We start from the raw sequence: 136734 nt of genomic DNA on the forward strand, positions 1-136734 counted from the left end.
ATTGTGAGAAAAAAAAATGTGGAGACATTGTTAGAAAAGAAAAAGTTAGGATTAAGAGAAAAAAAAAAGTAAAAAATGATATGGATTTGGATTGAGGGAAAGTAATTCGAAAGTGAAAAAGTTTTTATTGAGAGAAAAAAATACATATATATATATGTAATTTGTAAAATATAAATTATAGTTAAGCTAAATTTTAAATTAAAATAACATTATTATAATAAATCTTAATAAATAAAACATTTAAATTTATTTATTATTCTAGTATATTTATTTTATTATAAAAGTATTATAAAAAAATTATACTTTTATGTTTAATATATAATGTCATAAAATGTAAATAATATAATTATTCTAGTTTTTTATATGTAAACATAAATAATAATAATAAAATATTTCTAAATATAATCCATTATGTATTCAATATAATTATTTATTTATTTAACATAATCAACTTTTATCATAATTAATTATCTTAAATATATATAATAGACTACAGTTGGCTTTCTTCCCAAATTCACTCTAATATGAAAAGAAAGATTCTAATATAAAATTTATCTTGCATTTTATTATTTAACATCTCGTTTTTCAAACTTTGCAAGTCTTGTGTTTTTATTGAGGAAAACAAAAACAATGACAAATATTGATAACGGGTTAAACCAAGTAAATAAATTATGATAATTTCAAAGTTTAGTAATTGAACTTTGATTAAACAAGTATCACTATAGTAGTAGTAATAAATATAAATAATGTATACATTGATAAAAAAACATAATTCATGATTTTGTAACATTAAAAATTGAAAGTATAATATCATTTTATATATTTTTAGTATTTAAATATAGGCAAATTTAAATTAAACGTATAATTTTATTTGGGTTTAAATTTTAACAATTTAAATACATATTAGCAATGATAAGTTCCGGTCAAAACCAACTGATTCCTTCGCAATTGGCAATATGTTGTATTATGTTTGGAAGACAAATTTCAGTAACTTTAAACAAATTGAAATACATAATATTTTAAATATTTAAATAATTTGTAATATTTTTTTAATTTTTTTAAATAAAATATATTTTTATTTTTATTTTTGAATCAAATAATTAAATTGTATTTTAAAAGTGTTTATTTTAAAATATAAATTTTAAAATTAAACTTTATAAAAAAATTACTCAAATTTAAATATTCAAATGATATTCAATAATTAATTTTTTTTTCATCATACATGTGTATAAAAAAGAGTAAAATTTAACTTTTTTCTTATTTTATTATTTTAATTATTTAAAACATGTTCTTGAAATTCTTAAATTTTTTTATTAATTTTTTGTGTAAACAACTTTATTTACTAAAAACATCTTAAATTTATTAAATAATTAAATTTTTCTTGTAATTTTTCTCACCTAAGTAGGTTTAAACCCTTTAGTTGTCCCTATTTACGTGGGTTTTTTTCAATTTGATCCTTTTGTAATTTGAATCAATTGAGCTCTAGTTAACGTGATTAAGTTTTTGCACAAGTGGAAGATTGATGTGTCAAATTTTTAAAACGTGACATACTGAGAGTTGAATACGTGAAATTTAGCAACTTTTTAAATTTTAATAATATGAATTTCTGAAATGGGATTTAGGGTTCATAGAAGAGGAAGAAGAAGCTACAAGTGGCAAAGAATATGAAAGTAAATGTCATTAAATAGATAGAGGATGACCAAAAGAACCTCATGGATCTGGGAAATTTAGAGCTGGAAAGGAACACGCAGTTGGAGAATCTTATTGTCAGAAGAGGAAAGGAGATTGATATCTGAAAAGAATCTAATAGAGTTAGACTTTGCTAATATTCCCAGTAAAAACCCAACCCAGAAAAACCCAAACAGCATCCAGAGCACCTTCAATGTAAGAAATCGCGCCACCGCTTCCATGTTCTTCCTCCTCCAGAGATTTCGAAACCTACAAGGAAAGCAAAGAACCAGAAATAGATTCCTTAGTGTGACCCAGTAGCAATGTCGCGCCATCAGCAGCGGCGAGCAATCCTTCATTAGTTAGCCAAACCCACGTCGCGGTAGTGCACCATCTCCCCTTCGCGACGTAGAAGCAGGAATAATTTTCCCCAATTTGCTGAAATGCAATTGGGGTGGATTTGATCAACAACCACTTCTCAGATCTACAACCACTTAATCTTCATCCATTTGACTGATCTACAACCACTTCTCAGATTTTTAATCCCATTCAATTTGATTGAACCCTAAATCCCATTTCAGAAATCCTAATATTATATTATTACATTCTACCAAAATTCCACGCAGATCTAAACCATGCCACGTTTCAACTCTCACCATGCCACGTCTTAAAAATTTGATCAATCTTTCACTTATGCAAAAACTTAATCCCGTTAACTAAATTTAACGACAGAGACTCAATTGATTTAAATTAGCACTTGACTCAATTGAAATTCTAAAAAGAAAGGGATCAAACTGAGAAAAGCCCACATAAATAAGAACAACTAAAGGGTTTAAACCCATCTAAGTACAACTAGAAAAGTTCAGAGACCAAAAGAGAAGACATGAAACGTGAAAAGAGGGAAATAAATTAGTGTAGATGAAGAGCATAGTAAGTAACACGTGTACATTTTCTTTAGAAGTATGCGATAAGATCAGTGTAACATTGTGAGACTGTTAAATCCAGCCCAGTCTATAATGTTACTCATTATATAATCAGAAGTGAAAAAATAAGTAATATTTCAGATGATCGATCATATTTTTGAGAATGTGAAGTTTAAGAATCTAGCAAATAATATTGGAAAATATTTTATAATCATTTCATCATTACTAATCAAAAAAATATTTTATAAATTTCATTTTCTATATATAAATATTCTATTATGATAATATTTTACTCCAAAAAATATTAAAACTAAATTAAGTTTTAAATACACAATATTTCATAAAATTATATCAAGAATCTACATATATTAATTAATTTTTTGTTTGTTTTATATTAATGATTTTGTTAATTATATAACTGTTTTGAGTGTGAAACTATCTTTACCGAATACATCACCTTTTGTTAATAAAGATTCGTTAAAAGTGATGGGTCATTAATGGCAAAGAAAGTGATAGATGAGAAGATAAGAGTCAAGTCAAGCTGTGTTGATATTTGTCTGTTTTTCCATTCCAAGCTTTGCTGTTAACAATGGCGAAGATCACCCTTCATTCGGGATGGCTTGCAGCTAGCTCCACCCAGGTTCATTTCACAGGCACTCAACTCACCACCACGAACCCTCCCTCTCCTTCCAACCAACCCTGGATGGAAGCCATTGTCCCTGGAACGTAATCTCTCTCTCTCTCTCTTTTACTGTCGATGCAATGCATGCACATTCTGCTTTCTTCCTTCAACTCATTCTTAACTTCAAATCATGTTTAATCATTCACAGTGTTCTGGCAACCTTGGTGAAAAACAAAGTGGTGCCTGATCCTTTTTATGGACTAGGAAATGAGGCAATCTTCGATATTGCTGACTCTGGAAGAGAGTATTACACCTTCTGGTTCTTTACAACCTTCCAGTGTAAGCTGGTGAGAATTATTCTTTTCTCTCATATAACGCAATTTTATATTTCAAATTTCAGGAAGTGGGCTGTTGTTAACTCGATTGAGCTTAATTCAAATATGATGATTTCTGGTTTGATTATTCTTTTCTTTTTTTGGAGTTTGATGGACATTGTCTTTACAGTCAGGGAATCAGCACTGTGATCTGAACTTCCGAGGAGTGAATTACTCTGCTGATGTTTATTTAAATGGGCACAAGATGGTACTTCCTAATGGAATGTTTCGGAGACATTCTCTTGATGTCACTGATGTTGTTCATTCTGATGGTAGTAACCTGCTTGCGGTTTTTGTTCACCCTCCGGATCATCCTGGGAGCATTCCTCCACAGGGAGGACAAGGTGGTGATCACGAGGTCAGAAACTAAATTTATAAATCATGTTAGATAATTTTGTCCTTTTCGATTATTTAACTTCCTGTTTATATAATAGTGTAAATTCTAAATTCTAGTGGTCGATAACTTCTAAAGTTGATTGAATTTTAAGAGGCTAAGATTAGGAAAGAAGAGTGAATGATGCATGCGGAATATACAGTTCATCTTTTATTTTGTTCTTTTTGTGTAGATAGGAAAGGATGTGGCCACACAATATGTTCAAGGTTGGGATTGGATGGCTCCCATAAGGTGAAATTGTTACTACTCTTGTGATAATTCGTTTACTCTTTTCCTTGAATAGGAAACTACCAGAGTTCCTTTTGGTTAGCAGGGTTATAGTAACAAACTAGCAGAATTATCAGGATATTCATTTTTATATTTTTGACAAATGGAGGCACTTTTACTTTGTCACTAAGTTGTATTCACAATTAAAGTTAATGTAAAAGAGCATTTAGACTGAAAAGGAAAAATAAGGCATCAAAGTAGAAGCATGTTTATCTAATATGACACTGGAATTTCCTTTGGATATGTTGTTTATATTTTCCTTTGATGACTTTATGATGTTCTGCTATGCACTGAAAAAGAAAAGAAAGTGAAACAAGACATGGAGCAGTTTGGCATTACTTGTAAGCAAACTGTATATCAATAGCTAATGCAAGTGTTAAATATGATTGCAGAGATAGGAATACCGGAATATGGGATGAGGTTTCCATTTCTATTACTGGGGTGAGTTGTATTAATTGCTTTGGATCCTTTTAAAAGTATGTCGTATGTCGTATGTTTTTTCCCATGCATTTAAAGTTTACCAATTATCAAAGCCTTTCTTTTATCTTCGTCTTTTTCGATTTTTTCAATTTACTGTCTTTGTGCTTTGCTCTTAACCCCAAAAGAAAAAGAGTGTTGTCTTTCATATACTCTTCAATTCATGATTAAATACATCTGAACTCCTCTAGATCCAACCGAACATGGTAATGATTAGATACATTTTTGGCGAGTCACAGAGATGTCTAGGAAACAAAACTAGAACAAAAATACATAGACATGAGCTAAACACATAATAAGAATTGCTTAATTAGTTTTGCATTTTATGCATTCTAAACATTTTTTCAATCAGAGCAAGCATGATTTAGAGTCGATTTATAGTTGACTGTGTTTGCTGCAGCCAGTAAAAATAATTGATCCCCACCTGGTGTCATCGCTCTTTGACAACTATAAGAGAGTATATCTACATGCCACAACTGAGTTGGAAAACAAGAGCTCTTCGACTGCAGAGTGTTCTTTGAGTATCCATGTGACAACAGAACTCGAAGGGGGCATTCACTCAGTAGAGCAGCTTCAAACTCAAAATCTTTCAATTCCTCCAACATCAAGGGTGCAATATTCATTTCCTGAGGTCAGTCTTAGTCCACTGTCCTTAAAACTTAATCATTCCCTACTGATACACTTAGAGAAAAGAAAATGTATATATTGTCTTGTTATGTGTATCATTCGTTGGTATTGGTGCAACTTGGGCCGCTTTTGTGCAAACTTGTTTGTATGAGGTCTATTTAAATAAATTTCTCTATGAACATTTTTCGGAGAAAAAAAAAGAGAAATTTCTCTTTTCTTTCGAAGTTGAGGAAATTTGCAGTCCTGGATTGGTAATATTTTGTAGGGTCATTTTCTATTGACGCTGTTAACTCGCATAATTTGGGGTTTAAGCTTTATCTCTTCTTTTAAAGGGCTAATGATTTGCATTTGCAGCTCTTCTTCTACAAGCCCAATTTATGGTGGCCAAATGGAATGGGGAAGCAATCTTTGTACAACGTTATTATTAACATTGATGTAAAAGGATATGGAGAATCTGATTCATGGAGCCATCACTTTGGATTCCGCAAAATTGAAAGCAATATTGATGGTGCTACTGGTGGAAGGTATTATGCTGTTACTTCAATATAATATTTTACTTTTTCCTCAGTGGGATTATTCACATTTTAAACTTCTTTTGTATATTTATTACTGAATGGTTTCATAGATTGTTCAAAGTTAATGGAGAACCAATTTTTATACGTGGGGGAAACTGGATATTGTCTGATGGGCTACTGCGACTTTCGAAAAAGCGATACCAAACAGATATCAAGTTTCATGCAGATATGAATTTTAACATGATTCGTTGCTGGGGTGGTGGCCTCACTGAAAGGCCAGAGTTTTATCATTACTGTGATTATTATGGTCTTCTGGTAAGATATACTAGACACTCATTGTTGTTTATATGTGCTTATGCGCTTACTTTGCTGCTGCTTTGCTGTGTGACTATGTAGCTTATTTGTGTTTCTTTCCTTTTAAGTACTTGTGTATATAGCAGTTTGCATTAGATTGAATGACTACGTCATTATAATATAAGCAGGTTGGATTTGAGATCAGAGTATTACTATATTGGGATATCCAGAGGCTTTGTTCAAATCTTATCATGACCTTTTTTATTTTCAAATAAAAAATATTGTTAATGCTGTTGCAAGTAGACCAAATGATCACTCTAAAATTCACTGGTTTAAAACACCTTCACCATATAGGTTGAGTTTGACACATTTACTTGTCATGGATATTTTTTAATGGTCTGACCTGACTACCACGAAGACCTATCCTAGCCTACAAACCTATTTAAAAGTGTTCTATTATAAAACTTTTGAAGTACTAATATACATTGTCCTAAATAAGTCCATTAATAGTTACAATTTTCTTATATGATCATCTAATATTATTATATGTATTGTGCGTGGGTGTATATATATATATATATAATTCTCTATATGTAATATAACACAACAAATTACCTATTTAAAAACATATTCTGTGATAAGATCCTTAAACATTGTATAGCTTTATCATTTAATAATATTATAAGTTTGATTTTTTTATAAGTTTAATCATATTGCTGCTAAATCGTGTAGGTATGGCAGGAATTCTGGATTACTGGGGATGTGGATGGACGTGGTATCCCAGTATCAAATCCAAATGGTCCCCTGGATCATGACCTTTTCTTGTTTTGTGCAAGGGACACGGTCAAGCTTCTGAGAAATCATCCCAGTCTTGCTCTCTGGGTGGGTGGAAATGAACAAACTCCACCAGATGATATAAATATGGCGCTGAAAAATGATCTGAAACTTCATCCTTATTTCAGACATGCAGAAGAAAAGGAAAAACCTGTAGGTGACTTATCCGAAAGGTTGGGGGATCCTAGCCAATATCTAGATGGCACACGGATTTACATACAAGGATCGTTATGGGATGGGTTTGCAGATGGGAAAGGGGACTTCACTGATGGACCTTATGAAATTCAAAATCCTGAAGATTTTTTCAAGGATGATTTTTACAACTATGGATTCAACCCTGAGGTTGGTTCTGTAGGAATGCCAGTTGCTGCTACCATAAGAGCAACAATGCCTTCAGAAGGATGGCAAATACCACTGTTTAGGAAACTTTCCAGCGGTTATGTAGAAGAAGTTCCTAATCCATTGTGGAAATACCATAAATACATTCCATATTCAAATCCAACCAAGAAGGTTCATGATCAAATTCAGCTTTATGGTGATGTGAAAGATCTTGATGATTTTTGTTTGAAGGTGTGAAAACTTTATCCAGGTGGATCATACATGATACACTTTCAATCCTCTTATCTTTGTTGTTCTGTTGTTAACTCTATTTTTTATATTATAATCTTCCCAGGCTCAACTAGTTAACTACATACAATATAGAGCTCTTCTGGAAGGATGGACTTCTCACATGTGGAAAAAATATACAGGAGTCTTAATTTGGAAGACACAAAATCCTTGGACTGGTCTTAGAGGCCAATTTTATGATCATCTTCTTGACCAAACGGCAGGTTTCTTTGGTTGTCGATGCGCTGCAGAGCCAATTCATGTACAGCTTAATCTGGCTACATATTTTATAGAGGCAAGTATCGACATTGAACTTCTATTTTTATGAACTAGGAATAAAAATAGAAATATCATTTCACAGTGCAAAACTCTTTTCTGGTATTATAAATTGAAAATTGAGATTGGCGGCCAAAATTAGCGAGTTAAAGGAATTACCGGAGTACTGAACCGGAAAAACTTGGAATAATCACAATTTCCTCTGCAAATTATTTGATGATCCAATGGTGAATTGTTTCTTAAAGGTTTTACATCATTTTACTTTTTTTCTTTAAACAGGTGGTGAATACTACATCAGAAGAATTGTCTAATGTAGCTATGGAAGTTTCAGTGTGGGACCTCGAAGGCACATGTCCACACTACAAAGTTCATGAAAATCTCACTGCACTGCCAAAAAATGTAACACCTATTGTTGAGATGAAGTATCCTAAGTCAAAACATCCTAAGCCAGTCTACTTTCTTCTTCTCAAACTCTATAACATGTCAGATAATAAAATTTTATCTAGAAACTTTTATTGGTTGCATCTTCCTGGTGGAGATTATAAACTACTAGAGCCGTATCGGGAGAAGAAAATTCCCCTCAAGATAACATCCGAGGTTTTCATTCAAGGATCTACCTACAAACTTCGAATGCATGTGCAAAACACATCTAAGAAACCAGATTCTAACAGTTTGACATTGGAGCACGGTTCAAAGGCTAGACAAAAACTGGAAACCATAGACAGTGTCAAGGGAAAAGAGCAAGAAGCTGGTTGGTTTACAAGGATACATAAATGCTTTGCGGGGAAAAGTGATGGTTTGAAGGTTTCTGAAATTAATGGGCAAGATATAGGTGTTGCATTCTTTCTACATTTTTCTGTCCATGCTTCGAATAAGGACTACAAGGAGGGGGAAGACACACGAATTCTCCCTGTTCATTACTCAGATAACTATTTTTCACTTGTGCCAGGAGAGACCATGACTGTTAAAATTTCTTTTGAAGTTCCTCCAGGTGTCACTCCTCGAGTTTCTCTGCATGGCTGGAATTTTGACGACAAACCATCCTTAAAGGTCTTCAGTGATGTCACAGGCAACCTTGTGAATTGATCAATTCTGAGTACTTCAAATGCATGAGAGAACTTAATGAGTTTATCACTTTTCTTCCTTCAACCTGCGAAAGTTAGCATTCTAATACAACATTCGGGAATTTCATATTTCCCACCTTATGTTGCTAAGACCAATATTTCTAGTACTTTGCTTGTTAAATTGTGCAATAAAAAGCAAAGTGGAAATTGTCTCAATGAGAATAATCTTTTGAAAGCTCAGGCTCCTCAGAATGGAGTGAAGGTTATGCCTCGATCATTTTATGGCTTGTAATTTGGTATCGATTCAAAATTTGCAATTGTCTTATGCTTCTAGCCAATCGTGTTAGAAAACCAAGAAAAACAAATTCATTTCTTCTATACAGAGTAGGGATGAACACTTGCCCAACAAAAGTGGTGGTCTGGCACAAATTAGAATACATCACAACATGTAAACTTGCATCATAGTATATGGTAATGAAAGTTGCAAGGTTTCTAAAATTAACTTTGAAGAATCAAACATGTAATTGCAATGAATGGGCGTGATATGCGCTATGAAGAGAACTAGTATGCAAGATCATCAATTATCATATAGACTTCATCATCCGGCTAATTGAAGAGAATATGCCCGCAGCTTTGTCTAGCAAACCTTGCCCTTGCTCTGACTTCTGTTCTTCTTCGCTAAATAGAATCTGCAACGTGAAGAAAAAGTTACCCGAGAGATCAATATATTGTTATATTGATAATCACTAGGAGCTAGTCACCAAACAAATATGCTCTCTTTCCTTTCTCCAATGATATTTTCATTCAATTCAATTTCTTTTTTTCTAAGAAAATGGTTGGATCAGGCAAGGTAATTTAGAATTGAAGCTATAAACCTCAATGTCTTCAGCATCAGGACGGCTCTCGAATTCCTTGGCAAGCAAATATCTATTTGGCCTATCCTTGTCATCACTGAACACTTTCCACTGTCTGAGTAAATCAACAGAACAGAAAGCAAACAAAAAATCATAAATAATTTCAGCTTTGCAACTAATATGTCAAGGAACCAGTTAACAGTGTATGATTTCATCAATTTTATCCCATGGAAACAGGATATAAAAATAGTGAATCATGTTCAGATTGTATGTTTAAAAATCAAGTGAACCAGATAATCCACTTCTAAATTCAAAAGTTGTTTTTCTTATTAATCAAGATAGAATGAAAGACCTTACCCTGGATAACACCTGAAGATTGCTCCAAATGGCATTGGTCTCATGAAATAGACAGTTGTAAAAGTGCTGTACAACAAAAAGATCAGAATTTAGTAGCTAGTGTGATCAGAATAAACCAATTTTACAAAATAAATTGCATTAAGAATGGAAAGAACACAAAAATGAAAAGCACTCAAGGAACCTAATACATACGAAGAAAAAACCCAGTTGATGAAAATACCATTTACAGTAATTTGAAGCCTAAGTAGTAAACCATGTGATGGCTCAGAAATCGTACCTTAGAAAGAAGCGCCTTAATTTCCGGACATTAAAGCCAACTCCAACATCCTCACTAATCAGGCGTGGATTCCACATGATGAGGGGTCTAGGCTGCCATTGTATGTATAGTTTGAAAGAAAATTGTAAATAATACAAACACAAATCACAATTTCTAATCTAAATGCAAGTCTGAATTGAGGTGGCTATCTATCTCCCAGTCTATGACAGCTCTCTAGAAAGACAAATATGAGAAGTACCAACCCAACCCCTTGTCATAAAAGCAGCTTTCACATATTGCTTTACCTCATGTTGAGGAAAGTTTATCACATTTTTCAGCAGATGGATGTTTAAATTTCAAGAGATCATGAATGTCAAGGGATTTACTGGATCATTTGAGAGATTGGATGCAATTCTCTCCACATATTCTAACATCTGATAATCTGGAACAATCATAACCACAATCTCATCATCACCTTCCACAGGCTTCCGGTCACTCAAGCTGGATAAATAGCAAAAGAACTGAAATGTTATGGACGGAACTACAACAGCATAGCCAACAAGTACTTTAGCAGCCAAGTCCAATGCAAAAGTCAGAATCTTATACATGATGATACACCCCACAACTACTTTTCCAGCAGAATAAAACTCAAAGCGTTAATCTGAGCTCTGGAACTTACCTTGCAAATCTAAATATAGCATCTTTCCACCGAAACTTCAGAAGGGCTGCTGCACCAGCATCTGGAAATATGGCTTTAACCCTCTAACAATCAAATTCATGAAGCTTATCAACCTAGTTTACAACTTCCAAAATAAATACTACACATACCATAAAACCTTATTGAATTCATAACCACTTAAATGCTCTATTTTAGCCATATGTCATACTGCAATCAACAATAGAGAATAGAAAAACATTTCAAATTAAATATTCCTTCATAATTTCATGTGTTATAAGTTTACAACTACCGGAATACATCCCACCAACCTGGAATTTTGTTTTCTCAATGAGTGTATCCAAAAAAATCCTTGACAAGTCCCAGAGTTCAACCTGCGCACCTTCGTCATCTAAAAATTGCAGTTGCGGGATTAAAAGTTCAACCTGTAAGACAGTTAAAAATACTTTTAGAGCAAGATGCATTTGGCGCTAAGAAACTGAAAGAAAACAATTAATAACTTTGATTGACAAAGCAACGGCTTGGTAAACAGCATTCTCCATAGCAGCATTTTCAAGCTGCCTCGGCTTAAACATTTAGTTACATCAGATGTAAAATAATGAAAAAAAGAATTTTGCTCTTACTCATGCTCACCTTTAACATGCTAAATTTATAAGTTATTGATCTTAACCAGGTTAAGTTGACTGAGCTTGTTAGAAGGATTGCAATGCCAAAGAAGATGCTCAGCACAACAGATTTTAGTCAAAAATCCTCGTCCGCAAAAGATATACGAAAGAAATATATTTTTAATTTGGCGCTGCGTGACCTAAACCAGCAGTGCAAAACTTGGAACAAATGACAATTTTGTGTGAAATAAAGAAAGGAAGAAAAACAAAATTCTGGTACATACTGTGGCTCTCATCCCTCCTGTAGATACAAATAAGCCTGCGGCCTCGCCAGATTGCCTCACTGCACCCTCCAAGTCTGAAGGCAAGCAACTGAAACAGAAAGCAAAAAAGTGAAAAAAAAATTTTATACCCATTGGAATTTACATCTAACTTCGTCAATCTACCATTTTCCCATCCCCACATGACTTCAAATTATGGTGTGACTTAAAATTGATGGACACAGTTAAATGGCCTAAGCATGGGAGACATGCTGTCTGAGTTTCTAGAACACAATCCAGACCTAAACAAAACATCCTTCACAAAGACAAGAGTCCTATGTATCCATCCACTTTTGCCCGAGATTTACAAAGAACATAAATTGCGACAAAAATAATAATCTACACAGTCCAAATTGTAAAGTAGTAATACCTGTCATCTTCCTCATCATCCTTAACAGAAGTTACAGTATTCTCTTCCAATGGGGATGGTGGGTCAGGCTCAGGGGATTCGGTTTGGAATTTCTCAAACTTGGCAAAAACTCTGAAGGTGGAGGTTGAAGAGTGAAGGGAAAGGCCATTGTAAGAGCAAAGTAGAGGGTGTGAAAAAGATAAGGAAAAAGGAGTGGCTGAGGTTTGAAGGGGTATTGAAGGATGGTAGTTACAGCTGAAGTTGCAGGCTATGGTTGAAGAAGCCATTTATGTGATGTCTGTTAAGTGTTAATTTGTTCATTGCCCAAAGGCCATGGCTCATTCATCGATATTGCAAATTGCTTCCAACTTGATATTATCAACCACAGTTACACCTTTGCTCCATGCCTTCTAATTCAACAGATATTTATTTGGCTAATCATTTTACTTTTCAAATCTCATTTTTCATTTGTAGAAAGTATTATGTACCCCTGCAATTCAACGGGTATTTTTTTTAACTATATTAAATATTAATAATCTTTTTCTTATAGAATTTATTAATTTTATATGTTATAATTTGAATTATAATAATAATAACTAATAATAAAAAAATTATTCAAAATAAAAATTTGGACATTACATGTCTTTCATAGTAATATGTAAAAATATAAATTTATTGCTTTTAATTGTCTATTGTGATATCTTATTTTAAAAGGTACTATTATTTTTACACTTAACAAAATTTTACAGACACTTTATATTTATTATTTTACCTTTTTTTTTACAAATATAAAATTTAATTTTTGTAATGACTAAAATACTTCTAAAAATGGATTGTGGTACGAGTGTCCAAAAAATATTTTCCTATATTAAAATCTTTAATTTTTCAAAAAGAGTAATCAAGGTTTTAATATAAAAGATATTTAATATAAAATATATTTATACCTGAGATTTCTTATGAACATATCATAGACTTTATCAATTTTCAAATTACGAGTTTAATCAAGTTTATATAACGTCAAATCTTCAAATCTTTCACCTGTTTGAATTTGAAGTTTGACATGTAAATGTGGAGTTTTTATGGACAAAAAGTTTTAGACAAATTGACTAGCTCAAAGAAGATTCTATAACCCTAAATTTAAAATGAAAGAAAATATTTCGGAATTACTGTATTTATTTATGACTTGAATATTTTAATATTTTAACTGTTTTCGAAATTTAATATATACTATTTTCAGTTCAAAAATTTTATATATAAAGAATTTTTAAAACTTATATTTTAACAGGTGTTTAATAAAAACAGCCTAGCCCATTCCGACGTTGGGCTTTCGAATTTGGGTTGCCCATCCCGAGGCCCAAAATAGAAGACGGTGTGGTGGACTCTCTTGAGAATTTGATATTGGCATATAGCCGTTGTGATTTCAAACTTTGAAATCTCAGCAAGAAAAGAACGGTACTCTATTCCTCTCTTGCGCTCTATTGCTTTCTTACGCTCTATTGCTCTCTTGCGCTCTATTGCTTTCTTACGCTCTATTGCTCTCTTGCGCTCTATTGCTGAGGAAGTTGGATCTTGGAATCGTGTGCCACTCTTATCTCAGAGAACCATGAGCGGTACTCTCACTTTCTCTCTACTCACCAATCAATTGAATTAACCACTTATTCTTTGACACAATTCATCCATTCTTGCAGATCAATCCATTCAAATCCAAATGCTCGCTGAAAAATTCCACCGTTTCGTTCTTGACTACGAACTCAAGCAACCGTCGATAACTTCTGAGCCAGGTTCGCTCTCTATTCTCTATTCAATTTCCCTTTTCCATTTGGAATGAAAAAAAGAAAATGATCTTAATCTCAGCCAAAATTACCTTTTTAATTCTGACGTTAGATGGTTTGTCGATTTGTGGAATTTCATCAGATGATGTATCGAAGCAAGTGAACGAGAACTCAGACTCCGTGGATGAAAACAGTATGTCACAGGGAATCCACGAAGTTTCTCCGGATAAAGGTCATACACTTCCCATATTGAAGAAAATACTTGATCTCGATACTAAAATTCAGGTAAATCTTTAGAAACCACATTGAATTCTGTCTCTTTCTTTTCCTTAAATTTCTGGACACTCTGTCCTCTCGCATTCTGTTTATTATTCGTAAACCTTATTTTACCGGGGTTTTATGGTTCATGCATTAGGATTTGAAGAAGCATCATATATCATTGTCTGATGAAGTGAAGCTCACGATTGAATCTTTTCCCGGCACTGATGTTTTGAAGTCCGTGCAGCTTCTCGGTATGCTTCTAGTAGAAAACTACAATATATACATGAAAATTTGAATACCCTCTCTCTCTCTTTCTGTCTAGTTAATTTAATTATAATTTTTATAGGTTTTGGAATGTTCTTATGGTATAGGTGCTGAATATGAACTCTTGAAAAGAAAGTACCTGGAGGAGTCCTCTGAGCGAAGACGGCTTTACAATGAAGTAATTGAACTCAAGGGGAATATCAGAGTTTTCTGCAGATGCAGACCATTAAATGCGAGTGAAATTGCTAATGGGTCTGCTTCTGTTGTCAATTTTGAGTCGTCTTCAGATAATGAGCTTCAAGTCATTTGTGCAGAATCTTCTAAAAAGCAATTTAAATTCGACCATGTATTTGGGCCAGAAGATAACCAAGGTAACGAGAAGTTGCGTCTTTTGTTGGTTTTGCAATGAAGAAAGTTGTTTTTGTGAAAAATCAATGAAACTGAAAGCATTTTTTGTTATGCAGAGGCTGTTTTTCAACAGACCAAACCCATTGTTACATCAGTATTGGATGGGTACAATGTCTGCATTTTTGCCTATGGGCAAACTGGAACTGGGAAAACATTCACTATGGAAGGAACACCCGAACACAGGGGAGTTAACTACCGAACCCTGGAAGAGTTATTTCGGATAACTGATGAGAGAAATGGCACAATGAAGTATGAATTATCTGTCAGCATGCTGGAGGTTTACAATGAGAAGATAAGAGATCTGTTGGTGGAAAATTCAACTCAACCTACAAAGAAGTGAGTGCTTAGATCCCCCGAGTAATTTCCAGCTTTCCTGCATTCTCTACCCAACTAGATGCATAGAATTTTGTTGTATAAAATGTTTGTTAACTGATGAAGAAAACAAATTTCTATACTTTAGATTGGAGATAAAGCAAGCTGCCGAAGGAACCCAAGATGTCCCTGGACTTATTGAAGCTCGTGTTTATGGAACAGAAGACGTGTGGGAAATGCTTAAGACTGGAAATCGAGTCAGATCAGTTGGATCCACCTGCGCTAATGAGCTTAGTAGCCGTTCGCACTGGTATAGCTACATTCTTAGACATTGACTAATTGTTGCGCGTACTTCATATTTACTTCTAAACTTATTTGTATTTTATACCTTTGAAGACCTTAATTCTTTAAATATTATAATCATGTTAAACTAAATATTTGTTTTCCTTGAATAGATCATGTTTTAAGCTGGCAGTTACTTTCTTTTTGCAGTAGATGTAATATAATTTTCTCAATGACACGATTTTTGGCAGAATTTATTAATAATTATAGACAAATGATCAAGAGGTGCTTTTACATGCAGCTTGTTGCGAGTAACTGTAATGGGGGAAAATTTAATTAATGGCCAGAGAACAAAGAGTCACCTTTGGCTAGTAGACTTAGCTGGCAGTGAGCGAGTGGGAAAAACTGAAGCTGAGGGAGAAAGACTGAAGGAATCTCAATTCATAAATAAGTCTCTTTCAGCGCTTGGTGATGTTATTTCTGCCCTTGCTTCTAAATCAGCCCACATTCCATACAGGCAAGTTTCTTTTCCTCTCTTAAATAAACTCTAACCGAAAGATCTTTTTTCTAATTATTATCTGTATCCTCTGGTTTTGACAGGAACTCAAAACTCACTCATATGCTGCAAAGCTCGTTAGGTAAGATTCCACTTCAACATTAAGAATTTATACGATCCTTTGAAAATGACTGTGAATTGATTTCATGCCTGCATTTTTTGACTGTTAATGTTTGATATGTGGCTGAAATGCAGGTGGAGACTGCAAAACGTTAATGTTTGTGCAGGTAAGTCCAAGCGCAGCAGACTTGGGAGAGACACTTTGCTCACTGAATTTCGCAACCCGCGTCCGTGGAATCGAGGGTGGCCCAGCTCGCAAGCAAGTAGACCACACTGAGCTGTTTAAGTACAAGCAAATGGTAAGTTAGCATGAAATTTTTCTAATAAACATAACCATGACTTTTCAATTCCTGAAACTCAAAAATTTTGTATAATTAAAGGTAGAAAAGCTCAAACAAGACGAGAAGGAAACAAATAAACTACAGGATAGCTTGCAAATTGCTCAACTCAGGCTTGCTACAAGAGAACAGCATTGTAGAACCCTTCAAGAAAAGGTATATTCTTCAGAAGCAAGTTACTCGGACAAGATGATGGGTGCCCTTTTTTCTATTCAAGGTGATTCATAATTTGATGTATTTCGTGACAGGTTCGGGACCTGGAGAACCAGATCAACGAAGAAAGAAAGCACAGACTAAAGCAAGAAAGTAGAGCACTTGCTGCTGTTTCGGCTCAACCTTCATTATCGTCACAACAGACAACAGCTCAGAACAGGAAGCCACCACTGAATCCTTCCAAACTCAGACAACCACTGAGAAAAATAACCAATTCCATGCCTCCACGGTCTCCTCGGAGATCAAAGAATTACACCACATTCATGAATGGAAAGGAAAACTCTGTGAGAAGGGCTTCAATGGCGACCAATTCCGTGAGGCAAGCTGCGCCATCAACAACAGGGCAGTTCTTTCAGGCAAGGAGGAGGGTATCCATTGCCGTGAGACCACCACCTTCAACATCAACAACGCAGGTTATTCAGCCAAGGAGGAGGGTCTCCATTGCCACACTACCTCCTCACACAACTTCTGGCATGTCAACTCCACTTCGTACCTCAGCATTCCGAGTTACCGGTGGAAGCAATCAGCAATCACGGATAAGAAGCCAAAGGAAAGATAGGTATTCAAGTTTGTTTGCCCCAATGCCAGAGTTGAGAGAATCAGTCTTGACAACACCAATGTCAGTAAGGAGCAGCAGCAAGTTTATGATGAACAGTCCAACACAGGCAGATTCCAGGATGATGGGGCCCACTAGGAATCAGCCTGTTCTTGCTCTACAACGTAAACCTGTGGTCTGGAGTCCTCTTAAGCTAAGAACCATGAACAGAAAGTCATCACTCCTGCCGTATCGCTCAACCCAAATGCAGTAAACATTGTTTTCTCAAACAACGTGACAAAAAAATGGAGTATTTTAACTAATGCCAACTTGTATAAATTAGTATGCTGCTTTTGGTTTATGAATCAACCAAGATTCAATTAAATTTTTCTCAAAACATGTCATGCAAATACTCTTGCGTATGTTGTTCGATCAAATTTCTGATCTCAGATTTAAGTTTCAAATTCTTGCTCGTGGTGTTTGTTGTGCCATCAAATTTCTGACTGATCTCACGTCTAAGTGTCAAATTTTTTTCTTTTCTCGTTTGCTTTTTAATTAAGGTTTAATAGTCTTTTTATCCTAATTTTTATTAAAATTATTCAATGCATTCTCTTAACCTTTTTTTTTGTTTCAATCTAGTTCTTTTTTTTTTTTGTTAATGAAGTTATTCTGTTATAGTTAAGTTAAATTGATACTTAGAGGGTAAGATTTTGTCATTTATAGTGCTTAGTCATTCACGTTACAATATTTCACTTAGTGCAAACACTATCTTAGTAAGAAGAATAAAAATTACATTAAGATGAAAAGAAAATGATCGTATTGAATAATTAAAAAAATATTTGGAACAAAAAATAACTATTAAACCTTGAATTAACTAACTACCAATATCTGAAGATATTTAATTAACTTGCCCTAATGAGTAAACTAGAATTGATCTTTATGGGAGGAATTGTTTCACATCAGAGATTTATTTAGTTATTAAAAGTGTAAAACACATTCATATACTTTCATTATGAAACAAAATTGATCCTTGTCAAATGTCAATAATCTTATAATGCTACTAATTATCTGTGAAACATTTAATTGTCCTGATGTCATAAGTGGAAGAAAATGTTTAATGCCCATAAATCATTATTTCTGATAATTATTGAACAATTTTTGTTTGGATAATATTCATATAAGTTGTTAGAGATAAGAAAGTTGGGCTATTTTTACTAAAATCTTTAATTTGTTATCACCTTAGATAATTTGACAAGAGTCATATGATATTTGTTCTAATAAAAAAACTTTTTAACTTAGGAAGTTAAATTCCCACATCTTCATAGAAAACTATATTTGCAAAAAACATAACTAAAAATCATTTTTAAAATTGTTCTCATATAAATGTTATTTTTTAAAAGATAAACCAAACACGAAACAAAGTTTTTTCAATTTCGAATTCTCCATAAACTAAGAGAATTCTTCTACCAAATATCGTTTTATTTATCCAATCAGATTCATTTACTTTTAAAAAATTGCTATAAAAGTAATCATATTTAGTTATTCACATGTGTCAGGTGGGTATTGGAAGAAAAATTGTTAATTATATGTTAAACTTTATCACATTTAAATGCGGATCCATCAAGCAAAGTTCCAACTTCGAATTTAATTGAAATACACTTCATGTCATATTTAGATTTTTAAAAAAATATTATTAATAACAATAAATTATGACATAATTAAATATTATTGTTGTATAATAATAATAATTTAAAAATAATTTGTAACAATATAAATAATTTTCTACCCACGACTTATGAAATTTAAAACTCACTTTTTAAGTGAATGAAAAGCTGATTCAACTCCGGAACAAAAAATTTAAAAAAGTTTATTTAATATTTCAATATATATTGCTTAATCTGTATCGAAAGTAAATTAACTTTAAAGTTTTTCTAGAGTCAACTTTATAACGTTGTATTATCAAGCTATGCTATTGACTAATGGAAGCAGGCCCACGTATAAGAACCCGTGGGCCCAACCAAAATAGGGACAAAAATAGTTGCATATAGCCGTTGGCGTTGAATTAGCTTCCTTAAGATAGAGTGATAGAGATACATAGATTTAGTCGACCGTTGGAAAACAAACGTTACAGAGAGAGTTCGTGTTTGTTCAACGTCAACAACACTTAGTAGCCAAACTCTGCAACCAAAAGCAAAAGGGTTTGGGACCGTGTCTTCCTATTAGAGAGAGAGAGTGAGAGAGAGATTCAGATCCAATCTTTGGTTGGGTGGGCACTAGGTACAAGTTGGAGAGATTGTTTGTCTGAGGAAAATTCTTGAGACCCACCTTGTGTGTGTTTGATTTCATTCCTCGGATATTCCGAAGATGGTTGCAAGAACCCCACCAAAGCAGAAGAGGCTTTTGGCGGCTCTCAATCCTGTTCTGATTAAAGAAACCTTAAACAAGGTAATGCATGATAATGCCAGTGATCTTCCCTGATGAAACCAGATAAATTTTGAATCTTTGTGAGTAAATTGTTGTGGGTGTTTGAAGGTGGATCAATGCGTCGCTCGGCTGCAGGAACTTCAGTACACTGTGACTGGTGGAACCAAGGTGGTGTCGGGGGTGACTCTCAGCCCTCGCAGCACAAGAGGTTATCTCAGAACAAGTCTCAGGTGCAAGCAAGAGTCACTCAGGTAAGCTTTCGATTCTATTTCAATTTCATTTCATAGCAAGACTCACTCATGATCACCACATTGCAGCTTTAAACTTTGATTTTCATTTCTATTTACGAATCAATCAGAAGTCACCTTTGGTGTGTGAACAGACTACACATATGTGATACTTTTGTGGTTGAATGACATGTATTACTATTCTTAAACATTTTGCCATTTGTTGCTGCAAATTGTAATTTTATGTATTCTTGCCGTCATGAAGGATCAAGAATGGTGCATCAAGGAGATCTCCAGTGGGAAAGTTTCCAGCAAACACAGGTTTTGTTTGTTCTCTCTGTTCAGTTGCAAAGAGAAATCTTTACTTGGTCTTGAACATGATCAAGGGAACATGGATATATAATTGGCTTTCCTTTAATTATTGTGATAATTGGAGTGAACCCTTATGCAGGTGAATGGAAGAGAATGTCGCTGCCAGCAATGCTTGTAGGCGAAACTGTTGGAGAAATTTTGCAGGCAAGTCAGTTTGCCAGGGAAATAGTCTCAGCAGTTGGTAAGAAAACTGTCCCAGATGACCCAAAAACTCCAATGTCTCAACGGAGCAACAAGAAAGTAGAACTTGAAAACACACAGCTGAGGGTGAGAAGGAAGAAAGAGAAGCAAACCAGAGTTCAGAATGATGGTACCCCACAACTTCAAAGGGCTCGCTCCAGAATAAACTTTAAGGTTTCTCCTCCAAAGGTCAGAGAATTTGATAAAGAAAGCAACAGGTATATGGCAAATAGGGTATCTCCCAGGAATAGGCCGTGGGCTAGAAAAACAGTACTTTTCCCCAACCCTTTGTTCCTTTCCACCCACTCTTCTTCACAGCCACAACAACAACAGTTTTGCAAGACAAGGTCACCCATCATTTCAAGAAATAGAGGTACAACATCACACAAATTTGTTATAAAGTCTCCACCTTCACCACCACGGCAGCAACAGTCTTGCAAGACCAAGTCCCCTGGCATATCAAGAAACAGGGGTGGGACACCTCACAAGTTTTTGATCAAGTCTCCATCGTCGGCTTCCAAATTCCCACCAACTGTGTCTATTTCACCCACAAGACCTGTAAGATTGAGCAGATTGAGTCCTCCCAAGAGATCATCATCATCATCCACTGCATCTAAATTCCGTCGATCTTTCTCTCCTTCAAGAATTGCATCCAGATTGGTTTCACTTTCACCGTTAAGGAGCAGGAAAACTGTACAGAAGAAAAACGATGGGATTGTAAGTGGACTCAAACAGCGCCCAACATCGTCGATGCAATTCCCTGTTAGAGGAATCTAAGAACTCGCCATTTTCTGGCTACTTTCTTGTACTTTTTATCACCCTGTCAATTCTTTATGTCCATAATTGTGCTCTTATGGTTTTTTCCTCTTTGGCTTTCAGAGAAGATGCAAGGATTTTTCTTTAATGTTCATACCATTTTTTCCTACTCATTTCAAGGAAAATCACAGTCCAATGCCAGCTATTCGGTGTCTTTTTACTGTTTGTTACTCCATCCCTCTGTATAAAATCATTATCAATTCATATATATATTATTCTTATAAAATATTTTTTATGTCTTTTTTTTTTTCAGAATTTACAGAAACTCTTAATACCCATAAATTAATCATAGTTAAATCGCGTAATTAATTAATATTTGTAGCGATGATAATGACTATCCAATTTGCGACTAGATATTTTGCAGTTCTAATAAGAGAAAGAAAAAAAAATCTTCAACCTTTATAATTAATTAAGGATGAAGATTTAATTAGAGAGGGGGTCCTTTAAAAAGGATAAAGATTTTTCTGAAAAAATAGTTTGTGAATTTCAATAAAATAGAATTAATATAGTTTTCAAATACTAATGATGATGATATAAAAAAAATCTTGGGTCATTCTTTGTGGACAAATGATTGTGGCAGTGAGATAAGACGTGTCCTTTTATCCCCTCTACACACATACGCCATCCTTTGTATTTCAATTTCACTCCAATGGGTTGTTGTTGCGACGAAGACGACGGTGACATTTTCCGGCAACTCATCAATTCCAATTTCTCTTCCTCATCCTCCTCCACCGCTACCACCACTGCCACCACAGTGATCTCCCCCATGAATTCCCATTTCTCGGCACTCTCCTCCACCGACATCCTCCTCCTCATCTTCCAGAACCTTCCGATCCCCGATCTCGCCCGTGCCAGCTGCGTCTGCCGTCTCTGGAACTCCGTCGCCTCCCAGAGGGAGATGCTCACAAGAGCCTTCGTTGCCCCTTGGAAATTGAACCACGTTATCGGCGACCCGCTCTCTGGAAGCTTCTGGAGAGACAATTCCATCGCCAAATTCGCCATCTCCCATCGCATTTCCCGCGGCGACACCGTCGCTAGCCTCGCCGTCAAGTACGCTGTTCAGGTCCGTGTCACCTGTAAAGAAGGGTTTATCACTTTTCCTGATTAAGTTAAACAATATTGGGTCAAACTTTTTAGTAGTTTCCACACCACTAAATGCACCCATTCCATGCTGTTATCCTAGGTTGCTAGGTTTTCAGTTATTAACTGAATTAAGGGAATCACAGTTACTGTTTGTGGCTTTTGAGGCTGTTATTTTTCACAGTTACTTCTTGGAGCCTTTTTGGAATGCAATTTACTTAATTTAAACCATGATTCCCTTGATTTTTTAATCAACGTTTATACAAGCATGTTAAAAGCCAAATCCTATTTTTATAGTTTTCTTAGAGACCATGTTTTCTGTGAAATAGAAAAGTATCAGTCTATCTAGTAGTAGTAGGGTAAAAGGTTTTTACAATAATTATACGGGTAAAAGACAAATCTTATTTTCGAAGTTTTCTTAAAGACCATTTTTGCCTTCTATGTAAAAATTATATAACATCATCGAATCAGATGTAAATTACCTTATTGAGTTTCACGTTAGTTATCTTAAAAGTGATATAACTGTAAGCTGCTAACAGCTCCAAGCAAAACAACAGCCACCCCACTTAAGCAAACTAGCCAGAGTCAAAGAAAAATACAAGAAACCATCAATCATGAATCCTGAAAGAAATATCATCCAGGCACATGACAACACGAGTATCTAACACAACCCACCACACCACACCAGATCCAGAAAACCCCCATTCTAGAACTAGGACGATTCCTTCAAACACAGCAGGATTGTACATGCCATTAATAAAAAGAAAAGAATCCTCTGTGAAACTTAGCCTTTATTTACATTGACATTGGATGATATTTTTATGTTTTGATAGGTAATGGACATAAAGCGCCTGAACAACATGATAAGCGACCATGGCATATACTCAAGGGAAAGGTTATTAATCCCTATTAGTAATCCTGATATTCTGATTAACAGAACGTGCTTTATTGAGCTGGATGTCTATGCAAAACGAGAAGTAGCAGTGCTGTATCCTAATGATGTGCCAGACACGAGGACTGCCTACGTGTCAAACAGAATTTCCTCAGAAGAAAGCAACAAAAAGGTGGTTGATTTCTTGAAGAGAAGCATGCATGTTGATAATGAAACAGCTCAATATTACTGGTCTGTTTCAAATGGTGATCCACGAGCGGCATTTGCCGAGTTTTCTGCAGACCTTAACTGGGATAGGCAAGCAGGGCATTCATAGTCTTTCTTAAGGTTACCTTGTTATTTAAGAGGTTGGTGGCAAGTTGAAAACAAATTATTTAAGAGGCTGCTTGGCAAGCAAATAGATAAATAATTAAGAGACTGTGTTGCAGGCAAGTATATGCTCCAGTAGGTTGCCTCTTAAAAAAATTGTTCATTCTCCTCTGATTGAATACTGCTTGAGTTCTAAACAGATTGTCATATTTGCTTATGAAACTACAGTCATATACTGTTGCCGTGTGTAAAAGATTTCAGCCACTCATGTGGTGAAGTGTGTTCAGAATATGTGTAAATTTTATTATTACTCTTTTAAAAAAGAAATTGATGCATTATTTTAGTCTGGTCATTATATGCTTGGCGCGGAAAGGTTTGATTTTATTCACATTTGTAAGCATTCATATTTACCACTCCAGATCAGAATTTATGCCAAGAATACGCTGTTCGAACAAAAAGTGGATACGAGGATGGCCCGTTTTCCCTTTTCCTTCCAGTATTTTGTTGTGAAATATGATAGTTTTGTAGGGAGAGATTGAGCAAACTTTGAGCATTTCAGAAGCTAAATTAATACTATCCAATAACTTAATAGATAAGGGTGTGTGAGGAATCAGAATCTATTTGTGAAACGAATGTTTGATATTCTATTCTCATCCTGTCTTTTTGTAACAGTTAATGTCTTTATGAATTACTGCCTTTTCTAAGCCTTGTGCTGTCAGTTGCTAGAACCTTTGAATGGAGAATGTTGAATCGGTGGTACTGTTAACTTGTACCCTCCAATAGCAAAATGATGATTTGATTGATTTCAAGTCAGCCACCTAGTACGGCTGGAACCACGGAATGTCCATGAGATGAACATTGTCTCAGGCAACTTGACTCGATGTGATTAGAAAGCTTCCATCTTTCTTGATTGATCGACTGTGAAACTGTTGGAACTTCTGAAAGTATTCATGCTATTAATTTTTGAATTTTAATGGGATTGAGAGATATGTCAGCAAGCGGCAAGGGAAATGGTGTAACTTGAAGAAACAGTTTGACAGTTTTTCTTTAATAGTACATTAATCTTTGAATGATTTAGATCATGCAGTGTACATCTTAGTTTTATTTCTTGAAAGTTAAAAACATTTGAAGGGCTTTTTAAAACCAATATTTCTCAACTCTTCTTTGCATATTTCTTTAGCTCCCACTTCAATGAGTGTTGGAATTTGAGCTCTAGTTCAAAATATTATAGTTCTTTCTCATACTTTGTGGAGTCCCAATACATTTGAATTTTTGTCAAATGACTATCAGTAAAGTGAGTTTTCAATAAAACAATTGGTGAATTTTACGTTGAGATATAATCTAATTTTGTTTTTGTTGGGATCTAAGTGTGAGTCCAAGTCTCACATTGGATAGAAATGAAAAAATACAACATTAAATAAAAGTGAAAGATCCATTAATCTATTATCTTAAGATTTTGGGTAGAGAGTAATGTCAATTTTTTATATAATTGGACTCAAATATCATTGGTATTGTGTTTCCCTAATAAATCTCATTCTCGATAGATTTTAGCTTGATGTAAAATCTATATAAGATTAAATTATGGATATTTTAAATTATGCAAAGCAGGACAGAATAATTTAACTATAATCTAATAATTTATTTAATATATGAATGTGTAGAGAAAAAACATTAATGACCCTTTTTTATAATAACCTCAAGTTGATCTTTCTAGGTTCCCACCTCATATCATACTCTGATTGATAAAATAATCTTTTCATGTTGTTGGGGATTGTCCATGCCATTTCACATTCTTTCATTTCCTTATGGTTGTTAATCTCCAATATGTTATTCTCATAAACTTTTTCATATTCTTCCAGTTTATTCTATACTTACTCATATACTTAATAATCAATTTCCATTCACACTTATGTGTGACAGCAAGGAATAAATTTTATATATTTTATACTCAACTAACTCATTTATACCTTCGTCTAACAACTACCATAGCCTTATAAATTCAGCAAAGCACTACATGTATTCTTTTAGTATTTATCAACTCAAAGTAGAAAAGTAGGACCAATTGTCAATGTCTAAAGTAGTAAGTGAACTTATATCTTCAACACAATTTTAGGTTATATAAAATGTTTCGGTTATTGGGGCTGAGTCATCAAACTCCTCCACAATTTGTCTTCTAACCGTCCGGTCTTACTCCAAATTCCGTTGTTCACTCTTCCGTCCGGGATTCTTCGATACCAAAGTCAGTACAGGAACCTATCTACCACTCACTTCTGACCTGTATTTACAGTTTTCGCCATGGGTTTGGGATTAGTGAAAAGTTAATCACGACCCAATTCCAGCCCAATAATTCTAATCACTATTTACCTTAATCCTAGTCTTAACGACCCAGTTTACCGACCGGCCGGCCTTGCACAACCGCCCGTACGGTATACCGTAATTACTCATCCGAGTGGAAGGATGAATGGTCGGGTCGCACAGCGTGTAAAGAGTGTTTATGCCAGCCGTCCGACAATGCTATCAGAGAGAGTAAAAAAGATTGAAGAAACGCTTGGTCCGTATGCGTTGCTTTCGAACCGCCCGGTCCGTATGGTACATAAAAACAAATTTTTCGCTTTGTCTTGTTAATCTTTTTCCCTGCTTTTGGTTCTATATATACGTTGTTTTTTCTTTTCTATAATCCTGTATTATTGTCTTAATTCTAATGAAGTTTAGTTTCTTTTATCTAGGAAACATCAATTTTTGTTTTCAATATTTGTTATGTCATTTCTTTTATTATCAAGACGAGTACTAAAAATAAAATATAAAAGAAAACAAAAAAAGTAAATCAAGATTTAAAAAAAAATCAATCAAGAATTACAGTAAACTATTAAAGGTTAATAAATGGACCTTTCTTCATTTTTTTCAAATTATTTTTATCTATTCAATCGTGCATTGAGAAAGTAAGAAGGATGAAAGATTATCTTTTAACTTTTTATTTTATATTTACTTAATGTCAAACTTATAATCACACTTAAATTTTTAATGAAAGACGTTAAATTCAGACAATCGAGAGTCAATTGTTGATCCTACCCAACAATATATTTTTTTCTTTATGTTTGCTGCATGAATAGGTGAACATGAAGAAGTATTGTTTAGGTTGATAACTACAAACGAAAGCCTTAGGAATGAAAGTTGAGTTGACTGACTCGTAAGATGACCACCAACTTGATTAATATTTGAACCTCACTAGAAATTTCGTAAGAATTTATTATTTTATGTACTTTCGTAATCAATGCTAATAGACCTATTAAATTAAACTTAACTGAAAAGGCAAAAAGAATCCATTGATTGAAATTTCCTTCGAAATTATGCTCGTTCATTTGGCTGACAATGTTTCTGTCAGTTACCATTTTGCGGTGGAGCAGAAAAAAAAAAGAAGTATTTTAAATGTATAGTAATTAACCGATATCATTCCTTGGACTTGAAATCCAAATATTCAATCCTTTAAACTTTTTATTAGAATTTTGTCGATCACGATTTTATTTTAAAAGATGATAAAAAAAAGTAATAATATTTAAATTATTTTAAGACTAAATTCTTAAACAATATAAAATTATTGAGTGTGATAGGAAAAGTTACTGATATATAAAAAAATTTACAAATCTTAAGCTTTAGAAAGAGTGAGAATTTAATTCCAGAATTAATTCCATTATGAAAAGAAGGTTGTGGAACATTATAAAGTGAGAAGACGAGTAGTACAGAAAATAAAAAGAATGAGATGAGAATATTGTAAAGAGGCAGCAAAACATGAACGTCAAAACATGCAATAGAGGCAGCAACGATGAACGATTAAAGAGTAAAAACAAAAGATTAAAGAGTTGCACAGAAAGTGGCACTTGAGAATATTGTAAAGGAGAACGAAGGCTGGGATGTCGTGAAGTGTGAAAATCAAAGCTTAGAAAGATATAGAAAGAACCAAAATCAAATTTTAATTCTACAAAACTTACTGCACAAGTTACCATACTAAGTGCCTTTCCTCTCACATTTTCCTATTTAAATATCATATATAAGAAAAACAACTCAATTTCCACTTTCGCTAATGTTAAAACTCATACCTACTTTTTCAGAGAGAATATTTTTACATTCTTTATAAATAAATATAAGTAGTATTTTATTTTTACTCTGCTTTATTTGGTAATTTATTACTATACATTTAAATAACCTTTATATCAACACATTTTTTATTATCTATTTAGATTTTTCTACGTATTTGATATTTATCATATTCATCAAATTTACTAAAGTTTTCAAATTACTTTCTTTCTCGTCACAATCTCAATTATATGTTTCATGCAATTCTTTCAAATGATATATTATATTTACAGAAAACATAAATATAAATTTTATTATACTGAATTATTTATAGTACTTGTATTTAATAATTTATACTTGTTTTAATACTTTTATTTATTGTTTGCATGTGTTTATTATTCAATTTTCAGTAATATATTACATAATACTTAGTTCATTAAGTAATTTATGAAAACTTTTATTTTATTTTCTTTTTTGTTATTAGTTCGTTTCACTTAAAGATTATTCTTTTGTTACATATTTTTCATTTTCTCTTTCAATGATTTAATTCGTTCAATATCTACAAAATTTACTTAAATTCTCTGTGGTGTAGTTATTATAAAACTTTAATTATATGTAATTAAATATTTTTCATATAATTATTTAATATTTATGTAATTTTTATTTAATACTTTAATTTAAAATTTATGCAAATTTTTTCTTTAATATTTTATGAGGAATATATATATATATATATATATATATATATTTATTTATATATGTTTATATTTTTATATTATTTTAAATATCAATTAAATATGTTTAAAAAATATATATTGTAAGCAAATTTTTATAATTTCAATTAAAAGATAAAAGATTTTAAATTTCATGGTTCTTACAATTTTGATATATTAATTATGAAATAAAAGAACTTACTTCAATCCCTTGTGCAGCTTGGCCTGCGGCAATGCCTTGACCAACCCCAGGTCCAATAGAAGCAAGCCCTACGGCCAATCCAACAGCAATAACAGAAGCGGCAGAAATAATTGGATTCATGAGAATTTCCTCGTAACCTACATATAAAAGAAAGAAATAGTTAATGATATAATCGACTAAGAAATTCTGACTTCATTTTTCAATTACCAAGACTTTTTCAGCTAAAGTAATTAATCAAAATAAGAATTACTTCGAGATTTCTTTTTTCATCTCGAACTACATAGTTTTTGGGGTGAATCTTTATAATCTTTGTTCTTTTCTTACCTTAAATTTGGAATCATTCTTTGAATTCTTCGTTTTTTTATACAATTTCTTTAGTTATTTCCTTTTCAATTCACAATTAGATAGGGTATAACTATGACAGTTATTGTATGGGGTCTACCCAATGCTAAATGCAAAGGCGCATAATAGATAGACATGAACATTATGAGCTGTCCTGTAATAAACCCAGTTGTTGCTGCTATTTTCTTCTCGGTTCCTTTTTCCACAAGTCTACCTCGAAGAAGGAAGAGATAAGAGGGCCCTATGAAAAATGTGGTCATAAATCCAAAATAGAGTCCGACCACAACTATCGAATTAATTATCTTCATGCATAAGAATACTAGATTCTCTAGTATAAAAGATTGAAAAATCATCTCAAACCTCTCTTTTTCTTTTCTATTGCAATTTTTGGATTATTATATAACGATTTTTTAATTTTAAATTTTGCAGGATTCACAACAAAATTCTAATAATTAATGTGCAAAGTTCTAATAATCAATGTTTTTCCTTTTCTTATTTATCTTAAATGGCTTCTTGATAATATATAAATTACCAAGATAGAAAGTCTCCTTTTGTCAAAGTCGGGTTTCTCTCTTTTTAAGAATGTAAGACTTTTAAGTAAAAACTATCTTTATTTTATGATATTTTACAAATTTTAGTAAAATACCAAAATACTCTTTTTGATGTGAGAAGAGAGGAATTAATTTTAATAACTCTCAAATATTTCTTATAACTTTTAATACATTTATATTTTAATAATAATCACATTAAATTTTTTACATCAAAGTTATATTTTAAATTACATGAACCAAATATTAAATTAATATAATTTAACATTCTCCCACTTTATTCATATGATGACTCGAAGATCTAATACTAAACTTTAAGTGCACACCATTCATTATAATTTTCAAGTCATCTCCTTGCATGAATTGAAATGATCGGATCATGACGAGCAAAAGTCATGAATGACAAGATTCCTTCCATGTACCACATAAACAAACAAACTCAATATAACTTTAATCAATCTTATAACTTCCCGTTCTCTAGTAATACTATCAATAATCTCAAGCCTCATACAAAGTTTCATAACCACAATGCATGAATAATGGCCTCTGCCACAAATTCAACCTCCATGGTGGAAGTAGCAGTGACTGATTGTTTTGCGCTTTTTCAAGAAATTGCTCCTCAAGCTAATGGACATACCCAAATGTGGATTTTCTTGAATCCACACATCCAGCATAGTTTGAATTCGAGTGGCCAATCACTTCAAGATGATTTGACCTTTTGTAGTGTGAGCATGTAGTCTTTGGTACCTTGTAAGTATCTAAGAACTTTCTTTGCAACTTTCTAGTTATCTGTTATGAGATTACTTTGATATCGATCTAACATTCCAACAATAAAAATGATATCTGATTGAGTAAAAGTTTGAGCATACATCAAACTCTCAACCACTAACACATAAGGAATGGACTCCATGACCTTTCATTCTAAATCATTCTTGGGACATTTGCATTTGACTAAACTTATCCCCTTTCTAAATTGGAACTTCCAGGAAAGCATTTTTCCATTCTGAATCTCTAACACTTTGTTAATATAGCCTTTTTGAGACAAAATTAACAATCCTTGTGATCTATCACGAAATATTATTTCTATCACATAAGATGTCTCATTCATATATTTCATTTCAAAGTTGTTAGAGAGAAACTTTTTTACATCATGTAACATACCAATATTATTAACACCAAGAAGAATGTTGCTAACATATAGAACCAAAATAACAAACTTACTCCCATTGATCTTTATGTATATACATCGGTCAACGATGTTCTCTATAAAACCATATGAAGTTATGGTATCATTAAATTTTAGATACCATTATCGAGAAATTTGTTTCAATCCATATATTGATTTATTCAATTTACACACCAAATTTTCTTTTTCTATTATTGGGAAACCTCCTGGTTGGTACATATATAGTTCTTCTAAGTCACAATTTAGAAAGCGGTCTTTACATGCATTTGGTGAAGCTCCAAATCATAATGAGTCACCAAAGCCAAAATAATTATCAAAGAGTCCTTCCTAGAAATAAGAGAGAAGGTTTCTTTGTAGTCGATGCCATCTTTTTTAGTGAAACCATTGGCGACTAATCTAGATTTATACATTTCAATATTGCCTTTTGAGTCATGTTTGGTCTTAAAGACTCCATTTACAACCGACTCTTTTTGAACTCTTAGGAAATTCAACTAAATCTCATACTTTATTGTCATCCATTAATTTCAATTCTTCTTTCATAACATTCAACCAAATATATGAATTGTTACTTTCCATGGCTTGTTCGAAAGAGACTAGATCCTCACCAATGCTTAAGTCACATTCATGTTCAATAGAGTAAACCACATAGTCATTCGAAATAACATGTATTTTCTGCCTTACATACCTTTTTAATGTTGCTTATTATGGTTTCTCTATCAATTTCTTATTTGTGACTTGCTCATTATTAGTTGGCTCAACATTTATATGTTAATTTTGTGGGATTGGAACATTAACTTGTTGTCTTTACTTATTGTGTGATTGCGATACAACAAGAGAGATAACAACTTGAGAAAATAAATTAGGTGTAGAAACACCACTAGTATTCTATTGAATGTCCACTGTTTGTTATTCTTCACTCCCACTAAATTGTCCATTTTCAATAAACCGAGAATTATCAGACTCAACTATTCTTGTACTATGGTTAGGGTAATAAAACATGTATCCCTTTGATTTTTCAGGATAACCGATGAAGTAACCACTAATGGTTCTTGCATCAAGCTTCTTTTCATGTGGATTGTATAACCTTACCTTTGTTGACAACCCCAAACATGAAGATGTTTTAAACTGTGTTTCCTTCCAGTCCATAGTTCATAAGGAGTTTTAGGAATTGCTTTGCTAGGAACCCTATTAAGCATATACATAATAGTCTTTAATGAATACATCCACGAAGATGAAGGAACAGTACTATGACTTAAGATACTCCTAACCGTATCCATAAGAGTATGATTTCGCCTTTTTGCTACACCATTTTGTTGTAGTGTATCAGACATTGTATATTGTGCACATTAGGGATGACAATGGGTCGGGTCGAGCACGGATAGTGCTTACCCGCAACCCGACCCGCAAAAAAAAAATTCGACCCGCTACCTGCACGGGTACCTGCTTAGAAAATATCCGCGTATATTTTAAAACCCCGGATACCCGCAAAAAATTAAAAAATAATATTTTATACATTTTTTAAATAAATTTAAATAAGATTATAAATAAATTTAAATAAAATTATAAATAATATATAATATAATATAAAGTAAATTAAAAATAAATTAAAATTTAATTTTAATTAAATTTAACCTAATAAAATATAAATAAATTTTATTTTTAATTAAATTTAATTTTTAAAAAATATATAATATTTTTTATTATTTTTTGCGGGTAGCGGGTACCCACGGGCGGATAGTTTAATACCCGCACTCGAGCCGTTTAGAAGCGGGTATTAAAATACCTGCTACCCGTTACCCGCAGGTAATAAATATCCGCGGATAGTAATTACCCGCCACAAATTTTATCTGCAGTTACCTGTAGCAACAATGTTTTTTGCCATCCCTAGTACACATATACCCTGACTTTCAAGATACTTTGGAAATGAACTTGGACATTGTCCACTTTCATCAGTTTTACCATAATATTCACCACTCATATAAGACCTCACCACTTTTACTTTTCTATCTAACTACCTTTCCACCTCATTTATGAACATCTCAAGGACGTCCACTGATTGGGATTTTTCATACAATAAATATAGATAACAATAACACGAGAAATCATCAATAAAGGAGATATGATATTTTTCACCATCCCAAGATTGAATGTCAAAAGGACCACAAATATTGGTGTGTATTAACTTAAGAAGTTGACTACTTCTTGTAGCGGGATTCTTTGATATGTGTTTTGTTTGTTTATTCTTAATACAATCAATGCATAAATCCTAGTCATCAAAATCGATTTGAGGTAAAATTTCATATTTCACTAACCTCAACATCCTTTCTTTAGATATGTGACCCAATCTTTTATGCCATAAGAAAGTAGAACATTCATTTCCTGCACTACATTTACTACTAATAACATGTTCAACATTAAACAAGGATTCAGAAAAATTAACATCAAAATTTAAACGATGTAAAGTCATCCAATAATGTACCAGAACCATAATAGTACGAAAATTTATACAAATGAAAAAAATCATTTTCAATCCTAAAATTAAAACCTAAACAATCCAAATTTGCAACAAAATTCAATTCCTAGCACAACCAGGAACATAAAGATACTTTTCAAGATCTAAATAATAACTAGTGTCTATAATCAATCTATAAGTCCTAATTCATGCTATTTGTGCCATCATTTTGTTCTTTGTATATAACTACTTTTCAATTCCTTTTATGGGCTGGATTGAAAGGAATCCCCACATAATAATAGAAACATGAGTGAATGCTCCACAATCCAACCACCATGTATTATTAGGTGCTTTAATAAGATTTGATTCAAAACTTACAGAAACATAAAAATTATCTTTCTTTTCGAACCAAGATTTTCTTTTTGGACAATCTTTCTTGAAGTGACTCACTTTCTTGCAAAAGAAACATTTATGGTCCTTCTGGATATTTTCCTTATTCACTTTCATTGGGGCTTTGTCCTTCTTGTGCTTCTTTCCTAATTTGGCTTTGTTGAAGTTAACACCTTCATGAGTTGTGAGATGGATATAATGATCTTTCATTTTCTTCAACTTCATTTTGTACTAACATGACCTTGATTTTTTGAAAGTTCCATTTATCCTTAAGAGTGTTATAATTCACCTAGAATTGGCCAAATTCAGGAGGCCGAGAGTTCATGATAAACTGTACTAGAAAAAACTCATTCACCTTCATTCCCATTGACTTCAACCTTGCTGCTATATTAGCCATTCCAGTTACATGGTCATGAATGGGTTGTGACCAATCAAACTTTTTGGTAGTCAGCTCACTCATAAGATTTTCTACAATAGACTTGTCAATTATGCCTGATTGTGAGTACTACTTGATCATTTTCATGAATTCCTTTGTGTTTTCCGTTTTAGGCATATAAGACTTTACATTCTTTTCCATGGACATGCACATAAAGTTTAGGGACAACCTATTAGCCTTATGCCAAGCCTCATAAAGAGACTTCTCATCACTTGAACTGGTCTCCGTAATGGCTGCAGACATTTCTTCCATAATAATAATCATATCCAAGTCTAACACACCCAGTTGGAACTGAATTTGTTCTGACTAATCAGCATAATTTCGCCCATTAAACTTGACCACGTTGTTGATCAAACCTAATAAATTCATGGAAGCTTGAAACAATATACAACCTCATACATTAATACTTTGATAAAATTAATGGATTCAAACAAAATAATTATACTAGTCATGCATTTAAGTTCACCTTTGGGTGACACTTAAATTGATACAAAATCATATAAGTCATTCATTTAAGTTCACCTTTAGGTGATGCTTAAACTGACAAATTTCATACAATTAAGATACTAAAATAAATATACTTTAATAATAATCAATCACTATTTTTTGATATACAAACATATTTACTAAGTATGTGAAATGTTTCACTTGAATGTCATTAATTATAAACAATGTTTAGGTAATCAATAAAAGTCTTATAACAATAAACTTTAATTAACCCATGAATTAATTATTCATAATTTAGCATCTATATTATGGGTAATTGAAATAAAAAACATTACTTATTTGAAATCAAATAACTTTAAAATTTATAAACTATATCTAACCATAAATAAATTTGAAATCCTTTATTTCAATTTACGTGATAGGATTTAATTTCAATCCAAGTCCTTTATTTGCATTTCACGTCACATGGAAAAACTTTTCAATCCAAAACATTGATTTGCAATTTTAACCATTTGCAAGTTTAAAAATACATGGAACGACAAACATTGATGATATCATACTCATTAATTATTGATTTAATAACAATAATTATTGATTTAATAACAATAACAAACAAAATCATTAATTGCCTGCATGAAAAAAAAATACCATGTGAACTGCACAGTGCAAACCTCATTCAGCATTAGCATAGTTTCATTAATTGGGCAATAAATTTTCTCTTTCAAATTTACATAACAGAGAATTTAATTTTCATTCAATGCCAATTAAATGCAATTAATAACATAATACAACGAAATATAAATCAACCATTAAAGTTTACGGTAAGCATTAAAAATCTTAAAATTCTTAAATTCTATAATTTTAAAATTAAGGTTTTTATAAAAAAACATCATTAATGGAGAATCACAAAATTCAAAAACCTAACTCTTGTAATAAATATAAACAATTTCTATAATTTAAATTATATATATATAACATCCAAGTAAAAAAATATGTTAATCAATTGTTAATTTAACATGTTACTAAAATTATTCATAGATATATAATAAAACATAGCATCCACATTGTCATAAACTAGTAAACTTTAATGTTATGCTTTAAAACTATATTAAATCAAATAAATTGTGATATTTTTCTTTGCAACAACTGAACCATCACACTTAAATCTTGAAGCATTATAATTTTACAATTAATGTAAAAAATACAAAAAAAGTTTGAGAAAAAAATACAAATATAAAATTTTTTATATAGATATACATGGCAAAAAATGCTAATTATCAATAAATATAATCTATCAGTAATAATAAAACTTATTCGGTAATAATAAAACTTATTCAGTAATTTATTTGAGTTTATTAACTGATTATATTAATAAAAAAAAATTGACAATGAAATAATAAATTTTATTGATGAATAATTTGTGAGTAATTACTTACATAAGAATCCATTATTAAAATTCTTTAGTAAATGTCTCAATTTAGTATTTTCTTTTCCTTTTCTTTTCTTTTTCTCCTCCGCTCCTTACTTCGTCATGTTTGTTTTTTAGATTGTTTTTTCTTTTTCTAACTCTACTATCATCACATTGTTACCTCCACACTATTATAATAAGCTTCGACATTTGTTCTTCATTCTCTTCTTATTTTCATTCATTTTTCCTTAATATATTAAATAATTCATCAAATTTGATAGAAATTTTTTATTTATTTTATTAATAGATTTATCCCAAAAAAAAACTGTTAGTAATAGAACTATAAATTACCTACATAATTTACCACCAGCTTTATTACCAATAAATACTTTTGTTGATAAAGTTAAAACTTGTATGGTTCTAGGAAAAAACACGAAAAACCGAAAAAGCTAAACAATATATTTCTTAAATTTATAATTTATTTACTCCGTATTCATTAACTTTCTGGCAAATACCGGAACATTAATGTTGAGGTAAGTAAGTGATTAAATTAATATTTGTACTGATATTTTAAAGAATATAGAATGCTTAATTTTATCTGTGACTCTATGCATGCATGCTAACCGTATATAAAGTTCATGCAATAAATTATTAAGCATAGTAAATTTATTTTTATAATTATTTAAAAAATATACAGCATGGACTTTTAATTGATTCACAAAAGTAGAAACATTACAGGTAAAACTGTACGAAACCACTGATTCACAAAGCAGTGAATTAGCGGGTCAAAAAGTTAACTTGTGCAACAGAACATGTTCTCGGACTACAGACACTGTGGGTTAATTTTGTTCTCACTCTGTCTATAAAAGGCAAACATCATATATTGCTCATTCACAAAACATCTACCTCCAAGGTTACTGTTTCTCTGTGTTAGTTTTGCAGTTCGATTCCGCATAATGTTTCAGAACATCGTGAAGGTCTTCGCCGGCGATGACAAGCTCCGGCACCGGGTGAAAGGAACGGTGGTGCTGATGAAGAAGAATGTGCTGGACTTCAACGATTTCAGTGCCTCCTTCCTCGATAGTCTTCACGAGTTTGTGGGGAAAAGGGTTTCTCTTCAGCTCGTAAGTGCCGTCAACGTTGACCCTGGTCAGTTCACTTCCTCTCTGCTTAACATGGATCTCTTCATTTCCCTCATCTCTAACATCTAATTTTACTCTTTTGATCTTCAAAACATATTCTGTAGCTTTTCTTTTTGTCCAAAGTCATTTAATCACATGCTTCAACGAACCACCGCACACATCTCAAACCAGCCCTACTTTCAACTGATCACAGAGTTTCTAACATAGTACTGTTTTTTAACAGAGTTTTCGTTTAGAACTATGAAATTGTGACTGGAACTTAGGTTTGATTGTGTCTTTATGTTTTACAAATATTTCATGAAACAAGTTAGATGATAAAATATATTCTAGATTTGGAAGATGACTTGGTGTGGGGGTTTGGTACATGCATGAACACCGAGTGAAAGAAATTCAGAGGAAGGAAGAGAAACTTGAAATATTCTGGATTTCTATTTTAAAAATTAAAAAGATGGATAGTTTCACTTTTCTTTTTCGATTTCAGTGTATCAAATATCTGCGTAAAAAATATTAGGTGTGTTTACTTAATTCAAAAGAAACAGTCACTTTTGTTTTTTACATTAATTTTTTAAATGTACTAAAATATTATTCATCAAAAGGAAAAAAAAGTCGCATTAGATCGGATCCACATCGGATAAGCACACGGTTTCAATAATGTAATTATATATTACTACTTATTTTTTATACGTTTTCTTTCATTTTCATTTGATCTGAAATTATATTAAATACCAAACGAGCATGTTTATACGAAAATAATATTTTAAAATACGCTATTTTTATAATATAGTTCCTGAAAATATTATAATATGATTCCTTAATACAAACTGTTTGGCATGCATGGGATTTGGTATTTTGCAGGACTCTAGATTCATAGTTCTGGTCAACTTCCATAGTCTTTGGCCAATGGCTACATGTAACAAGTTATCTTGTGCTTAACAATATCATTATAAAGATATAAATTTAGCCAATAAATAATTGCTTGCTTATAATTGTTTATGTTAGGGGCGAAAATAAAAAAACATAGAAAAATCTTTAAGTTTGAATAAAATTATTTTCTGAAATACTTGTTTAGAAACTTTGTATATACCTGGCCTAGCTGCAATGACAAGTTGGAAACAAATGCCCCTAAATTTATTTATTTATTTGTCGGTGTACGGAGGAAAATATTATATTGCATCTATGATTTCATTGGGTTTTTCAAAGTTACTCCTTTTTTTTTATCCGCAAGCAAAAGAACGTCAAATAAGAAAAATACAAAACGGTGTACTTGTGATCAGTGACGTAGATAGAAGGGAAATTACTTTCAGAATAGTTCCACCGAGTTGACAAAAAAAAAACTGTTATTCATTCTAAGCAACATTTTGTTACTTTATCAAATTTTCATGTTTTGTTATATTTAAAGAATGAATGTAGTTTTTTTTAGTGGCGTTAACAGGGGATTTTGACTTTTAATTCCTATTTCAAACTTTTATGTTGTTATATTTAAAAAAATATAGATGTAATTATTCTAATCACACTTACCTTTTAAAATATTTACAAGAAAGAAATTTATGAATTATATCTAAAATAATTTATCGTTTATTACGTTAAAAATAGTTAATATTATTAAATAAAAAGAGTATATTTAGACATTTTTTAAATATAAAGAACTAACATAATTGAAATTTAAGATTAAAAATATATTAACTATTCTTTTGTCACGTATAATTTAATTTGTTGGTTAACTTTTGTTTTCATTCATTAAGTTCCGTAGGATGAAATCTCAAGGGTCATTTATCAAGACTGGGCCATGGGAAATGACTTCCTAGTTCCCACCGACTAAAACCATTGTTTGTCTTTTTAGATCAAACAACCTAGGATATTATCTTATATTGTTTAGTCAGTTTACATTTTCTTCACCATAAAAAGTAAAACTTTTCTATCGTTGCTAAGATAATATTTTTTAAGGATTAACTGTCCATAGTCTAAAATCATATTTAACTCCTATAGTTTATTACAAATTTATTCCAAAGTTGAAATTTTATTTGTGAATATTTATAGGGAATAGCAATGGCTTGAAGGGGAAACTTGGGAAGCCTGCTTTTCTAGAAGACTGGATTACAACCATAGGACCTTTGACCGTGGGAGAAACAGCATTCAAGGTTACATTTGAGTGGGACGAGGAGATAGGAACACCGGGAGCCTTTATTATAAGGAACAATCATCACAGTGAATTCTACCTCAAAAGCCTCACACTTGAAGATGTTCCTGGCCAAGGTGTCATTCGCTTTATCTGCAACTCTTGGGTATACCCTGCTGATAAATATGAAAAGGATCGCATTTTCTTCTCCAACAAGGTACACCTACAAACACAGTATCCTGCATGTACTCGCTAAATAGCATGTCACATTTTTCTGGGTAATCATTGTAGTTCATTCTGGGACTTGTTGTTGCAAGTTACATATTTTGTACCAATTGCAGACATATCTTCCGAGTGAAACACCAGTGCCACTACTTAAGTACAGAGAGGAAGAGCTCGAGAATTTAAGAGGTAATGGGAAGGGACAGCTCCAAGAATGGGACAGGGTCTATGATTATGATGTTTACAATGATTTGGGAAATCCAGATAAGGGTCCACAACATGCTCGTCCTACTCTAGGAGGGTCTAAGGAATACCCCTACCCTCGTAGGGGAAGAACTGGTAGACCACCAACAAAATCAGGTAAGGCTTTTACTTTTGTTGTTTTCTTGTTCATTGAAGTCTGTTATTGAATATTTATTGACCATTGTCATATCTTACGGGACTCATTTGTTGTAACTTTCAAATATTGTATATAGAGATGTTAATTTCTTTTGTTGTTTTCTTGGCAGATCCTAAATGTGAGAGTAGGCTGAATATTGTCTCGAGCTTAGACGTCTATGTTCCTAGGGATGAAAGATTTGGTCACTTGAAAATGGCAGATTTTCTTGCCTATGCACTGAGATCCATTGTTCAAGTTCTCAAACCGGAGTTGGAATCTCTATTTGACAGCACCCCTAACGAGTTTGACAGTTTTGAAGACGTATTCAAACTCTATGAAGGAGGGATTGAGGTGCCCGAGGGTATACTTACTGAAGTTAGGGATCACATTCCGGCAGAGATGCTTAAGGAAATTTTCCGATCTGATGGGCAAAGGTTCCTCAAATTTCCCGTGCCACAAGTGATTGCAGGTGTAGTACAAAAAAATGTGTAATATAGTATGTTCTTTGCAAGCAAAAAAAACAAATCATGCATTCTGTAAAACCATGTTATTTAACAGTGATGTTCTTATGATGTGGATTTTTGGAACAGTGGATAAATCTGCATGGCAAACAGATGAAGAATTTGCCAGGGAAATGCTGGCTGGTATAAATCCTGTCATAATTCGTGGTCTCCAAGTAAGCCCAAGTGTTTTTAATTAATTGGTAATGATTGGATTAAAGAATAGGATCTCTGTCATGATTGTCAAATCTACCATTCCTAAAGTATTTCAGAATCAATATCCCATGAAGAATTGTCCATGATTTCTTTCTCCTCACTGTCATCCTAAATAACTGCAGGAGTTCCCACCTGCAAGCAAGTTAGATCCTAAACTCTATGGTAATCAAACTAGTACAATAACCAAAGAACACATCGGAAGTAACCTGGAAGGGCTCACTGTAGAGGAGGTAATTTTCAAGATTGATAGGATGTTGTGTTTTTCAGTCTTCACATTAAAATGTTGTTAAACCATAGTTGTCACTGTCAAGTTTTTACTCTTGGCCAATGTTGAGATGCATACTAATTATTTGCATTTGGCTGAATAGGCAATTAAAGAAAGGAGATTGTTCATTCTAGATCTCCATGACGCAGTGATACCATACATTAGAAGGATCAACTCTACTTCTACAAAGACATATGCCAGCAGGACAGTTCTGTTCTTGCAAAAGAATGGGACTTTAAAGCCCTTAGCCATTGAGTTGAGTTTGCCTCATACTGAAGGAGATCAATATGGTGCAATCAGTAAAGTTTATACTCCAGTGGAACAAGGCGTGGAAAATTCGTTCTGGCAACTGGCCAAAGCTTATGTAGTGGTAGTGGACTCAGGCTATCATCAACTTATCAGCCACTGGTATAACTCTATCAGAAAAAAACTAAATACAATCTTAGTTTGTCTACTATTGAAATTAACTCTAGATGTCACACCTGTGTCACAGGTTGCATACTCATGCAGTCATTGAACCATTCATTCTAGCTACAAATAGGCAACTCAGTGTGCTTCACCCTATTCATAAACTGCTGCAGCCTCACTTCCGTGACACCATGAATATAAATGCACTAGGAAGACAAATTCTCATTAATGCAGGTGGTGCTTTAGAGTCAACAGTTTGCCCCTCTAGATATTCTATGGAGTTTTCATCTGTGCTTTACAAGGACTGGGTTTTCCCTGAGCAGGCACTGCCTGAAGATCTTATAAAGAGGTAAGTAAACCATTCAAGCAAACAACCCTTGAGAATCATCAATTGTTTTTCATTTTCTGAATATGGTTGAGTTCAATAGATCAGGTAACATTTTAATTTTGTCCAGTTTAATTCAGTACAACTATAATAACTTGGGTAGTATCAAATTAATACATTTGAAAAAAAATGTTGTTTATCAGTTGATGAATATTTGCTTCTTTCAGAGGAGTGGCTGTCGAGGACCCAACTTCCCCATATGGTCTTCGATTACTGATTGAGGATTACCCTTTTGCGAGTGATGGGTTAGAGATTTGGTTTGCTATCAGGACATGGGTTCAGGACTACTGCTCCTTTTACTACAAGGAGAATGACACAGTGAAGAAAGACAATGAACTTCAATCTTGGTGGAAGGAAATAAGGGAGGTGGGTCATGGAGACAAGAAAAATGAACCTTGGTGGCCAAAGATGCAGACATGTGAAGATCTAATTCTGACCTGCACTATTCTTATATGGATTGCCTCGGCTCTCCATGCTGCAATCAACTTTGGACAATATCCATTTGGGGGTTTCCCACCAAGTCGCCCAGCTATAAGCCGGCGATTCATGCCAGAAAAAGGAACTGCAGAATACGATGAACTGGTGGCCGATCCTGTGAAGGGGTATCTGAAAACAATCAGTTCACAGTTTCAGGCTGTTCTTGGCATTTCACTTGTAGAAATCTTGTCCAAACATTCTAGTGATGAGGTTTACCTTGGGCAGAGAGAGACTCCAGACTGGACATCTGATGCAGAGCCATTGCAAGCTTTTGAGAAGTTTGGAAAAAAACTTGCTAGTATTGAGGAAAGGATCTTGAGAATGAACAGTGATGAGAAATTCAAAAACAGGTTCGGTCCAGTTAAGATGCCATACACTTTGCTTTATCCAACAAGTAAAGGTGGACTAACTGGCATGGGAGTTCCTAATAGTATCTCAATTTGAAGGGTCTTTTGTCTTTAGTTTTCATAAATAATAATGACCTTTAAGGCTGCCTAATTTGAATCATGATTTATAATCTATACTGTTTTCCCTTTTTCTTTGCTTCCTTAAACTTTTCAGTTATTTTGAACTTAGGCAAACTACATTAAGAAAATAAAAGAAAAATATTACCTTATAAAATATTTAATTTCATATAACTGATTACTGTGTTTCCTTAAATGTATCATATTATTTGAAATTTCTTTCAAAGTTAATTTAATGAATATTAAGTACATTGAAAGAGAATAAAAAAATGAAAAATGGTTACAAAACCAATTTTTCAAATGACAAACTACAAATAAATTAACAGTTTTTAGTAATTCACAAAAGATACACATAGTTAATGTAAGAATTTTAAAGTTAAAATAAGAATGAATTTAGATAATCGCCATAATTTCTCCTAAAACATCAAAATAATTTTGTGGAGGATACTCATATAAGTAAAATAATATGTTTTTTTATTAGTGAGAGAAAAAAATCATATGTTAATGATAAGTTTCATCCTAAACTAACCCAGATCTCATTCATAAAGAGGATTTTGTCCCAAATTTAATTAGAATACCACCTCTGTGTCCCAAATCTGTCTTCTGCAGCAGTAAACATGTCTGTGTTCATAAATTGTCATTTTGAGTTTTATTTACATTAGAATCAAATATTTGTTAATGTAGTGTACTGATTTGGGTGAGAACTTATCATTCAAGATAAATAAAATAATTTCTCAAAATGAGATAAAAACTGAATATTCAAATATTAGTATTATTGTAAAACAGGGAGGGAGGATACATATTTTGTTGTAGATATTTTTAATTATAGTCACTTTAAATAAGATTAATATAATAATTCAATATTAACTAAAATTATTTTTAAATATGAGAGCTTTTTAACTAGTGTTCTTGATTAAGGTATTAACAATTTTTTTACCAATAGTGTTTATTTTTTCAATATTTCTTTTTCAAATTATGATCTATTATGGATTTTAAAACATTTATTTTATTTTTTATATTTTTGAAGTACCTAAATTTTATCACACAGTGAAAATACTACTTTTTATAATTTTTTTTTGTGTTTTAGAAAATATTGGAATAAAAACTATTAATTTGAAAAATTATCAACCCAAAATAAAATATAAATTTCTTTTACAAACTGAAAATAACCATGCAAAACTTTACAATTAATTTCTCAATTATAAATTATTATATTTATACTCATCAAAATTTTCAAATTTATCTTTATTTTTTTATTCACACAACAATCTTTTAGCTATTTAAAAAAAAATATCACGTTCTTATACTATTTTAATATTTTTACTTTTTATAAAATATTATATTTGCAAAGAAGTTGCTATTATTTATTAACATTAAAAAGGCAAACACAATCTGTGTGTTGACAGTATAATTTACTCATCCTTAATCAATATTATGTTGTTTAATGATATTCTTTAATGAATATTGATACTGAATAATAAGATAAAATAGAATAAATTATTGTTATTATAGATTAGCGTACATGCACATGTGATAGTTTTTTTATAATAAATAAAAACTACAAAGTTATTATTTTAATTATAAAAATAAAATAAATTATTTTCATTATTTTATTATAAATAATTTATAAATATTTTTTGTATTATATAATTATTTTAATTTTAAAAAAAGTCAAATAAAAATAATTAAATATCTCAAATATTAATTACAAATAAAATTATATAAACAATTTTTTTTAATTTAAAAATATTACTTAAAAAATAAAATTAAAAAATATATATATACAAAAATAGGATGAAATACATCTTTTTTACTGTTTTTACACCAACCATAAATTAAAACTCAATTCAAATTTATGGAAAATGACGGGAAACATGTGCAAGATTCTCTTCTAAAATTTCAAATATAATCGGGTACGAACTAAAACTATGCATCCCCAATGAGACGCATAATGTGGATCATTGATGAGAGGGTAACTACTGACGTGTAGGGTGGATGATATGATGACACAATCCCGTATTCTCCCTCCTCGACCGTGCTGGTGGTGATGCGGAGAGCGAAAAATCCCATTGGTTAATGCCCTCGTTTTATTCAAGTTTCGCGGCAATGCGTAACTCTTTATCTCTTTCCGTGTAAACCCTGCTACTCTCGTTTTCCTCTTCTTCCATCGTGCTTCAGCGGAATCGGAACCCTATGAGAGGGGTGAGTGTCATGGAGCCAATTTTTTCTATTTTTTTTGTCCGATCTGTAATCTAGGGTTTGAATTCGGAAAGGAAAATATTTTTTTTTGTTAATTAGAAGTAATTTGTCCCAATACATTCTCCATTCCTCATTCTTGCTTTCACGTTCCCCTTTGCTTTTTCTTTTTTTCTCTTTTTCTGAAGAAACAAGCTGGTTGGAACCGTTGTTGAATTTGTTTCTTTTGAAAATTTGAATCTGCAGTTCTATTTCTTTTATTTAGAAAATATTTGATGTGGTCTATGGTGAAGGTTTTATAGGGGACGATTTGAATGTGTTGAAGCATGTTGTTAATTGCAAAATTCAATGTGATTGTTAGTTCAGCTTGGAAGATGCAGATCTTTGTTTCTAAATAGTTGTGCTTAGCTTATAACGATTTCAATTTGCTGTCTGTCCTACTAGTTTGAGAATGTTTCAGGTGCATTATGGATTTGCCGCTTATGTGTTAGTTTGCTGTCAGTTAAGACTTAACTGATGCAAGGTTCTCCTAGGGTGGTGGGTGGGGCAAATAACTGTAATTTCCTTATCTGGTTTGTTCTTCGTTTTCTTAATTAAAAAGAGTAGCAATAGTGTCTGTGTTTTTTTTTTTGACTTTTTTTCTTCTGAAAAGTTTGAATGTCTGGTGTGAAACAATTGAGCTTTTGGGTTCAAATTGTATTTGGTTGGGAAGTTGATGTTCATTATTCCACAAAAAGAACTTGCACTGATCTAAGCTTCTATCTTGACTTGAATTATTGTTGTTTCTATTGCATTATTGATTAGTTCATTAGTGGAGTTTGAACTAGACTAACATTGTTGATTGTGGCTTTGGTTTTCGGTTCAACGACATAAGGGCTCAATGGCACCAACAAGGAAATCTAGAAGTGTTAATAAGCGGATTTCAAGTACAAATGATTCTCCTGAGAAAGATGGAGTTAATCCAAATAAAAACAAGCAACGGGTACGTCATAATCAGATGACTTTTTCATTCTGAAACTAGATGTAGTAGGACACACGTGAATTAAAATACAAAAATACAATACTTCATCCTGCTTGGTATTATTTTTCAGAATAGTTTTACAAACAGCCTAAAGTGGCAGTTCTTGGGTTTCAGAATATTGGTGTTAGTTTTTTTCATTTCACTTGAAAAGTTGTAAACTATGTTGCACAGGTACCAATACAAGTATGTGGTAAGACTTGATATTTAACCAAATTTTGAGTATTCATCTATCATACATAGTGGTTCTTGTCTTCCAAAGTATGTGAACATAAAACAAGATTTCAAATATTGTTTTAGCCTTGAAATTTTGAATCCTTGTTAATGTGTGCCATTTTGCACAGAAGAAAAAGTTGACTGATAAACTGGGATCTCAGTGGAGCAAGGAGGAACTAGAGCGATTTTATGAAGCATATAGAATGTATGGGAAAGACTGGAAGAAGGTGTGCTTTTGTTGTGGTCTTTTTTTCTCTCCACCCTGCTTGTTTATTAGGATATTCAAGGACAATTGGGCTTGTTCTTTCCTTTTCCCTATCATTATCATGTCAATTACAAGTAGAATTTTTGTTACAGTTCTCTGTTCTGTATTTCGATTTCCAGGTGGCTGGTGTTGTACGAAATAGAACCACTGAAATGGTAGAAGCTCTTTACAATATGAATCGGGTAAATCAATATTATTGAGCTCTAATCTATAGTCATGATTCATTTTTCTTATGAACATTCTACCTTTTGTTTAAGATTTTTTCTTTATGTATGTGCATGCTTTTTTAGTGTAACTGAGTTGACTAAAAGCTTAGATAACAATATATGTTGAATCTACCAATGGAACTTAAGACTTTTGTTCTTCCTCTTCTTTTGCTCCATCTTACTCTACCCTTATTTTCATCACCATTTTTAACTGGGACGTTATGTGATATCAAGCTATGGCTGTCAGTCCACGAAATTGTAATAGTTATGCCCCCATAAGGCTAGTTGACATCCTTAGGTCCTTGCTTATGTACAAGTTCTTGCTTATAGCTATCACAAATTGATTTATTAATGTTTTGTAGATCTTTTTGTAAGTGTAATTGAAACTACAAGTTGTAATCTACAGGCATACCTCTCTCTGCCAGAGGGCACGGCTTCTGTTGTTGGCCTCATAGCAATGATGACTGATCACTACAATGTGCTGGTAAGTTCAAAGTTGTTTTTTCTGGTAGATATGTTTTGCTAGAAAGAAGGTGGAAACTATCATATTGAAAACTTAATCAAAATCCTGTTCTCATTATTTGCCATGGCATCCCTTGTTATATTATAATCTTTCAATTTCTTTTTCCATAGCGATGTTACAATTCATGTATTTTTTCATGCTCACTTTTGGATTTGCATTTGTCTTTATATTTATTGGAACATATTAATATTTGTGTAAGCTGTGTTCTTCTTTGTCTAGTTACACCTTTTTTCTTGCTCCCTTCCTCATGGTATGTTATATTGGCTTTGACTATGCATTTGTGAGTTGTCATTTTCTGGACTCAAATTTGACAGGAAGAGAGTGACAGTGAAATGGAGAGCAATGATGCACTAGGATCTCGGAAATTTGTAAAACGAAAGCGGGAAAAAGTTCAGCTTAGTGTCTCTAAAGATCAGTCTCATTCAATTGCTGCCAGTGATGGTTGCCTCTCTTTACTGAAGAAGAGACGCTTAGATGGTAAAATAGCCATTGTGGTACCACTTCCTCTGTTCTTTCCTCATCCAGAGAACCATTTTTGGTTTGCCTTTCTACAAATTGCTTTTGTTCCACCCAGGTGACAGAGGTTACTGTGGTTTTAATTTTTGCAACCGGAAAGTAGTAGACTAGTGATTATGTAACAAATGGATACCGGTAAAGTTCTTCCATATTATACAAAAACTCCAATAAGGATTCTTATGACAGATTTAATATAGGTTTATGGACTTTATTTTTATGCTAGTAGGAGGTCACTTGCTAGATATTAAATTCATCAAATAGTTTCTTTACGTAATAGCTTAAGGTTTTAGGAGACTTGATCTATGACGTGTTATCAAAGCCTTTTACAACCAAGTGGCCAAGTGTTCAATCCTTGCCACTGTCATTCATCTAAATTGAATTTTAGATAATGCTTTAAACATTTCTTGAACTGCCCCTCCTTTTCCAGTTCATTTCTAATGGTACAAAATGAGCAGGTAGAATATTATCATATTTATATAGTAACATTATTGACTATTCTAAATTCTTAATCTTGCCCACATTCCTTGTAATCGTGGTATGCAAATATTCTGCACTGGATTGCAGTATTGACAATTATTCAATTAATCAGGTATGGTGCCTCATGCTGTTGGTAAACGGACTCCTCGTGTTCCAGTTTCTTATTCTTATAAGAAAGAGTATACAGAAAATTATGTTTCACCTTATAGAAGAAGCCTAAAGTCAACTACTGATGCTAATGATGATGAAGTTGCACATGTTGTAGCTTTGGCCTTAACTGAGGCTGCACAAAGAGGAGGAGGGTCTCCCCAAGTTTCTCAATCACCATGTAGAAGAGCAGATCAAAAACCCTCACCTGTCCTGCGTTGGGAAAGAAAGGTATTAACTGTTCAATGCCCTTTTCTTCCATTATCTTGTATTTGTTGGCTGTATTATTATTACTTCAAACTTTGCATGTTGCAATAGAATGGAATGGTAATCTTTGTGAATGATATGCTTGTGTTCGATACATTCTATTCTGAAAATGTTATTATTTTACAATTTGTCAACTAGCAGCAACTGTCAGAGACAGCTCGTGCCAAGTTACACAATCTTTCAGTTGATGAAGAGTTACTAGACGGTAGTATAGAAAGCAGGGGAGCTGACAATGGAGAATATGCAAGAGATAATAGTTCATTGATTGATATGGAAGGCACAGGAACAGTTGAGGTTCTTCAGAAGGGGGGGAAATTTTACAGAAAGAAAGAGAGAGTGAAAAACGTTGGAAACCATCAGCTTGATGATGGTGGGGAAGCATGTAGTGGCACTGAAGAAGGGCTTAGTTGCTCACTGAAGGAAATGGTTGATATTGAGGTTACTAATGAAAAGCTTGAAAAATTCTCTCCAAAAGGTGGGAGGAAACGAAACAAGAAACTCTTCTTTGGAGGTAATTCTGTCACTAGACATGTATGCAAATTTTTTTGTGCGACTTTTAGTTCCTTGCCCCTCTTGGCCTTGGGTCAAGGTGAGGTTGGACTTCTGGGACTTTACCTTTTCATCTATGAACTTGCAATATTTAATTACTTCATTTGACAGATGAAACCCCTGCCTTGAATGCGTTGCAAACTTTGGCAGACCTGTCTCTAATGATGCCAATATCTACAGTAGATTCTGGTAAGTATAAAGTGATATATTTACCCTCGATAAAAGGTAATTGTAAGAGGCTTATGCATGCATGTGCCACAGAGAAATATCTAAACCATACAAAAAAGAATCCAAACTTTAGTGTTTTCACATTCAACACTATTGCACAGTTGTAGGATATGTTATTCTTTTTTGTTTAGTTCTGTCGGACAATTATAACTGGCATCATGACATTAATAACTGTCACAGTTGTCACCTCGTGTAGATATAGTTTTCTGCTAGACACTTCAAATATACTTCTGGTGCACTGATTAGTGCCCTTTTTTGTAATCATTATCTTAGAGAAACTGATCAGAAAATAGTGTGAGAGAGAGAGAAAATTAAACATGAACTGAATATTTTTATTCTGTATCACACTTTTAAAGAGATGAGTAGATGTATTTGTATATGTGATTTACCAGTAGCTGTATAGGAACTGACAGCTGTACAAATTAGTTAAGTAGTTTACAGGTAAAGCTACAGTTGTACAAAAGGCATCTATAAGTATTCACATTTCAATATTCAGAAATTCAATCATACAGTTTTTCTTTCTCTCTGTATTCAGTACCAGTTGAGATTGATTTACCCTATTTTGGTCCATCTTCCTTGAATGTTATTAGCTGCACTTTTAAGTTTAGCTCCTCATTTCATATTTCCTCTGTTTCTCTTTGACTGTTAAATTTTCGAAAGATTTTTGTTTGTTTTACTGTTATTTTTCGAAGTTCAAGATAACCTTAATAACTCTTTTCATTTATACCTTTACTTTTCACCTACTCTCTTATTATATTTTATATATGCATTTATTGTGATGTAGAAATGAAAGTGGTAAATTAAAAAACAAAAAACTTTCAAATATTGTACTAAGATCAAGAAAGTTTATTGCTTTTTCCAACAGAACCTTAAATGACACTTCAAAAAGAAATGTAAAATGTGTTTTTTGAACTGCCTTTTTCACTTATTCAACTCAAACGGTCAGCCTGGAATCTACATTTTGTTTCTACCCTCGATCATGTTTGTTGTTGTAGTCACTAGTGAGATTTAAAAAAAACAATAGTTTCTTTATCAGACAAATCTAAGGTCTTTTTCTTTTCTTTTTATTGTTTCTCTCTTGTCCATCTAGAATCATCTATCCAATTGAAGGGAGACAGGATTTCTGCTGATAAAGATGGTAAGTCTGCGCTACCTGAAGCAACACTAACAAGCCATAAGAGACATAAACTTAAACACAGCGTAGTGCCTGAAATTGAGGTTTCAACCTCCAAAAAGTCCAAGCTTGGAAAGGAATCGACAAAGGATACGAACGTGCTTTCTGAATCAAAAGAACAACTTCCTTTTGCTGATGCAACATGGAAAAGAAAGCGGAAGTCTGTGGTTTCCAAGGTAAATACATTTTCTGTATGCATTATTGAACATGTTTTATATAGAGTCTGTTTTTGGTTTTATTTTTTTCTTTTCTTTTCAAAACTGATTTCTAGTCAAGAAAATATTTTCTCTTGTAACAATATGGATTAATAAAAGAAATGTTGTTGTAGAAACTAACAGCTTTTTGAATAATATCAACTTCTAGCCTTAAATCAAATAGTATTGTTATATCACCCTGCTATGGATATTGGGATAGAGCCAGGGATCAATCACCTTGCCAGGTCGCCAAGCATGCCAAACATTCTAGAAAAAAATTATGGTGCTCTGGCTTTTTGACAAAAAATATCCCCGAAAGTGATTGTTTAAAATTATTTTAGAAGTTTTGAAAATAAATGCCACTGTATCCCCAATAAAACATAATGTGTTAATAAATTCTAAATACTCATCCTTGTTGATACTAATTATCCCAATAAAATTAAAAGTGAATCACAAAATATTAGAAGACATGAAGAACAACAAAAACAAAACCCTTATAAGTTAATACTAAGGGAGGTTGATTACAAGAATTGCATAATACCGTAGGACTTTATTAAATATCAAATTCTGAGATATTACTCCATACAAAATTCCTCTTATCAGCTTCCTCCAATGGCCTACTTGATCTTTCCCTTTTCCTTTTCATAAAACTAGAAATAGCGCATTATTTCTACTCTCCTCACTGATTCTGATCGAAGATTACATTACATTTGCAGACCACCTTAGTTTTTATTTTTTTTTTTAGTTTTTTTTTTTTGTATTATTCTTTACCTCACTTGGTGTTAGACCAGTATATCATTATATACATCTTTTTGTATGTTGTTCTTTCATGAACGACATGCACCCACCTTAACAGTCTCATTTATGCTACTCCTTCCTTTTTATCTTGTTTCTTTAAAGTTCAGCATTCATTATCATAAAGTATAACTGGATGCATATCACTATAATAAACATTCCTTTGAGCTTGGTAGGTACTTTGCAATAAAAAATAACCCTTGTTTCCTTTACTCTCGATTTTAACCTTCTAGTTTGATTCTTATATGACAACTAGATAATTTTCCTTTAAGTTTTGAACTTTGCTCTTTAGATATTAAACTTTTAAAAACTTGTGGTATGGAAAGAATTGAATATAATAGAAAGTATAGAAGCAGTAACAGATCTTTATTTTATTCACTTAGTTGGGAACAAAATATCCCTACTGCAGTAAAATGATTGAAGAATGTTTTACTGGAATTCAGGAGCCTGATCTCTCTCTTACAACCAAATAATACCTGTCTCAAACCCTCATATCATCATATCTTCTCCAACTTCTTACTGTATACTACTGACTTTACTAATTACCGAACTTTGAGCGTTTTGGGCCCAATCCCTTCCTAACTCTTCTTACATAAACTCCTAATTTGAGATCTGTTACTAACAGACATTTTCTCCCATTTTTACATTCGACTCATTCTTTTCTTGTTTCTTATTGAAATTGCAATACATATACTCTGTTACTCTTACAAAAGAAAAACCCTTTGATTCCAGAGTCTTTCTCCAAAGCTCAATTTTAGAGTTAATCTTTTCTCTTGATTTCCCAATCAACACTATATCATGTGCAGAATCATGCTGTACTTTCTAAAATATGTGGAAACTAAGACAATATCTTAAGAAATAATCCTATGATGACTTTAATATAATATTGACATTAGAGATATTTCACTCTTCCCCTTAAGCTAAAGCTAACTAAGGTTGAAGATTGCTATAAACATGTGTAGGGTGTCTGATAATCTAGCTGTGATGATTTCTTTTTTTTGCTGATTAGGCCATGTCTCTTACAAGGCCAATCATGTGAGTAGTACACAAGTTATAGTTTTGCCACGACACTTTTCATATTGTTATTGCCATGCAGACTAATGTTTTCTGACCATCATGATAGTTTTTCTTTGCATTCTCAATTTTTTTTCTGATCCAATTAATTCTGGTCTGTTTGTCTCTGTTGTTGAGTCTTCAAATTGTCAATTTATTAACATTTTGTAACAACTCAATTAGTGAGGGAAGGTTTTGTTTGACTGTAGGTTGCAAATGCAAAGCTTGATTCTTGTCCAAGTGGTCCCTTGAAAGATGAGGTATGCAAGTAATTTTTTTTTCTGGACTATATATGTAAACCTCTGCAGTTTCGAAGCAAGTTTGATGTTATTAAAATTTGATGTTTTCCCTTTCAAGTGATAGAAATGTTGCTTGACTATTAATATAGTATGGATAACCTAGTCAGTTTTAAAAAATAGTTTCAGGAATTGTGCATTCTATGTGTTTAAGGTTTACAAATGTTTAAAACTATAGTTTGATTTAGTTCTGGTCAGATTTAACTTCACATCAAAGTATGTTTTGTTAGAGACTGGATCAAAACACTCTGAACTGGGGTAATTTTTCTTATTCTTTTAATTCTGGTACCAATTGATGGCAGTACTAGAACCACAACTACATAAACGAAAGGTAGTACAGGGTGTTTGGGAGAACCTTGCTGGCTTCTCAACTTTTCGTACATTTTTTTCTTCTTCCTAACTCCTTTGTTGTAGCTATATAGATCAACTTTCATACATGATTTCCTTTTATTGGTTTGGATAAATCACTCAATTTTCCTTTTGTAAATCACTTTTAGCTATGCAGGTCAGTCTCTTACATTAGTTATTAAATGCCTATGCCATTTTTTAATATATACCTTATCAATGGGTTGTTTCCTAACATTTTCATTCTTTTTATGGGTTTCAATTTGTATTTCCAGCCTACGTTTTAATGGAGTAAATCCCTCATCCCCCACCCTCCAAAGCATGATAGGAAAGTTTCATATGTGAATGGGATATCACTTTAGTTACTGGGTCTGTGACAGGTGATCTGGAATTCTTGATTAAAATGCCATTCAAGTTTTCACTTGATAAAACATTCAACTCAACTTTTTTCTTATTCTGCAAAGTGGCATTGTATTTAATTTGGGTGTGGCTGGAAGTGTGATCCAACCGGGCATGCTTGAGGTGTGGCCTGGCTAGGAATATTAAGGAGTTTATGCATTCGAAGCAGAGGGAAAATACCAATATTTCCAGGACCACATTCACCACATATATATGTTATAAAATCAGTAGCCAGTCAGTCACATGGAGTGTTTGGGTGCAATTTTAATTGTTGGCTAGCTTCAGCAGGAATTTTCTCTGTTTTGCCCACTAATATAGGTCCATAGTTTGCTGTATGTTAAGCCACATTAAGTGTGATGTTCATTTCTTGTGCCCTGTAATTAATTGATGTATAAACACAATTAGTTATTTAAAGAAATTCATTGGTGGATAGCCACGTTACGTTTGGTATCGTTAGATATGCTCACCTTGTTTATATTGATATAGATACAAAAAAGCATCAAAAGAAAACATTAAATCACATTCATGTGAAGCTAGAAAATCCAATTTTTATATTTTCTTTTTTAATATATAATAATGTGTCCAATTACCTGATCTTGGAAAATGCTGGGAAATATTCTACTCATCAAAGTTATGTGTCCTGTAGGCTTTAGATGATGAGAAAAAACCAGTAGTTAAAGGAAAACATGGTGATCAGGTTTTTACCCTACCAAAGCAATTGAAGACCGTTAAATCATCAGAGAGTTCCTTGTGTATTGATCAGAAAGAGACAGGACCAATGGCAGAAATTCCACTTTTGAACGAAGTTAGTTTACCAACTAAACGAAGTAGACGGAAGATGAATTTACAGAGAACTTTCTCTGCTAAGGAAAAGTCTTCTGATTCCATATTGAAAAGTCAAGCTAACAAGCACTCTGATTTAAAGGTACACCATTTTTTTTAATTTAAATTGATTGTGTGCTTTGATTCTTTGAGGGACTTCAATATTTTGTCTAAATAATATCTTTTTTTATAACTTGCAGGAAAAGCTTTCCAGTTGCTTGTCATCTAATATGGTTCGCAGATGGTTTATTTTTGAATGGTTTTATAGTGCAATTGATTATCCATGGTTTGCCAAAAGGGAATTGATGGAATACTTAAATCATGTTGGACTAGGGAATATCCCAAGGTTAACTCGTGTTGAGTGGAGTGTTGTAAGAGGGTATGAAATTCAGTTAAGGTTATTATGATCTTCTGCTAAACCTTGTGATCAATTTAGGATTTATTTTAAATTTCCGTACTGTACTTGTTTTTGGCAGCTCCCTTGGCAAACCTCGGCGGCTTTCTGAACATTTTCTTCGTGATGAAAGGCAAAAACTTGCAGAGTATCGGGAATCAGTGAGAAAGCATTATGCTGAACTGCGAACTGGCATTAGGGATGGACTTCCAACTGATTTAGCTAGACCATTATGTGTTGGGCAGAGAGTAATTGCTATTCATCCAAAAACAAGAGAGATTCATGATGGTAGCGTGCTTACAGTTGATTATGATAAGTGCAGGATTCAGTTTGACCGTCCTGAATTAGGTGTTGAGTTTGTCATGGTAATGTGATTTCTTATTATCATGCTGCTTTTTGAATGTTATGGCCGTTCTATAGGACATTTCAATCAGTATGTGGCATATTTGTTTTGAGTTTAATTGTGGGGGAAAATTTGCTTTTACTTTGTTTTTCCAAAAGCTTTCTTTGGTTGATCCGAAAAAGTCATTGTTTCCTTAAAATAAGTTGAACCATACATGCGTGCTATCGTAATAAACAATAGAAAAAACTACCTTGTGCTGTAAGGCTCCTGCAATGCAGAGTGTCTAGGGAAAGGTCCCAATGTGTGTGTGTATTAAAGGCAGCCTTGCATTTTTCAATAGGTCGATTTCAAGACAGTCTGTGTTCTACAGGTCACATTTTGGCAACTCCAAATGAAGGAAATTGGTTTGGTATTTATAAAATATATAAATGGTTTTCGTGTGTCACATGCTGTAAATAAATAAGGAAAGGCTTTAATTAAAGATTTTTCTTCCAGTTGAATAAATTAGGTTGATATTTTGAAGCATGAACTTGGTTCTCGTTTTCTTGTTTTTGATGAGTGGATTTTTGGTTCAGGACATTGATTGTATGCCTTTCAATCCATTAGATAATATGCCAGAAGCTCTGAGGAGGCATATTGATGACAGAAAAGGATCTTTTATGCCTATAGAGCCACATATTAATGGAAATTCACATTTTGGGGGGTGCGAAAATCATTCCTCACCTTTGAAGGTACATACTTCATCAAGTGCTTTAGTAATGCATGGAAAGGTTAGATTGCTAAGACGTATCAATGTATTGATATTAAGCCTCAATTGTTACTAATAAGGAGTATTGGTAACAATTTCTTCAAGATTTACCAATACTCCTTATTGGTAACATCAATTTGGTGCTTACCCTTTTATTTTATACATTCAAATACTGATATTATAATTTAGGTTCCATTTGATTCAACTATCTTCATGTAATTTCACTCATTCAAGGAGTTTAACTGTAATAATTGCTACTTGAAAAGTTCAACATTTAATCATCTGTTAACAGATAACTTTATAACAGTGTTAAAAATATTTAAGTTAACAGTACATCAAAATTAAGCGCTTAATTTCTTTCATTGAAATATAAATATATTTCTGCCCTTTTATCCTGAAATAAAATAAGCTTGAGCAGTTGATGGTAGAGCTTCATAGTTTTTACTTTTGATGATTGGTGCCAGTTATTTTACTATGCCTTTTGAGTAGTGGACAAACATTCACTTATATTCCTGTTGTTCTGTTCTGTTGTTAACTGGACGAATTTACCTGTCCAATACTTTTCCCTAGTTAAAATAAAATTGGCTGAAGGAATTCACAATAAAGGGGTTGTAGTGGTTGTTGAATTTTTCATCTGTTTTGCTTGAATTGGGACTCCAGATTTCACCACCAATGGGTGAAACATTGATGCTTGAAACATTTGAACAATAAGCAAAAGATTTTATTTTTTAATTTGTTGCTAATAATGATTTTTCCCAGGCTACGGTTGCTACCATGGATAACTTGTGTGCACAAGCAGGTTGTGTTCAACCATGTAAAGTAACACACCATCAAGCTAGGGAAGCTGACATACATGCACTTTCTGAACTAAAGCGTGCTCTAGATAAAAAGGTTTATACTTTTTGATGTAGACAATTATTATCAATTTGTTATTTTCTTAATATTAATTGTGCTAGTCTATCCTATACCTAAATTTACCTTGCTATGGGTGAACTTGCACCTACTTTTCGGCTGGCTGCTCTTACAGGAGACATTGTTGATGGAGCTTCGAAGTTCAAATAGCGATATATTGGAAAACCAAAATGGCATAGAATGCTTGAACGATTCTGAGGTTTTCAAGAAGCATTATGCCACGGTACTGGTAGAGCTAAAGGAAGCCAGTGGGCAGGCATGTGGCTTCCAATGGATTATTTCTTTCATTACAACGTTCTGCATTAATCTAGAACCAAATTTTGATTGGTTGTAACTTACAGGTTTCTGATGCAATGTTACAACTGAGGCAGCGCAATACCTACAGAGGAAACTCTCTGCCACCATGGATGAAGCCACAAACAGGTTTTAGTGTTCATGACGATCTTCCCAGTATGTTGGATGGTTCTCTTACACAAGAGTTTGGGTCAACTGTTGTTCAAATTATTAAAGGATCCAGGTCAAGGGCACATGCAATGGTAGATGCTGCATTTAAGGTATGTCCTTTCTATGGAACTTCTGCCACTGCCCATCTCCATATTTTTGTATTTATTGTTATGAACTTTACATTCAATGGTTTTTGTATAAGTTTTTTCCCCACTATTCTTCATCCAGCATTGCATCACTAGTTACAAATTTAAAAACAATGATTTCTTGTTTGGCTTAGCCACAGATCTTTAAAAGCCATATTTGACGAAAGTCAGATGTAATGGTAGCTCTAGACTGTAGTGAAACATGTTATATAATAGAGCACAGTTCAAGTATTTTCTCGAGCTCTAATTTTTGTGAGAACTTTTGACCCTTTTCGATGCTATAATTCAGGCATTGACTTTGACAAAGGAAGGTGAAGATGGTTTCGTGAAGATTGGGCAAGCTTTGGATTCTATTAATCATCAGCAGTTGGCCTCCAAGTCTAGGTTACCTGTGATCAGGTCTCAAGAGCAAGTGAACGCAAATGGCAGTTTTTATCATGTTAATAATTCAACTTGCAGTGTATCAGAGTCTATAACTAACGATCCATCTGGTGCAAAACTACATAATTATTCTGAGAAATTTGATACTGAACTTCCGTCAGATCTTATCACTTCATGTGTTGCTACATTAATCATGATTCAGGTAATTTCCCCTGGGTTATATTCTGAACTCAATGAGTTCCTTTTTATACTAAGTACTGGCGGCAAATTCAGAATTGTGCATCTAGCATTTGTGTCCGCACCTTACCTTTCAACTAACTAATAAATGTTTATAGTCTCGTTTTTGTTCCCTTTCACTACATTGAGAAACCTACATTGGTTATCTATAGTTGGGAATTACTTGATAAAAAAACTACTACAACACTACTAGAATACCACGTTTTAGTATTTTTCTCCTTATAAACTCTGTTTTGTATTCTTTTCTCTGATTATTTTGTATATAATTATTGATTTGGCCAAGCTTGTTTTTCTCTTTTTCTTTTTTTCTAATGATTTCAAATTTATTGAAGAAATCTTGCTAACTAAACAGGAATGTTCTTTTGACTTGCAGACTTGTACTGAACGGCAATACCCTCCAGCTGATGTGGCTCAGATATTAGATTCTGCAGTTAGCAGCCTGCATCCATGCTGTCCTCAAAACCTTCCTATTTATAGAGAAATTCAAATGTGCATGGGAAGAATCAAAACACAGATTTTAGCTTTGATCCCTACTTGATTTGTATCGAATGTAGCTGCTGTACATATATGATCTGAAATATAGTTCAGATCACATACGGGCTCCTTGCCCACTTTCTCATGTCTTTTTATTAAGGTACAATAATTTCTTTTACTCCACACCAATAGGTCAAATGGTGGTAGTAGAAATCATGCAATTCACTGCCCTGTCTTTTTAATCTTGTGTCAAATGCTGGTTCTTAATAAAAAATATTCAATAAAAATTATTCATTATTTTGAAAATCTACCTTTCTTTAAGTAATTAATAAAAAACACTGTTTTTTTTTTCTTTTTTTGCTATATGTTTTAGGGGAACATCTTAATCCACAGATAGAAAAGCTAATAAAGCTTCGGTTTGATGATAATTGGGTCTTTTAAACATTTTGATATGGTTTATTTTGTAACTGTGGGCCGTGGAGGAAAAATAAAACTTCAATTGTCAAATAGACCATTCTTGGAGTTTGACGGTGGGTGGGTATTTAGAAATCATATTACTTTGTTAATTTTCACAAAAAGAAAAGAAAAGGAAAAAGAAAATTTTATCTATAATCTATATTTATACTATTGATAAAGGATTTTTTTTAACTACTTTTGTGTACATTTTTTTTTCATTTATCTTTAAGTGATTATTTATTTCAAACTTAAATAACTACTTAGTAAAAAATGTTACACATTAAATAATTATCTATAATAAAATGATCAAAAATTATTATTTTCAAAATTAATTTTTATTACAATTATTTTTGCAATTTAATTAAAAATATATAGAATCAAACAAAACTTTGTATGATATTCAAATGTAATAGAAAATGGTTAAGATATGATATTTACTTTCTACTTTTTACATTGAATGTGATGTTAAAAATTCTTATATGGGTTTATTTATAGTTTATCTATGTGGAATCGTTTTGATTAATCTCACTTTTGAAAGATCTTATTCTAATTGGAGTTACTTGTAATATTGTTTCGTGCAACATAAGTTTTCTTGTTTTATTATGATATGACCGTATTCATTTTCCGGTTCTTCAAAACCACAAATTTGGATAACAGAATTTTGAATGATTTAGATTGATGCATCTTAAATTTTTAGCCACCTTCAAATAACTTTAGTGAGATAAATGTAATTTTTTTCATTATCTAATTTGTATGAATTCATCCCAAGTATTTACTTCACTATGGTTTTTTAATCCTTTTAATTTCATCTTCATATTGGTTTACGATTAAGAAAAAAAGCTGTCTACTACATACATTAAGAAGTACAATACACATATTTTTGCTTTAGATTACTTTATTAAGAGCTTTCAATTTTTTTTAATCATTCAATCTAATAATCCAATTCAACCTAACTTAATGATAATTAAGATGCTAAATTTAAAAAAGAAAAGATAACTTTTGTTAAGATTAACTAGATTGAGTTAAAATTAATAGGTCAATTAAACTTGAATCACTTATACCCATAATAATTTTAATGTCATTTTTTAATAATTTTTTTATCAATTTGAGAATCATAAAATTATTTTTATAGTAGTTTATATACACTTAAAAATAGTACGATAAAGATACACAAATATTATCTGAAAATTCAATTCTTAAAAAAGCTAAATTTTTTATCATAAAAATAACTACTTATGTTACTTAACTTTGAGGTATGTTTGAGCAAGCGGTTTTTAAAAAAATTTTAGGAACAAAGAGTATAAATAAAAAATAAAATAATTTTTCCATAAACTAAAATTAATTTATACACAAATTAAAAATAAAAACGTAAAGAAATTAAATAAAAATTCACTCATTTGAGGTGACTAGCCTTAGCTAACAGCATAGGTTTGTAATCAAAAGTTTTTACACTTGTAAAGAAAATTTTTGTTATAAAATGGATTGATTATCAATATATTTCAACTTTTTAGGAGACAAGTTTTAAAGCTTTTGAACAAAAATAGGATATTGAGAAAACACAATTCATACTAACACTATCGTTTGTTCGGAGTGATATTCTTTATTTTAATATGAAAATAGAGTGTCTCCTTAGTTACATTCATAATCTCATAAATAAGTATTTTTATGAACAAAAATAGGATATTAGAAGTTTACCCACAGGTTTTATGTAGCCAACTAAAATCGTAAAAGCTGCAGTTTTTTGAGTATGAAGCTGAAATACTTTTGAAAAGTTTCATTTATAAACTTTTTACTATATTACAGATATTTTTTTCAGAAAAAAATGTAAGAATTTAGAAAAAAAGTATAGTTAAAGAAGGAATCATGAAAGTGAGAAAGCAATTGCCTAGTTTCAATTACCAACTGCACATTTACCTTAAAAAAAATTGCACCAAAGTAACATGCATATAATTTGTGCTAAATATTAGAGAAAAAATAATACAACTGAGTTTGAGGGTTTCTTTGAAGAGAATGACTTCAGAGAGAAAAGCATGAATGAGAAACAATAAAAATTAAGATATAAGTGTATTTTAGAAGAATGACTGATATATTCACCCATTAAAATTCCTAACAGATAAATTGGATTAAATTTTTTCAAGAAGTATTAATGGATCATAAATAGATTGACAAATTATTTCCTTTATCTATCATTACTCCATTTCATCAGGCAAGTTGTATGTATGGAAAAGACAAATTCATAGCAACATGAAGCCATGAACTCAGCAGTCATAATAAAAATCTGGAATGATAATACCTTTTTTTTTTCGGTTCCTCCTTGATTTATGTTAGCACAGGACACAAACAAAGCATTTGTGCCGGCACGAAGGAGAAAATCATGACACCGTCATGTTGTTTAAAGGATAAATAACTAATCCCTCAATTTACAGTACTTTTCTCTCAACAATTTCTATCCTATATATAAAACCAAGCGGGTCACAATGGCAGGGGCATAAATAACTCATTAAATAAATAGTTTTCATAGAACAATTACTTTCCAGGGCTAGCACTGCAATTCCCTTTATGCAACTAGCAGCATAACAATAATCTGAATATGTCACTAATAGAAATGATACCTTCCACACGTCTGGTACCCGCCTCCACAACCACAAGTCTTCTAACACCTGTAAGAGAAGATAATTGGTGATTTTTTCTTTTTCTGGCTCACCCCTCATGAAGAAAAGGGGAGGGGATTGTCAGTTTAGAAGAACTACCAGGTTTTGTCAAGCGCTCCATCACTTTGTGTAATGAGTCAGATCTCAAACACATATGACATCTCGGCCCATTGCGCAGCCCGCAAGGAAAACCTGCATCTCGTCCCAAAAGCAATGCCTGCAACCATAAAGTGCAATTTATACAAGTTGATGATACCACTATTTAGTAAGCATTTGTTGTGGACCGAATTTAAAAGGAAAAATTTTATAAAAACTAGTTTGAAAACGATCGAAACCATAGAGGAATAATAATTTATTTAACCTAAATAAAAGTAACATGCTCCCCAGACAACGAGATGTGATCAAGTTTTACATGAATAAAACCCTGCATGAGTAACAAACAAAACACACTGCATCTACACTAGACAAGCACATCCTGCAGTGAGGGTATCATTACAGGCCTCTATATATGAGCATGCAATACTTGCATACTATTCTCTCGTGCACTGCAGAATGTGGCTCTCTACCAGAAAGAGGGGGAGGGGAAGAATAATTGAAGTAATAAGATATATATGGCTTTCATGTGTACAAATATTTGGATGGGTGACCTCAATGTTTATACTATGGGATGGGTGCTTGGTAGAAGAGAGGATGGGAAGAAGGAAACGAGTGAAAATTTATGAAGGGCAAAACTTTTTCTTTTGCGCATCTTCATCACCAAATAAGCATACTCTCAAATAAGCCGAAGCTAGAGTCCAATCTGTCCAAGATGAGTCTAAACCTCAAGTATATTTTCAATACAAGAATGCTCAACTAAACAACATTCATGCTGACTCAGTCTCAAGTAGAAGTGGCATATTTCCGTTATATGGTTCAGGTTCAAATACCACAAGACACGTGTGCAACTCGTGTTTAGGAGGAAAGAAAAACACATAACAGATACATTTCATTAAAATATGATCACTGCTAGGGGGTTAGGAATGATTCATTTTTAGTTGTAGAGGACTAAAGGCTGCAGTCACCTTTGCATGTAAGCAGTTCAGTCATCAAAACAGAAGACCACATTATTGATCAGCTTTCAATACAAAAAAAATACAATATTTCAGGATAAGTTACCAATAGAGTCACACGAATTTAGAGAGAGAGAGATGAATTACCTGATGGATACTAAACCCATCCAGATCTATCCTTGCATACATTTTATCTCTAGCCAACGCAATAATATCTCTGAGAAGAAAATATCAATACAAATCACATATATACTTATTTTTATGAAGCATCTCCTTTTAACTATAAAAATAAGAATCACTCATGTGAACACAGGAAAAAATGAGAGTTTCTACCTTCTTGAATACATATCTTGTAATGAATAATTAATATCCACAATTGGTATTGAGCTAATTCCAGCTGCAAAAGACAGCAAACATAAGATACCGCAAGATATAGCATAATTAATATGAATATATTTTGCTTCTAACATGAAAACCCTATATAATAAATCAAGAATTATGAAGTTCATAGTTCCGATTGCAAGGGGAACATTATTCCCGTACCAAAGAATGAAAAACTCCAAATTTGAAAATACCAAGGTAGAAGTGGTATCATTTTCTATGTAAGCTGGATTAATAAAAACATACAATTGACATGATATTTTCGGATTTGAGTCCCATCATGCTGTTTTTACCAACTCACTACTTGTTTCTATAGGTTCAGACACTCAGTGCATAATGGTGCATCAGATGCATCTATCCAAAAAACTATCTTTCAATTTTGTGTTCCCTTCCTTTAGTGAGACACACTTTTTAAATATAAGGCTTTGAAATAATTGCTTTTGTTGAGGAGGAAAAACAACTGTAACTTGTGGAAACAAACTTGATGACCATTCAACATCTAGCCAGAACAAAAGACTTGACCTGCTTTGAAAGAGAAGAATAGTCACCTTGAATCAACAGAGATAGAGCTTCGCCAAGAGAAGCATGTGGCCATAGCATAGCAAGTGGCTGTTTATTGGATTCCCCCAATTTTGACACCCATGCACCTATAGGTAACGTACTAATTGGTAGCTGAAGAATGGGCAAGGAATCCGAACAGTGCTTAAAATGCCTGCATATACCTGAAAAGTAAGTCCACACTTTAGTTCCAAACCATTTATGCTTCCCCAATAAATTTAGAAGCTTACATTTTAGTATTTCTGAGAGGGAAGCAAGGTGTAGCAGCTGAGGAAATGAACCATCCTCTGAAGAAGACTGAATAATAGGAACTGTTGCCACCTTGTCTTGCAAAATTTTTAAAGCAACATCTTTTAGACTCTCAAGGGGCCCAGCCTACAGAATATGTATAAACATAGCATGAAATATTACAGAATCATTAAAGATAACGTGAAATCACAATCAGCAGGAAGTACATGATTAAGAAGCAACCCCATCAAAGTTATAATGTTGAAATCACATTTAATTGATCTATCTATCTATCTATCCATCAATAAATATAATTTTAATCAATCATGTTGTGGAATCCCAGATTAATTCCCTATTTCATAGAGCATACGACCTTTTGAACTTACCCAAAATGTAAAACAATTTCACGAATATACGAAATTGGAAAATTAATTTGATACGTGGAATATTTGTTGCAAATGGTCAGGAGCACTTACATGAACTAAATGTTGAGGGTATGCTCTCCCTTTACTATCAATTGCGCATTCTTGTTCCTTTGCCTCTCTCCATGCTGCTATAGTACGTGTCTCCAGTTGTTCTTCAGTCATGTTTGATCCATGAATCCCCAACTGAAATTAAGCTTGTTAGATGAGCCACAGAATTTACAGAAACATGCTATGTATTTCTCTATATGAGTCCTGCAGCTGTGTATTTCTATATAAGAGTGCTGTAAAATCAAAGATGTTGAATCAGATGGTATTTTAGAGAAAATTTTATTTGTGGGCTGCATACTTGATCTCTTATTTACAGCTTGATCACAATCAATCATTGAAGAATAAAAAAGTTAATCATTAACCTAATTGCTAGCTAATATCATCACAGTTGACTACATATTCTAACAATTCCCCAAGAGCTGAAATTTAATAATCTCTCAGCTTCCAACAAATAAAATTTACATAGACAAAACCAGTCTACCAACCCAAGTACTCAACAATTCATGCAAAAGCAAAACTGGACAAAGTCAATTCAACACAATCAACAAAGCACGGCGAACACATGGCTCTGATACCATGTTAAGAAGTGTAAGCCTAACTCAATTTTACAAAACTAGTTTGTAAGATGATGTTTGTAGTCACTTATATACTGTGATTTTATCTATAATCGATGTGAGATTTTCAACATTTCTAAACAGCCACCAGTAACTAAATCACAAGGCGTATATTAGACCAGTATAGGGCCAATAATGATCTTCACATGCCAATAGGGCAAGGCATGACAGATTCCATTGATTTACTCATGAGGGCTTTCTAGGAGAAAGAAAATCAGAACTATTAGAGAATGGAAAATCTTCTGGACAGGTATACACTCTAATAACTTTGGATGCTAGATATCTAGCACTACACCGGTGTTGACGGAAAACCATCAAGTGACTAAACAAAGCATGCCGTTTGTAAAGATGAAAATAACACCATTAATAAAGGCTCTACAGGGACACAATAGAAAAAGATTTTGTTGAAGAAATTAGGGTTTTCTGGATCGTCAACAACAGAAAATAGAATAGAACAGCAGCCAGAATGCAGTCCAGAAAAAACTATAGGAAAATTACTGCTTGAACAAAGACAATAAGGAGAGGGAAAAAAAGAATAAAGGTTTGAATGTGACTGTGAAAAATACCACTAGAAACTACGGAGAGGGCATCAATTTCAGCTCCAGTACCGTGTTAAATTAAAGGATTGAGGAAGAACTTACGGTTTTGTTTGCCATCAAAAGTGACAATTAGGATAGAACAGAAGCTAGAAAGATCTACAGTTGCTGCTGCAACAAGGACACAGTGAGGAGAGGGGAAAAAGAATTAAAAGTTTCACAAGGACAAAGCATCAATGTTCTCCTTGAAAAAATTCACTAAAATATTTCATGAGATTAACAAGTCTTATGTAAAGCCAAAATTATTGGTAATTGGACCAAAATACATGTTTACCAATGATGGCAAAGTACAACTAAGTTTTGCAACATTAACGTATGCCATAAATAAACCAAAAGAATAGATCAAGTATTATCACGTTCCTTGTGATTTCTTTCAACTTCACAATAATCTAAGCATAGTTGAAGATATACATTTTGGAAATTTCATTTTTTTGTCATTAGTTACCATTTGGCAAGTTTTTATTTTTCGTTACTTATACTAGAACCTGACACAGGATATTTTAATAAATAGGTCTTCCTGACAAACCTGTTTTAGTATTAAAATGAAGTCCATAGCACTAAGCATTCCAACAAACTGGCACTTACTAGAATCCCACACAGGAGCTGACGATATTCCCTGAAAGCAGATAAACATACATAACGAGTGTGGGTGTATTCTCTGATGTTAAAAAAAATAAGATAAACACCTATTCATTATTATTTTAAAGAGTGGAAGAAAAAAACATACTTCTTGATAAAGAGCATGGAATGCTTGCTTAACTGGTAAAGTTATATCCAAGGCAACAACCTGAAATTGCATAAAATCAAATCTATAGCAGATGATGAGCTTCACATAAGAACAAATAAACTATTATTGAATGGCCAGTTGGATACATTAAAAGATTAAGAGAGAAGAAGTATTCATACCTTGCCTGACTCGGGAAGCAACTCATAAGCCGTATGTGTAGACAAGAAAACCGAAATACAATGTCGTGAGACCTGCAGATCAGACTCTGATATCCTCGGTTTAGCTTCCTGAAAAATTTTCAATGTCAAAGTAGATTTTTTTCTGTAACATAATTCCAAGACAAAAAGGATTATGGAACCAAACTAATTCTTAGTCTTAATTTGTTTCACAGTTTTTTACTGCTACAACTCCCTTACATAAGTTCCCTTTGAGCTTGAAATGCTGACATGCATCTATCTACTCTACTGTTTGCTGACATTCAACTTTTTATTTTGAAAAGTGACGGGTGTGAAGGATTGAAATCCCAACCACTTGGTCATAACTCATAAGAGGCTTTGATACCATGTCAAATACCAATTATCCCAATAGCTTATGAAAGATGAAGGCTAAATATTGCTTTTATATCTGTTGGATTCGAGTGTGAAACGGAGAAACAGACAAAAAACCCAGAGAAGAAAGAAGAGAAAACACAGAGAGAAGAAATGATCTGACTATTTCGAGATTGAATTTTTTTTTTTTAAAACGCAAAGACACGCTACACTATATAGCCAATCCAAGCGACTGAAAACAAACAACAGAAAGACTGAACGGTCGTTTAAGAAAAAACCGACCGAAGGCCGAGTACAGCAAAGACTGAAAAAAACGAACGTACGAACCAAAACCGAATCTACAAGACCGAACGATCACAAGAGAGCGTTCGGTCACAAAGGACTAGAACAAGCCGAACGGTTATCAACATGAAACCGATCGGCCAAAGAATAATAGAAAAGTCTAACCAACAAATCTCCACCTAGACTCAACTATTACAAGAAAGAACAAAACCGAACAATATACAATTACACACCGAACGGTAAAAAACCAATCCTGGACAACAATTTCAGAAACTTCTCTTTAGCGAGCGGCTTAATCAGCATATCTGCAAGGTTGTCTTCAGATGCAATTTTGCAGATTTGGACATCACCGAATTCCACAATGCTCCTGACAAAATGCAGCTTGACGTCAATATGCTTTGTTCTAGAATGGTAAATCTGATGGTTGGCCAAATGTATGGCGCTCTGACTCTCACAATGAACTCGGACGGTCATTTGATCAATACCCAATTCTCGAATCAAGCCTTTTAACCACAGTGCCTCCTCTACCCCTTCAGCGAGCGCACAGTATTCAGCTTCAGTGGTTGAAAGGGCAACAACCGATTGCAATGTAGACCTCCAGCTTACAGCAGTACCGAACAGTGTAAACACATATCCCGAGCGGGATTTCCTTGTGTCCATGCACCTGGCAAAATCTGAATCAACAAAACCTTCAATATAACATCCACCTTGAAAGTTATTCTGGAAGAGTAATCCAGTATCAAGAGACCCCGTATGTATCTAAGCATCCACTTTAACGCTTCCTAGTGAATTTGTCCAGGATCAATCATAAACCGACTGAGAACACTTACCCCATGCGCCATGTTAGGTCTTGTGCAGACCATGCCATACATGATGCTCCCAATCCCATTTGAAAACGGAACAGATTCCATCTTCCTCCTTTCATCCTCAGTCTTCGGGCATTGTTCTTTGGTGAGTTTCCAGTGTTGACCGATCGGTGTGCCAGCCGGGTTTTGATTCAGTCATCCGATACCTTGAAATCACCTTTTGCAAATAAATCTTTTGAGATAAAAACAAGTTTCCCTTCATTTTATCTCTCTTTATGTCAATTCCCAAGATCCGCCTTGCTTCTCCAAGCTCCTTCATCTCGAAAGCACCGCCCAACTTTGCTTTCATCTCATGAATCATGCTCCTGTCACTGCTGGCAATCAGAATGTCATCCACGTATAGAAGAAGATACAGTACCTCACTGTCACGGTTCAGAGTATACACGCAGTCATCATAATTGCACCGTTTGAAGTTTAGCTTTATCAGAAAATCATCAAATTTCCTGTACCACTGCCTTGGACTTTGCTTCAAGCCATAAAGAGACTTCTGCAACAGGCACACCCTATCATCCACAGCAAATCCCTCCGGTTGCTTCATATAAATTGTTTCCTCCAAGTTTCCATGCAGAAACGCAGTCCTCATATAAATTGCCATTAAAACTTTGACCGAACAGTGCTTCACAACAGGAGCAAAAATCTCATGATAATCTACACCCTCAATCTAAGTAAAGCCTTTAGCAACAAGCCTTGCTTTGTACCTTGCTTTGTCACCCCCTGGTATAGCTTCCTTTTTCTTGAAGATCCATTTTGAACCTACAACCTTCTTACCCTTTGGCAGATCCACCAATCTCCAGGTGCTATTCTTCCTCAACACCTCCAGCTCTCCCTCCATAGCACCCTGCCAAAGATGCCGATCGCTGCTGTGAAGAGCCTCCTTGTAACTTCTCGGTTCACCTGAGCTTTCAAGATCTTTAGCAGCATTCAAGGCATAGCAAATTAAATCTGCCTCTCCAAACCGTTTGGTTGGCTTAGAGATCCTCCTTTCCCTATCACGGACAAGCTGATAATTCCTCAATTCATCACCAGCTCCTCTTAAGTGACTCACATCACTAGATATACCATCTGCATCATCACCAAGATCTGTGATAGACTGTCTTTGCCCTTCACCCGTTCGATTCTCATCTAATGACCGAACAGTTTCGTCTCGCACTTCACCCATTCGGTCTTCCTCAGTCAATGATCGAACGGCTCCATCAGTAGTATGCTCCACCTCAACGAGCGTCTTCTTCTCGCATCCAGGATTTTCAGCATGCATTGCCATTCTCGTTTCGTCAAAAATGACATCCCTACTAATGATCAGCTTGGACGGTTTAGTATCTAACCTCCATAGCCTGTATCCCTTAACTCCTTCAGCATATCCAAGGAATACACTCTTTACCGCTCGGGCCTCCAGCTTATCCCCTTTGACATGAGCAAATGCCAAAGAGCCGAACACCCTCAAGTTTGAGTAGTCAGCCGGTCGTCCACTCCAAACTTCCATTGGTGTTTTGTGATTAAGAGCCAAAGACGGACTCCTGTTAATCAGGTATACGGCTGTATTGGCAGCCTCTCCCCAGAAAGCCTTTGATAACCCTGATCCAAGCAGCATGCACCGAACCCTCTCCAGAATTGTTCTGTTCATTCTTTCAGCCAGGCCATTCTGTTGAGGAGTTCCCACTACAGTCTTGTGCCTCTTGATCCCTTTATCCTTGCAGAACTCATTAAATTCCTCTTAAACGAACTCCAGACCATTGTCAGTTCTCAGACATTTCAGCCTATACCCCAATTGGTTCTCGGTCTGTGTATGCCACTCCTTGAATCTTTGGAACGTTTCAGATTTATTCTTCAGAACGTAAATCCACACTCTTCTTGAAAAATCATCAATTATGCTCAGGAAATACGCTCCTCCACCATGAGTCCGAGTTCTTGCAGGCCCCCACAAGTCAGCATGGGCATACTCAAATGGCCGTTCGGTTACGTGCTTCCCTTGACCGAACGGTATCCTGTGTGATTTCCCCAAGACGCAATGATCACAGAAATCCAGCTCCTGCAGTTTATCACCCAGAAGTAAGCCTTGCTTCTCCAATTCTTCAAGACCCTTCTCACTGATATGACCCATCCTCAAGTGCCAAAGCCGAGCGGTGTTCTCAGTCTTCCCACTTGCTACCGAGACATGACCAATGACTGTGGATCCCTCTAGAATGTACAAGCCATTCTTCCTTCTGCCTTTGACAACCACAGAATCTCCAGAACACACCATCATCACTCCATCCTCGACTTTTGTGGTGTAACCTCCAAGATCAAAAGAACTTATTGAAATTAAATTTCTCTTCAGTTCAGGCACATACCTCACATCCTGTAGTACCATCTCCCGGTTATCAAACATCTTCAGCCTTACCGACCCCACTCCTTGCAGTCGGCAAGCCTTGTTATTTCCCAACAGCACATTTCCATGCTCCTTCTGATCCAGACTCTTAAAGAACTCCTTTACCGGGCACATGTGATAGCTGCAGTCAGAATCCATGACCCAGCTCCTTTGAGAATCTTTAGACAAAGCCACCAGAACACCAGCAGATTCATATCCTTCAGAAGCCTCTGCCACATCAACAGTTTCCTATGGCCGAACGATTTTTCCCTTCTCTGGACAATACTTCTTGATATGTCCCATCTTCTGGCACTTGAAACATCTCACCTGTTTCACACCTTCTGGCTTCGACTTCTTCCCATTTCCAGCCTGCTTCTTCCATTTCCCTTTCATTGAAATCAGCCCAGATGCCACCTCCTCGGTTGCCTTCGAATCTTGGAGCTTTTGAAACTCCTTGGTTCGAATTGACGTCACAACCTCCTCTAGCGTGATCACCTGATCTTTAGCGTAGAGCAAGGCATCCCTAAAATGCTCGAAGGTTCTTGGAAGCGCATTCAGAAGAATAATCGCTTTATCTTCATCTTCCAATCTCACGTCAATATTCTCCAGATCGTCAACAATCTTACTAAATTCTGCAAGCTGCTCCTCTATGGTTCTTGAATCTGTCATCTTGAACGAATAGAGTTGTTGCTTCAGACACAACCTATGAACTAGTGATCTCGTCATGTACAAAGATTCCAACTTCGCCCATATTCCAACCGTAGTCTTTTCCTTCGCAACCTCCCTCAGCGTCTTATCACCCAGACACAGTATGATTGCGCTTCTTGCTTTATCCACCATTCTTTTCTTCTCTTCTTGCGACATTGCAGCACCCATGTTCAACTCACCCTTCAACGCTTCATCGCATCCTTGTTGTATCAAGATAGCCTCCATCTTGATCTTCCACAGCCCGAAATCATTAGAACCATTGAACTTCTCAATGTCGAACTTGGTTGCCATCGCTTCTGGAGTTTCTTGATTCACTGCCCCACGGTGGGCGCCAATTGTTGGATTCGAGTGTGAAACGGAGAAACAGAACAAAAACCCAGAGAAGAAAGAAGAGAAAACACAGAGACAAGAAATGATCTGAATATTTCGAGATTGAATTTTTTTTTTAAACGCAAAGACAGGCTACAATATATAGCCAATCCAAGTACGAACCAAAACCGAATCTACAAGACCGAACAATTACAAGAGAGCGTTCGGTCACAAAGGACCAGCACAAGCCGAACGGTTATCAACATGAAACCGATTGGCCAAAGAATAATAGAAGAGTCTAACCCATCAGAAAAGGAAAAGAAGTCGCCTTAAAGTAAATAAATCTTCATTATTTCTTCTAACCAATATATGATTCTCATCTTAAATTCTAACTTCGGTCATTTAATGAAATGGGATTTACTATTGCCATGACCCTGTTAGCAACAAATTGTCTTCATCCTAGCAGCAACAACTGTCACATACACTGTTGTTACAAGTAAGCTCAAAATTCCTATCCACTTCCATGTATGCAAGCAAAGAAGGGTCTTGCACTTTTTTGGGTGGATTCGGGAAAAATGAGAATAGTCATGAATTTATAATTTAAAATCTTAAGTTACATCACATCAGCATCTTCTTGCCTTTCATCAAAATCAGAAACGTCAGCTACATAGGTAGTTTCACACACACATGATAAAAATGTACTAGTAGGACTAAAATGCATGCATGATAGTTTAAGTTAACAGAAGAAAATATACTTTAAGGATAACGATAGATATAAGTTTCATTCACCCGTAATACTCTATATTCTTTAGAATACTATCCAAACACATATATGCAACAGTCAAGGCGATAAAGATCGTATTGGAGAAAAAACTTACCACATGCCCAACGACATCATTGTCAACCTCCATGTAGGATCGACCAGGTGTTTCAGCATTTACGATAGGAGGCAAAATAACTGGTTGTCTCACTAAATAAAAAGTGTTCACTGTCCCACCGTCCCCACATACAAATGGCTGATGCTCATCATGCCGCCACTCACCATCTACATTAAATTTGTACTGCACAAAAGTGGAAACAATGTTATAAACGTAATAATGAAAGAAATACACTTTCCATATCAGAGTTTTTCCGTAAATATCAGTTACTGTGCAAGACAGTTGTATTATATTAAACAATTGCAACAAATTAGTGATTATTACAGGCCAAAATGTAAAAAACGTCAAGAAAAAGAAAAAACAAAGCTACAGCTATGTCATCATGTAGAACAAACATCTCATCAAAATTTTACGTATTCATACCAAATATGCAATGACTTAAATTTGTAATCCTGTTTAAATTATAAGAACCAAATCTACTAATGTCCTTGTTGAATATATAGAGGGCTTAAGGTATTGAGGGAGAAGGGTCATTTAGAATCGAATTCTGAAATATATGATGTGTTCAATATTTTTACAAAGCACAAAGTGCTGACCCTTCTTTATTCCGATAACAAATCATAGTCCTAAAGCTATATAAAGAAAGCGGAAACTAATCCGAAGAGATGATTTAGGATACTCTGAATTCTTCCAAGATAAATAAAGATACTATTTGTATTTTTCATATATTCTACTACTCACCCTGCAGTTAAAGATTACTGAGGTTAATAATCCAAAGCTTATTGGATATTTTCACATACTCTTACACTCTTACTCAAGTTTAGCTTGTAAGCTTTATGGTTGTTACAAATAAATCCTTTCAATATAATATGGGCTCTACCAAACATAGCTGGAATGACCATCCTCCTAGAGAGTTAGCCGGAATGTTGCATGACCAGGTGCATCACTTATAGACAGACTGGAGAAATCACCATCAGAATGATTCAGTAAGAGGCTGGTATGAATCAGTCAGTCTATCACTAACTCATTGGCAAAACTAAATTACCCAAACAATCAGTAGTGAACATAAAACATCATGACGAACATCAGATGGTTTAGGAAAGAAACAAAGTGAGATTACTAGGGACTGAAGAGCAAGAGCTTCAGGGAAGGAGACTAGCAAGGCCATATTATGTCCAAGACAAAAACTGGGGTGAGAGATCAGATCTGGTACAAAAACTGACCATGGCCAATGACAAGGACTAAGAATGAGGCTAGAGTACATCTCAGATAAAAAATTTGCGGCCACAGGAATACTTGCCGGCAGTGGCAAACAACAATGGTAAAAGGGAGTAGTAAGATTTTATGGGAACGCCACAGCAGAATAGTGACATGACCAGTCAAGGACGATATTGCCACTCTAATATCACATAAAGTTTTTAGTTATTGAAAGAGAAAATTGGCAGAACAGAAAGTTTGAATAAAAATCTGGTGAGTTTTAATGAGTTACGGGATGATATAAAATATAAAGCACACTTATTTATACTAATACCGTAATACTAGATCATAATGTTAATCATATCAGGAAACAAATCATCATAGAACAGGGAAATATGAAACTAATCTTGAAGATAATCAAAGATGCTCTAAATTATGCTAAGATACAATCAAGATACTATTAGATATTCTTCTTACATTCTAACAGTCCATAAGTGTAACAATAAAAATGTTTACAAAAACAATAAAGAAACTGATTCCCAAGGAAATAATGAATACAAATAGAAAGATCATAATAAAGCTATATATTACAGAAAAATTGTATACCTAATCAAGAGTGTATATTTTACCTGTGTCAATTCATAGAAAAGCTCAAAGCTTAAACCTACTCTCCTTTTTCTTTTCTTTTTTGTTTGCTTTATAAGGGATTGAATAAAAGTTCTAACCTAAGCACAGTTTGTCCTTATCATTTGAGCTAGGCCAAAGCATCAGCCATACAAAATTTTAGAAAAAATCAATAGCATCAGAAATTGCACCTTCAAATGAATCAAATTTAATACAAAAAAAAAGGTTTAATTCTCAGTGAAACTATATATCATCTGGTTCCACCTATTGGAGGAGGGTGTAATGAAGCTGCAAGAGGTTCAATCGTCCAATAGGCCACTCAACTACTTGCAGCTTCAATGTATCTTTAAAGAGGGCATGATTATTTATTTTAATTCTTCCTTTTATCGTATGACATACAGTAAGAATAAAAATTAATACAGGCTTTTAATTGATGTGAAACATGACATGATAGAAGACTTTGTAAATGGGTTGCTTGAACAGCAATGTGCCATTCTCCAGAGTCATATTATTAAAGTTTTAGATAGAAGGTGGTCTAATCTTCCATCTGGACTAAGCACAAGACACAACTTTAAGCATTAGATGGTAACATCAACAATACCTTTTAACCTAACCAACAATCTAGATGGCCATGTTGCATATATGACTTTCTTGAATGATGCAAATTACCAAAAAGTACTCGATTTTAAATTTCATCTATTGACATTTAATTTTTAACATATGTACAGCATAAAAAGGAGACAAGGCAACTATTATGCCTCATATGATGGCCATGTCAGTTTTTAACCCATAAATATGATTAAAAGTTATACAAACTCCTTAAGAAAGATAAATATCATCGTGAAGTTATTTACTTGTTTCTTTGACTATTCTATCACATTAAAATCTCAGTTGTTTAACGCGATTAATTCACAAGCAACCTCCTTCTTTATCCTTTCTGTCAGTGACAGTGACCTCCTCATTCCCAACTCTGATAAAGAGAAAGAGGTGCATTCTGACCTAAACATTGACCATGTATGGGAACAAGACATAATTCTTTTTATTAATTATCAGGTTTTCATAATTCATAGAGGCCAAGCCAAACAACCTGATGATATCCAGGCGTTAAGCCGCAAATAACTTGAAATTCAGTTGGACATCCTTCCCTGGGTGACATTGGTATAACTGTTGTCCATCTGTGTAGAAAAAAGGGGAAGTATTTGAATTAATTATATTCTGCAGTTAAAAAAAACGAACTACCAAAAAGCTAGAAAACAGCCAAAAAAAAAAAAGCAATCAAAGTGACATTCAGTGACACAAACACCATCACACTGTCACACTTCCCCATGTTCAATAACGCACACACTGTATCTAAGATCGAAACGGCTACAACAGAACCACCGTGGCAATAAACAATTCAATAATTCAAGTTGTTACCTCGTGAAGGAACCTGTTAGAAACACCATTCTTCCACCGTGAGGCCAAACAAAACGCTTCGAAATCAAAACGGGTCCCACAGGCCCACCGCTCCTGTGCCTTCTACTCGTCCCGAACATTTCCACACCCAAATTCATAGCACTCTCCAACTCCAAAACCTGCAAAACCAACATTAACAATAGGAATAATCTACCAAAGCAGAGCAGAGGTGACCTCAACACGCATGCAGTGCAGCTTACCTTCTCCGCAATCAAAAATAAAAAAACTCAGAAACTCCAAAACTCCTAACTGTCAACCGAGCTTAGGGATCGATAATTCAGTCTCTGAAATCAACAAAACTCAGTGCCATCATACAAGCAACACAAACACTAAAGTAGATACATATAATTCACTCTCACAAAATAAACGATCAAAGGAGAAATCGATTACCCGTAAAAAAAAACTGAAAGGAATTCAACTAATAATGCAGCAATCAACTACAGCATGTTGAAGTTGGATTGAATTTAGTTTAGGTCACAAGGTGTTAGTAGACATATATAGAAAGAAAGGTTGAAGAAAACGGGAAAAACTGAGACCATGGTATTGCATTGTGGATTGTGTGCTGATTAAAGACTGAAATAGAGGAAGAAAGAGAGTAGAAAAACGTGAAGGGGTAATTAAAATTGAAAATAGTAATGATGAAGAAAATAAAATTACAAGGGCAAGCACCATAAAATGGGGAGAGAATAAAGGGATAGAGAGCGAAACAAAGAGAAAAAAAACACAGTCTGCAGTAAAATTGCGTTCTAAAACCAGAAAACAACAATTCAAACATGAAAACAAAAAGGCCTAACCGTCATTAGAGTCATGCTATTCCTGTTGCTATTGCCATCTAATGAGAAAGACAAAAAAAAAAGGTTCAACTCCCTAGAGCATCTCATGCTACTAACTTTCTAATCATTGGTGTTTGTTCAACACTAATAATTTCAATTTAATTATGCGATCATTTTCATTTGCTCACATTATTTTTTAATTCGAATGTAGCAGTTTTGTTTCTTCGAACTATAAAGTTGTTGTTTTGGAGTAAGTGCGTTTGTAATGTGACCACCATTACAGCTTGGTGTTCGTGCCTTTCAGAGTCTCTCCCCACAAGGCTCTGCTGCCAGTTCTTTTCTCGTGACCACATTGGGGGTTCCTTCAATAGCACAATTCTAGTTTCTTTTATTTTATTTTATTTTATTTCTCTCAAATACCATAAATTTAGTTTTAGGATTTGGTTTTTGTTGTATCAAGAAAACATAAACACTTAAATGTCACAAAAGTTTTGCAAAATGAAAGGTTGTCTAATTTAATGCCATAACCAACTATACTCTTAACTCAAAAAAAAGTAAATAATAAATGAGTTATCATTCAATAGTTGAATAGTCATAACTACTAATAAGTGGAGACTGAATATATATATATATATATATATATATATAGATATATATATATATATATATATATATATATATTTATTGGTATAAAAGTTGGATAGATTTAGCATTAATTTTATGTACTGTAAAATTTAATGTACTGATGTATAACCGTTGTTTGTTTTAAATCAAATGTTTACTGTGGGATTAAAAAAAACAATAAGAAAATAGTCTTTTAAATATTAAGATGTAATTGTGAAAGAAATTTTGTTATTTTAATGGATTGAAAGACATCAAATATTTTAAAAATTAACATGTGAAATTATTCCTACAATATGCAAAAATAATTTAAACATTTACTTTAACAACCTAAACACTGCAATAAATTTTATATAAAATTATTTAAATCAGCATGGTTTCATAATACTTATAAAATTAAAATAAGTAACTTATTTAAATAACCATGGATGGTAAATTTTACATAACATTGAATAGTTTACTTTCTTATAGCATTGAATAATTAATTTTTTTACATAACATTTAATACTTCATTAGTAAATTGACTTCTTTTTGCTAGTAAGTTTGTTTAAACTTATTTTACAATTATGAATGATATTACAAGATGAAGATTTAGATAAAAATTATTTATTATTATTATTATTATTATTTTTGTAAGTCTTCGTTTCTTTATGAGGGGAGTATTTGATTTGGTCACACAGGTATTATAATTATTAGGATAGATATATAAATAATTTTTTTTTTTAGTTTTATTAGATGCAGGTGATTCAGCCATTAAATATGATGATGTAATTATTATGTTTTGAGTGATTAGGATGATTAGTACATATAGTATATATAAAATTCAACTATTTCTTCTAAAGTCAAGTTGTGTGATTCTAGAGTATTTGGATTAATGTATTTGATGTGGTTTGAAGGGAGAAATGGAGAATGGAAAAGTGACTTTGTTGTCCTTTTTTATATGAGCAGAAGATGAAAAAAAGAAGATAAAGTTTTAAAAAAGGATCAATATATTTTTGTCATTAAATTATTTTTAAAAACTATATTTTATTTTAAAATTAAACTATATATTATTTTATTTTTTTGTTTTATAAAAATTATGTAAAATAACATATAAAATTTATGTAAAATAACATATAAAAATTATATTATAATTTATGTTTATTTACATATTATTTATTAAAATAATATAAAATTTTATTCTTAAAATTATAAAATATTATCTATATATTTTTTATTTTATAAAAATTGTATAAAATATTATTTTAATAAATAATATGTAGATAAGCATGGATTATAATATAATTTTTATATATTTTTTCATTGAAAAATATTTTATATAACTTTTACAAAATGTAAAAATAAAAAAAATGTATAATTTAATTTTTAAAAAATAATTATAAATAATTTAAAGATGAAAAAGACATTTAACTCTTTATAAGTTAGAATTTATCATCTTCCAAAGTATAATTTTGTTTTCTATTAGATGTTGATTACCCTCTCTAATGTAAAAGCATTCATGTAAAAAATACACACTGTTTTAAGTTAGAAATTCTATTATTGATAATTTTGGTTTTAATAATTGATATATTTATGTCTATAAGAGTAACTATTCTATAAAGAGAACGTATAATTTCCTATGTTATAAAATAAAAAATCACACACACGTGTGTGTATATATATATATATATAGATTTATCTTATTTTTGTTCTTATTAATTAAAATTATTTTTAAAAAAAGTTAATAATATATTTGGAAATGTTAATAATCCAAAACAAAACAGAGGTTGTGAAGTATTTAAGTGACCCACCAATTTAAAAAATATAATTTATCACAGAAATAGTGTTTCCTTCTTCTCTCACTCTCTGCCAACATTACTGGTCTTGGACAATCTCCTCAAAACCCTTTTCTTCTTAGCTGTTCTTCTGCCATGTAAATCACTTTCCTACTTTCTTCAGTTATGTTATTTAATTTTTTTTAATCTTTATATTTTGAATCTTTCTGCTCCTCTTGTGTTGATTTTGGTTCTATTGGCTGTTATTCTCCAATTTCGACTGTCTTTTTCTTTACCACTTTGGCACTATTGGCGCACTTGTCCCTTTTCGTTTTCTCTTTTCAATGCTAGGGCTGGAACCCATATGTCAATTCTCAGAGCTCCCTTGTAAATTAAAGTACTGAATCCCTGTTTAAACCATTCATTCATTTTGTATTTTCCATCCTACCCAAGTCTGCCACCGCATTTCTTCAACAGTAGGGTTTATCATAAAAATTCATTGTTTTCTTTAAAATCTGGCCCATTTCTATTACATATTCATGGATGATCGTAACAGATTATTTATTTTCTTTCTTTACCTGCATCTATATAGATTTTTCTATATATTTTTATAAGTATCCATCCAACATATCTTATCCTTAAATTCAAAAAAATTGCTGTATCCCTATAGTAGTGTGGTATCATGTATTATTTTTCAGACACTGGAAGATTATTTAACCGGGAATAATGTTTACTTCTGATTATTGTGTATTTTCCTACACTCCTGATACTATGTGGGAGGCCGGAACAACTGTATTTTGTAATGCATTTTAATACAAAATCCTGCAATAATGACTCAATCTCCTCATCTTCTTGCTTAACCCCTATACTTTTTGTTTTAACTTAGTCCTAATACCTTTGTCTTAACTTTCTCCAAATACAAGTAAAAATCCCAGAATCAGTTGAAAAGCTTTTTTCTTATACTTTGATGGCCGCAGAGTCCTTCATTGTAGTTGCAATATGTCATTCTAAAAGAGAGACATATATGGTTGTTTCTTTTATTAGTTTTACTTTTGGATTTTGGTATTCAACAATACTTATCTGACTTTATCTCAGCTTGGAGAGCGTTCATTGCCTGCCCTTTCTTATTTGTGAATCAAACAACAAAAGCACCTCAGTTAGGACTTCTGATTCTTCATGGCTGATTTTATGACCTCTACTCATCGAGTGAAGTGGATTTTTACCCCTCAACAGCTGGTAATTTTTGGCTTCTGCCTTTGCTATTCATCTAAAAACAAGATTCATAGTCACATTTGTTACCTCAACAGAGGCTGATATAATTTTTCTGTGGAAGAGGGGGGTTTAGGGAAAACAGGAAAATCTATTTTCTGTGATATTATTTGTACAGTTTACTGTTTTCATTTTTTCTTAAATCTATTTTGGTTTTAGGTTGAGAAATATAAAGCAGCTAATCAGAGAGCCAAACACATTCTAGAGAAGGTATACAGACTTTTCCCCTGCCTTATAAGTATCTTCATAAATTAATGCAAGTTTTTAGCCAGCAAGATTTTGGACCGTACAACCTTATAGTATTTGTTGTTGCATATTTTTGTGAACAATGTGGCTGTTTGGGCGCTGCTTTTCCCTTAGACCTTGTAGACAGAGGTTGGGCTGGTGAGTTTGGATACACCACCTGACATTTATTCAAGAATCTCTTGTCACATGGGAGCATATGTCATAAATTTGGTGATAAAACTTGCTTGAATAAGTTAGTTGAAGAGCTTATTTGGATATGGTACCCTGAGAAATTTATTGAAATAACCTTAAAAGAGCCTTTGGGAGTCATAAATTTAAATGAGCTCCACAAAAGTAACTGTTTGATATTTCATGGTATCTTTTGAAAGTTTGGTATTTGGCTGATGATGACTATTAATTTTTAAACAAGTATGGTGCAACTCTAATGGAAGTAGATGTTGATGGATCATTGTCATATCCTGAACCCCAGATGACTGCAAAAGACAGTGGTAATGTTTTTTCTACAAATTTGATTCATTTTTCTCTCAATATGTAGACAGCAATTTGTCTTTTAATTTTCTAATCGTTTTCAAAGTATTTCATTACTATTTTGTTCCCCCTAATTGTCTGTGTGAATTTCTATTTTCTACGGTTCACGAGGGTTGTATTTTATGTTAGGTGAGAAGCATTCTCGGACAAAACCTCTTAGTATTGAAGAAGAACAATGCATACGGGTATTTTATGAAAACAAGCTACAAGAAGTATGTAACAACTTCCGCTTCCCTCATAAGATCCAGGTATGCAAGCCTGTGGAACGAGTTGATTAGGGAAACAATGTTTTCTATTATAATTATTTTTGATTAGTTTGTAATATACAGGCAACAGCCCTTATCTATTTTAAAAGATTCTATCTACAATGGTCGGTGATGGAACATCAACCAAAACATATTATGTAAGATTTGCTTTCAGACTTATGAGGATCTCTAATCTAAGGATGATGGATGCATCACACTTGTATTTTCGAACATATTAAATTGGAGTTTAAATTGATAATTATAGGGAATTCGTTACTTTATTTATTTGTTGGTATTGGTAGGGTGATTGCACCTGGTGCGATGCTTACTTTCTGTGGATTAGTCATTAGTTTTTTCTTTTGATTAATATTATTATCCTTTTGATCTTATTCCTTATTTTTTTATGGTTTGGTTTGAGTGGTTACCTGTTTAGTTGTCATAAGTTTATTGGATTGGTATGATTATTTATATATATTTTTTCAATCTTTCTTTTTTACTTGTTAGCTTCTCACTGTATCAGATTGAATTTTTCTCAGGTTGACCTGCATATATGCTGCTTGTAAGATAGAAGAAAATCATGTGTCGGCTGAGGAGCTTGGTAAGGGGATCTCACAGGATCATCAAATGATTCTCATTAATGAGATGATAGTTTATCAGGCATGGACGGCCCCAAATAAGAAAATGATCTATTTTTTATTTTTTGTTTTTGTTCATCTATGACATGAAACCTTTGTCTTGCAGAGTTTGGAATTTGATCTAATTGTGTATGCGCCATATCGCTCGGTTGAAGGTTTTATAATTGATATGGAGGTTGGTCTGGTTGGCACGAGTGGATTTTTTTAAAATGTTAATTTTATTAAATTATTTCTGCATCTCACAAAGTCAAGAAATATGACACTTTCTCTCTTTTTCTGGCTTAGTAATTTCTTGACTTGGCTGATATAAACTGTGTTCTTTAGTGATTTTTTTTATGCTAAGTTTTATCTATTGGCATAGGCAGGAATTTTGCAATGGTGGTGATGATCAGCTTCAAATGCTTAAGGTACTTATATTCCTATTGCCCAAAGAAATTGGTTGATATCTTCCCGAGCCCATAGTTGTTGTGACTGTGAGCAAATGGAACTCTTTTTTCTTTTTATTTGTAGGCTGTGTTTTGTAACATTTCCTCCCTCCCACCCTAAATTTATGTGACAATTGGTGGTTATTGGGCTGTATGTTACTATCCTTTTCATAAAAATAACTTTTATAACTTAGTCACTGCTAAAAGTTTTACACGCATTTGTTTAAACCTTTCAATATAATTAGAAGATGAAAAAAAAATCTATAATTTGATAGAAATTAGTAGGTATTTTGAATAGCTTCTTAGTAATAACAGTTTATTTTTAGAAGTGTCTTTTATGATTGTAAACAAACATAATTTTACTTGTTTTTCTAAAATTTGATCACTAGATTATTTTGTACCAGAATCATTTTTTTATCTGTAACAGACCTGCTCAGTCATTTCGTTTCTGCAACTAAAGTTTATTCTAAAACATAATAAATTTAAATAATTTATGTTGGGAACTGTACATCTTGCAGTTGAAAATGGTCTCTATCCATTTATTCCGCTCTTGAAATATAAATATGTTGCTCTACTTTTTAATTGGCATTTTTCAAAATATTGAGCAGTGTAAAGAACTATAAAAATAAAAGGTATTGAGGCAATTTCTTTCTATACACTCGGCCATATCAAATGAAAGGTGTGAAGAGGTCCACATGAGCCATTCTCACATCTGATTTTTTCGTGATGAACTTCTAACATGTGTAGTGATGGGTTCCTTTATTCCTTTCTCTTATGGAGCAATGTTTTGTACATGTTTAACCATTGTTCTTCCCTAGGTATAAAAACTTCATGCATCCTCTTTATTTGGACATGTTCACTGACATTTGATAATTTTTGGTTGATGTTATACAGACTTTGCAAGATACAGCAAGGTTGGAAGTTGATAAAATGATGCTTACAGATGCAACACTTTTATTTCCTCCTGGGCAGGTATTCTAGAAAAAATCTATCTATTTAGCTATCTATTAGATAGTTGATAGATAAATAGAGCTATGTTTTTGTTTAACAGCAGCCACAACACAAATTTTCCTTGCTCTTTCTTGCCTTTATCAACTATTTAAAATAAAGGATTACATGTTTTGTAATTAAAGTCAGTTTATACGCCAAAATCAAGTAATCATGTCACTAATCACAACCCAGTCTTATGAACTAAATTTAAGAAAGAGTAGTCAACCATTAATCACTTAATGTAAATCGATTAACCATTGTCATTATTTTTTAATTTCAGTTGATTGTTTCAAAATTTGAAATATGCTTGCCAGGTTTTCCATATCATCAGAAAAACAGTAACCTAAGTAATACCTCTCAATTACTGATTTGCAGCTAAACATTTTCTAGCAATCTAGACTCAATATTCTACTTTAGCTCTGTTTTAAACAATTTTACATCAAAATCTAACCTTCCTGTTTGTCTTATGAAGTTGGCCTTGGCTGCTCTGGGTAACTCAAATGCACTGCACAATGTCATTGACTTTGATAGGTACTTATAATTGCTTCACATGTTTATTTCCGATAATCTATTCTGAACCTTCCCCCTGTTCTTTTCCCTTTTGTTATCTGTTACAAAATCACGTAACAAAATGGCCTGCCTGAGATGTGTTATTGTAGTATATATTCACTCTATCCCGGCACTTAATTGCAGTTATCTTGAGAGCATTTTTCAAGGTCAGAATTCCATGCACACAATGGCCGAGCTTGCTGAATCACTGCATGCAATTGATTCCTGTGTAATTGTTTCTCATTCTGATATTTGTCATTAAAGTCAACAACTGATGTCAAATTCCCGAATCAATATTTTGTATTGGGCAGGAATCGTGGTTTTCTTCTGTTTTACGTGTGGACCATTGTGGTATGCAGGTTAAAAAGTACAAAATTCCTTCTGAGAAGGAATTGAAGCATATCAACCGAAAACTGAAGTCTTGTTGGGGTCATAGCTCTCATGACGAGTACTTCTTTCAACCTTATATTGAATTACATGCCGGTTCTAAAAATCTACCTAAAAGAAAAAACCTGTTGTACTGTATAATTAATAACTTTGGCTTTTTTTTACAGGGGCAAGAAGCGGGAGAAGAAATCAAAGCACAAGTCCAAAAGGAGCTCAAATGAGGCACAAAATATGGCATCTCTTGCCTAGCATTATAATAATTTCAAATGGGTTGGAATTTTTAAGTTTCTTTTTGTGTTTTAAGGATCTCCTATTGTCGTTTCTGATCCTAGATGCAAGAACATCTGAGGGCAAGGAGCCTTTTGAAAACACCTGCCTAATTTTGCTTGAAGGATCTCCTATTTTGCTTACCAGTGAGTCTAATTTTGTTGCTTCACTGAATGCCCCTCAATTGACATTTATATCTTGTCGTTGACATTTTACTCGGAAACGATCAACAAATATTTCTGTCGAAGTACACATATTTTCACCTATATTTTCATTTATGCTAAAAGCTATTAATTATGGTACCCTATGTCTTGTATCTTTCTTCCCTGATGAACTACAGTATAGTCTTTATTGTTTACATGACCCTTTAGATGGATATCGTACTGTTTGTGAATAACTTATATCTATTGTTTTTATTTGATCGAAAGTTAAAATTTTTTATTGATTAATCGGTTTAGTCCCTCATTCCTACAATTTTGAAAACCCTTGTATGTCTATTCTCTTGTCTTTAATTTTAGTTATATAAACTGTCCATTAAATCTGACAATTATATGAATGTTTCTTATTTTCAAATTAAATATGCTTTATTTTATAATGAGTTTTGTTTAGTACCTAATACCTATACAACAGTTTGAATGACTCTGTCCCTGTACCTTCAAATTGAAGAGAGTTTTCCAATTTACCAACATATGACTCCCATTCCGAAATTTTTTACAGTTTCAAAATTAGTTTCTGGAATTATTCTATACATTTCTATATCTGTCACATTTATTTATTTTCGAAATAATGTTTTGAAATTAATTTCAAAAAAGGAATATTTTTGACAATAAAAGGGAAAACATGAAAAATAAAATAAAATAGCCTGTTCCAATTATGAGTAAAAAAGTAAAATAGAATAGTAATAAAAATAGGAGTAAAATATTCATAACAAATATTTTTTTATTTTTTAAAAAAAGAGTAAAAAGTAAAATAGAATAGTGTCAAATGTAAAAAATTTATATATAAAATTATCATTTTTCTCTTAATTAATTATATGAGTGTAATTTATTTCAGCACCAGTACTTTCTTCGGCATTTTCACAGGTGTTGAGGAAATCTAAATTATCTATCTATCGGTTGTAATTATTTTGAATTGAGTAATTTGAAAATATATTTTTAACTGTACAATTTAAAATTTAAAATATGTATTTAGATTTTATAATCGAGAATTGAAAACTGTATTTCAAATTTGTATAATTAAAAATTCAAAAACGTATTTTAAATTATACAATTTAAAAATATTTTTAAATAATACAATTTACAAATATTTTTAAATAATATAAAATTTACAAATATTTTTAAATAATATACAATTTAAAAATATCTTTAAATTATACAATTTAAAATAGAAAAATGCATTTTCGATTTGGAATACATTTCAGAATATTCCGTCTACAATGTAGGAATGTATTTTAAATTTTAAAATTCAAAATTCTATAATAATTTTCAGATTTAAAAATACATTTTGAATTGTGTAATTTAAATATCTGAAATACATTTTCAGATTTAGATATTTATAAGATTATATAATCTGAGATATATTTTTTAATTTATAAATATATTTTAGATTTTAGGACTAAAATTATATTTTCAAAAACAATTTACATCTTTTAACACCTCAAGGAGACTTACGAAGAAAGCAAATTACTCTTCATTAAAACTCAGTGTGAGTTTATAGATTTTAATGAAAGGTATTTTGGAGATGAATTGTTTTATTGGAATAGGAAGAGAAAAAAGGGAGGTGCAGGAAGAAAACACTAGTAGCGGTATCTAGCATGCCAAGCCTACATGTCCATGGGCCTAATCAGAATGGATGCTTCTCTCTTGAGCAAATGTTAGATGGTCGAAGGTTCCCGCAGGTCCGAAGTGGAAGCCTTGAAAATAAAAATGGCGTGCTTAGCCTCCTCCACCTTCACCCTTCCTTTGTGCGCTTCACCCCTCAATGAGGCAATTCTTCACCTTTTTTACTTTCCACATAACATAAAATGACCCTAGCTTTCATAAATTTCTTTAAACTTCATTCCACAATGTACAAAAGCATACACTGTCGTTCGCTTCTTCCACTAGTGATTTTTTTTTTTTTTTTACTTTTCGTGATTCTTTTCCTTTTCATTTTGGTGTACTGATGCTAATTAAATCTCAAAATGGATGAACAGTTCAATTTCTAATTCTGTATTTTTGTGTATAAAATTGACAATTCTACTTGCTTGACAACTCTATGCTACGCAACTTGCTTTGTTTCTGTGATCCTGTTTTTTCTAATTATCTTCTCTCTTTGTATATTCACGTTGAATGAAATGTGGTTACTTTTGATGATTTACTATCAGGGTGTGCATCAACATCAACTAAATTTTGCTCTGGATAGACTTCTAAGCAAAGTAACAATTCGTACAGGTTTTTCTTTTCTACCTCTCATTTATTAACCGTGTGCTTCTCCGTTAATAGCTTGATCGATAGAACTCTTCACTATATTTTACTTCATAATGTTTGATAACTTTGGGAGTTTGATTTTAATTCTTTACACACCAGAGTTTGGGGATGGGGTCTTCCTTCTTCGCTGTGTAACTCCAGTATTCTCAGGCTCGCTTAGTAGTTATTTATTTATTTATTACCTAAAACTCACTGTCAGGATCTTTCAGTATTTGGCAGAATAGAAATTGTAATGTTTCATTGATAATTATTAAATATGTCTGCTTTAAACTTGTAAAGTATGCAATCTTTTTGTTGAGTCATGCTCTGTGTAGTATGGATACTGACACTAATACAAAAATATACAAAAATGAATCTAATCCATCTATCTTATTGGAAGTGAACTGTTCGCTTTTGTGGTGGAATTATTACAGCCATTTGATGGTTAGGTTGGATTAGAGTTTTGAATCTGCATCTTAGTCGCTACTTTTTGTGAAGGTGGATCATCAGTGAGGAAGAAGATTTATAAAATAAGAGGTTAAATAGAAAAGCCAAATTTTGTGAATTAAAAGAGGACCTATCTCATTCTGCCATTCTTCCTCACTCTTAAAAGGCGAAGTAATGGACAAACAGACATCTTGGGTTTTGAAACCGGCGTATTATATATACATGGTTTAGCTTTACTTAGATTATGTGAAATTTAGATATACTTAGATTATGTGAAACATACAATATTGAAGTTTTCTAAGCAGCATTCCGGTACATAATTTTGTCTATTTTTTTTTTTGGATTTTTAATTGTATAGTAAAAGTGATAATGTCTTGGTTTCCTTGGACATGAATTTATTTCAGATTTCATAGTTATCATGGGTCCATTCTTGGCGGGGTTAATTTTCTCTTCTAGGTCTATGTTGTCCTCTGCCACCCCCATCCACTAGGATTTTATTTGTTTATCAGAAACGTCCATGGCTAGATGCTGTGATGAATATGAGAAATTAGAAAGCAAAATTGGAATCTTAATAATTTTATGATGTTGGGCAAATGTTAGCCACACTACATACACCCACATAACCACGGGTGTTTATCATACATACCTGTGATAGCTTGAACTTCAACTTAGAATACAGACATAGCCAACTTTTGGAGGTTATATGATAATTGTTTTGGGAGTGTTTTTGAAAATTTTTATCATGTTTGTGTTCTCAAATATTCATTTTAATCTGACTTTGTATACTATGCAGCTCAAAAAATTGTCGGATCTAGCAGTTCGAATAAACTTACACTATCCTTGAAAGGAAGCTGTCTTCGCTGCTTGATGTCATGGACAAGATTTCTACATGAAACTTATTCATATAATTTGGGTGTAGGTTATTGTACTGAAATAGTTATATCTGGATATTGGGTGGGACCTGATGCTGATGATGGGTGGGGATTTGTGGAAGCTGTAATTAATCAAATGAATTGATCCATTTTTTTTTTACTTCTTTTAGATAAGGGTTGATTTTGCTTCATTTTTATCAAATATGTTAGTGGCTGTTCTGGTCTTGGTAAGCTGAGTACAGGCTCCGTAAATTAACCAATGATTTGGGAAATTAAGAGTATCATGTACAAAAGAATACTGAAGGAATAATATCTAATTATTGATGCAGTCAATGAAGGCTTGATGGATAGGTTTCAGTGTGCATGTTTGAGTTAATTACTTTTCGTTTCTTTTTCGAAGCTGTAGTTGACTAAGACTGAACTTAAAAGGCTGCTGAAGTTTGTCTGAACTTAAATCTAGTATTATTCTTTACTCTCAGGATCTGAATTATCGTACAATTCTCTTGTATCAATGAAGCATTCATTTATGGGAGTGATTAGTGTAACGTGGTCAATGTCAAGTAGTGCTTACTGAACAGAATTGGAGGCGCAAGATTATTCAAACAGTTCGTGGATCGGGATGCAAAAAAGAAGAGTGCAATTGAAGTATAGAAACAATATAACAGTGGAAGGTGATAAAATCTCTCCCAGCTCTTAGCTTTTTATTTTTCAAATACTTGTTTTGGAAACAAAGTTTTGAAACTAATTAGATTTTAAATGAAAATTTAATCAATACCTGTGTTTTGATACATGAGATAAATCAGTCAAAAGCTAAATAAACCTGCAAACAAAATTACATTATCCGAAGTTGCTGCCTCAAAGATAGCATTCCAGTTCAAGTTTTAGAAGAAAATAAATACATATATTTCCTTCCCTCAAGGTGTAAACGAATTCCAGCTACCAATTCTCCTTCATTGAGGCTATAGGAGAAGCATATCCATGGATATTTTGAAATTGCTCAAGAAAAAAATAGAAATTCAAGAGAAATTGATTTGGTTTCCAGTACATATTTTATAACCTACAAGTAAGGCTTATAAAACATTTCATCTACATTATATATGAAATTTTGATAAAGTAATTTCACATGTGTTTATTAAGATAATTCTTTTAATAACTTTTAAGCTATTTATATTAATATTTCGAAATAATTTATCAAGATGAAATTTATATTTGGCAATATATTTCCTCTTAAAACAAAATTCTAATTCTAATATCCACTTATATTTTCGGCACAATTTATTTAAGATTTTTAGGTTATTGTTTGTGTTAAACTTTTCTGGATTATTGATTTAGTGTTACAATTATTAATTATTGTTTGAATTACATTTTTTTATTTTAATAAAATATTAATTTGTTTTACTAAGAAATGAAAAATATTTTAAATTATAATGAGGAATTTTTTTTTCATAAATATAACTTGAAATTTAATTTATATAATTTTTTTGAATAATAAAAAAGTTAAAAATATAAATTTATTAAAAAGAGTTTTTATAAAAAGAGAACACTATATAGTATTTTAATAATAAAATGTTATATAGATTTTTAATAATTGGAATTCATTTTATATAAAATCACTATCTTTTTATAAATATTTCTCTAGAATTTTATGTCTTTTTTTCAAATTTATGATTTTCAATCATATCTGTTTGATAATCAGAAACCGTCTTTGTGATTGAGTATTGAGTTATAAAGGGTGGTCGGTCATAATCTCTAATAGAGTAAGTTGTCCCTTTATCCTTTTCTTTTTCTAAGTTAAAATATATTTTCTCCTTGCATGTAAGCTTCCTCTGCTTGCATGTGCCTTTAGAGTATTTAATAAGAGTCTTTGCTTATTAGTATCATAATGGCATAACCTGATCATTTTTGTGATATTTTTATGTGTAGATTTAACATCCTATGGAGTCGAAGGTTGCCTTAAAGAAAGTTAGAATGTTATGCTTAAAGAAAAGTAAATGAATATTGTCAAGACAAACAACCAAACTACAAGTATGACTTTGACTGCTCATTGCTTTTTTGGGATGGACAAACAAGCTAAGTCAAGTGCATATATTTTCATGTTTGTGTCTTCCTTTATTGACATCTCCTTTATTTTTTTCCATTGTTGATCTTATGGCTCCTTGATAAACAAGTCGTTTTTAGGCAATATCATCCTTTCTTTTTTTCATTGTTGTTGTCATTTTTCCTTGACGACCAAGTTTTTCCTAGACATTAAAAAAAAAAAGATAAGTTAGTATGTTTTTCTAATGAGAAGTTAAGATGTTGTTCTTTGTTTGCTACTTCTTTTCTCTTTTTTCCTCTCTCTTTTTTTCCTTCTTCCTCATTTTCTTTCTTTTCTTTCTTTTCTTACTCCTCTCTCCCTCTCTTCTTGTTCCTCTTTATTTTTTTCTCCTCTCTTTCTTTTCGTGTTCCTGCTTTACTCTCTTTTCTTTCTTTCTCTCTCTATTCTTTTTCCTCTTTTTCTCTTTCTTCTTGTTCCTTTTTTTTCTCTATTTTCTTTTATCAACATTCCAAGTTTTTCCAACGTCCTTTCTTCCTTCCTTTTAAAGTACTGAATGTAGTTTTTGAGGTCTTCATTAGTCATGAGATTTGCGTTCCAATTAGGACATTGATGAGTTTTATGCCCATTTAAAGTACTTGTCCTATCCCTTGACAATGATTTTCTAATAGGATTGTGTTCCCTTCTAAGACTAGCAAGCTTGCCATTCAGCTTTACAATTATGGACACCAAGGCATTGTCAAGGGTTACTGGACAAAGCATTGTTTAAAATTGATTTGTCAAAAATTTCAAAACAAAGCATAAAACACAAACATTCAATTTTGAAATTTTGTTTGGTTTAGTTTTGTTTGGTTCATTATTTAAAATTGATTTGTCACTCTTTGTTTAAGTTACTCGAGTTCTTTGTCAAGCTTTAGGGGATTTTGAGTGAAAAAATACAAGATAGTACTTTTAACAAAAAAAAAACAAAGCATAAAAACAAAATTTTAAAACAAAGCATAAAACACAAACATTCAATTTTTTTTTTGGGTTTTCTTTATATGACAAAAAAAAAAAGATAAAAGAGGAAATCAAACCACAAACCTTACTTTAATACTAGGTGATACGCCTTGCTCTAGATACCAGATGATACGCTAGATCTTTAAAAGAGTACTATCACTTCTGAATTTAAATCTTCAAGAGGCACAAACAAAAATAAATCAAATGCAGAATAAAATAGAGTTGAAGATGCCACAATCTAATAGATTGATAAGTCAATGAAGATTTGACATAAAGATTGTCATCTTTGATAAGAATCAGAGTTGGAGAAACCACAATCTAACAAATTGATAAGTCAAGGAAAATTCATCACAAAGAATTCAATCTTCGATAAGAACTAGAGTTCTAATCTAAGAACCAAAAGAATTCTCTCTTAAAGAAAAGCTAATTTTCATATTATGACCATTCAAGGTGTCTACAATGTATTTGGATTACTTTGTTTATTGATACACCATGTTTAATTGATATATGATGTTTCTTTTGAAAATTAGCTTACTCTCATGTGTTTGTGATAAGTGTGATAGATACTTATTATTCATACTTATTTGAACCTATTATTTGTCTTCATTCATATGTTGTGTTATTCTTATGGAAAGGTGTATGATTTTAATGTTTTCTTTTTAGTTTGATATAATTATCTTTCTTAGTTTTATTGTGTAGGAAAATGGAAGATTGGAGAAGATTAGAGAGTTTCCTACCAGGACCTTTTCGCTCAACCACTCAATATCTCGCCTAGAAAATATGCCAAACACATGCTTAACGAGAATTTTGTCTTGCTCAAAGAGATAGAGCAGTTGGATATGAAACAAAAGTTAACTCTTGCCCAACGAGAGTATTTACTCACCCAACGAGAAGATAATTTCTGAAGTGGTTAAAAATGTCGAGAGTTAAAGGAAAAAAGGGAGTTCTTAGTGTGGGAACACAAACAAGACTATAGACAAAACAGACACTTTTTGGGCAAAAAGACTCCAATTTCCTGTGTTCATTCCATCAATTTCATCCAACTTTTGTGTTCTAGATGCATAAAAGTAGCTAAACTTCTATTTCATTGGGATTGAATGTAATATACTCACGCTCTTTGTAATTTTTTCTATGTAAAATAATCTCTTACGTTATTCATATATTTTATCTTTATTATTCATGTGCATGATGAAATATTTATGTTATTTGATAGTATCTAATAATTAGAAAATGTGTTCGAACTTTGAAATAAATAGAACAATTAAGAGGTTTGGTTCTAGGAACAAACTTAATCTCTTGTTCATTCTAGACATCTTATCTTAATGCAAATCTTATATTAAAATAGCTAAGGGATTATTGTTTTGACATAAAGATTTAGAACTTGTCTCTAAGAAATTAGGACTAGTATGTGAATGTTTGAGTTTGTTAGAGATATATTATTTGCATAAAATCTAGTTCATGAAATTATCCCTAGTGAAGTTTTTCCCGAATCATTTTAACTTTAATTTTAGTAGTTTTATATGCTTTTCTCTTTAATTGAATAAATAAAAGATCTTAATTACAGTTAAAATTAATAAATAATCATAATTAGACAAACAAACACAAATCCTTTGAAAAAATATACTTAAACTTCTATTTTACTACTTTACAATGATTTGAAATATTTGCCAAAAAAGTTAACCGTTTGTTGGTAACATGGTGTGTTGTTTTTTTCTTTTTTTGCAATTACCAGAAGAATAAGCTAAAGATGTTTATATGTTATATTATTATAATCTTATTTTTAGATGATTGTATTAATATTTTATATTATTTGGAATATCTATTTTTTTTTAAATATTATAATGAAATGTTTTGTTTTAATACTATTATGTTATTTAAATGAGATGTTATACTTTTATTCTTTATTTTATAATTTTTAATTAATTTTTATTCTTTTAATAAGTAGCCTAACGCTATTAGAATTAAGCTAATTAAGATAAAATTGGTCCAATTTCACTTTTATTTGGGTTGTCCATCCAAAATACATACAATCTAACTTGGTTGGAATTTTTTAACACTTTAAATTCTCAGAAATTGAATTTACACCTTTACTTTTTACCTCCTTTTTTCATCACTCTTATTTTCTTTCAACTGACAAATTTTACATGATTCATAGGAACGTTGTTTATTACATAATTTAAAATATAATTTGGATTGATAAATTCATAAATGTATTTCAGACAATATAATTAAAAATATTTTTTTAAATTCAGAAATATATTTTACATTGTAATTTGTTTGTTTGAGAATATTTTATTGTAGTTGCATACTAGCGAAGACAAAAATAAAATGATTCTCGTGTTCATAGGTAGTGAATTGCGTGAGATGTCAACGATAAATTTGTAAGATTCACCAAATTCCATTTTATTTATTAGGCTTTGTTCACTTGAATGAATTTGGGGGAGAGTGATTGAGTAAATTTGAGAGGATTTGAAGATAAATTTTGTTGTGGTTTATTTGAGTGAATTTGGAGATAAGTGAGAGTTGATTTGGAAGTAAATTTTTTGAATCTGTCACATCAATCAAATCCTACACTAATTCTCACAAACATTGCTTCCAAATTCATTCTCACTTACCTCCAAATTCACTCAAATAAACAACAAAAAAATTTATCTTCAAATCCACTCAATCACTCTCCCAATCCATTCAAGTGAACAAAGGGTTAGAGAGGATTTGTGGTTATTTTATGCACTTTTACCATTTTCTCCCAACATGCTTTGTTACAAGTGAAATTTTTTTATATTACTCATAAATATCAGTTTATATTATTAGACCAATTTGATAATTTCTATTTTCTATCTCTTAATTTTTTTTAACCTATCACATTAGGCGAATCTTTCATAAACTTTCAGTAATTTTAATTTTAAATTCACTTTTAAATCTTTTCAAAAAAACAATACACTTTACTCTTAAATCTTTTCAAAATCATCCATTCACTCTCTCTCAAAAGTTTATCCTCACAAGTAAATACTAATTTAGATTTTTCTAACACCCATTAAGATGCATGAAGAAATCTGAGGGTGAAGGAAGAAAAAATCTTACATCTAATGGGTATTACCTATTATAATTTCACATAAATAATGCTATTTTAGTTAATCTCTATCCTATCTCTAAATAAGAATGTTTAACTGAATTCCCACAATCAACTTTTCATGTTGATTGTCAAAATAGATTTAATTAGAATACATTCTTAATGTATTTGGTATCTTAATAAATCTAACTTAATCTTACACAATTTTGTAAAATGTTACATTTTTCTTATAGTATTATTTGATTATTTCTCTACACTATGAGTTTACTAACAAATATTTTGAAATTACATATACATTCTCTTTATAATACGAGTAAGGCAACATTAAAGATAAAAGCCATTAGTTAAACGCACAACTATAAGTTCAACCTATAACGATTGAAGGGGATCTCCAGAGCTTCTATTTATAAAAATAAAAATAAAAAATAAGATAAAATAATGATCGTAAGTTGGGTGTAAAAAATTACTGGGTGTGAAAGTATTATGATCTGACAAAAATTCTATAACGAAAAGAAGTAAGAAAGATAACTCAAATCACTACAAAAATATGTAATTTTTCTAGGGGTTTTTTTCAGCATTACTAGGGGTTTTAACCCCCAAAAAGCATGTTTCCCGCGGTTGCAGCAAATCATTGGGAAAACCACCGTCACAAAATTACCGGCAGTTTTAACCGGGGTTTTTGGAAAACCGCCGGTACTAGCCGGGGTTTCCAAAAAACCGCCGGTACTAACCGGGGTTTCCGAAAAACCGCCAGTACTAACCGGGATTTCCAAAAAACCACCGGTACTAACTGGGGTTTCCGAAAAACCGCCGGTATTAACCAGAGTTTCCAAAAACCGCCGGGAATGCTTTCAGATCATTTTTGTTTCAAATTGAATTATGATAAATCTGATTCAAATTAAATTTATAAATTTGGTTTTAATATAATTTAAAATTGAATATTATTATATAAAGTAAATTATATTGTTCAACATACATTATTAAAGGCAAAAATATTTAATACTATAAAAATTAAAAACAACGATGTTCAATACTATAAAAAATAATAAAAACAAAGATGTTCAATACAAAAAATTAAAGACAAAGATGTGTAACAAAGATGTTCAATACAAAAAATTAAAGACAAAGATGTGTAACAAAGATGTTCAATACAAAAAATTAAAGACAAAGATGTCTAACAAAGATGTTCAATACAAAAAATTAAAGACAGAGATGTCTAAGGTTCTTCTTCTTTGTTACATCTTTCATGTGGCACACTTACTTGATTAGATACCTACAATATAATATAATAGTTAGAAATGCAATGATTAATATCACAAGAATTCTAAAACTGAAATTTTAGAATACCATTTGAAGATTTCCTAGCACGCACGTCTGAAAGTTTCCATCCAAAATATCATTTGTAATAGGATACAAGAATATATGATATTGCAACCATACACAGGAATATATGGGAAAATTTAAATAACTTCACATATCCAGAAATACTCAAACCCACCAGGACTCTTGACCTGAAAGAGCAACAATTCTCTACGCATACAGAAAGACATATATAAAGAAACAACTTCTAAGGAGAGCCCTTCTTATACAACAAAATACTTCAAATAATAATGAAGAACAATTTTAAACAGTAAGACTGAACAGAACACTGTACTAATAAAGGACGGGAAATAGAACACTTACATTAACTTGAACTGCTGATTGAAAAACAAATGTATTTGGAGACTGAATAGGTGCAGGAGTGCATGCTGACTAAAAACGAATGCATTTGGGGCAGATAGAGAGGGAGAGGATTGGACTTCAGGAGCTGCACTTTGATTCATTGTCCAAAAGTCTTAGCTGTACTGTAATTATTATAATATCTGTGACAAATCCAAAATCATAATTTCTATTAGAGAAGCTTTATGCCATCAATAGTCTACTCATCTAACATAATCTTGTTATCCTAGATCTGCAATCTGGTTTTCTGTTATTAAACTAACATGGATACTGGTTTTCAGTTATTATCCTAGATCTAACAAATGATCGCAAAACTGTGTAGAAATTTGGACAAAAAAAGTTAGTTTGGAAGCATAGTATCATGGTCCGGCCATATATTGTATGTGTTTCAAGTAAGCTTTGATTATCATCATTCAGAAAATGACGGGACCAAGATCTTCACGTGTTCCAGTTTTCAAACCAGAAGTTAGTTCTATTCCCAACCAATGACACTTTTTACCAACATCTTATAAAAATGGTCCAGGAATATCACATACTGCAAATTTGTAGTGTTTTTTAGTACTAATGAATGAACCCCAGATTTAATTACTTTAAAATATTTTAAAATCCTACTAAAAAGTTGTTACAATTATTTTTAGAAGTTGGATTTTTTTAATCATAATTTTAAAGATATTTGACTACAGAGTAAAAAAAGATCCAAATTAAACATGAATATTTATCACCAAGTAAACACCGAAACCAAATTAAATCAAGAAACTAGAGATGTCGAAGGTCCCTCAGAGATAAAAGAAATCTGTTACTCAAATATGTACATATAAGAAGGTATATTTAATTATTATAATATGGAGATAAAACTGTAAATCGAAGACAAATATGAGAAATGAAAATCCCACCTCAAAAAAGCAGTCTTGATGTACAATTCTCTGCTGGTTTATATTCACATAAACTTCACATGACACCGTCGCCTAGATTAAGCATACATTATTTAGATATGATGGAATCTAATCTTGGAACTTGATAGGAATAGGAAGTCATGGGTCTGTATATAAAGGAATTCTTGATCCGATGGAAGGATTTGTTGCTATAAAGGTTATAAATCACATATAAAGAAAACAAAGAAAAGAAAAGACAAAGAAAACCATTTCCATGTCAGTTAATTGCTTCTGAATTAATCTGATAAAGGTACTCTAAGAATTTGAATCACCATTTGAATCACCATCAGTAAGCTCTACTTCATAATTATCATCAAAGCTAACATCTTCCAAACTAGCAAGGTCATCCCCCTCAACAGAAACTATCTGGAAATCAGGACTAATAAATACTACCTTAAAGCAAGCTTAAAAAAAGATACACAAAGGAAAACTTAAAGACAATTAACCAACCACTAAAAACATTTTCCCTTGCAGAATAAAAATAAAAACTACCAAGTTTCAGGAACCTATACAGTTTATTCCATTATAAGTTAGCTACATAAATCACAAGATATCAATAGTAAATATTAATGCTTAGTTAGAAAATAGAATAAAAGAAGCATAAATAAATTAAAGAAAACAATGGAATAAATAATAGGATTAGATACCAGCTTCTGGTTTAGCTTCCCTTTTCCCATGGCATTAAACTCCTCAACTTTATGCTCTTATACTTGTCTCTTAACAACTCCTTTCAGCAATGTGTTCTCTCCGAACTGTTCACATTTTCTAATGCTCTTTTTTGGTCGGCAGCCTCCACTGTTGCAGCTTCAGCCTCGTCAACATACTCAAAATTTGCAACCTAAATTTCACCAATAGAAACAAATTAAATTTCATCAATAGCTTTCGTGCGACATCGTTAGCAGCTCTGCCGACACCGGATTGCACCGCCGTGGGTGGTTTCGTGCATGACGTAGGGTTGTGCTTTTTGTGCATATCGATTAAGTACATACAAATCTGATTCGTTTGTGCGAAAAAACATGCAAGCGATTACAAACTACAAAGAGATAAAAAAAGGAGAGAAAGAGTGGTAGCCGGCAATAACAGTTATGGAGAACGATTGAAAGAATCTAGAAGATATGAACGGAGGCGCGAGTAGTGGACTTAGGTTTTTCCCTTTCTGAAGTGGAGAAGAAGAAATGAACTCAAAACGGCGGCGAAGGAAAATAAAAAACTCGCTAAGTAACCTAATAATATTTTACTCATGGCTGTATTCGATTCCTCCATCGTCGACTATAAAGGAGCGCGCCTGTTCGTGGCGCTTGTTGACGAGTGCCCAGTGCCATCGAATCGACGTCCTCCGTAAGGGCGGACCTTGAGATGCTCCAATGCTTTGCTGCGAGCGGTGGACATCGGTCCTCTCGGCCTTCGTCTTCCAGCTCCATCGCTTTTCTTGATTTCGGACTGGTGTAAAATGATGATGTAATGAAGCTCTTAGGATTTTTGAAGAGAACGCCAGAACGGAGGCGCGAAGACTTAGGTTTTTCCCTTTCTGAAATGGAGAAGAAGAAATGAACTCAAACGACGGCGAAGGAAAATAAAAGAATTGCTAAGTAACTTAATAATATTTTTTAAAGAAAATATTTATAATTTAACTGCGATTTTAAGAAAACCGCCAAAATTATCGGAGGTTTTCCAAAGCCGCCGGAAATAAACCTCTGGTAAAATGTGATATTTTTGTAGTGAATTACCTTACTTGAAAATATCAAATACAAAAAGTATTATTTAAAAATTCTAATGGAAATATCTAGATTTTCTTCTAAGAGTTTATTTAATTAAAGTTCCATCATATAATTTTCTACATCTTTCATTACTAAAAGCTTTCTAGACTTTTTAGACTTTACTTAGTGAAACTTAAGAATCATTATAGAAATTTTTATATTTCAAATTACAATAACACTGGTTTTGTTATGTGACATGCACACATGATGACAGAAACAAACACTTGGTAATCACTTGTAGAAATGAAGAAATCATTCCTTGCTCTGATATACCATAAGTTATCCACATGTTCCTCCAAGCATTAAGCATAAGATAATGCTGAAAACAAATGTGTTTGTGGTTCTTTTCGAAAAGCAGTTTAATTACAACCAAATTGGTCCCACTTTCACATAAGAAGAATAGATGGGATCGTGTTTCCTCTAGCCTCTTACACAAAGGGCATTACACAATGATGCCATGCATTTCTTTGTTGAATAATACGTCATGATATTGAGTAAAATCAGTTAAGTTGATGTGGAGAGACTTGGTTTAACATGTTTTACTCTTTTTCTACATTTATTAACTTCTTCTAGTTTCTCAGTTTTTCTCCATGTATTAAAATATCCAACCTTTAATTGTGTTATAGCCAAGGAAGAATAAAAGCTTCTGAATCTTATCTTACAATTCTTCAATAAGATTACCATGACAATTTTTCTCTAGTAACATTTTCTCAATAAAAAAAATTGATTTTTAAGAAAGATGATTGACAAATCACTCTATAGGCTAATAAGTCATTTAGACTACAGATTGAAATTGAATTAAAGTACAAAAAAGACATTATCAAACACATGAAAAAGTTGAATAACACCAATAGTTACAGAAATAACAATTTTTTAATCAGCTAAGAAAATTATATAACTATAATAGAATAATTAGAGTATTCCAACTTGTATACAGTATATTTACAATAAAAGATTTTACAATTAAGTTCAATGTTTCGCTTCTTAAAATCCTTCCTATATATATATATATATATATATATATATATATATATATATATATATATATATATATATATATATATATTAGCTAAATCAACCATTTATATTTATATTAGGTCCCAACCCAATATATGTTACCCAAAACATTACAAGTAAGTTTTCTTAAAAGAACACCTATAGCATCATAAGCTTGCTTCAGTTTTGTCCTATTCATGTCTTCATGTCTTGCTATTGCCAAATAAAAAAAGAAAATACTATACATGCATTCACCCACTTGTATATTGCCCCTATACTAGTATTGCTATGCAACTTCATATTTCATTTCATGATAGTTATAGTGGTGCATATTATTGCCAGTGTTACTCTCACTATCTTTATACAATCATCAAATACAATTTCCCATCAACCTTAATCATGGTTCTTCTACATTGTGCATAGTCATTTCCTAATTTGATTATGTACCATATTCATGACTATTTCTGTGTTTTTATACACTCCAACATTGGTACTAGTCTAAGTAGGATAATGTCATGCAATAAAATTTGTGTCTTAATCAATCCCTAACTTTTAATTGTATCTTAACCAATTCCTAACTTTTAATTTGGCCATACAAAATACTTCCTTGACATCTATCTCTCTTTGCTTAAAGATCATCTTGTTTCTTTGCTTCCATATACTTGAGATGATTGATATCCATAATACCCTCCAAACCATATTTCCTTTTTCATTCAATTTCTTTAGGTAGTGATGTGAGCTATGAGATAATAGATGGCTACATTTTTCTTCTTTCTCATGACAAAATAAACATGTAGTTAATTGATACTACCCTTACTAGCTACTTATGTCCTTATTGATACCTTAACAATACCTTTTACAATAAATATTATGCAATTAGTAAAGTCTTTATTTTTCAAAAAGGTGTTAAACATATATATATATATATATATATATATATATATATATATATATATATATATATATATATATATATATATATAAATTTAACCGTGTACAATGTTGTATTATCTTCTATCCGTACTCAAATATCCTGAATTTCCTTATCAAATGTCACACATGCTATTTCCTACATCGAAATAACAAATTTATTTAGTAACATAAAAGTTTTATCAATAATATATCCATAAGATTAAAAACATGACAAATAAATTATTTTTAAAAAAAAAACTAAAATTTTTTTTCTTGGTTATTTCAAGAACTTCTATAAAATGTAATTTTTACTCGGTTCTTGGATTAAAAGACTAAAAAATATCTTGTATTTTCTTTATACATAGGATAAAACCTGGTCTAACATAAAAAAAAAAGGTTTTTATACATTGATTGATACTTCAATCAGACATTGAAAAAAAATAAAAAACTATCTTTCTAAGTTTGTTAATGATCTAAACATACATAAAATATATATTTTTTATATTAAATGATTAACCTAGGTGAAATATTTTCATTTGTACATTGTTACTAACCACGTGGTTTTCAAAGCAGCATACTTTGACCCAAATCACCTTACATAAAAAGTATTATTTTGCACCAGTGTGTCCAATCTTTCTTTTATCCCTACTTTTAGTTATATATATATATATATATATATATATATATATATATATATATATATATATATATATATATATTGAAATTTCTTATTCATTATTTTGAACTTATATAATTATGTATTTTCCTTTTATTACATTTAATCTTATCTTACTGTCAGGAATCTCTTCGTTTAACTTTAACTGGATAGTTTACCTTCGGAAGAGGCTTAACTAGATCTCATTTTTCATCTTATTTAATCTTCTTCGATCATTTGCACAGTTTCAGTGCTCAAATGTCTTTGCGAAGCCCAAATCTAATTAGAATCCGATGATTCTCAGCACATAAAATTTGATTAAAACCGGGCGCATGAAGATTTGCTGAAGAAAACCAGAAATCAAGATTACTAAAATTAGGTTTTTTATTGACAAATGTGCACAGTTCTTCTTCACACTTGGAGATTTGTCCTCCCTGTATGGAGATTTATCTTCACAGTTGGCTTAAAGAGTAAATGGTATCAGTAGTTGCTGAAGAGATCAGCAGTTCTGAATCTTTGTTATTTTCTGTGTTCATATCATTGATTTTCTGCTAGTCCCCTTTTTCGATTGTTAAACCCTGATATTCATGTTTCTAAATACGGTGGTCTCGGCCTGAGTTGTTTGTCTTGGATTAATGCAATTCAACTTCCTATTTTGAGGATATATTAAATGATGAAATTATATTTGATGTAACATTTGGTTATATACAATTCGAGTTCTATATCTTGATGGAAGGAGGCATTTGATTTGATTTGATTTTTAGTTAGTATATTGTTTGAGTTAATACAAAATATAGTTTCTTTCTCATGATAAGATTTTCATCTATCTTTCTGCAGTATAGTTAGTTGTTTTAGAGTTAACTTCTTTTGGAAATGATTTTCTTTCTTTTTTTTTTTTTAATCAGACTGAACCTTAAGGTTTTGTGAGTAGCATAACTTTGATTGGTTGCAAGAGTTAATTTGCTGTTTGCGAAAAGGTTAGATGTTAAGCCTCCAACACTGACAGATACAAGTTAATGTCAAGATAGCAACTGAAAGATGCTGCTTTTCTCATATGATTCAAAATAAAAACAAAGAACAACGTCTTTACATCAAAGCTTAAGATATAATTATAACCTATTTTTTTCAGATCTCACCAGCGTGACTAATTAAAACTTGCTATGTAAATGAATTCATATCATTGTGCAAATAGTACTGAACTTTTAGACAATGATCACACTGGTAGCTCTGATGTCAGAACTCTTAGATTTTCAAAGAGAAGGGTTGAAAAATGGTTGATGAATTTCAGTTTCGCGTGGATTCTAGCTGGTTGTTCCACGAAGTAAACAGAGAACTGACTGTTCATGATAAAAATCCAATTAACAGCACATGAACAATTATCATAGCGTGAAAATAGACTCGTCAACAATTCGTTTTTCTCATATACGATAGATAATAGGAAGAGAAGGAACATTTCCATGCTTGAAATACCATATCAGTGATGAATATACTGATAGCTCATTGACCTCTTCTTAAAGCATATAATTCGAACATTACAGAAGCTTTCAGCTTGAAATTTTGGTGAAGAACTAATTAACAAGTTCTGGTGAAGTAACCATAAGAATTCATAACTTCAGATTCATATATATTTCCAACGATGTTAAAGCTTTTTAACAATATGACTTTCAGAGTTCCTGCATGGAGCAGTGGTGGTAGCACTGCCAAAGGCATTCATTAAAATCCGTGGAATATTAACATTTTGAAAATGAGCTTCGCGGCAATTAAATTTGTTATATATATAAATATTATTGGTTAAGGTTTTGTGTTGTTGAGGTTCTGCAACTTATATGGACTACAACCCCCATGATCCTGAAAAAAAGGCACATCTGACGGTGTTTGCCATAATGGTTGATAAGTGTCAGTCCCCACTCCCTCAAAAGGAATGCTATGCAGCAAGGTTATGGATCTCGATGCCGCAATTTCGTGGTCGGAGCCCATGGGAACACTGTTCATTTCAAAGTGTTCAATTGTGCAAATCATTCCCTCATTCATAACCGGTTACAAATTTTAATGTATGCAGTTATTCTATCAAGAAATCAACCCATATCTTACTGCTCCAGCACCGGTGGTATGTATACGTAGTCTTAGAGATTATTTGCTCTTTTCAAAGTAATATGGTCAACTACATCATTGCATTCGTATGGATAGTCCAAAAAGTTTTGCGGTTTCTGAACCTTCACAATATTAATTCTAAACTGCTCTGTAATCTCTTTGGTTTTGCGGTTTTTAGCCATTAATATAAAATGTCCATTGTAAAAAGTTAACACCACGATCTCCCTCTACTGTTAGTTTTGCCTTTCTCAGACGGGAAACATGTTTCTCTCAGTGGTGAAGTTTATTTTGTGTGTGTGTGTGCACAGAGAGGAAATATATATATATATATATATATATATATATATATATATATATATAGAGAGAGAGAGAGAGAGAGAGAGAGAGAGAGAGAGAGAGAGAGAGGGAGAGGGAGTTTCATCCAATAAGGTAAAGTAGTTGAGAAGTGGTCCCAAACGGTAGGGTGAAAATCTCAGGCCATTGCTGAAACCCTAATTCTGACAGAAGTTAAAATGAGAAGGAATTTGCTGTCAACTTTAATGGGACAATGTCCTAACTGTTCATTTGAAATATAGAAGAATGCAGGCATGCCTGAGATATGATTCGATTTTCACGGTTAATTATGCACATGTAAAGCAACGAGATAGTGGTCCCGGTTCTAGGGTTAGAAAATCAAAACCTAGTACATGTATGTCTTGGATTATTTTATACATAGCCTTTTTACTGTTACTGCCTAAGTTTTTCTTGCATTATTTGGGTTACAAACTTGTGGTTATCCTGCGGTTAAATTCTTGTAGTGGCAATACTATATAGTCTATTTAACAATTCATGATGTGTAATATCAGTTAAGGAGAAGTTGGGGATCAATCACAAGCATATCTAGTTGAACTGATAAACTTCGTTCATTCACTTCATATTGCAGACGTAGAAAGGAAATGTTGGATTTTGCTAAGGTTAAATAACTGCTCAAAGCCTCCAAACTGAACTACTAAATATGTTCTGTGTAAACAATGTTCTAAATAAATTAACATCAATCACCGGCCGGGAAGGTTGTAATTAATTCTGCAGCAGATGATATGGACTGAAGTCGATTAATTCATTAACTAGAAAGTGAAGTTTTGAAGTGCAAAATGCTAAAAAAATGATAAGAAGAATTTCATTTATGAATTGAGTATACGTACTTGTCCTTTGAATCCATTTCAAAACATAGCAAAGTTTGGAGAATATGTTAGATGCTAGTTACCATTACCATTACCAGATTCTATTATTGGTTGGTCCAAAACTCATTACTAATTAGTCCTTTGTGTTCATATAAGATCACTGGTAAAACATAGATTTTCAAATGATGAAAATGTTAACTGGTATAATTAACTAATAACCAGGAACATAAAGCTGGATCTAACTATAGAAACTAAATTCATCAACCCTATATATTTGAGAAAAAATTCCCCTTGAGCTTGAATCCATAGTTATTGAATGTAAGAAATCTACTGTTCATAATAACCTCATGGCAAATATTAATAATCAGCCCAAGATTTCATTTGGAAGTAAAAAACTTCTGCAAACGGGCCTTGCCCAACACATGCTAAATCAGATCACTTTTATTAATGATTATCGTAGAAAATTTAGAGCTACTATTCTTAACTTAACCAATACCCATATAATTAATATACAACATTACAGAAGCTGAATACAGTAGTGATAGAGTGTTTAAAGAAGGTAGAAAGGGAAGTCCTCTTATTTGAGCAGATGTGCAGTTGCAAAATTACCTCATAATATTGAACAAAATTAGAAGGGTTGTTGTTGTGATCCTTGGTCGATCTTGAGAAAAACACAGAAACTACGATTGATCTGTGGTGGGAGGGTTTTGAAGCTTGTCATGAGTAACCCTAGAGAGTGATGGTGGTGGTGGTGGAGCAAGGATGAGTTGAGTTTGGTTGAGAGATTTTGTTGCTGATCCTTCATATTTTTTGTTGTTGTTTTGGATTTTCTCCCTTTCTGCTTGCCTGTATTTATGCAAATACCTTGCTATGGCCTCAGCATAGTTGTCAAACCCTAAGGAACTTAGAGCCCAACAGATGTCATCCCCATTAACGGTCTTGCGATTCTCCTTGTGACACTTGTCAGATGCCTCACCAGTCACAAAACTTATGAACTCTGTAACACACTCTTGCATTAGTTGTTTCCCTTCCTTGGAGATCTTTGCACTTGGAGGAAGATTTTGCTTCATGATTCTACCCACATTTGCAATGGGCAAAGCTTTATCTTGCTCCTCCTGATCCATTTCCTATAAAATCAGATAGATAGCTAGATAGATAGATACTGTGCACACTTTAGATTTTGATCTATGTATGAACAAAAACTTTGATTCTTTTAAATAGATTATCTGTTTATACATGTTTGTGTGACTCAAGCCAATTTGTGAAACACGATACAAATGTCACATGTGAAAATGCTGGTATGTTTTTTGTAACGCAACATATATTAAAGGAATTATAATTAGGTCTTTTCATAAAAACATTGCAATATATATCTTGTTAGAGAGGAAAAAAACATCTTAATAAATGAAAAAGATGAATAAATTTTACACAGGTAATGATGAGTTTTTCGATTTCAGAATGAAATTCGTTCTTGGTTTATGTTTAACAATAGAAAAGTTGACAGGGTAAGGATTACATGAAAAATTAAAAAGTAAGCTAATAATGGAAATTTATACAGTTAATTAATAAATATAAAATTACACAAATAAATATGTTTATATGAAATTTTTATATAAGTTTGACTAACCTTTATGGAAAAAATATTTTTGATAATTTAAAATTTTTTCTTTGTATTTTTTAAAGATGGATTATTCTAATTTTCTTTTTAAGTTTTAATTTTGTTCATTAACTATATATTCTTAAGATAAAAAAAAATTGTAAAAAGAAATAATAGAATCCTAATTTTTGAAAAAAAAAAGAATAAGTTTAATTAATATTTTAAGGATAAAAAGATAATAAAATATTAAAATATTTTTTTTACTAAATATATACTACTGATATAGTCAAAGAACTTTTTAGCTAATAATAAAGAAATTTAAAAGGTAGTTGAAATATTTTTCAAACACACATTATTATTAGTATTATATAGCTTTTATTTTGTTGAAAATATAGATTGTCTAAGTAAGATATAAATTACTAATATATTTATGGTTGAATTATAATATTACATCAGTTTAAAGAGGAAAAAAAACTATAAATTCTCTTGCATATATCCAAACACACAACATATATATCCTCCAAATAATTAAATGGAGACATCATCATTTACAACAATACTCATAAAACCACTGTAACTAATACTTGTGTTAAAGTTGAAATAGATGAAAAAATGAGCTCAAATAATTAAAGAACAATTTGGCTTAAGATGGAAGAAGATACGAGAAAAAGATGACAAAATCCATGATAATTTTTAATGATAATTCATGAATTAAATGGCATATATATGTATGTGATTGCAGTTTTTCCTGGGGAAATCTGCTTAAAAATATGGAAGTCTGTTTACTTTCTATTTTGGGTGGGCATAAAGCTGAGTGGCACACTACAAATCACATATTCTACATCTGAGACCACTGCTACTATGAATTTTTTTGTGTTTTAGAATAGAAGTTTATGAGTTAAGGTACAATGTTTGTCCCACACAGTAATTTTTAATCTATAATTTGTTTAGTTATTGGAGAATAATATAATCTGAGTGTTCCTACTGCTCACATAAGTGGAGCACATTTGTGCATTTTCATGTTCTGGGACAGATCCGACCTAAACATACCTAAAAAGAAGTCTTTACATACCATAATTCTTTTATAATACCTCTTGCTTTAGCTTAAATTATGTTTTTCACAATCTTTTGTGGCAATGGCATTTCATCTTTTATAAATTCGAATTCCTTAGGTTTTTAATTCTTTATCAGATTCCAGAACTCTCTCATGTTGAATATTAACTAATCCAATTGATGCTTAGATTCTTAACATATGAAAAGGTTCGGTTTCAATACATCTCTCACCATTTTAATAACTTTTGCTTTTGAATTAATGTGTAGCTACAGCAACACTGTTTTACATAAATTTTCTTCAAGGTTTCATCCATGCAGAAAGAGCATAGTTTGATATATAAGGTCTTTCAAGATCAATTATGATCGGATATAAAATATATTATTTTTTTACATAAAAAGACACATTGTATAGAATTTAATTATAATCAGTGTAGGTAAGTCTCAGAACCCATTTAAAATCCATTATAAACCCCATTCGAGTGGACGCCAAGTGTAAGTGATCGGAGCGTCTGAAGTTCAGTAAGTGGAAGACAGGTGTGTGATGCAGATTGGACGAACGGTCTTTGACGGTGGGAGTAAAACTCAACGTTTTCAAAATTTCATGCCACTTTCTGCATGCACCCTTCTTCCCCAGATTTCTGAAACTTCCATTCTCTCCTCCTTCTCTCTACAAATCTCAGTCTTCTCTCTACAAATTCTTACCTTTTCTTTCATCCGATCATCATTCAGGCAGTGCCTGAGTCTTCTTGGTGTCAAGGGGTTCACTTTGCGCCGATCAAATTGTGGTTTTAAGCTGGTGAGTTCCTTCTCTTTTTAGAACGTTCGTTTTCTGACACATGCAAGCCAAGTTCTGGTTGCATGAGTTTATCATCTCATTCTGAGCACATTTCTGGCCTTTTGTTTGGTTTAGTTTCATAAAGTGTGACCCGTAGGATTCTAAGATTTCTGGTGGTGAGCTATTCTATACAAGCTGTGAGCGTTCGGTCACGTTAGAGGTAAGGGAAACTTATATAATTTGATTTTTTATTCTCGTTCTTGAATGCTGGCATGCTTGTTTGATTGTTGGATGAAATATGAAGTATGATTGTTACTATGTTTTGGTTGTATGAATGTATGAATGTATGAAGATAAATGCTGAGGAATGTATTAATAAGAGTATGAATTCTAAGTCTGTATTTCTATGAGAAAATTGATGTTCGTCACTGAATGGTCTTTGACCGTTCAGTTTTCTTGTGGACTCGATTGGAACTGGATTCGTTCATTTGGATGGAATTCCAATTGAGGACCGAGCGTCTTCGTTTAGTAGTATTTATATATATGCGTTCAATCAAGGATATTCGTTCCTTGGTATTCTGTTATAAACTTAAGTATACCTATATGTATTTGTATATATATTGTTCGTCTTGAACACTACTTAAATGATATCTTATAATTATCAAGCTTTTATTCTATAATACTAAGTAGTGCTCGGTCTTACACCAAGTACTCGTACTAAGTAGTGCTCAGTCTTACACCAAGCGCTCGTACTAGGTAGTGCTTGGTCTTACACCAAGTACTCGTACTAAGTAGTGCTCGGTCTTACACCAAATACTCGTACTAAGTAGTGCTCAGTCTTACACCAAGTACTCGTACTAAGTGGTGCTCAGTCTTAAACCAAGCGCTCGACCTTGATTCAGTAATATGATTTTAAAATGAGAGCATTCGGCCAAACTCAATAGCGTTCGATCTCTACAGTGCTCGGTCTTTGACTAGCACTCGTTATCCTTGATGTTAAACTCATAAATAAGCTAAGAATTTATAGCGTTCGGTTTCTTCATATGATTCTTTCAAATACTATCAATTGATGTCTTACAGTGTCTGTCTCCATTGGTTTCGGCCTAGAGTCTTAGTACTCGGCCTAGGCTTTATGGTGTTCAGTCTAAACGCTCATGAGTCAGTTCATTAAATTGGCTCACCTTGTAAATAACGTTCGATTCTATTAGTCTTGAGAAATATTATTGTAATCAGTCTCTTCCCAACCTCGATAGTAACTCTCTCGATTTTGATTTGTTTTGTAACTGGAGACCTCTCGGTCTCACTCCAAGTGTTCGGTCTCGTTCGGGGTTGAAGATTTATGTTCGGTATTTGGTATCATAAGGGATCTTCGTTCAAATTGATGTTTAATAATGAAAGATGATGGAATATGATATGGATGAAACAACTTTGATTATGAAAGAGTATTCCGGGGAGGAATATCTCATGAATGGATATTGGAATTTGGTAAAGTATGAATGTGGGCATGCTAAGCTGGCGGTTCATCCTGATATTCCGTGATTACTCGTTCTCACGTAGAGAAGGGTAAGTCATGTGTGGGAATGGCAGGAGGTCCTAGTCCTTATGGTTAATTTGGACATATAGGACTAACCTCGGGTGGCAGCTGTTGAGGGTATCCTAGTTACTACATCACCCGGGTACACGAACGTCGTAGCTACACAAAATTCATACAGTCCAGACAGTCAGAGTCTAGTATTAGGCTTTGAATGTATAAGTGAATGAATTATCTCGTTTATTTGAATTGTGTGAAATCTATGTTGATACTTGAATTGAATTACATAAGATTACCCTATTTTACTGTCTTGTCCGTTTTGTACGTTCGGTCGTTGGTCCTGTTGCAATGATCATCCGTGTGGATGTGAGTAGAAGGAGAAGAGTTGCTGGAAGAAGCACTAGAAGAAAATCTGGTCGAGGTAGAAGTTAAGACCGAACAGTAGAAGCGTTCGGTCAGCTTTTGGCTTTCTTTGTATTTACCGTTCGTACCTCTCTTGACTATTTCTTTTGTAGGACCGTTCGGTATAGGTCTTTTGTAAACCGTTCAGCCTAATGATAGCTAGTGTACAGTTTTAACTTCCCTTTATATTGTAAGGTCGTTCGACCGTATCTGTACTGAATCTCTTTTGAAAGATTGAGCTGTAATATTATTAGATGTGATTATTCTATTGTATGGTTTTACACTGTATTTTTGGGATGTTACAGTAAGACTTTTAAGATAGTAAAATACGCTATTTTTAAAGTTGTCAGGTTTAATTATGTTATTATGATTTATAATATGTCATCAATCTTAATTTTTTTGTTATTATATTAATTAATGAAAGTGAACTTTTCTAAAACTTTTAATTTGTTTATTACAAGTATGTTTCTACACATGTGTATAAGGTTGGACTTCTTCAACTTTAATGGCATGATTTATTGATTGACTATTGTAACTTTGTATGAAAGTATTGCTTGCTTTGTTGAATAATAATATCGAATTATACATGATAAAGTAATTCACATTCAAGTTAAAATGACCAGAAAATCTTTCATTCATTTTAACCAAAACTTATTAATTTACCGGCTGTTCTTAATTGTAGGAAACTTTAATCCCATAGTCCAAACAATTATGTAATGGGAAAACATGAATTTACATCACTCATATGATGTATATTAACACAAAAATAAATGTGGCAAAAATAAATATGGTTTCATTAATTTTAAATGATGAACTCTATTTTATTCTTTCTTCTAACTAGTTGTTATTAGATTGATTGTTGATAATGATATTAAAAAAAAGAAAAAAGAAAATAAAGAATCCTATTCTATATGCTCGTTCTATCTAATCTTGTTATTTTATTTTCCGTATCTTATTATTGTATGTGGTACATTGGACGTATTTATAGTCTAGGATTTTTTTGGTTCAAGCATAGTCCATCAAATTATAACAAATTAATGACTTAATAAAAGAATAAAGCATAATATTTTTTAGTTAAATTTTTTATTAAATTATTTTTATTATTGTTATTACTATTTAACTCAAAAGTTGCTAGAAAAAAATATCTTAATTAGAACAAGATTAAAATTCAAAATGTATTTTACAAATAGGATAAAGTTTGAGAATGAATTACAATTTAAAGTATTTATTTGTAAAAGGAGTAAATTTTAGGAAGTTAAATGTTGGTGTGTCTAGATATTTTATTTTCTAATTAAAGTAAATGTTGTGGTTTAAAACAAACCAAACTTTAATTATCTAAGAATTTGGTGATGTGAAGCTTTCTATGATCGAGATGCCCAAGAACAGAACAAGAAGTAAATTACAATAACTTCAAAAGGCACTATTTAGAAGTGCTGGAAAGTAAGATATTTATAAACTCTGATTTTTATTTAAATCAATTTAAAACTGATTTTGAATCTAATGTCGTCACATTGTAGTAAAAGAAAGGTTGAATGTAACTAAGCAAAGTCATGAGAAGTATAATAAATTTAATTAGTGTGTGAGTCGTGTCTAATTTTAATTAAATTTTTAAGTAAATATAAAATACTTTTTTGTGCTTTTAATAAAACACTAATATTTTTTATGTTTCTATTGCGTCTCTAACATCTCTTATTTAATTTATAAAAATAAGCAAATTTTAAATTATTGTTTACAATTTTTTGAACTTTTATTTTTAAAGCTTAAATTTTTATTTTCATATTTTAAATTTAAATTTTAGTAACTATGATAATTTAAAATAAAATAAGTGTCTTCTATTAAAAAAATAAGAGAATTGTTATTTATTAAAAATATAAAGTAATAAATATCTATGATCTAAAATGAAAGAAAATTGTGTATATCGACCGAATTGTACCAAACTGATTATCCAAGTTGAGATGAAACCAATATGTGTCTATCAAGTTCAGTTATCCAATTAATCAGATTTAATATAAATGGGTTGTGATTGAGTCAATCACAACTACACTAGTGCAGAAAGGGCTTTAGACGTCTGTTCTTTTGGTTTTTTGACGTTTGACCTCTCCTCGACGTCTTTGTGAGTGACGTTAGTCAGACGTCGGGGGTACACATCGGACGTCTATATAGACGTCCGATGTGTCAGCCCCGACGTCTATGTAGACGTCCGAGGTGTACCCACCGACGTCTACATAGACGTCCGATGTGTCAGCCCCCGACGTCTATGCAGACGTCCGAGGTGTATCCCCCCGACGTCCATATGCCTGAACGGTTTTGTACTAGGGATTAGGGGTTGGACGTCGGTTTGTGCACTGTCAGACGTCTATAGACGTCCGTTAGTGCACTAACCGACGTCTACTGGGTGTTTTTTTTTTTAAAATTAATTTATTTTTGCAATAAAATCACACCTGAAAAGCAGAAAATTGTCGCAGAACAATATAGTATAATATATATATGCGTTTCATATAAAGAAAGTTCTACTTAATGTAAAAAATAATTCACTACCAAAACTATCAAGATATAAACTTAAACTAAAACTAAGCAATGTTCAACAACAAATAAAACTATTCCTAACTCCATCTTTGCAGAAGATAAGTTGTCCACTCCTGCCTTATCTGCCTAATTGTGTCCTCTGGTATAGGAGATGTACTCTTGAAGCGCTGCAAAATTGAAGAAAGATTCATTATGGTTTCATATATGTTTGAATATGAATTTGATTTGTAATGTATTCAAGGTATACATCATTACCTCATTCCAGTCATCTGTAATGACAGCTCGAATGATGGTCTTAATCCAACACATGACATAGAAGCCACATTCCCATGAATCTAGCTGTTGGTTACACTAAAATGACAAACTAAATAGTTAAGAATTTAGATCATTCAATAACATAGGAAATGAATTAGAACTATAAATGACTTACAACCTTTGGATACAAAATTTGAACTAGTTGACCTCGAGATTTACCAATAACTCTGTACAGATTGAAAACACAAAGTAAAATTAATATAACTATATTTATCATAAAAGTTTAAGGTGAACATCAAATTCAAAGTCATTTTTGGAGAAACACTTACCCTTGAAGCATTGTTCTCAAGTCATTTTTCATCTTCCTATGCAACGAACAAAACCATATAATTTTACATTGTTTGGGAATGATGACCATCAGCTGCCAGTGCGACCTATCACGAAGGACAAATAGTTATTTAACTAATTAAGGAAACTTTAATAATGAACTTTTACATATAACAACACCTACCCATCAATGTATGGCACAAGGTATACGTTTCTTTTTTACTCATCCATCCATGTTTGCAAATAATATTGTCTGTTTTCAAGTGTGTTACCAGAAGGTTGAATGGTCTGAGGTTCAACAAATCCGTACATGGAAGACCGACCTTGGTCTACAACGATTGTGTCCATGTACCTAAAACAACAAAGTTAAGTTGTTAGAAACTATAGGAATCTAAATAAAAGTAATATGAAAGACAAAATTAACTATCTTACATGCACCACAGTTGAATGATGGAAATATTCAACATTATGTCTTCCCCAATCACCTCCAATGCATCAGGCAATGTGATATATACTGGCACAAGAGGGGGAAGACCAAATACTCTCAATGTGATATATTATAGGCAAATACCACATCACCTTAGCAGGTGCACCATCATTACCTTCATTAGCAGTGTTTTTGTCAGATTTCTTTTTAAAACGGGATAAACCACATGTTGGACAATACTTTAGCAAAGCAAACTCCTTTGTGTACAAAACACAATCATTAGGACAAGCATGTATCTTTTGATATTCAAGACCCATTGGACATAAAAAAAATTTTGCCTCGTAATTACGAATAGGTAGAGTATTATTTTTTGGAAGCATCTCCTTCAACAACTCCAACAACTCGGTGAAACTTTTATTGGTCCATCCATTCCTTGCTTTTAAACTAAACAACTTTAAAGTTGCAGACAGACGTGTAAAGTTCGAGCATCCTGGGAACAACGGTTGCTCTGAATCACTTACAAGATAATCATACAAATTAGCTCTTCCAAAATTATCTTCACCGACATCACGTATCATGTCCTCTAAATGATCACTCATCCATTCTTCCACATAATCCGTTCCTCGTGACGTGGTAGGCTGGTCCAGTACTTCTCCATGTCAAGTCCAAACGGTATAAGTCCTCATTATGCCGAACATGAATAGATGGTTACGCACATTGCATAAGTCTTGCCGTATTTGATTAAGACAACGAACACAAGGACAAAAATATGTCTCGTTCACAGACTTAGCATTTTGTTCAACGTATTGCAAGAACTCCGAAACACCCTTATCATATTCTTCACTGATGTGACATTCATTCATCCAGCTTCGATCCATACTATGTTCGTAAAATCATCAGTATAAGTTTTTTAACTCTCACAAGGTTAGGCCCTACCCATTCAAAAAAATTATTTTTCATAATTTGCTAAGACACGTGCAAAGAGTCTACATCATAAAATTGATAAGATTTCGGCAGCATTTCGCATTGGTCTCCGAAATACACGAAATGAGAGTAGTCAACGATGACCACAATCAAATATGCATCCGGAGAACAACACAAATACTGAACCGAAATTTTATCAATCTTATCCATAAACTCCAACTTACATGCTATTGCAAATTATGAAAAATAATTTTCTCAAACTGTCCAATCGAACAATTCAAAATTTAATACAAACGATTAAAAGATTAATCGTTTGTATTAAATTTCAAACGAGAACTAAGTTTCACTCAATGATTTGATACTTATAATCTAACATGTCAATTATAATAACACAACTAATACATGCATATTCAAAAGCCAATAACACATGCAGACCTTAAAGTCAAAAACATGCATACACAAAATCCAATAACATGCATACAAAAAAATTATCAACAAAGAAGCTAACCTTTTTAGCAGATTCCAAATCAAATGAAGGGAAAAAAAGGAGTGCACGACCTAAAACGTAGGCAAAAAACAATCAAAAATGCTGCCCAAGAACACGCAAGAAACTGCACCAAAACGCACCGAAAACGATTTTTAATCGGTTCAAATCAAAGATATTTCATCACAGAGTAATTTAATCGGATTAAAAGTAAATTTAAACGGTCCAAAAGAGAGAAAACACACCTGGAAATGCAATGCCGCAGAGAGAATTCGCGGGGAAGACGATGAACAGTGAGCGTAACTCCTCGCGGGTTCGCCATTAGTATAAATGGTACTAGATGTCTGTTGTGGGGGTGCCCCGACGTTTATAATATTATAAACGTCGGGGCCATAATTAATATGACGTCTTTTGGATTTAAATATTCATATTCGCGGGGGGTTTTAGACGTCCGTTAGAGGGGCCCCGACGTTTATAATATTATAGACGTCCGACCCTCCCCACAACGGACGTTTAAGTGGCTGAAAAAGTTAACTCTAATAAAATATAATTTTATTTTATTTTTAATTAAATTTAATTAAAAGATATATAAATTATTAAATTTTTTTAATTTTTGCGGGTAGCGGATACCCGCGGAACGGTTAGTATACTACCCGTACCCAACCCGTTTAAAAGCAGGCATTAAAATACCCGCTATCCGTTATCCGCGAGTAGTAAATACCCGCGAATAGTAACTGCCCGCCGCGGATTTTACCCGTGAATACCCGTGCCCGCGGGTAAAATTGTCATCCCTAATCATAACCAAAAGCCTAAACCTATAAATATAAATAAAATTTATGATTGTTGAAATTTTTATTATGTATTTATGACAACATTAATTACTAATGCAATATCGAATTAACTTAAAGTATAGAAATATATTTAACGTATACTTATCAGTTGGAATATATACGAGTAGCAGCAGGAAACTGAAGAAAAAAAAAATACTTGGAGAAACATTTGATACTATACATCCAAAATAATAAGCTTCATTTCCTTTAATAAGTTTTTAATTTATTCTCAAATCAATGCTGGAATTAAAATATGCGAAATTAATATTCGCTTAACACGAAAAATAAATATGGTTATATATATATACTTCATCGCTGTATTTGCAGTGTTATTTTGATTTAGAACTCAAATATTCGTGTGTGTTTTTTAAATACGTCTCAAATAATTTAATGTAAAAAATATAGGTAAGTTTCTTTTATTTCAAACTCTTAAGAGTATTAGATATATTAAAATAAAAATTAGTATTAACGTGGATACAATATGAAAGTTTTTATTAAAAGCAGAATAAATATTAAGAGGACATTTTCCTTCATTGGGCTGGTTGAGTTTTGTAGTGGGGTTTGTTTGATTGTTTGATCTCCATTTTGGATTGTACTTCATGAGCGAATCTTGTATAGCTTTGTCTCATGCTTTCCAAAGGTTGGTACATCTTATACAAAGTTTGGTTTAAATAGGAACATAAATATTTAGACTTTAAATATGTTCAGATTATATTGCTAGAGTTAATTACATAATTAAAAATATTATAATAAAAAGAAGAAGTATAGGGGAAATTCCCTAAACAAATATTACTGTGGTTAATTTGTTTGTTTTATCCTGTAGTTGTTTTTCTTTGACAATGATTCAGTGATGCACAATACTCAAAATTCAATGTTCCACGTTCCAAGGTACTAAATACAAAAGTTAAAACTTAATTGCCATTTTGTGCAGAAGAAACTTTGATTTGGATTTTAGCATGATATTCACATTCGTTCCTCTATCAACTGCTCGCTCTACAATACAAGCCCCTTGATTGTATTCTGTATTCCTGCAAATGTCCTCTCCTTGATTTGGTTTCAGTGTTAGTAATTACTGCTTTTTAAATATCTTGTGTATAAGTCTTATGATATGTTGGAATTTCATTGCGATTAGAAACAATACTAATTTAATTAATGAGTGTAAAGTTTTTTTTAATCTGTTAATTATTAGTATTTTATTAGTGGAAAAGTTAGAATTCACAATTTCTCTCACTTTTTATTTCAAACATATCACACTAATCTTATAATTTTTAAGTGTTAGTGAAAGGAGTTGAATCCATGATCTCTCACGTGTGTATGCTTCATTTTCTGAATAATTAGATTAAATTTAAAATTTACTTATGACTAATTTTAAGGAAGCACAATACTTATTTTTATCTTATGCTAGTTTTTTTTTATGAATTTATGATTGAATTTATATATATATATATATATATATATATATATATATATATATATATATATATATATATATATATATATATATATATATATATATATATACGTTTAGCAAGATAATATGAATTTGCTCGATAGATTCATGTGGAGGGCTTACGAAACACTTTTTTATTTTCATAAGAACGCTTCTTTTAAGTATGATTTTGATTGACATTCTAATTTTGGACATCTCTCATAAAGTTCTTAGACTTTTAAGCATAAAATTTACTTTTATATTTCATATTATTTTTTTCTATTTCAATTGTCAAATTTGTCCTTTTGCAAACTTTAGAAGATTATCCTTCACTTCACCCAATAAAATGCCTCAATCATCATTTAATATATTACATTGTGATATTTAGAACCTTCACTATAAAAATAATTGATTTTAGCAACTACCTTTTTCAATCCCTAAAATAGTTAAATTAATCACAAAAATCTTTAATAACCGAAATTGCGACAAAAAAATATATGGTAGCAAAAATTCTAATTCAAAGCAGTTTTAATTTGGTCACTAAATAGTCACCAAAACTTTGATCAATAATAATAGTTTACTAAAAAATTGGTTACCTCCAAGGGGGACCAATTTAAGGATGTATTGATAATTATAGTCACTAAAATTAAAAAATATAGTAACCAGTTTTTCGGTTGCCTATAAGAATTATATAGCTATGCATATTTTTCAATGGCTATGCTTATCTAATCATTACACTAACTTATTATATATAATATCTATAATATCTAATTACATTTTATTTTAATAATAAATAAATTTACTTCTACAATATAATTTTAAAATATACTACAAAATTTCAAATATAATTTATATATATTTAAAGATATTTATGTATCATAAAATGTAATAATATTATAATTTAAATTCTTAAAATGCTTATTAACTATTAATCATAACTATAATTATGTACAAAACATATACAGTACATGTTTGTATATCAATAAAGAGAAAAAAAATACTTATAAAATTTATTTTTTGACAATGATGACATTTAATTAAGGATAAATGATAATATAAATTGTAACATCAATACTAGCTCAAGTAAAATATAAACATTTCATTTAAATATATAGGTATCTAAAATGCGCTAAGTAATTTTTTTTTTTTATAATGGCTTCTTATCTACATATTTAATTTTTCTATTTTACCCTTAATAATATAATTATTAATTTATTTGTTAAGAACAATACTACACCTATATATAAACACCTATATATAAAGAGAATACATTTATTTAGTATATACATTTTTGAACTGATTTGTTAAGGTCGATATTTATTTTTAAAATTATCCTCAATTTCAATTTTAGTCTCTTATTTATTCATTCATTGAATTGGTTTCATTTTATTTCTTAGTTTCAATCTTCGCTTACAAGTACTTCTTATTTCTCCCATTATATTTATTTTTTTTAGATAATAAGGTAGATGACAATATATCTATTTATCTATATATATTTTTATTCAACACTTTATTTATAATTAACATTATTTTTTTAGAGAAATGAATTTGTAAAACAATGGAATACATAAAAAACGAGAATTCACTCGTATTCATTAGGCCTAATGATAATAAGGTAGTAAAAGTAATTCATTTGTTGTTACATATATATTTAGTTGTTATGATACTTTTGTTTAATGATGAGTTCATTTGACTCCCATTTTCAAAACACTCTCTTCTTCCTCCTTTTCCATTATTCCCAACCTCTTAGGATCGCTTCCATTACCATTTTCCTGCTTTAAATTAAAATATAAATGTCACACCAGCCATCTCTTGTATCACACCTTCTAATAAATTCAACTATAACATTATCCCCACAAAAAAAAAATTATCTTTAATTCTCTCCATGCCATCATTTTTTTATTTAAAAAGTGGGAAAAAAATAATCTCTGTAAACACTTTTGAGAGGACATGGAAGGAAGTGAGAGATTGAAAACATGAAAGCAACACATGTGAAAAATTATATGCTTATTTCATCTGGTTTGACTAAGCTAGTGAAGTATAGCAGCCTTTATTATCATGCCTTTTTATCTTTGAATTTCAGGGTCATTAATATTCTTCTACTAATTTATTTCATGGTTATGGTGTGGGCCCCATGTCATAGAAGAATAATGATAAATATTAAAAAAAATCACTAAAATAAATTCATTAAATAATGATTAATTTTAAAAAAACATACATCATATTAACTCATTTATATATTTTTTATAAACTAAAAATTATTAATATATAAAATAGTTTCTAGATAAATAAAAAAGTTTTAATTAATTTATGAACTAAAGTCAAAATTAATTTAAAAACTATAGTCTAAATTAGTTTATGAATTAGAGTATAATTGATTTCTAATATTAGTTACCATGATTTTAGTTACTAAAAAATTCATTCAAATTAAAGTCTAATTTAGGATCAATACAATAACAAAGTAGCTTAAACATAATTCTATTATTAACTCTAATCTATCTTCTTATCTAATTTCGAACATCAAAAGAATATTGTTCGGCAATCTAACTCAAGCAAAAATATGTTCTTCAACACCTAAAATAAAATCAAGAATTAACATATATAATTTGAATTACTTTTAAAATAAAAAATAAAATGATTTGTACATTCCACATAATTTTCACTACTTGGATATACACTTTGTTTATTACTTCTAATACAATTCAAAATGAGATCTCTAAAAATCTATTTTCTTATTCATAATTTTCTTATTTATAATCAATAATAATATCATTACTCTTTTTTATTGGAACACTTAATAATTAAAGTATCAAGAATTAAAAACTAAATCTAAAATAATTTTCATTATCTAATTGATTTTTTTTATGTGAGTTGTCTGTTTGTTAGTTTTATAATGGGCTTAATACCTCTTTTGGTCCCTCTTTAAGGGGGCAATGTTCAAGTATGTCCTACCTTTTTTAAAAAGTTCAATGTGGTCCCAACTTGTGAAAAAAGTGTACAATTAAATCCTTTTTGGTCACGGCGTTAAATATTTAACGATCCAACTGACAGCGTGGAGTGATGTGTGCAACGTGGCTTTTTAGGTTCATAACGTGGCAGTGGTAGTGATTTTCATTAAAGTTCACGTGGCAGTGGCAGTGATTTTCATTAAAAAAATAAATATTTTGACAGAGGGTAGGAGCTGCTTTGCTCTGCGTTGAAGAAGATGCAGATGTTGATGGCGTGATGAAGACTGGCGATGAAGGGTTGGCTTGTAGGTTCGAAGAGTTTGATGTGCTGATGGCGAATCTTAGTGGAATGATTTTCGCAGGAGGGTTGAACGTTTTTTATTCGCAATGAACTCGCGATTAGGGTTCCTAATTTGGGTGTAATCAGAATTTCTTGAAGTTTATTTTCTATCCATTCTCAGTGTAATCATAAATTCTTGTAGAAATTATTTTTAAAACAAATCACTGTAAAAAAGGATTAGTTTATCATACGATTTTCATACTGCATAACCTGTTTGTTTACTTGAGCCACCATTAAGGAGGTTTGCATTTTGAAATTTGCTGAAAAAGTAGAATTCACTGGTTATTGTTTGACTTGACAGATTTTGATGTTGCACGGCACAGTAGAAGGGTAAATGTGATTAAAATAAATAAAGTTAATGGAATAATATTCTGAATGAGTTTTTCCATTGCGGTATGAAATATTCGGTCTGAATGAGTTTTAAGATTCGGAACAATGGTAACGAGGGATAAGATTTGAGTCTAAGATCTACCAAAAGTTTAAGGCTTTTTTTAATTTAGAGAGAAACTGTGGACGTGAATTTTGTTTAGATATTAACGTTTGCAAATCCTTCTTATTTCATGTCAAGAACTTAAGAAGAAAAGTGTGAGGCTCTTTTTTGTGTTTGTGAAAGGGAAATCACAATTCAAACTGATTGCGTAAAATTAATCTGCTTGAAAATAAATTGTCTGGGATATGTTAATGTGGCTTTTAGACCAATTATTTTATATTGTGAAAAAAACCTTGATTTTATTTATGAAATTATTTAAAGATTTATACTCTAATTATGATGAAAAACAATGAAATTATTTAGAGATTTATATTGTGGCTTTTAGAACAATGCAAGTAATGTTAGAGGGTGCGTATTCAGAACCATGGATTCAAGACAGCAATTCACTCCATGCTTGGCACGTCTATTGATATGGAATACTACCAATAGTCTTTACACGAGCATATTTCGTTTTCAAAACAATGAAACCTATTAGAATCTCTCAATTATTTTTCTCTGAACGATCTTTGATATGTATTTGATGCCAATATGATAGTCTACACAAGTTCTTAAATTTTTGAACACCTTGATTGGAGTTCCGGGGGGTGTTGAAAGTATTCCAAAGGCAACAACAAGTTTCTCACTGTGGTAAACAAGATGTTGCTCTTTCTGCTCCTCCTCCACATCATGTAGCATAAAGTTTGTGTCAGGAACGTAGCCTTCTTCCTTCACTTTTCTTTTAATTTCAATCCAGCTCTTACTTGGCTTCTTCACTATCCCCCTATTGTCCATATCCTTTCTAACTTTGGCTCCCTCCGTCCATAGGCCAGCATTAGCATAAATATTAGTTAGTGATATACGTAGCCGGATTCTCTGGCTCTATCTCATATAATGCTTTTGCTGCTCTTTTAGCCAGTTCAAGGTTCCCATGTATTCTACATCCTCCAAGTAAGGATCCCCAAACAGTTTCCTAGCCTATTCGAATCGGCCAAGTTAGGCATATCCAGCTATCATGGTATTCCAAGAACACAAATCCCGCTGACCCATTTCATCAAACAACATTTGGGTATCAACAAGGCTTCCACATTTGGCATACATGTCGAGCAAACGGTTAGACATGAAAACCCCCAGAACAAAGTTAGACGCCCGGAGGGTCGATGATCAATGCGATGGAGCAACTCAACAACTTCCTTGATGCGCTTTTGCTGGCATAAAACATCAATGGTTTCTTCAAGAAATTCTGATTACACCCAAATTAAGAACCCTAATCGCGAGTTCATCGTGAATAAAAAACGTCCAACCCTCTCGCAAAAATCACCCAATCAAGATTCGCCATCAGCACATCACACTCTTCGAACCTACAAGCCAACCCTTCATCGCCAGTCTTCATCACGCCATCAACATCTGCATCTTCTTCAACACAGAGCAAAGCAGTCCCTACCTCTATCAAAATATTTATTTTTTTTAATGAAAATCACTGCCACTGCCACGTGAACTTTAATGAAAATCACTACCACTGCCACGTTATGAACCTAAACAGCCACGTTGCACACATCACTCCACGCTGTCAGCTGGATCGTTAAATATTTAACGCCGTGACCAAAAAGGATTTAATTGAACACTTTTTTCACAAGTTGGGACCACATTGAACTTTTTAAAAAAGGTAGGACGAACTTAAACATTGCCCCCTTAAAGAGGGACCAAAAGAGGTATTAAGCCTTTTATAATGTTATTCAAAACAGTTGACACAAGGACATCTAAACTTCACATCACCATCACATCTATTCTTATTATGTTGCGCAAATTGTATAAATTCTTCTACTCATCTCTCGAACTCAGGATTGATATGTGGAGTATTAATCGAATCTTGATCCATATACATACACACACATACATACATATACATACATATATGAAATTATTTACACAATTTCAATAATTGTAGTGATCACTTTGAGTGCTTTTGTATTCAAGGGTTGATCCTATCCAATTCAAGAAGATTCCTTTTTTTAGTTTATTGAACATATAAATTTAAAACAACATATCTAAAATTTCAAAATTTTACTAACATTTTGCATGGGTCTTCAGGTTACATGAAACAAAAGTGATTAAAAACCACTATCAAATACGCATCCAAAGATCAATACATAACATAGTTGCAAAATATTCATGAATTTTAACACATGTGTATTGACATTTATACGCATTAATAAACTATAAAAAGTGGTTAAACTCCAGACAATTCAAGATTCAATACTATAAGTTATAATTATTGTCTCCTCTTATATTCATTTTTAAAACATACATTTGTTCAACAAACATGAAAACAATAGAAAAGTAAGACTAATTCAATACAATAATATATTTTAGCATACGATTAATCTCATATCAAACATACAAAAATTGAATAATCTACTATAATATTATATAAAATTAGATACTCGTATTAAAAAATAAATTGAAGACAAAAAAATAGAACCAAAGAGCGAAGAAAGAAAAAAACATTGGAGATTTTTGTTGCAAAATAATATCATTAATTATTTTTGTTGCAAAAATTGAAATTACTTAAAATGTCAATATATATGGTTAAATTAAAAAACTCAAACTATTAAACAAATTTAGATTTTTTTAAATTTAAAATCACTCTTAAAATTATTTAAAAAATGTTATCTTTTATTCTATCAACTCAAATTTTAAGGATTTTTTAATAAGGTAAAATCAGGGTCAATTTCAAGAACATGTATATAACTATGGTCATGTTTTATAACTAGAGCCAGTGTTGATTTGTTTACACACTTGTGCTTTATATTTGTTTCCCTTTGCTCTTCTCTTCATTGTTGGATTGTGAACGAATTCGACCAATAAGGTTCTCTCTTTCTCTGTTCTCAATTCCTTTACGTCGTTACTTTTAACTTCTCTTTTCGCAAATGTGTATTAACTTTTCTTACTCGTTTGAATGTATGTGCAACTTATCTCCAAATATCGTCACTCACCTTCTTGTATGCATTATATTTGTCTGCTTTTCACGTTTCCAACAAATGTTCATCCATCTTGTTATCAAGCATCATGTGCAGCTGTGTGTATGTATGATCATGATGTCATGTTGTCATTTATAGGATGCCAAGAAACAACCTTTTAAATATTTTTGGCAAAGAATAATGTTTCCATTGATTGTTACCATTATATGGCTGTGATCTCATGTGGGGTTGTACTCAACCTCTGTGTCATTGCACTGATTATTCTCTGGTTTCCATTATTACATATACTTTTTTCTCAGACATAAAGGGTTATATTTGTTAGCTTTGATCAAGAACTTACCTGTGAGAGGATATGGATTTTGTTATATTGGTATGATGTTCATAAAGGGCATTTTTTTTCCCTTTGCTTGTAAGATTGTCATATAATGTTATCATATTCTGAAGTTGTCAGTCTGCGAAGAATGTTGTATTCGAGAAGGAGCAGGGTAGGCAAATTGAATTTGCTTTGGGCAAAGAGAATGGTAGGGTTTTCTGTGTGTATTTTGAGCCATTGGTTGAGTTTCGGTAGCTAGCAGTTGATGTTTTAAATCGAGCTAGGTTTTGATTACCTTGGCTCAGAAATAAAAAATCAAGTTTTGGAATTATGATACAAGAAAAATTCCTTCCCCAATAGTAGTTCCTTATTACTTGTACTATAATCATGTTCAATAGGTTGACCTCCAAAAACAATAGTAGACAATCAACCTACTGCAGATTGGGGAAGTGTATGTATAATGTCCTTAAGTCTCTGTAGGAGAGTTAATTTTGACTATAAAACTATACATGATGATTGAGATTATTCTGAGTTCTAATTTTAATCACCCATTTTAAATTTTATGGTTGAAATTCACACTCTTGTCTCTCACTTGATATGTTATATTATTTATATTAAAAAAATTTACTCTTGACTAGTTTTAACTGATTCATCACTGTGCTAAAGCCCTGTCTTTTGTGTCGCCTTTCAAATCTGCCAGTGTGCAACTACAATGTTTTATTTCTTAGTAGTCAAACATTCAGTGCAAAGAGTTAATATAGTGTTTGAGTTTTAGAGAATTTAATAATGGTGACAGTGTAAGGTGAAGACAAGTTGGTATCTAATATTCTGTTAGAAAGCTAAATATGCATGGATAATTTTTAAAATGGAAAATGAAAATGTTAGCAAAATAGCTTCAATAAATGCATGCTAAGGGTTATAAGATCTCAATGCCTTCAATAGGTATGATGCTTTGCATAATTACTGAAATGGCCGGTGTGTGAATCCTGTTCTTCAGCTTGTTATCTAATGTACATGTTTGACTCCCAGTACATGTTTTGATTCGAGTGAATCCTGTTCTTCAGCTTGTTATCTAATACATGTTTTGACTCGTGTGAATGCTGTTCTTCTGTTTGTTATCTAATATACATTTCCTTTATAATATTTCAATTGCTGATAGAGTTATAGTATGAGTTTAACAGCCTATAATGCTTGACAGGTGGTATCAATTGGATAGGATTGTAGCAATATTATGCAGCGTCCATCTAAAAGGAAGCTAATTCCTCCAAGTGCTCTTGATATAAGCTACATAGATACAGTCCCAAAGTCAAGTCCTCGAATTGGTCATCAATACCAGATAGAAGTTCCTTCCATGATAAAAGAATCAGAACTTGCACATAATGAAGTGGAGGATAGTGGACATAAAGGGTGGAGATATCTTGGACACAATGATGGTGCATTCAATATAACTGTACCAGTAGCAGAAGCTAATTGGAATAGCTCGTGGAGTGATGCTGATGTAAAAAGCTTTCTCCTTGGTTTATTTATCTTCGGAAAAAACTTTGTTCAGATAAAAAGATTTCTAGATAACAAAGTGATGGGAGAAATATTGTCATTTTACTATGGAAAGTTTTACAAGTCCGATGAATACTGTAGATGGTCAGACTGCAAGAAAATAAAAGGGAGAAAATGTATAACAGGAGACAAACTTTTTTCTGGTCAGAAACATATTGAACTGTTGTTTCGCTTGACTGTCCGTGTCTCAGAAGAATATAAAGATGCTTTGCAACAGGTATTTAGCCTTGCTTTCTCTTTCTGTCCCTTGTGCTCAGTATTGTTGATGGACTGCAATATGTATTTTTCAGCTACCTGATCATTAGCTTAGCTCGTGTCAATGCATTCTATGATCTCAATATCTTTTATTCTCATGTAATTTTATAGACATCCTACTTTTAACTTCCTTCTGTGTTATGTGATTTATTTATTTTTGTGACTGAATAATCATTTTCCTAAGGATAATCTGGCTTATACAGTGCATTGTGTGTGCTAGCCAATACATGTGTATTACAACTTCACTAAGTTACTATGGATTTTATTTGCTTAATATTAAATGTTTTGCATGCTAGATATAAAGTGGTTGGGAAAAACATCTGATTTACCGGTTATTTTTGTGTTAATTTTGGACCAGTGATATTATTTAGAGATTTATTGTCAATGGACTCTTATTCCTTTCTGTCCTCACTTTTCTTTATGTCTATAACCAGGTTTCAATGTCCTATTCGGAGGGGAGAACTTCTCTAGAGGAATACGTCTCTTCTTTGAAGTCAACTGTTGGACTTGGTGTTCTTGTGGAAGCTGTAGGGATTGGTAAGGGGAAGGAAGACCTTACCAGCCCAGCCATGGAATGGGGGAAGAAAACCCAGGCTTGTTCTATACAAGCTAGCAAAACTTGGTCATCTCTTGAACCCTGTGATATAATCAAGCATTTGACTGGAGACTATCAATCCAGGAAAGCCAAAAGTAATGATATATTCTGGGAAGCTGTTTGGCCTCGCTTACTGGCAAGAGGTTGGCACTCGGAGAAACTAAAGAAACAGGGCCATCTTAGCTCCAAAAATGTTGTGGTCTTTCTTCTACCTGGTGTTAAAAAGTTTTCCAAGAGAAAACTTGTAAAAGGTGATCATTACTTTGATTCTGTCAGAGATGTCTTGAGCAAAGTGATAGCTGAACCAAATCTTCTTAAAGTTGAAGTTCTAAACACAAAAGTTGGTGGCTGCAATGAGAAAAAAGCAGAAAAGGGATCTAACGAGGATGGTCAACCTGACAACCATCACCATTGTTACCTCAAACACCAAGTTTCTACTAACTGTGCAAACCACAGTAAAGGTAAGGTTGACAACATTTGTCCGAGAGAGACCGAAGCTGCTATGATACACAGCCAAGAGAATAATAATAATGCTGATTTCTATAAAGGAAAAATATCGCAGAAAACTGTGAAAATCAGATGATCTGTCTGGCTAGTGGAAATCAACTAAAGAGAAGCATGCGGCATAAATTCAGACATTCAGACCAAGACCAAGATCAGGTCTTTCAGATCTTGCAGGTCCTCCTATCAAACTACTAAATCTTTCTCCACCGGCTGATGAGACAAACCACATTTTTATGAACTCCGCAAAAAGCATAGGATCAGAAAAACAGGAACCCTCTCAGTCATTATGCATTCCAGATGTCACTACACCTGAATAGTATAACGAGGGCATTACTCCACCTCGCATATGCATAGTTGAGCCATGTAGAACTCATCTATCTCAGTTCACTGCGGTTCGTCCATTGGATGTGAAAGGTGGTCTCTCTATAAAATTCTATCGCAACATGGCTCTAACCTTGTTGCAAGAGAACGAATATGGAAACAATCGTCTAAGAAAAGTGCTCGTTATGCCAGACGCAATTGCACCCAGAAGTAGATAAAAGACCTGCTCAAGAATCAAGGCAAAGGCTTAGTTTATTCAAGATGCCGTTAAATAGAAGAACCTTCGAAAGAAAAATCAAGAGGATAACAAGAAGAAAGCATACAATGAAATATTCATCCGTTCAAAAAAGAAGAAGAGAAAGAGCTCAAGAAAAAGAATATATCTAAACAGAAAAAGAGAATAAGAGAAGAGAAAAGAGAAGAAAAGAAATACTCTCGAGCTTCATTATCATACTGCTTACTGATGGTAAGAAAGAGATAAAAGAAAGAAACACCTGAGTGTTTAGACTCTTTGAATTGTAATTAGATCCTCTCTTCAAGAGTTATAGTCTGAACGACTTGTAAGCAATATTTGATTGCAATTCTCGAGAGAATTAAAATACTTACAACTGAACTCAGATTGAGTTAAAAAAATCTAGACAAGGTTGCTTAATACCAAGAGTGGTGCAAATACTCAAAGGAAATCTAGGCAAGGTTGCTTAGTATTAGGAGTGATGCGAATACTCAGTTGTAATCTTATGAAAATTATAGTGAAACTCTCTGCGGAGGAGCTAGACGTAGCTCAGTTGGAATGAACCAATATAAAAATAACTGTACAATTATCTCTTCTCTTACCTAAACGCATCTCTTATAAAAACCCGCAGCTGTGTTTTTATTTCTAAATACAAGAACTTTTCAAGCTAAACGATTCCTCTTCAAGTAAGAAGATTCTTACAAAACTCTGCAATATATATTCTGAGTAGCACATAAAAAGCTACAATCAATTACAAACGTTTATTAGGGCGAGCATTTAAGCATACAACGTGTTATATGTTGCGAAAATAATTTTTTCATTAATACTATTCAACCTCCCTTCTAGTATTTTTCAGGTACATCACCATAAGAACCGTTATTTCGATATAAATAATAAAAATGAATAAGACTTTTTCTTTTTGGTAGAAAATAAAGTACTTGTAGAACACTTTTTTTTTTATTTTATTGTTGAATTATCACTTATTAGCAATTTCTTTTTATTTTCAATTCACATATAGATGAAATTTTAATGTGGATGGTTGGCTCGAGAAAAGTGAAAAAATAACAAGTGAGGGGAGACTTTCTTTTGAGTTATACAAATAAAATATTTGTTCACTTTTTTTTTTTGTCATTCTTAAATATTAATAGGGAGAGTTGAACCCATAACATCTTCCACTCTCTTCTAAATTTTATCACTTAATCAATCTTATAACTCTTATCTAATATTTGCTTATATTTCAATAAATAAAAAAGAAAGTGAGAATAACACCAAAGTTTTCCAAAACATGTGAAATCAAAAGAGTTGAAGAAAATATACTTTTCAATCATAATAACTATCATAAAAACTAGTAAAATTACCACATACTTGCATAATATAAATAACTTAAGAATATTAGTATTTTTAAGTAAATAAAAAAAAAACTACTTTACATTAAATTTTGATAAAATAAAAATGTTTCGTACTGAACTATTTTGTAGTGAGTAAAATTTGTTATTGGAAATGACGAGAAATGATGAAAAAAAATTAAAAAGATAAATTGAAGGAGAGTAGAAAGGACAAGTGACAAAAATAAGAAAAATTTCGTGAGACTTCACAAAAATAAATGTAAAGGAAATGGGCTTTGGCCCAAGATTTAACAAAAATAAATAAAAATATATTAGACCTCTTTAAAATTGATTCAAAACATATTATTCATTTAATATAATGAAATATATAATTTTAAAGTAAACTAGGTATGTAATTAATGTTTATATCCTTGAAATTTTGTATATAAGTTAATTTTATTCTAACTTTTCTTGAACAGATAAGATATCAACTGAAACATGAGCAGTAAGAAAACTAAATACAATTTATTAGTAAGACCATTTTAAAATAAGAAGCTAAAAATCAGAAGTTGTCATTATTTTATAACTTTTTCTGTTATTTTAAACTAATGTTCCAATCATATCATAGTTGTTTTTGTTATTAAATATTTTTATCAGATTTATTAAATGTTCTTGTTAGAAGCTAAGATATAATAATATTGCACTGAATGACTTTGGCAAATTTGTGGTTTTTTTTTTCATTACTAATAGAAAAATTACTTTTTTACAGTGATATATTACACCAATGTTAATTTTAATCTATAAGATAAAAAGTAATGTAATAAAAAGATCTTATAGAGATAATATGAAATCTTCTATACCGATTAAATCCAAAACTCGTATAAACGAAATCTACAATAAAATATAACACTTATAAATTATTTAAGTTTATCAATCACCATTTTAATCCTAAAATATATAACACCGTCCAATATTGTTTATATTGTTTTAAAAATTAAGAAAATTATAAGCAAGTTTCTGAACTTCAAATAATAGCTTTTGAAAGTACAATCCATTAATTATTTTTGTTGCAAAAATTGAAATTGCTTAAATAAAAATGTCAATATATATGGTTAAATTAAAAAAAATTAAACGATTAAACAAATTTAGATTTTTTTAATTTAAAATCACTCTTAGATTTATTTTAAAAAATGTTATCTTTTATTCTATGAATTCAAATTTTTAAGGATTTTCTAATAAGGTAAACTCACGGTCAATCTCAAGAACATCTATATAACTATGGTATGGTCACGTTTTATAACTATAGTGGGTGTTCATTTGTTTACACACTTGTGCTTTATATTTGTTTGTTTCCCTTCGCTCTTCTCTTCATCGCTGGCTTGTGATCGAATTTAGTCTTTCAAGACCCATCAGGTTATCTCTTTCTCCCTTCTCATTCCTTTACGTCGTTACCTTTAGCTTCTCTTTTTGCAAATGTGTATTAACTTTTCTGACACGTTTTAATGTATGTGCAACTTATCTTCAAATATCGTCACTTGGCTTCTTGTATGCATTATATTTGTCTGCTTTTCACGTTTTCAACAAATGTTCATCCATCTTGTTATCAAGCATCATGTGCAGCTGTGTGTATGATCATGATGTCATGTTGTCATTTATAGGATGCCAAGAAACAACCTTTTAAATATGTTTTGGCAAAGAATAATGTTTCCATTGATTGTTACCATTATATATGGCTGTGATCTCATGTGGGGTTGTACTCAACCTCTGTGTCATCGTACTGATTATTCTCTGGTTTCCATGATTACATATACTTTTTTCTCAGGCATAACGACTGAGTATTGAATTATTTAATCTGTAACCAACTTCTTAGCTTTGATAACTTGTGAGAGGATATGGATTTTGTTATATTGGTATCATTTTTTCATAAAGGGCATTTTTTTTTTCCTGTGCTTATAAGATCGCATAAACACGGTGTTTGTCATATAATGTTATCATATTCTGAAGTTGTCTCAGTCAGCGAAGAATATTGTATTCGAGAAGGAGTAGGGTAGGCAAATTTAATTTGCTTTGGGCAAAGAGAATGGTAGGGTTTTCTGTGTGTTTTTTGAGCCATTGTTCGAGTTTCTGTAGTTAGCAGTTGATGGTTTTAAATTGAGCTAGGTTTTGATTACCTTTGCTCAGAAAAAAAAAAATGAAGTCTTGGAATTATGATACATGAAAAATTCCTTCCCCAATAGTCGCTCCTTATTTCTTGTACTATAGTCATGTTCAATAAGTTGACCTCCAAAAGCAATAGTAGACAATCAACCTACTGCAGATTGGGGAAGTGTGTGTATGTATAATGTACTTAAGTCTCTGTAGGAGAGTTAAATTTGACAATAAAGACAATAAAACTATACATGAGGGATTGAAATTGTTGAGTTCTATTTTAATCACCCATTTTAAATTTTATGGTTGAAATTCACACTCTCGTCTTTCACTTGATATGTTATACTATTTATATTAAAAAAAATTTACACTTGATTGGTTTTAACTGATTCATCACTGTCTTTTGTGGCGTCTTTCAAATCTGTCAGTGTGCAACTAGGATGTTTTATCTTTTAGTAGTCAAGCATTCAGTACAAAGAGTTAATATAGTGTTTGAGTTTTAGAGAATTTAATAATGGTGACAGTGTAAGGTGAAGACAAGTTGGTATCTAATATTCTGTTAGATAGCAAAATATGCATGCATAATTTTAAAAAGGAAAATGAAAATGTTAGCAAAATAACTTCAATAAATGCATGCTAATGGTTATAAGATCTCAATGCCTTCAATAGGTATGATGCTTTGCATAATTGCTGGCAAGGAAAATACGAAATGGCATGTGTGCAATCCTGTTCTTCTGCTTGTTATCTAATGTACATGTTTTGATTTGTGTAAATCCTGTTGTTCTTCAGCTTGTTATCTAATGTACATGTTTTGCCTCGTGTGAATCCTGGTTTTCTGCTTGTTATCTAATGTACATTTTCTTTATAATATTTCAATTGTTGAAAGAGTTCTAGTATGAGTTTAACAGCCTATACTGCTTGGCAGGTTGTATCAATTGGATAGGATTTCAGCAATATTATGGAGCGTCCATCTAAAAGGAAGCTAATTCCTCCTAGTGCTCTTGATGTAAAATACATAGATAGAGCACCACAGTCAAGTCCTCGAATTGGTCATCAATATCAGGTAGAAGTTCCTTCCATGATAAAAGAATCAGAACTTGCACATAATGAAGTGGAGGATAGTGGACATGAAGGGTGGAGATATCTTGGACAGAATGATGGTGCATTCAATATAACTGTACCAGTAGCAGAAGCTAATTGGAATAACTCGTGGAGTGATGCCGATGTAAAAAGCTTTCTCCTTGGTTTATTTATCTTCGGGAAAAACTTTGTTCAGATAAAAAGATTTCTAGAGAACAAAGAGATGGGAGAAATACTGTCATTTTACTATGGAAAGTTTTACATGTCCGATGAATACTGTAGATGGTCAGACTGCAAGAAAATAAAAGGGAGAAAATGTATAACAGGAGACAAACTTTTTTCTGGTCAGAAGCATATTGAACTGTTGTTTCGCTTGACTGGCCGTGTCTCAGAAGAACGTAAAGATGCTTTGCAACAGGTATAAAGCCTTTCTTTCTCTTTCTGTCCCTTGTGCTCAGTATTGTTGATGAACTGCAATATGTATTTTTTAGCTACCTGATTATTAGCTTAGCTTGTGTCAATGCATCCTATGATCTCAATATCTTTTATTCTCATGTAATTTTATAGACATCCTACTTTTAACTTCCTTCTGTGTTATGTGATTTATTCATTTTTGTGACTGAATAATCATTTTCCTAAGGATAAGCTGGATAATACAGTGAATTGTGTATGCTCGCCAATACATGTGTATTACAACTTCACTAAGTTACTATGGATTTTATTTGCTTAATATGAAATGCTTTCCATGCTAGATATAGTGGTTGGGAAAAACATCTGATTTACCAGTTATTTTTGTGTTAATTTTGGACCAGTGATATTATTTAGACCTTTATTGTCAATGGACTCTTATTCCCTTCTCTCCTCACTTTGCTTTTGTCTATAACCAGGTTTCCAAGTCCTATTCAGAGGGGAGGACTTCTCTAGAGAAATATGTCTCTTCTTTGAAGTCTACTGTTGGACTTGATGTTCTTGTGGAAGCTGTAGGGATTGGTAAGGGGAAGGAAGACCTTACCAGCCCAACCATGGAATGTGGTAAGAAAACCCAGGCTTATTCTATACAAGCTACCAAAGTTTGGTCTTCTCTTGGACCCTGTGATATAATCAAGCATTTGACCGGAGACTATCAATCCAGCAAGGCCAAAAGTAATGATATATTCTGGGAAGCTGTTTGGCCCCGCTTACTGGCAAGAGGTTGGCACTCGGAGAAACTAAAGAATCAAGGCCATCTTAGTTCCAAAAATGTTGTGGTCTTTCTTCTACCTGGTGTTAAAAGGTTTTCCAAGAGAAAACTTGTAAAAGGTGATCATTACTTTGATTCTGTCAGAGATGTCTTGAGCAAAGTGATAGCTGAACCAAATCTTCTTAAACTGGAAGTTCTAAAAACAAAAGTTGGTGGCTGCAATGAGAAAAATGCAGAAAAGGAATCTAACAAGGATGGTCAACCTGACAACCATAACCAGTGTTACCTCAAGCACCAAGTTTCTACTAACTGTGCAAACCACAGTAAAGGTAACTTTGACAACATGTATCCGGCAGAGACAGAAGCTGCTATGGTACCCAGCAAAGAGAATAATAATAGTGCTGATTGCTATAAAGGAAAAGACAACACAGATTTTAGTTGCCAAAAGGAAGTGAATGTTAAGTCACTTAATGATGATGCAAACAATATGGCAGAAAACTGTGAAAATCAGATGATCTGTGTAGCTAGTGGAAATCAACTAAAGAGAAGCATACCGCGTAAATTCAAACGAAGACCAAGATTATGTCATTTAGATCTTGCAGGTCCCCCCATCAAACTGTTAAAACTTTCTCCACCAGCTGATGTTGAGACAGACCACATTTTTATGAACTCCGCAAGAATCATGGGATCAGAAAAACAGGAACCCTCTCAGTCATCATGCATTCCACATGTCAACAAAGGAAGTGCAGAATTAGAACACGAAAGAAGAAATATTATTAGAGCTTGTGTGGACAAAGGCATTTCTTGTGATAAAGTGGAGAAATGTGAACCACAACATACCATAGACTTGAATGAATCTCAAGTTCTACTGATGTCTGGAAATGCTGAATTGATGATGACAAAAGCTCAGGAAGACAAGCAGGACCTGAAGCCAAAAGATATAATTCCAAGGAGGAGCACAAGGAACAGACCATTAACAGTTAGAGCATTGGAATCTTTCTTGCAGACACAAAGGAAAGGGAAAAGAAAAGACACTCTCTCGTTTAAAGACCCCTTGAATAAAATTTGCAGCCATAGCGCTCATGACAGAGGTATAAAGAACGCTGTGTAGTCAAAGCTCGGATCATTGGACTCATTCAATAAAAGAACAACATTTAAATAGATATTCTTGTGTCAATGAAAAGTATTTGCCAGCCTTTATAGATTATATTAAATCGTAGAGGTATTTTATTTTAGGAATTTCATAGTTACTTGTCATGATGAGGTTGGAAATGTATGCTTCTCCTCTCTGACTTATTACATTTTGAAGTTAACAGACATAATGTACAGGATTTTCCCATATGAGAAACTTGATGACATTGATTTTTTTCTTACATTTTCTGACAATTGTAGTTTCATGAAACGTGCTCAGAAGTATATGAATATCATTATTCAAAGGAATAATATCCGGTAGTACTTTTATGTGACTTTTCTTGATTATATACCAAATTAGTGGGTTGAAAATTACTTTTGAAACCATCTTCAAGCTATGCTGAACACTATTTTGGTTTAACTGAGTGAATTCATATAGTAAACCAGATAAACATCTCCATTTTTTTAATATGCTCTTTTTTCTTTTTCTGTTTATTCATGTTTTAGCAAAGTCCTCATGTTTCTTCAAGATTTTATATTTCAGCTTGTTAAAGCATTCTTTTTCAGTTTTCCACTATGTAATCTTCAACATGTCATCAAATGTCAATTAAGAGAAGAGTACTAGCAACCCCTGAATATAAAATGATTGTGGATTGATGGTTCAAGAAAGTGCAATATGAGAATCTAGATGACATTCAGGGATGAAACCTGATAGTATGTAAGTAAATTGAATTTGATTTGATGTCTAGCACATAGTTATGATCAGTAATATGGATTGTTCACATAATCTCTTTTTTAAGTAAATTTTGGTTTCTTCCTGTCATAATGAGATAATCAAATCAATTTTTTTTCCTTGGTGTTAACAAATTGTTTTATGTAATATTTTTTTTATAATTTATGATCTGATAAATACGGACACATTTTTTCATTAACCTGCGTTTTTTGGAAGTATTTTCACAAATCATTTTGAAGTGAAAATCACATGTAAATTATTCAGTAAACATACTCTTAATTATTTTAACTAATCAATAATGTTGTCGGATTGATAAAAGATTATGAATATAATTTATAAAAGTAATTATGTATAATTGTTATTATTACTATTATTATCATGTCAAAGGTTGATGATTACATATAACTTTATTAAGTTAAACATAAATTTACTTATTAATATTACATCATACTTATCATAATTAAATTCTTTAGAATTAATATCTCATTGTTATCAGTCAAATTATAATATATAAATTAATATAACTCTTATTTTAAAAGTTTGATTCATAAAAGTTCACTTAAGTGTTTTGAATTTATAAAAAATGTTTGATTTTAAAAAAATACAAAATTAAAAATATTACAAATGAATGAAAAAGATAAAAATAAAATATCTTTTAAATTAAAGAAATAAATGTTTAGTATTTATTTTTATAAAAATAAGAAAATTAAAAAAAAATCTATGATGTAGAAGTTGTTAAAATGTATTTAAAAATATAAAGAAAATAAAATAATATTAACATCTTTTAAAACATAAGTGTGATTTAATAAAAAATAAAATAAAATTTATTAAAAGATCCAAGTATAAAGATTTAGAAAATAACATTTTAGAAGTATTATTGGTTTAAAAATAGTGAAACTAGACTATTTTAATATTAAAAGATTTTAATAAAAATAGTTTTGTTATAAAGTTTTATTATTTTAAAACATATCATAGATTTATAAACTATTTTTCTAGAGTTTTCTGATTTCTTTTTTGGAGTTCTTATCTCCTGTGCATCTGTTTAAATATCAGAGACAGTTTGAGTGATCATTAAGGTGAGATCTTCTACTTCATATTATTAATTTTTGCAAAAGAGTACGTTGGTTTCTACTCTTTTTCTTAGTTGTGTGTCTTTCTCTGCATGTGAGCTATTATGGTTTGCATGTGAAATCTAAATCTTCTATAAGACTCTTTACTTATATGAGAAAATACAGTTCCTTGAGCTTTAGAGTTGTCTTAGAATCCTTAGAGTTGTTTGATCATCTGTCAAGTAAGGAAAGATAATAGTTTTTCTTATAACATTTAATGTTTTAAAACTGTTGAATTGCATGTTGATCTATTTGAGATTTATTGATTGATGATATTGGTTGTTGAATAAAAAAAGAGAGAAGAAGAATCTTAAGAAGCTGAAAGGGGTGTCAATGATAGTTTTTGCTAAAAAATTACCACATAATTTAATTCAAAGATACCTATTAGAAAGTAATTTTAAGCTTAACTCAACCCCACAAAAGGTGAGGTTTGCAACCTGTCCGATAGTGGCCCAACAATGGGTGGAACAGAATGCCCACATAGATCTCATTAGAAAAGGCTCTAAGCATAGATCTGATACTATATTATAAAGTAGTTTTAAGCTTAACTTAACCCAAAAAAACTAACTTGTAGGGTGAGGTTTGCACCCCAATTATATATTATAATTTGATCTTATCTCTAGTCGATGTGAGACTTTCAACAATGCAGGTTATGAAAGTCATGCTTGAACTAAGGGTTTTAGTTTTGTTTGGGGTTGAGTTTTCCTTGGTGTAGCTAGTATGGTAAATGAGTCATGGTTGCCTACAAGAGGTTTTTAAAGTTGAAATTGGTGGTTTTGCTACAGTTGCAATCAAGTGAAGATGTTCTGATATGTGTCATGTCTAGTAGCGATCAAAGGATTCAAATTCAAAGTCTATGACGCAAAATGCTCTCCTTTGCAAGAGGTTTCACATTTAGCGTCACTCTAAGGGCTAGTGTATGTTTCCGGTGAATTTCTAATTCTTTGATTTGTTTAAAGTGATTTACCATGGTTTCTATGTATGGTTATTATAGACTGTGACGTTTCATAGATTGATAACATAATTGTGAGTATGTACGGTA

General features: G+C 32.2%; 13 protein-coding genes across 26 annotated transcripts; 10 read left to right on the plus strand and 3 right to left on the minus strand.

The window, feature by feature from the left end:
- The first annotated feature begins 3073 nt into the window (after nt 1-3073).
- Nucleotides 3074-9157, plus strand: LOC108345492 (mannosylglycoprotein endo-beta-mannosidase). The gene is made up of 11 exons (XM_017584071.2): nt 3074-3317; nt 3422-3560; nt 3718-3945; nt 4154-4212; nt 4641-4689; nt 5126-5356; nt 5707-5876; nt 5978-6182; nt 6894-7565; nt 7669-7896; nt 8157-9157. The coding sequence occupies exons 1-11, from the start codon at nt 3181-3183 to the stop codon at nt 8961-8963; spliced, it is 2925 nt and encodes a 974-aa protein (XP_017439560.1). The 5' UTR covers nt 3074-3180; the 3' UTR covers nt 8964-9157.
- A 141-nt stretch (nt 9158-9298) lies between these two features.
- Nucleotides 9299-12772, minus strand: LOC108345495 (uncharacterized). The gene is made up of 9 exons (XM_017584074.2): nt 12380-12772; nt 11974-12061; nt 11396-11509; nt 11088-11170; nt 10795-10909; nt 10430-10521; nt 10153-10218; nt 9817-9910; nt 9299-9630 (listed from the first exon to the last, which is right to left on the minus strand). The coding sequence occupies exons 1-9, from the start codon at nt 12643-12645 to the stop codon at nt 9526-9528; spliced, it is 1023 nt and encodes a 340-aa protein (XP_017439563.1). The 5' UTR covers nt 12646-12772; the 3' UTR covers nt 9299-9525.
- A 1024-nt stretch (nt 12773-13796) lies between these two features.
- On the plus strand, nt 13797-17831 carry LOC108345493 (kinesin-like protein KIN-14S). The gene is made up of 12 exons (XM_017584072.2): nt 13797-13968; nt 14047-14139; nt 14273-14415; nt 14546-14642; nt 14763-15026; nt 15120-15399; nt 15524-15685; nt 15959-16174; nt 16258-16295; nt 16409-16572; nt 16654-16767; nt 16860-17831. The coding sequence occupies exons 1-12, from the start codon at nt 13962-13964 to the stop codon at nt 17631-17633; spliced, it is 2352 nt and encodes a 783-aa protein (XP_017439561.1). The 5' UTR covers nt 13797-13961; the 3' UTR covers nt 17634-17831.
- Nucleotides 17832-19450: 1619 nt separating this feature from the next.
- LOC108345494 (microtubule-binding protein TANGLED) lies at nt 19451-21606 on the plus strand. The gene is made up of 4 exons (XM_017584073.2): nt 19451-19804; nt 19892-20034; nt 20276-20331; nt 20462-21606. Exons 1-4 carry the CDS (start codon nt 19724-19726, stop codon nt 21337-21339), a joined length of 1158 nt encoding a protein of 385 aa, XP_017439562.1. The 5' UTR covers nt 19451-19723; the 3' UTR covers nt 21340-21606.
- Nucleotides 21607-21929: 323 nt separating this feature from the next.
- LOC108345496 (F-box protein At1g55000) lies at nt 21930-24014 on the plus strand. Its single transcript, XM_017584075.2, has 2 exons — nt 21930-22441; nt 23292-24014. The coding sequence occupies exons 1-2, from the start codon at nt 22028-22030 to the stop codon at nt 23664-23666; spliced, it is 789 nt and encodes a 262-aa protein (XP_017439564.1). The 5' UTR covers nt 21930-22027; the 3' UTR covers nt 23667-24014.
- A 12670-nt stretch (nt 24015-36684) lies between these two features.
- Nucleotides 36685-42502, plus strand: LOC108345752 (probable linoleate 9S-lipoxygenase 5). The gene is made up of 9 exons (XM_017584489.2): nt 36685-37003; nt 39034-39329; nt 39454-39694; nt 39844-40182; nt 40304-40389; nt 40552-40659; nt 40798-41102; nt 41188-41451; nt 41655-42502. Exons 1-9 carry the CDS (start codon nt 36811-36813, stop codon nt 42406-42408), a joined length of 2586 nt encoding a protein of 861 aa, XP_017439978.1. The 5' UTR covers nt 36685-36810; the 3' UTR covers nt 42409-42502.
- A 1907-nt stretch (nt 42503-44409) lies between these two features.
- On the plus strand, nt 44410-58376 carry LOC108345699 (protein ALWAYS EARLY 2). Of its 7 annotated transcripts, none has more exons than XM_017584389.2 (20): nt 44410-44630; nt 45499-45606; nt 45990-46085; nt 46243-46305; nt 46736-46813; nt 47167-47329; nt 47958-48223; nt 48398-48770; nt 48920-48997; nt 50127-50386; nt 52462-52512; nt 53939-54217; nt 54315-54493; nt 54591-54873; nt 55427-55582; nt 56359-56490; nt 56627-56767; nt 56853-57065; nt 57391-57684; nt 58093-58376. In XM_017584389.2, the coding sequence occupies exons 1-20, from the start codon at nt 44622-44624 to the stop codon at nt 58255-58257; spliced, it is 3387 nt and encodes a 1128-aa protein (XP_017439878.1). In that variant the 5' UTR covers nt 44410-44621; the 3' UTR covers nt 58258-58376. The 7 variants fall into 7 exon arrangements, with proteins under 7 accessions (XP_017439878.1, XP_052730116.1, XP_017439876.1 ...); XM_052874156.1 differs by having other exon boundaries at nt 44410-44628; nt 45483-45606; XM_017584387.2 differs by having other exon boundaries at nt 44411-44630; nt 45987-46085.
- A 2548-nt stretch (nt 58377-60924) lies between these two features.
- LOC108343883 (sucrose nonfermenting 4-like protein) lies at nt 60925-76151 on the minus strand. Of its 4 annotated transcripts, none has more exons than XM_017582310.2 (15): nt 76099-76151; nt 75338-75421; nt 75099-75256; nt 74770-74857; nt 71862-72044; nt 66106-66213; nt 65927-65986; nt 65726-65815; nt 63993-64124; nt 63519-63663; nt 63279-63452; nt 62683-62746; nt 62497-62566; nt 61400-61517; nt 60925-61309 (listed from the first exon to the last, which is right to left on the minus strand). In XM_017582310.2, exons 3-15 carry the CDS (start codon nt 75233-75235, stop codon nt 61215-61217), a joined length of 1464 nt encoding a protein of 487 aa, XP_017437799.1. In that variant the 5' UTR covers nt 75236-75256; nt 75338-75421; nt 76099-76151; the 3' UTR covers nt 60925-61214. The 4 variants fall into 4 exon arrangements, with proteins under 4 accessions (XP_017437799.1, XP_017437798.1, XP_017437797.1 ...); XM_017582309.2 differs by lacking the exon at nt 76099-76151 and adding an exon at nt 75932-76058; XM_017582308.2 differs by lacking the exon at nt 76099-76151 and adding an exon at nt 75528-75899.
- A 2185-nt stretch (nt 76152-78336) lies between these two features.
- LOC108346043 (cyclin-H1-1) lies at nt 78337-84073 on the plus strand. Of its 5 annotated transcripts, none has more exons than XM_017584972.2 (14): nt 78337-78443; nt 79381-79521; nt 79714-79764; nt 80210-80288; nt 80458-80576; nt 80658-80731; nt 81110-81230; nt 81315-81383; nt 81574-81615; nt 82528-82605; nt 83096-83154; nt 83317-83401; nt 83532-83620; nt 83727-84073. In XM_017584972.2, the coding sequence occupies exons 2-14, from the start codon at nt 79462-79464 to the stop codon at nt 83806-83808; spliced, it is 1008 nt and encodes a 335-aa protein (XP_017440461.1). In that variant the 5' UTR covers nt 78337-78443; nt 79381-79461; the 3' UTR covers nt 83809-84073. The 5 variants fall into 5 exon arrangements, with proteins under 5 accessions (XP_017440461.1, XP_017440464.1, XP_052730878.1 ...); XM_017584975.2 differs by having other exon boundaries at nt 78343-78468; XM_052874917.1 differs by lacking the exon at nt 78337-78443 and adding an exon at nt 78543-78682.
- A 1614-nt stretch (nt 84074-85687) lies between these two features.
- On the plus strand, nt 85688-87942 carry LOC108346044 (uncharacterized). The gene is made up of 3 exons (XM_017584976.2): nt 85688-85811; nt 86192-86258; nt 87514-87942. Exons 1-3 carry the CDS (start codon nt 85704-85706, stop codon nt 87735-87737), a joined length of 399 nt encoding a protein of 132 aa, XP_017440465.2. The 5' UTR covers nt 85688-85703; the 3' UTR covers nt 87738-87942.
- Nucleotides 87943-104256: 16314 nt separating this feature from the next.
- On the minus strand, nt 104257-105050 carry LOC128195950 (nuclear transcription factor Y subunit B-4-like). Its single transcript, XM_052875113.1, has one exon. The coding sequence runs from the start codon at nt 105040-105042 to the stop codon at nt 104599-104601; it is 444 nt and encodes a 147-aa protein (XP_052731073.1). The 5' UTR covers nt 105043-105050; the 3' UTR covers nt 104257-104598.
- Nucleotides 105051-124756: 19706 nt separating this feature from the next.
- On the plus strand, nt 124757-126512 carry LOC108344150 (uncharacterized). The gene is made up of 2 exons (XM_017582618.1): nt 124757-125296; nt 125769-126512. The coding sequence occupies exons 1-2, from the start codon at nt 124757-124759 to the stop codon at nt 126510-126512; spliced, it is 1284 nt and encodes a 427-aa protein (XP_017438107.1).
- Nucleotides 126513-131399: 4887 nt separating this feature from the next.
- LOC108344149 (uncharacterized) lies at nt 131400-133912 on the plus strand. Its single transcript, XM_017582617.2, has 2 exons — nt 131400-131957; nt 132427-133912. Exons 1-2 carry the CDS (start codon nt 131418-131420, stop codon nt 133828-133830), a joined length of 1944 nt encoding a protein of 647 aa, XP_017438106.1. The 5' UTR covers nt 131400-131417; the 3' UTR covers nt 133831-133912.
- Nucleotides 133913-136734: the final 2822 nt, after the last annotated feature.

Source organism: Vigna angularis, chromosome 3, assembly GCF_016808095.1.
Source record: "Vigna angularis cultivar LongXiaoDou No.4 chromosome 3, ASM1680809v1, whole genome shotgun sequence".
NCBI classification, from domain to species: Eukaryota; Viridiplantae; Streptophyta; class Magnoliopsida; order Fabales; family Fabaceae; genus Vigna; species Vigna angularis.

Bases quoted from the DNA above. Each gene is read 5' to 3' on its own strand.
- LOC108345492 (XM_017584071.2), top strand. From the start codon at position 3,181: ATGGCGAAGATCACCCTTCATTCGGGATGGCTTGCAGCTAGCTCCACC. The intron at 3,318-3,421 runs GTAATCTCTCTC...AATCATTCACAG, and splicing joins GAAGCCATTGTCCCTGGAAC to TGTTCTGGCAACCTTGGTGA. The intron at 4,690-5,125 runs GTGAGTTGTATT...TGTTTGCTGCAG, and splicing joins TTTCCATTTCTATTACTGGG to CCAGTAAAAATAATTGATCC.
- LOC108345495 (XM_017584074.2), bottom strand. From the start codon at position 12,645: ATGGCTTCTTCAACCATAGCCTGCAACTTCAGCTGTAACTACCATCCT. The intron at 11,171-11,395 runs GTTGGTGGGATG...TTTGATTGTTAG, and splicing joins TTGAGAAAACAAAATTCCAG to AGGGTTAAAGCCATATTTCC. The intron at 10,522-10,794 runs GTAAATCCCTTG...ATACAATGGCAG, and splicing joins CCAATCTCTCAAATGATCCA to CCTAGACCCCTCATCATGTG.
- LOC108345493 (XM_017584072.2), top strand. The intron at 14,643-14,762 runs GTATGCTTCTAG...CTTATGGTATAG, and splicing joins GAAGTCCGTGCAGCTTCTCG to GTGCTGAATATGAACTCTTG. The intron at 16,768-16,859 runs GTATATTCTTCA...ATTTCGTGACAG, and splicing joins GTAGAACCCTTCAAGAAAAG to GTTCGGGACCTGGAGAACCA.
- LOC108345494 (XM_017584073.2), top strand. From the start codon at position 19,724: ATGGTTGCAAGAACCCCACCAAAGCAGAAGAGGCTTTTGGCGGCTCTC. The intron at 20,035-20,275 runs GTAAGCTTTCGA...GCCGTCATGAAG, and splicing joins TGCAAGCAAGAGTCACTCAG to GATCAAGAATGGTGCATCAA. The intron at 20,332-20,461 runs GTTTTGTTTGTT...ACCCTTATGCAG, and splicing joins AAAGTTTCCAGCAAACACAG to GTGAATGGAAGAGAATGTCG.
- LOC108345496 (XM_017584075.2), top strand. From the start codon at position 22,028: ATGGGTTGTTGTTGCGACGAAGACGACGGTGACATTTTCCGGCAACTC. The intron at 22,442-23,291 runs GTCCGTGTCACC...ATGTTTTGATAG, and splicing joins CCGTCAAGTACGCTGTTCAG to GTAATGGACATAAAGCGCCT.
- LOC108345752 (XM_017584489.2), top strand. From the start codon at position 36,811: ATGTTTCAGAACATCGTGAAGGTCTTCGCCGGCGATGACAAGCTCCGG. The intron at 37,004-39,033 runs GTCAGTTCACTT...GAATATTTATAG, and splicing joins TGCCGTCAACGTTGACCCTG to GGAATAGCAATGGCTTGAAG. The intron at 40,660-40,797 runs GTAATTTTCAAG...TTGGCTGAATAG, and splicing joins AAGGGCTCACTGTAGAGGAG to GCAATTAAAGAAAGGAGATT.
- LOC108345699 (XM_017584387.2), top strand. The intron at 48,771-48,919 runs GTAATTCTGTCA...TTCATTTGACAG, and splicing joins CAAGAAACTCTTCTTTGGAG to ATGAAACCCCTGCCTTGAAT. The intron at 54,218-54,314 runs GTACACCATTTT...TATAACTTGCAG, and splicing joins ACAAGCACTCTGATTTAAAG to GAAAAGCTTTCCAGTTGCTT.
- LOC108343883 (XM_017582310.2), bottom strand. From the start codon at position 75,235: ATGAATTTGGGTGTGGAAATGTTCGGGACGAGTAGAAGGCACAGGAGC. The intron at 65,816-65,926 runs GTATGTTTTTTT...ATCTGCTTTCAG, and splicing joins TCCATGCTCTTTATCAAGAA to GGAATATCGTCAGCTCCTGT. The intron at 63,664-63,992 runs GTAAGTGCTCCT...CATATTCTGTAG, and splicing joins ACCCTCAACATTTAGTTCAT to GCTGGGCCCCTTGAGAGTCT.
- LOC108346043 (XM_017584972.2), top strand. From the start codon at position 79,462: ATGGCTGATTTTATGACCTCTACTCATCGAGTGAAGTGGATTTTTACC. The intron at 82,606-83,095 runs GTATTCTAGAAA...TGTCTTATGAAG, and splicing joins TTTTATTTCCTCCTGGGCAG to TTGGCCTTGGCTGCTCTGGG. The intron at 83,621-83,726 runs GTACTTCTTTCA...TTTTTTTTACAG, and splicing joins GGTCATAGCTCTCATGACGA to GGGCAAGAAGCGGGAGAAGA.
- LOC108346044 (XM_017584976.2), top strand. From the start codon at position 85,704: ATGGTCGAAGGTTCCCGCAGGTCCGAAGTGGAAGCCTTGAAAATAAAA. The intron at 85,812-86,191 runs GCAATTCTTCAC...ATTTACTATCAG, and splicing joins GCGCTTCACCCCTCAATGAG to GGTGTGCATCAACATCAACT. The intron at 86,259-87,513 runs GTTTTTCTTTTC...TATACTATGCAG, and splicing joins CAAAGTAACAATTCGTACAG to CTCAAAAAATTGTCGGATCT.
- LOC128195950 (XM_052875113.1), bottom strand. From the start codon at position 105,042: ATGGATCAGGAGGAGCAAGATAAAGCTTTGCCCATTGCAAATGTGGGT.
- LOC108344150 (XM_017582618.1), top strand. From the start codon at position 124,757: ATGCAGCGTCCATCTAAAAGGAAGCTAATTCCTCCAAGTGCTCTTGAT. The intron at 125,297-125,768 runs GTATTTAGCCTT...GTCTATAACCAG, and splicing joins ATAAAGATGCTTTGCAACAG to GTTTCAATGTCCTATTCGGA.
- LOC108344149 (XM_017582617.2), top strand. From the start codon at position 131,418: ATGGAGCGTCCATCTAAAAGGAAGCTAATTCCTCCTAGTGCTCTTGAT. The intron at 131,958-132,426 runs GTATAAAGCCTT...GTCTATAACCAG, and splicing joins GTAAAGATGCTTTGCAACAG to GTTTCCAAGTCCTATTCAGA.